The sequence below is a fragment of the Castor canadensis genome, chromosome 7 (assembly GCF_047511655.1).
Source record: "Castor canadensis chromosome 7, mCasCan1.hap1v2, whole genome shotgun sequence".
Taxonomy (NCBI): Eukaryota; Metazoa; Chordata; class Mammalia; order Rodentia; family Castoridae; genus Castor; species Castor canadensis.
Window position 1 is genome coordinate 117,717,882 of NC_133392.1, and position 144,179 is coordinate 117,862,060.

The 144,179-nt window shown below is 43.0% G+C and overlaps 1 protein-coding gene across 2 annotated transcripts; it reads left to right on the forward strand.

Annotated features, from left to right (window-relative positions):
* The first annotated feature begins 1,890 nt into the window (after positions 1-1,890).
* Positions 1,891-81,450, forward strand: Plpp3 (phospholipid phosphatase 3). Of its 2 annotated transcripts, XM_074080012.1 has the most exons (7): positions 1,891-2,077; positions 12,891-12,988; positions 43,255-43,412; positions 56,864-57,144; positions 57,535-57,592; positions 67,645-67,821; positions 79,536-81,450. In XM_074080012.1, the coding sequence occupies exons 2-7, from the start codon at positions 12,937-12,939 to the stop codon at positions 79,659-79,661; spliced, it is 852 nt and encodes a 283-aa protein (XP_073936113.1). In that variant the 5' UTR covers positions 1,891-2,077; positions 12,891-12,936; the 3' UTR covers positions 79,662-81,450. The 2 variants fall into 2 exon arrangements, with proteins under 2 accessions (XP_073936113.1, XP_020020678.1); XM_020165089.2 differs by lacking the exons at positions 1,891-2,077; positions 12,891-12,988 and adding an exon at positions 4,835-5,515.
* The last annotated feature ends 62,729 nt before the right edge of the window (positions 81,451-144,179 follow it).

Consider the following 144,179-nt stretch of genomic DNA (forward strand, 5'->3'; position numbering starts at 1 on the left):
GGTAAAAAGGCTGATATGAATCCAAGGGTACTTTACAGTAACATTACTGTTTTGTGATTTTAAAGCTCTCTTTTTGTAATCACCACCACCACAACAACAAAAGCCTGCTTGATAAATTATGGACCCAAATCTCTAGTTTCAGTGACACAAGTTGCAACAATGTTGTTTGTTCCCTTGCATCCTGTAAGAAAGAACCAAACAAAACTCTGACTGTAATAAAGACAGGCACAGTGTTGATTCTGCTTGCCTCTAAGTTGCTCTGTGAAACTGCTGTGGAGAGGTAGAGACTTTTGAGCACCTTCAGAGGTGAGAGCTTACTGTATGAGAAAAGAACCTTGATTTAGAAATGCAAGGGAATTGGGTTCTGACCAAGCAAACCTCTTTTTGTTTGTTTATTTCCTTTTACTGATTTTTTTCAAGCACTCTCTTATCGTTCTATGACTCAGTGTCTGTATTTCTAAAATAAGCATGGTAATCTCTGCCTTTCCTACTTGCGAATGAGCTCAGTAGCGTTATAGACCATAAAGGGTATAAACGATATCAGAAGCTATAAAGCATCACAAACTTTGTGCTGCATGAGATAATGTTAGAATCATTTCCATTTCACTTACAGGGAAAACCAGTTCAACCCACTAAAATGGGCTTGCCTCACTTCTCTCATCTGTAAAATGGGACTAATGATAATAACTCCATCTACTTCAGTGAGTTGTGAGGAAAGCATAATAGATGTGAAAGTACTTTTAAAATGAATGTACACTCATTTGTACATTATTAGTTTAAGTAAATAGAATTACTTGTACTTCACAAACACTCCTGAAGAAAATAATGTGCAACTAAAAATACTCAGCATCTTTGATTTACTAATTAAAGAAACCTTTTAAAAAATGAGTATTTCAAAAAGAACAATGGAGAGACTGAAGGTGTTGCTGCATTTAGGGAATAAAATTAAAAAGAATATTCAAGTTGATGCTCAGTAAGTGTTTTTGGAATACTGTTGGCTGTCTTGTAGAAATAGTGTTCACTAAATGCATCTTTTAATTTTATTATTATTTTTTCAATACTGGGGATCAAACCAAAGCCTCTTTCATGGTAGGTAGATGCCCTGCCACGGAGCTACACCCTAACCCTATTGCGTTCATTTAAAATGTTAATATTGGACTAATGTTTATTGACTCCATATTGTGCACCAGGTATTTTCAAATATATTATTTCATTTTATATATTTTTTTCTTCCCTCCAGAGCTGAAGATAATATCAGCCCCACTTAAAAGTTGAGGAAACTGAGGATCAGAGAGGTTACTGGGCTTGCCTCAGGTGAAACAGCAGATCCAGACCTGAGACTCTCTGACTTCTCTTCCCCACTCCTTCCTGCCTTTGCTCTGGAACAGTACTGTGGGTTCCTCCATTCAGTCCTGGGGAATAACTCATGGTATGAAATCCACACTCAGAGCAGCAAGCCATCAAGTTTTGTTTAGTAAACAGCAGAAGTGGAATGTGGTAGTTGTGAAGAATCCAGATAAACAGGTACTTCACAGCCACAATTTTGTGTCTTCATCCATGAATTCCAAATGGCTTACAAAATATGGCTCTGACTTTTAAACTGTACAATTTCATGTAAAAAGAACCCAGCTACTTTTCCTTTATTTCCAGAGCCAATTTATACCTTTTCAAAAAATAGAAATGATTAATTATTCAATGTTAGGGGTTAAAAAGAGACAGAAAGAAAATTATGAGTTAACAAGAGATCTTAGCAATGCAGGTCATTTAAATCTCTTGAGAGGTATCAGCCCTTTAAGAATGATGACCTGCTGTTACCTCACATAATAAGTTAATCTTAAAAAGGCATTTATCCCTGCTGATGTGATAGTTTTTATAAGACTGGTTTAGTGAACTGGATGTCTTTTTAATGTGTGAATTTTGGTATGCTATGTTTACCAGGAATTTTAATTACTTAAGTTACTTTGAAATGACACCATTGTAAACTACCAAGTCTGTTTCACTGCACTTTATTTGCTGGTAAGATTTTCAACTTTAAGTTTTAGAACCAAGAAGAAAGAGAAGAAAAAAGCATGAAAACAGCTAAGCCACCAGGACCTCAAATGTATGTATCTGGTTAGGCTATTTCATTTCCAATTATCTAAAAGGTGATATTGACAATCTATTTTGTGACTTGTTCAAGTCAGTTTTAGTGAATATTTGTAGTATTCTGTTCTCTTGAGAATTCATGTTTGCCTTGAACTACATATATCAATTAACACTACGATCTTTTACTAGAGTCTTGTAAATGGAATTATAAAACTCTTATTCAAACATTCATTTATTTTCCATTTTATATACTTTTGGAATAACAGATTTTTGTCTTCCTTAATAAGCAGTTGAGTTTAACCCAGAAAACCTGAAAGCAAAATTAGTGCCTAGTATTTAATCTAGCACTGACTGAAGTTAAGGCTCTTGCCCAGTGACTTTTAAAGAGACCAACCCTGGTGGCTGAATTATGATACCATTTACCAATGGGAAAATCTGGTTTTAAGAAAGAAGTTTATTCTTAAATAAATGAAAGTTAGCTCACAGATAGGGAAAAGCAGATGGAAAGTGCCAGGGGAATCTGAAATTCGCTCAGTTACTGTCTCTTTCTTTGCCATTGTATTTCGTGACAATTTCTTGAGCAATCAAAAGTAAGCCTTCCCCCCACAGGCATGGAGCTAACAATCTTTGACAGGGAAATTATAGCCACTTGTGAAATAAAAGGGTGGTACACAGTGGAACACTAGTGACCCTCCTAGAGGCACAGATGCTTTTGGACTTTTGGAACCCAAGAAAAGATCAGAGAGGGCTGCAGTCTGGAGAAAGCTGGCTGTTACTTTTAGATTGGAATCCCAAAGACTTGGTTTGCAGACATCGAATTTCAAGGGTGATTATAATTATGAAGAGGGTTAGGTAGACAAGGAAAAGACAATGGAAACCAGAATTCCTTTTAGAATTTCATTAATTACAAACTTGTCCTTGTTTTGTTTCTGCTGTTTTAACATGTTAAGAGACTATGTTCTTTCCTGAAAAAACATTGATTTAAAGGTCTGGTTTTCTCAGATACCCTGGCTTTTCGCTGCTGCTGTTTGAATGAGAGTGCTACTACCTCTGCTTGGCAGCTGGGTGCTTCCAAAGCACTTGGAGAGCCCCAGTCCCTCTTGCTTCCAGAAGATAGCAATTTTGCCTTTCCTTGACAGTCCCACCTCCTGCAAACCAGTCCCAATATGAGCTTACTTCAGCAGACATCAAACCTTGAGCACTAGGGAGATGTCTGTCTAGTTTTTGGTAACCACTATCACACCAAATGAGACCAAGAGAAGTGTTACAAGAGTGTTATGAACAAAGTGTTGAGGGTGATGTTAATTCTGTGCAGGGGTCAAGAAAGAGCATAGAGAGGAGGTGACATTTTAGAGCACACTAAAGCAAGAACAGTTTGCTAGCTAAGGAAGGAAGAGAAGGATGTGCATTACAGGCAGAGGTGTAGCATAGCAGTAGTGTGGAGGTGAAGAATATTCAAAGTAGGACAAGTGGTTGCCTATAGGGTTATTGAATCCCTAACAAGTAAGTGTAAGAAAGATCATGATCCGTACAATGCATCAAAAAGCTGCAACTGCCAGGCATGGTGGTAAATGCCTGTAATCCTAGCTACACACAAGGTTTAGTCAAGAGGATCTCAGTCAGAGGCCCAGTGGGGCAAGAAAAGCAGAAGACTATCTGAAAAACAAAAAAAAGTAAAGCCAAAAAAAGGACTGGGAGCAAGTTCAAATGGTGAAGCATCTGCCTAGCAAGCAGGAGGCCCTGAGTTCAAACTTCAGGACCACCAAAAGAAAAAATAAAAGTTACAACTATCTCCATTTCTGGATCATTTATAATCTAGAAAGAGACAAGACTTGGAAGAAATGTCCAGCTGTTCACTGTGTGTTCAGCTCCATTATAGTCACTGTGGAAGACAAGTGAAGGCCCTTGCCTAGAAATTAGATCATTATCTGGAAGAAAAATAAGTTACACTAAAATTAAGTATATATAATGTCATATATATATACATATATATGACAGTGTCTAAGGGAAAACATTAGGTTGCTTGAAACTCAAGCCCAAGAAACTGCCCTGGACTCAATCCCCTATGGCTGTAGAGGTGCTGGAGGCCAGCAGGAGAAGAGCTGGCCGGTTTGGGATTCCTTCAGGAATTAAGGCGATGGCTCAAGCTTACAGAGCACGTCTGATGCACCAGGCTTCAGATCAGTCAATTAAATACCCACCGTTTCTGCACTTGAGAGAAACACCTGCCTCCAGTTTACATGAAGGGAAACAGAGGCACAGATTCCAATTCACAGAAATCGCTCAGTCTTTCACAACTTAGCATCCTCCACATCTAGCACAGTACCGGGTGTTGAAACTTAAAAAAAGTTTCCTTGAAAATTTATTTCCAAGATATTCCAACTCAAGTCAAAATACAGCCTCGAAAGCCCAAAATGTTTAAATCAGAAAAAAGAATTTTGATTGTACAGCCCTACTTTTTTTTTTTTTTTTTTTGCCTGACCCAAGGCCCGCAAGAAAGTTTCCTTTTATTTATATACTTTTTCCTTTTTGTGACAAGTTGGTGTTTCTGAACGCTAGGGGCTCCCGGATTCTCTGGTTCGAGTGTAACTTTTCCTTTTAGGATTTTTTTTTTTTGGAAGGGGGTGGGGGGAAATGTGGCCTTAATTATTCTACGTTTTAGGAAGGGGCTGTGCTTTCGGAATCCCATCAGAGCCAAGTAAGGAGGTCCCTCCCCGCCCCCCGCCTCTTTTTTAAAGGAGCTCGTGAAATAAAAGTGCAGAAAACAAACCCAGCGATCACAGCGGCGGCCGCGGCGGCAGCAGCCACAGGAGGAGGAGCGGGAGCAGCGGGAGGAGGAGGAGGAGGCAGAGCTGGAGTCGTAGGCTCTGCGGACTTCAGGGCTCCGCGCGCCTCAGGGCTCCGCGCGCCTCCATTCATTTCGCAGCCAGCTGCGGAGGAAGGTGGCCGGACGCCTGCGTTGCCCACTCGCGCACTCGCGCGCGCAGACCCACGCTAAGCCCCGCGTCCCAGGCAGCACCGCTCTGCAAAAGTTCCTGCTCGGAATTTGGCTCTCTTCCCCCTTGGACTTTCGAACGATTTGGGGTTGAGAAAGGAAAGCAGAGGCGCCCGGAGGGGGGAGAGCAGAGATCACACCACCGTCTGCACTTGGACGCAGGCAGCCTGGCTGCGCTCTCCCGAGCAGTGGAGGTCAGGAGCGACCCGGGTGCCTGAGTAGCTGTGTGTGTGTGTGTGTGACTGCTGTCGCCGGGCGTCTTCGCGGGGCGGGAGGCTCGCGCCGCAGCCAGCGCCATGCAAAACTACAAGTACGACAAGGCGATCGTGCCCGAGAGCAAGAACGGCGGCAGCCCGGCGCTCAACAACAGCCCGAGGAAGAGCGGGAGCAAGCGGGTGCTGCTCATTTGCCTGGATCTCTTCTGCCTCTTCATGGGTGAGCCCAAGTCCCACTGTCCCTCTCTCCCTGCACTCCTCCCCCTGCCCCCCGCCCCCTCTCTCGGCCTCTGCGCGAGTCCCAGCTCGGCCCGGGGCCCTGCGCGGGGCTGCGCTGCGCAACGCTGTCAGCTCTTGGTCCCTGCAGCCTTCTCCAGGCGCCTTTGAGCCATTCTGTTCCCGCGTCCCGTCTCCCCTGTCCCCACAGACTTCCCGGTCGGTACGTTAGCGTTTGGGCGTGCTTGTGCGTTCACGGGCAGCTGTAACCAGCTCCCCAAAAGTCGCCTCCAGCTGGGAGCCCGGGCGCAGCCCCACGGAAGGGGTGGGTTCGATTTTGAGCCTAGGACAAGTAGTTTTAGCCGCGATCTGGAGGCAGCGTAGAGCTTGTCGCCCTGCATCCAAGTCAAGTGGATGTTGGTGAGAGCCGGGTTCCTACGGGGGCCGCGCTGCCCGGCCCCGGCTGATGTAAACATCCAGCCCTTCCGCCACGGCTGCCTCGCCACGCCAGTCTCGCAAGCTGCAGTTTTACTTGTTGCTTTCCGGAACGCCCCCTGGTTGGGACAGTGCTTTCCCAGGCTTGGTGCTGGTTACCGAGTCAGCCATCGCTTCTTGAGCGCCTACTGTGTGCTAGGTGATAGGCGATTTCACGGGCATCCTTTAGACTAACCGTTTTTCTCCCTGAGTCTGTCTGTGCAGTCGGGGTCAGAAGCCCTATTTCACCCAAAAGGACACTGAGCTTGTTTAGGGATCACAGTTTAATTGCGCTGCCAGAAAATTGAGGCTCTATTCTACTAATGTTTTGTAAAGTAGTTGGAAGCTACAGTTTAGAAAGCAGTGGTAGTTGAAGGACTTAGACTGGGAGGGTAAGGAGGATTTATTGAACTGGGCGCTGGGGAGGGGGAGCTATTGACGGATTCTACTGGACTTCAAGGTTGAAGTCAGTGTAGGACTTTTTTTTTTTTTTAAGCGGATTATAGTGTAATGGAAAGCGTACAAAACTTGTCACCAGAACACTGCCACTCTGCCACTTGCTGGGTGTGCCATCTAACTTCCTTCGTGGCCTCAGTTTCCTCCTCAGTTGAATGAGTGGGTTCAAGTAGAGGCTCTCCAAGTCCCCTTCCTGCATTAAGAACTCGGATTTGGTCCAGGAGCTGTTCTGCCAACTCTGCTAACTAAAGAAACATCTGTGTTCCCAGTTCAGTTCCCTTACAATAGAACTGCACGGAGACTTGAGTCCCCTTCGAAATGGATTGGTCCATGCAACTGCAGACCAGAGACTTCTTAGGCTGGAGTTACATTTCTCTGGATTCAGGACTCTTTTCTGAGGCGGTGTTCTAAATGCACAGTGTCCTCTTGTCCTACTGTCCACCGAAAATTTTGAGAGCCGAAGAAAGATGGGATTCCTAGAGTTTAGAATTAAGAATGGCCCCTTCAGATAAGGAGAGACAGCGGAAGTAAAATTGTGCGCTTTGGAAAGGAAGAAAGGTCTCCATAGTTCAGGTGGTGTTTCCAGCTCTCCGAAGGTTAATTCAACTTCAGGATGCTATGTAAAGGAATTGTCACTGGGGGCCTGCCTTCCTGGTGGCGCCTGGCTTATTATCATGCACAGTGGGACCGATTAGTACTTAAGGTCTTGTAACTAAGCTGTTGAATTAAAAAAAAAAAAAAGAAAAAAGAAAAGAAAACCCTTCCCAGGTCCGGGGGGAGTACATCGAAACTGTAAACAATGAAGCTGTTTACAGTAAATAAACTTGCCTAGGGCTTCCCAGTGTTTACTTGGGAGTGTTGTAATGGTAGGATGAACTCTTTCTAGGCTGCCTGTGTGAGGTACCTCCTGCCTCCTACTTTGAGATTTAGAAAGGTAGAGCTAAAACATGCCTGACAGCCTTTGGACAATTTCATTGTTCTTTCTTCTACTCATCCTCCTGATTTCAGAAGGCATTCCCAAGAGATAGAGCATTCTTATTAGAGGAAAAAGAAGTGTGAAGGAATTTGCAAAAACATAAACTCATCAGCTATAGGTTAGCCAGACACATAGAAACACCAAGATATTTTGTTGTGTGTTCAAGGTGAAAGTAAGAGGTGTGTGTGTGTGTGTGTGTGTGTGTGTGTGTGTGTGTGTGTGTGTATTTCAGCTCTTAATTTGCTCCACCTCTCCCCATGTCCCCCCAAAGCTAAATTGCCAGACCTGTTCATTGCATTTGTTCACTGTTGGTCTTACATTTGAACAAATGATTTTGTTTACCTCAAAAATGCATTCAGACATCAAGACCATGATTTTATTATAAGAGATACCTTTTGTAAGGGGTATGTCTTGCCATTAAAACTCTGGCACCAAAGTCATTTTCAGAGTCAATTATTGACTCCCCTGAGCACAAACTACATTACAATATCAGAAATTAAGTGCCTTCTCACACCTTTAATAGATAAGATAAACAGATATCTTGAGATAGTTATGCAACAGAACTCTTTGGTTTCCAAAAGAAGAATTAATAACACATGTGATTTTAATATTCCACACACTAAAGTCCTAAAAACATTGTTTCTACTTGGTTAAGTTTTTGCCTAAGACTGTCAGTATGTTTTAATTTTAATATAGTTTATTGATCATATGGTCTGGATTACAGAGTACTAATATATTAAGAAGAGAGACAGTTTTCTGTTTATTTCCCCACAGGAATATATACCAAACTTCATCGCCTAGTATCTGGAAAAAATAAAAGCTGATGTGCTATGAAAGTGTTATGTAAGTGGAAATATGCAAGTAGTGTAACTTGTTTCGCATACCTTTTGGGAATGTTAGATTTGGGTGAAAAAACAAAAGTCCACTCTTGCTTGAAGGCCAAAAGAATAGACATCAGAGCACACCACTGGGAGCTTACCTCTCATTGAAGAGCTATTTTTGTTGCCTGATTGCTTTTAAGTAGAATTATGAATCTTTGCATGGCAGTTTTTTTTTAATTCATTTTGATTTTGTTCGAATTAAGTGCCTCTATTACCACCTGTTTTGTACACATTGTTCTGGGGTATGACATTCCTGGAGAGAGGCAGAGAAGATTCCCAGGCAAAAAAAGAGGACCACCTCTGTCTTTCTAAGATCTATTAAGCCTCTTTTTAAAAATGTAATTTAATTTCTGTACTCTTCACTGTAACTCTATGAAGACATTCTCTTCATTTTATAGACCAGAAAACCAAGTCTCAAAGAAGCAAAGGACAGACTCACATGAAGTCAGTTTGGGTTCATCCCTGATTCTCAGTTTGAGTGGATTCTTTTTACTCATTAGAAAAATCCTGAAACTTAGATTCTCCTCAGAAAATTCTGAAGCTCAGTTTGCAGAAAGTTCTGCCTCTACAAGCTCAATCTGCAGAAAATTCCCAGGTACCCATTTGTACCAAAGCAGATGGATAAAGGAGGTAGGACTCTTCCGGCCAGTGATACAGAGTTTGAGTGATCTGCAACCATTCAATTCAATTTGGCTGTTCCATAGCATTTTTTGATTTGCAATTAAATAATTGAATAAAATTTAGGTCTGGTTCCATATCTAGGATACATAGAGTTATGTATTAATACCGTACTTTTTAATAATGAAAGGGGGGAGATGTAGTTGGAGAGAAGAGAATTTGGAGTCAGAAGCTTCAGGTTCCAGATTGGTCAGTGCCTCTTTCTAGTCACATGGTTGCGGACAAGTTGTTTATCTATGGGTTGCAATTTTTTTCCATCAGCAAAATGTCTGGTTGAATGGGATTAAAATCTCAAGCTACCATCGAACATGCTGGGACCGAGGAGAGGAAGGACACATTGGCCAATGTCTACCTTAGGGGTGCACCTTGCTGAGCTGCTCACTGTACAGTAGCCCTGGAAACCATCACAAAAATGAACATCCCAGAGGCATGAGTCATAGTCTTGTGCTGACATTTCATTGCTATATAATTTGGGGAAAATTCACTTGATCTTTCTGGACTTTAATTTCCTTATCATTGCAATGAAAAAGAGAGACTAGGTCATTTATGATTTCTTTTGTGAGTCTGTGAGTAGAAACTCAATCTTTGCTTCTCTGAGAAGACCATTTGTCATTAATCAAATTGCTGTATGTCTAACCAAAGAATTAAGGTTGTCATTTAGCCTAAGTTGGTGTTAATTCTGGTGGGAGGGTAAGCATTGTTTTTATAAGAGTTAATCCAATATGCTGAGGAACCAGCTAGAGTTTTCCCTTGCCAGATGTGTCTTTTCACCTGCTCCTTGGAATTTCTAGTAATCACAAGCAAACGAGTAAGCAAGCAACAGGTGGCTTTTACCTCTTTTTTGCTCAGTTATTACATTCACTAAATATGTATTTAAATAACTCAATAAAGCAGTTTTGGTCTTGATGACTTAATGTACCATTGAACCACAGACTGTAGAAAGTGGATTTTCATTAATCAACTGTTGAATTACCTAGCTAAAATCCTGCACTATAATAAACATGGAGGCCACCTGTATTTAATAGCTAACGCTCTGCTGGCTTTTCTAGGATGGTGAAAAATCTCTGTTCCTCATTGTTCAAAACTGCTGAATCCCCCCACCCCCCTCCATGAACATTTTCTTACCTTTGTGGGAGACTACTCAGGACTGAGTTGGTGGGCCCTTTTCCACTTTTGCTTTTGATTGCCTGTCAATTTAGTTTGGTCCTTCCTCTTCCAGTGCAGTTGTTTGGGCCAGCAAGCCCAGGTGGTCACAGCATGTGCTAATGAGACCCTAGTGAAGGGCTTCTGTCTTATATGGGCGGATGTATTTATGGACTGTCCCGATCTTGTGTGTCAGGTACACTTATCTGAGTGGTAATCATCAGTTTGGGGCGGGACATGCCTGGTGGGTCAATATTTCATAAACTCACTTGATCAGAAAACCATCTGCTGTGAAATACAGACTCTCAGACTTCCTTCCAGGAAATTCAGATTCTGTAGGCTTTGCCCCAGGACCTGAGATTCTGGGTCTTTGTATTTTATAAAATCTTGGGCTGATTCTTATCTGGCCAATTTTGGAATCAGTACATTGTGTAACAGCTTATGTCCTAAGGGCAACTGAATGTGCAGTGGGCTTTTTGTCCCTGCACTGAATGGTCCAGCACTTTCTGCATTGTTAGGTTGTCCGTAATTTTTGTTTGTTTGTTTGTGTGTGGCCAATGCATCTGTCCTTTTCTGTGTATATTTAAGTTTGTGCGTTAGTGAAAGGCAAAACAGGAGTAAATAAAGATTCCTAAATAGGGCCTTTAACAGATCAAAGTTAGCTTGGCAAAGTATTGTGACAGCAATGCAGGCTTTTAATTTACCTGTATCTGGGTCTTGATGTTGACGGAAAGCCAATACCTATAGATGCAACTTGGACAAAAATCATTTCACCTTTCCAGGATTCAGTCTCCTCATCTGTAAAGTAATCAAACTAATAGCAAGCAGTCTTGTCCTCTGAAGGTGAGGTGAGAAGATGAATCTGAGAGCACTTTGAAAGTTTAAAAAGCACTTCATGGTCCTCAGGTATTATGTAGCTAAGTATTATTATTCATAGTGATAGTATTTTCAGTTCCTTCTTAATTTCCTTCGCCCTCAATGGTTTTAAGAAATCCTCTTTCATTTTTTGACATCAGAGTTTCCTGAACTATATTAAGGGGAAAAAGGCAGAGGAGAATCCTAAGAAGAAAAGCAGGCAGAGTGAACACAAATGTTTTCTATTAGCTGAAGAAATGGGCAGGTTTCTGACCCCATTTGGAAAGGTCAGAGGGCAGAAGCCTCAGTCGCCTTTGGTTGCTGCAATTCTCCTCTTTTGAAAAGGAGATGGCCATATTGTCTTAAGAGAAAGTCACATCTACCTTAGGAAGGGTGGAGAGGATTTGGACAAATGGTCTGTTTTAGGGTCAAGTCTTATCTGTTTCTGTGACTGCCCACACCCAACTAAAAAGAACAGCAACAGCTGGCAGTGATCAAAATGCTTGTTCTCCAGGGCACTTTCCATATTTGTTAAGGAAGGGTAGTATGTGCTACTTACTTATCAATCAGGCCAATCATGTTAGCTATTAGATGTCTTTTCTGGATGGGGAAACCATAGCTCAGAGAAGTTATATAAACTTGCACAAGGGTATCCAGCTACTGAGCAGCCACCAAATTTCCCAGAGCTCTTGAAGTTTACGTGGCAGTCCACAGTTCATTGCCATCAATGCAATGAAGACACTCCTTTCTATTTCATTTATCCCAATTTTATTAAGTCCAAATATATACAGTGTGTTCTGTAGAACCCAGTAAAGGACATAGGTAGGAGTCTTAAGGATCATATCAGGCAGTGGAGTAGACAGTTAATAAATAAGAGTGAAGTAGTTTAAAATATGGTGTATAAGCTTCTCTGTGGAAATAATAAAGAAAATACCACTGAAAAATTCTTCATTGCCTAGGTGGTACTGGGGTTTGAATTCACAGCCTCAAACATGCTTGGCAGGTGCTCTAGCACTAGAGCCACACCTCCAGCCCTTATGGAATCTTTAGAATTTCATTTTCAACAGTACCAGAGAAATAGGCCTTTTTGTGTGATCAAAGGAGGAAAAGCAAGCAATCAGACAGACTGGAGTGCACTCGTTGTTACAGCTATGAGCACTCCATCATGTTACCTAATCCTGGGGAGGTCTCAGTTTCCCCATTTATAAAATGGCGTAGTATGTGCATGGCAACACTATGAGGACATGCTTGGCACAGTGCATGGCACATGGACACTCAACAGTTGGTTGCTGCTGGCGTCCTTATCACCACGTCCTGGCAAATGCCCTCACTCATGTTTGCAGACTGAAGCCTCAATTGGTTGGTACTCTTCAGGAGATAGTGAAAGATCAGGACCTACAGCTATTTTGCCCTTTCCCACTTTGCATTTCTGATGTTTACATGTTGGTCTGAAATTGAATATCATTCATGAGGCACATCTCTCCCAGAGATTTGTCTTCTCTTCTTTCCTTTACCTGTGCAAGTAAAAAGAGGAACAAGACAAACAGGTTTCGTGCTTAATCCACATCATTGGATGTTCCTTCAGTGAAGCCAGTGATGCATGAGGCCAGTTTGAAGAACGAGGCAGTTTTTGATATATTCCTTTTCCCCACACTGGCACTTGTTCTAGAAAGTGCTTATTACCCAAGATCTCTGCTGACTGATTTGAGCTTGAACAGGCGCCCCCTTTTTTGATGTATCCCAGGAGAGAAGAAAGAGAATCCACGTTTCCAGTTTTACTTTGGAAAAACCTCTCAACAACTCTTTTTTTTTCTTTCTTTCTTTTTTATTCGTTTATTCATATGTGCATACCTTGTTTGGGCCATTTCTCCCCCCTACCACCACCTTCCCACCCCCTTCTCAACAACTCTTGAAGTAGAAATTACCCTCACGGACAGAAGACGAAACTGAGTCTTGGATGAGATGGCTTTCTCCAGGTCACGCATTCATCGGCAGTGCTACCATTCAAAAGCAGGTGAGGTCAGGTTCTCGAACATTCTTGTGACACTGTTTTTCCTTAGGTCCAAGTTAAATGATAAATTATGATCTTCATAAAAATCCTCAAACTTAAGCACAGAACCAAGCCAAAGGACACACATGGAAGGAAGACTCAACTTGGAAACCTTTCAAAGAAAGTTGTTGATTTCAAAGTATGTATTGCAATCAGGGTATTGGTGGTAAGGTTGTTTTTGAGGTTTGTTACAAATTAACAAAATTATATACCTAGGAGTTTTGCAGAGAAATGCAAATCAGTGTAAGCGCCTTGTCATAATAAGCACTGTGCTTTGGTTCCTGTTTTTGTGTCCCTTAAGCTCATAATACACGATTACATTGACACAAAGGAAGCCATTTTCATTGATGGTTTCTTTATATCTGCCTCCCTTCCCCAAGTTAGCTTGTGGTAACAATCAGTATAATTCCTAGAGAGTCTGTTTAATTAAGTCTGAATTAGTACCTGCTTTCAAGCATGAGTCTTCTGCAGATGTTTGTGGTATATACCTACTATGTGTTAGCGGACCCCTGCTCTCCCCAGGTTTTTCCAAGATAAATAACAGCTCAGGAGCCAGGAAAGGGCAAAGGGTGTTATAACAGAGGGAACCACCGGCGCTGGGACATAGAAGCAGGGAAGTATTGAGGCTGTGAGTAGCTGGAGGCAGGAGTGTAAGTCTGGCAGATTTGCACTGTGTAGAGGGATAGAGGAGGAGGATGGAGATGAGGCTGGAAAGATGGGGTAGCGCTAGGTTGAGAAGGGGGCTAGAAATGGCAGGCAGCTAAGAAAGTTGAGCTTTATTGTGAAGGACAGACAGAGCAAATGGAGTTTCCTTTTTCTTTTTATTGTGGGAATTTCATATGGAAACCAACCACAGCGTATGCCTAGGAGTGGAATTACTGGGTCCTATGGTGACCGTGCCCCGTCCCCTTTTTTTGCAGTGCTGGGGCTTGAACTCAGGGCCTACACCATGAGCCACTCCACCAGCCCTTTTTTTGTGATAGGATTTTTTGAGTTAGGGTCTTTTGAACTATTTGTCTTGGCTGTCTTTGACCCACGACCCTCCTGATCTCTGCCTTCTCAGTAGCTAGGATTACAGGCGTGAGCCACTGATATTGAACTGGGAAAACTGCCACATGTTTTTGTGGCAGGTGAAAGAGTTTTATGGGAGAACGACCTTTTTATTACTTTTAAATTTTTGTTATATTAATGTGGTCCTGAGGATACATTGTGACATTTACAAAAGTGCTTACAATTTATCTTAGTCAAATTCACTCCCTCCGTCATTCTCACTTATCTCCTCTCTCCTTATTCTTAAGTTTCAACAGTTCTCGTTTTTGTGTTTTCATCATGAGCACTTAATATTTCCACCATATTTACCCTCCTACACCCTTTCAAGAAAGACCTTTGGGATGAACATATTTGTGAAAATTTTGGAAGAGGGATTAATCCCATCTGAAATGGGTTTGGGTTTGAGGGTAAGAAAAGCAAAGGTACTTGAGAGCTAAACATAAGGCCCTGGGGACACTGACGGACTGCTTGAGAAGCAGGGAAATGTGACCAGGCCATCTCTCCACAAGCACTTTAAATGTGTTTGTAGACGACTTTTGAAATCCATGTGAGGAGATTAGCAGATACTTCTTGTGTGCATAGCCTCATTGTAAAGATGAGTCTGTATGTTCTGTTTTGTTGTTGTCATTCTGCAATTTAAAAATTTCTCAAATGTTCTTTAAATAAATGTGCTAGAAAACCCTCTTGGTTTAGTAAAAGGTTTTCTTTGGTTTGTAATGACATTTTAAAAATACTTTTATTGAGATATAACTCATGCTATACAGTTCATGCATTTATAGTACATGATTTTTGGTTCTCAGTACATTCAAACAACTGGGCAACAATTGCCATATCAATTTTTAAAACTGTAACAAGAAATTAAACTTCACCAATTGCTCCCCATTCCCATCCACCTCTCCCATCCCCTGGTAACCACGAATATTTTTTTTCTCCATACATTTGCTCATTCTGAACATTTCACGTAAACGTTAGTCTATACTACATGGTCACTTGCAACTGGCTTCTTCCACTGAATGTTTGTAAGATTCATTCATATCATAGCATGTATCAGTACTTTATTTTCATTGCCATATAATATTCCACTGGGTGGATATGCCAAATTCAGTTTATTCATGTGTCACTTACTGGACCTTTGGGTTATTTCCATTTTGACTGTTCTGACTCAGAACAGTGCTGCTGCAAGTATTCATGTATTTCAATTCTCTTGGGTCTATATGTTTAGGAGTGGAATTGCTGGATCATATGATAATTCCATGTTTAACTTTTTGAGAAACTGACAAGCTATTTTCCATGGTGGCTGCACCATTTTAGAAATATCTTAGGGTTAATTAAAATATGTAAGGAAAAAAAACACCAAAGTTTCACCAAAGGTCTTAGGAATTAACATATTCATGAAACCACTATAGTGTCACTTTGTTCTTAGGGACATTTTCCACAAAGAAACAAAGTTTTTAATCAGTAAAGTAGTGTCACTGGGTTTAAAACTGCTGAGCAGACAACAATAAGCTGACTGAGGAATAGCGGCTGGGTGGTCAGCCTGCCTCCCCCCAACTCCCTACTGCGGAGTCACATCCCCCAAAGCCCTCTAAAGCCAGGCGAGACTTACAGACTCTTATTTCAGCAAAATGAAAAAGGGGTCTTCAGAGTATCTTGAAAACTGTTAATATTAAAACCTATGTAACCTAGAACCTGCTTTACACAACTGTGAGGCCACGCAGTAGAAATTCACCTATTCACTTCCTGCTAAGGCTAATTATTCACCCTTCCCTCTGGGTGCGTGGCTTCATGCGTAAATGCCATCTCAGAAATGAAAATTACGGGGCTGGGATGTGGCTCAAGTATTAGAGTGACCTACCTAGCAAGGAGGAGGCTCTGAGTTCAAACCCCAGTACCTCTAAAAAGCAAAGCAGAACAAAAAAGAAATGAAAATTGCTGTACATCTTTTAGACTTGGGTGCTGGTTGCCAGGAATGTTCCAGAGGGACAGAGGGCAGGACCCCAGCACAAATCTTTAGGAATTGGTTGGAACCTGAGTGAACTAACAGTCAAGTTATGAGTATGGGAAACACACCACAAACGCTGTAACAGTGAAGGAAAGATATCTTTATTATTAGTGGCTTTCTAGTAACAGAATGAAGTCACTGTTAATGACTTGATTTTGCAGCTCTGAGATGGTAAATGATTTGTGTAAGTTCACACAGTTGATGTGTGTGGGGATGGGACCAGGACTCAAGCCTGACTGAATAGTGACAGTTGCTTACACTTACTAAGAATAACAGTGGCAATGTACCTCTCACTGTGCGTGCGTTCTCTGATTTCATCCTCCAAGGAGCCTATAAAATACTGACCATTCTTATCTCCATCTTGCAGAGCTGAGGTTCAGAAAGGTTAAAAGTAACCTACCAAAGGCCATGCAGCAAGTGAGTTTGAGGGCTGAGGGGAGAAGTCTGACTTGTGAGGCTGTTCTTAACCAGCAGCCTTTCCTGCTTGTGTTTCTGAAGCACAGGCTTCCCCCACTACTCCAAGCCAGCTATCCCATCAGCAGTGTGTGAAGAGAGAGTTGTCCCAACTGAGTTAGACTTATGATTTCCACCCTGAGTTTTCTGGACCCAGAAAGGTCTATTAAGACAATTATGGGACATCCTATGGCAGTTTTCAGTATCTCAAAATATTTAATATGTACAGAACTGTTACTAATGATCAGCTTGCCCATACTAACTCAGAGTACCAGTGTGTGCTTAGACTAGTCTAGCACCAGCATTCTGTATTTGTAATTGGAATGACAACTGTCAGTTCTCTGTGGGCTTTCTCCTTACTTATGTTCCTCAAGAGATGGATGCAGTTGACACTTTCTAGGCTTTGAGTAACAAAAGTGGAGAAATGATTTAAAGTATAGTTTACTTTGCAAGTAAAGATGTCTTCCAGATGTCACAGAGGGGCAAGAAGGAACCTGGAGGGATGGTCATTGTTGTAAAAGTTGGGCATCCTAGAATGAACCAGCATCTCTGTGAATTTATAGGAGAGGAAGACCATGGGATCCTGGAGTTCTATAGGGACTTCCTAAGGGAGGAGGACCTTGAACTAGGCCTTTTGTCACTCACATCAGACAGCAGTAGTGGCTTACTCTATTAGTGACCCTTTTCATACCATGGGCTTAATCTGTAGTGTGGTTTGGTGTGACCTTTGGGTCGCACTGGGAAATTTTGAACTTCTGGTTAGTGACTGTGGGTATAGCTCATTCATTAAATGCAGTAAATGGAACTTCTACCAGTTGCCTCTTCCCCACAAATGACCCACATTGTTGTAAAGTTAGCAACCACTGACAGGAAGTGGCAGAAATCCTCAGCCACACAGCAGATTTCATTAGACACTTGCCCAAAGGAGTTGTTTGGGTCAATTTAGCCTCTGTAGGTTTCTAGGGAGGAATACATTACGTCTCGTCGTTGCATTGTGGTCATCTTGCCCTTACTGGTGATGTTGATTAAATTTCTTGTAGTACTTTCTTTTGCAGCAATCACCCAGATAAAGAAACTTCTAGAAAATTGAGATCTTAAAAGTATTTCCAAAGGTGTTAGCCATTTACTGAAGAGTCTTTTGGTTAGTGGGCCTCTCATTGGAATCTGCTTATGGTTCCAGTGACACCACAGGAGTGCTGGTGGGCCTTTCTTACCTTTGTGAAGGATTGCTTTGAAAAGTCTGTACTACAGGCACTGTATGAATGCAGAACTCCCAGGGAATGGCCAGGAAATTAAAATATACGTCTTGCATTCAAAATACAAGGCTTTGAACTCCAGAGGAAAATAAGCTGTCTTGAGTTTAGGCTTAATTTTCCCAAGTCCATTGATGGAACTGAGGACCCTTTAATTATGATTTTGCCTTAAACTGGTTGTTTGTAGTTGCAGTTGTTCTTGTCCCAGCTCGGAAACCAAGGATTTATTATCTATTAATAATCCCTTTCACTGAAGAATTCTGTCAAATGACAATGCATGCATCCAGGAGTTTGAATTTTTTTTTTTTTTTTTTTTTGGTGGCACTGGGGTTTGAACTCAGGGCCTCACACTTGCTAGGCAGGTGCTCTTACCGCTTGAGCCACTCCACCAGTGAATTTTTAATATTCTTTCTTGCTTCAATTAATTTTTCTCACTGTAGATCTCCCTAGCAACCACAAAAGCAAACAAAACACCAAAACCACCAAACCCAGAATAGCATTTTCTGCAGTCAGCTGGAAAAAAGCTGAGAAGTAAATGCTGCTGAAGTCAGGCACGCTCACAGATCTCTTCAAATCTTCAAATCTTACAACCCAAACAGGCCCTGTCCTTAGAGTTGAAGTTACAGGTGGGGCAATCGCCTGTCAGAGAGGTTGAGTGAACGACCTTGGGAAAGAAAATGATAGAACTCATGGGTATGAACCAACCCACACCTACATTCTTTTCTCCAAGAATGAAGACTGACGCCTGAATTTTCCTTGACTGTTATTTTCAACAACAAACATAGTAAGGAAGCAAGCCAGCCAGGATGTTTTAAAATGAAATTACCAGGTCTTGTGTGAAGTGTTCAGGTTTGAACAGGGGTAGAAAGCCTTTTGCTCATTCTAGTATTTCCTGTTTCTTTGGAAGTTCTTAGAGGACAGAGGTTAGACTCCAAGCCCTAAGGCTGGAAAAAAGGCATGAGTTTTACTGAATCCTGAAGATATGGCAAGCAGTGAGCAAAGGCACTTCATGCATTATTAATTTACCTGAATTTCAGAACAACCCTGTGAAGGAAGAAGTTGGAGTTCATTTCAAGTTTCTCAAAAAGCTGGTCAGCAATACCAGTTTCAACTCTTATTGGTGGCTGGTGACACATTGCATTAATATTTCAAATATTTTGTCTCTAGCAGAGATCATTTACTCTGCTTTGAGCTGGTCACTGGACCCTGTTATATTTATTGCAAATAGTCAACAAGCATCTCTGCTCCAAATCTGAGCCTTAGAAGAGAAAGTGGGGAGGGGTGGTAGGAGAAAGAACACTGCCAGTTTCCAAACAAAATGAGATGATTTTCTGCAGAGGGATCGCAGCTTCAGACTGTATAGCTTATTCCTCTTATCAGTCTTCTCCAAAGGAGTTAAAAAGCCAGGGAGGGAATGAAGCATTCGAGCAAAGTGTCTGCACTTTGGAACAGACTGCCTGTGTTTCCCAGGCTATTGTAGTGCAGGCTCCTATTCAGCTGGGATTTCAATGGTGGTGTGATTAGCATGAAACCAAGTGTATAAAGTAGGTCCTTCTCGCTTTCCTAAAAGAAGTTTTTCTGATGAAGTTGGCATGAAGCTTTGACAAACACAGAGCATGGAAAAGTTCAATAGGACTGAGAGCAGGCCTTTTTTGCACACATCCCTCAAACTTAGAATGCAGAACAGTAAAGCTGCTGACAAGAGGCTCCTCAGGCCATAGGAGTCATAGCAAGGCTCTTTCTGCACCGGGGATGAATAGGAAGTACCCACAAGGCTACTGGGGAAGTGGATCTCTGGCTGTTGACCATTCTCTGTTGTCAGAGAGTCACAGAGAACCTTCCTGAGAGTCGGTTGACTATCTTCTCACTCTGTCATGGTCTATTGAGACAAATACAAAGTGCTGAGAGAGATAAAGAAATACAGAAGAGGTGGATTCTGCCTTCAAGGAGCAAGTAAGAAGCCAAGAAGATGAACACACAGACACTCAATGGAAAAAAAAAACAGCCAGGTGTTTTGAGCTGATAATTAAGGAAATTATAGAATTAAAGGGTTCAAGGCTGAGATTCCAGCTGTGTTATACTAGGTGAGAGTGACCTCAGGCAAATTGCTGCCACTTTATAAATGATAAGATGGGAATGATTAGTTTTCTGCCTACCTCAGAGTGCTGTTGAGGCCAAATGGCCTAGTATCCCATATGAATAAGAAAAACACTCTGGACCTGTGAACTCAGATTTGTAAAACGCATGTAATTTTGTCTTTGACGTGTGCTCTGTCCTCCCGTTTTCTCCCCATTTGTACTCCACTTCAGTGCATGGTATTATTCATCCAGATCTGAAAAGTTTTCCTTATAGATTTTATTTCTAGAATAATAATCTCTCCTCCCCCACATGTCCTTTGTACAATGCATATACAAGAGTCATTTGTCAAAACTGCAATTCTGACCACAGAACAGGACTTCATTCTTTCAGAGCAGGACTTCTATGACCCCTCATAGACTACAGAATACATTTCTCAGTACATTTGAGACCCTTCGGAATCTGGCTCCAGCCAATCCCTTTATCTCCATCTTTTCTGCTCCTCATTCCTGTCCCCTGATCTTCCTCCCACTACATCTTTGCTCAGACCGGGCATCTTCCCATTGTGCCATTCCTTTTCTCTGCTTTATAATGTGTTGCTTGATTCTTACTTTTTTTTTTTTTCTGTACTGGAGTTTGAACGTGGAACCTTGAGCCATGCTACCAGGGCTACTCAACTCTTGATAGTCACTTCAGATGTTACCTGCACCTCTCTGAAGCATTTTGTTATATCTTCGGGCCCTTCTTTGGGCTCCATGCCTTTCTAATCTAAAAGTGTTCAACTTGTTTTATATAATTTTGTGCAGTTCTATCTTAATAGCTTTTGAGTTCCTTGTATAAGATAGGTGCTCAAAATTTTTTATTGAAAAAAATATGTAAGTAAAAAGTTACTTAAGAAAGTACAGACACAAAGCAAAAGAAAAATAAAATTTTTGTTGCTTATAATTCCACAATCTTGAAGTAGCCACTGGCATAATATCTCTTCTTTCTATAAGTTGTTGAATTATTAAGAGTAATTATAAAGCTAAGTACTAGGTGCTTAATACCTACTTCCCGTAAGTCAGTGTGATGAAATGGAAAAACCCTTCACTTGCTAGCATTTGTCACAGCCCATAATGAAGGAACCCGAGAGAATTGGGAATATGCGACTAACTTAACCTAGGTATTTTAAATTCAGTTTTGCATTATCCGGATGACGTTTTTGAACTTGGTCAACAAACTGAATTTGTGCTAACCATGATGACTTTTATTTTAAAAATGTTTACTTACCCTCAAAGTTAGGGCTGAATATTTTAAAGTGACTTTTCTTATCCTAACCTTGCTTTACAGAGGACTCTGAATGAGCAGAGGGAAAAATGAGAAAAAAAATATTTCTTGTGGTGCTGAGAATTAAACCCAGGGTGTCACACATGATAGGCAAGCTCTATAACCCTGAGCTAAGCCCCAGCCTGGGAAAACCTACAATAAAGAAAAGATACCCAAGCTAGGGAACGGGCAATTTGGGTGTATTACTGAACCACCTTTGCCAGGTAACATCGCCTCCAGATGATTCTCTGGACTCTTAAGTCTTCCAGCTTGAAGAATTCTCTAGCTCTCTTGCCCAACTGGTATGTCCTCTGAAGTTCTGTTCCTTAAAATGATGTGAGGTCCACAGTAGTGGGGAGGAGGGGAATGATTTTCTTGTTAACTACTTTATCTCAGAGTGTGTTATCATACTTGCTCTCACTTATATCACATCAAAAGTGATGTTTGGCTGTTGCTTTTTGCCTATTGGAAACCTCTTTAAAAATGATCCTGAAAGCTGGGCACCGATGGCTCACACCTGTAATCCTGGCTCTTCAGGAGGCAGAGATCAGAAGGATCACGATTTGAAGCCAGTCAGGGCAAATAGTTCTGGAGACCCTATCTCAAAAAATCTTTCACAAAAGGTGCAGGTCTTGAGTTCAAACACCAGTACTGAAAAAAAAAATACCATGTATATAGACTTTTGTTATGTTTACCCCTTTCAGATGTTTATCTATGTTTATCTTGCTTCTGAACATTCTAAGACTAAAGAGATTGAGACTAAAATACCAAACTCTCTGATTAAGGACCAGGTGGTGGCTCAAGCCTATAATCCTAGCTACCTGGGAGGCAGTGATCAATAGGATCACAGTTTGAGGCCAGTCTGGGCAAAAACTTAGACTCCATCTCAACCAATAGCTGGGTGAGGTTTTGCATGCTTATCATCCCCAGCACAAATAGGAGCATGGTCCAGGCTGAACTGGGCATAAAGCGAGGTCCTATCTCAAAAATAACCAACCCTAAAAGGGCTGGCAGTGTGGCTCAAGTGGTTGAGTGCCTGACAAGCAAGCTCAAGGCCCTGGTTTCAACCCCCCAGTACCACCAAAATTCAAGCCCTGTGGTACCCTTATGAAATGGGTACATTGCACCAGTTTTACAGATGATAAGACTGAGGAGTAAGAGGTTTAAGTATTAGAAATTAACCTCAGACCTGTGTTTCTTACTTCAAAGCCCAGGTTCACTACTATTCAGTCAATCCTCCCACTCTCACCCATCCAGGGCACATAACCTCTACACCACCATTTTTTGGTTAATATCAAACCTCTGTTTAATATTTTCAATGTGGGTGGTTCATTCCTTGCTGGCAGTTCTAATTGTTCAAAAAATTATGTTGATATAAAATCAACCTTCCTATAATGTTAGCATAACATCAGCTGTTTGGTATAGTGTTAATAAATAATTATTACCATCAATAATAATATCGATTAGTTTATAATTAAAAATACCGAATAAATTGTGGTACTGAGTCATTTCAAGGAACATGCACTGAGTACTTTTAATGTGCCAGGAGCTGTGTTAGATTTGGGAAGCTAATTATGACTGGGAGGTGGTTCCTGGTCTTGAGCTTTCTGAAGCAGTGCTGGGCAGGTGCATTCTGGCCTTTCCCCTTCTCTGCCTGTAGGAAGAGAATCCATTCTTAATGATTTCTGCTCATCCTACTCCCTCACTCTCCAACCTGGCCTGTTTTTTTTGTTTGTTTGTTTGTTTGTTTTGTTTTATTATTCATATGTGCATACAAGGCTTGGGTCATTTCTCCCCCCTGCCCCCACCCCCTCCCTTACCACCCACTCCGCCCCCTCCCTCTCCCCTCGACCCCCTCAATACCCGGCAGAAACTATCTTGCCCTTATCTCTAATTTTGTTGAAGAGAGAGTATAAGCAATAATACAACCTGGCCTCTTTTACCCTCTGATCTTAAACTATCCCAGTTTTGCTGCTAGTTAGTGACCTTAAATAAGTCATTCAGATTCGGCTGGTCTAAATTTCCTTACTGAGTAAGGGGCAGCTGACTCGGATGGTCTGGAAGGGCTGCAGAGGTCTTTAGAGATAAAAGTCTGCACCCCCAGGACAGTGCTTGCTTGCTGGAGGTCTTGACAGTATCGAATTACTGAACATCTCACAGGGTACCACCCAGGAGGACAGGTGACAAGCTACCTCCACCATAAATTCTGAGAATATTAACCACGTCATAAACTTTTAAACCTTAAGAGGCAGTGTAACAGCTGAGCATGATGGCTAACAACTATAATCCCAGCACTTGGGAGGCAGAAGGATCACAAGTTCAAGGTCAGCCTGGACTACATAGAAAATTCAAGGTCAACCGGGCCACATAAAGAGACCCTGTCTCAAACAAACAAAAAATAAACAGATAAGCTAGCAAAAAGAACAGTGTACCACAGTGGAAAGATGTGTCTTAGAATCAAATTTTGGCCCTATAATTTACTAGCTTATAACCTGACCTTTTTGAACTTCAGTTTGTCATCTGTAAATGGGGACAATAATTTCTCTACTTGGTAGGTTGCCTAGAGATTGGAAGGTGTCTGACAGACAGTATAGATTCTTTGACATTTATTATACCCTGACCCTTACGTGTTTGGAAACTGTTATCTGCCATAGATAATTGGCAAGCTTTGGAAAAAACAAGTACATAAGAGAGTGGCACGTACATTTGCTGCATGTGCGGTGCAAGTGTGGATGCGACACGGCCTTTCTGACCTCTGAAAAGCAACTCTGGAGGCCTCCGCGATGCTCATATGGCAGCTGGGTACACGTTGCTACCTTTCCATCTGTGCCTGCTGAAGGTGTTCTCCATTGAGAGGGTACCGCGTTGGAAATCTGTCTTTAATACAGTCCTGTGTTCTGATGCAAAACCTGCCTGAGAGATTGGACAGGGCATAATAACCAATATCATTGAAAGTTGATTAAATCTATCATCTTAATTAAATACAAGAGAACAAGAAGTTCTCAGTCTTCTGGTAGCAATTAAAGACTAAAGAGTCCATTTGAAGTTGTTTTTGCAATTCTTAAAACCTCCCGTGAAAGAGCTTCTTAGCTATAGACATGCTCTCACATTGAGGTTTGTGAAAGCTGTTAAGGACCACAAACCTGCTGGCAAGTCTTCTGCTGCCAAGGCTTCGGAGTTCTCAAAAGCTAGGGGTTCAAACTCAGGATACGCCAATTGGGAAAGAGAGCCCAAAACAAAGGGCCTTTTGAGGCAGGAAACTGGGCTTTGGCCACAGCACAGAGCAGTGTGGGACTGGAAAAACGCCCTGGGACTTGCTGAGGAGAAGAGGGACTATGTGATCCATGCACGGAGGAAGTATAAAGTTTCTCCATACAGTGAGGGGTTATATTTCAAAACCCTCGAAAGTTGGTTTCAGAAGCTGTTATCTTCTCTCTGTCAGCCTGACCAGCATGCCTGGGAAATGTGGGCTTGAGATTGAGCAGAAAACAGCGATGATCCCCAAAACTCCGTAGACATTACGTTTTTAGTAAGGATGTCTGACATGAAGGCCAGTGGTTCTTTTTACCAGTATTGTGTTCATCCACTCACTTTATCATGCTGTATGCTAGCTTGCTCACTTGCTATATGCCAGCTTGATGTAGCTATGCAATTAAAAAGGTAAAATTTCTACTCAAGGAGCTCAGAATTGAGGTGACCAGGTAGAGAGGACTAGAAGTAAAGAGCACAGATTGTTGGATGAGTACTTCCAACTGCAGGTCCTCACATCCACAACACCTCCCCACCAAAACTGGCTTTTAAAATTGGCCTTCCCTGAAGTGAAACTTCTAACCTTATCCTACAGGGAAGCAAACTGACCAACTGAACGAGTCCCATGGGGGCAGCTCACTGAGATAAAGGCTGTCAACGTGGAAGAAAGCTTTGTTGTGTAACTCAATGAAGAGAAAGTCATTAAGTTCTGGTGGATCCTATTTTTTTTTTCTGTTCTTCACTTTTGTAGATCTAAACTTATTAAGCAAAAACTTCCATGACCAGAAAAGACCCACTTCCTGTCAGCTGCTTGGAAAGATGAGGGGCTGGGGTACAATAGGAGTAATGGAAGGAAAAGGATAGGTTTGGCAGAACCGCGAAGAACAGGACATGTTGAGAAGGCCTGGGTCAAGTGGGCATTGCCACCAAAGAAGAAGTGCAGTGATATTGATCACACATTTGAACGCTGACCCCTCTGAACAGATGGGGCTGAGAGATGTCAGGCAAGAAAGGACAACTTTTCATAAATTAGTAATCTCACACATCTGCTCTATGCTGCCATTATGCGTCCATGACTAGTACTCGAAGCCAAGGCCTTGAATCTGCAAACAGATGGCCTAACATGAATTAGATGTGGTCTCGGGGCACAAGGAATGGCCTTTCCCCCAGTTTAAATTCACACTGCAGGTAGCATTTTGGCAGAGAAGCTACAATGGCTAAATGATTTATTGAACAGCATTTAGAAGAAAATTTTCTCAAGTTCCAAATCAAGTGTAAGGTGGTTCCTTCTGAGGGCTGTGAGGGAGGGGTCTGTCCTGGGATTATTGCCTGGGCTTCTAGATGGCCACCTTCTTGTTCATGTGGTCTCCCTTTATGCCTGATATGCGTGTCCTGTGTTCAGAGGTCCCATTTATGAGGACTTGGAGAATATTGGTCAGTGTAACCTGATTACCTCTTTGAAGACTCCATCGCTAACAAGTTCATACTCTGAGGTAAAGACAGGACTTCGACGTATGGATTTTGGGTTGGGGGACACAGTTCAACCCATAACCCTTTATTTAGAAGTGAGGAGATTGAAGCCCAAGCCAAGTAGCTTGAGATTTGAATTTGGGTCTTGCTGGCTCTGAAATGGCACATTTTCATCTTGTCCTGTTTCCTACTCATGAATTGAAAATGCCATGAGCAAGGGAAAACAAATGTCTCCTGTGATCTGAATTTGATTAGTGTGAGACAGTGTTTGTTGGTTATTAACTGTAAAATTTAATTAAGTTTGACTAGTTGAAACCCTCATCATGATGTTATTTAAAAATCAGGTTAAGTACAGCATTCCAGGCTTAGCTGAAACTTTCTGTTGCTGTAAAGCATTCCTTAAGCCTGTTGGCATAGATTGATCAAATCTTATTTGAATGTTTCAAGGAATACAGTGATCTATTGGTGTTCTAATAATTCCCTAGTAATTAGACCATATTCTGTAGCAAAATTAGTTGTATTAGACACTGGTCATTGAGTTTTTTAACTCTTATTTCTCCATCTTTTTTTATTTGTTTGTTTGTTCGGGGCAGATTTCTTTTTAATTTTTGCTTTCTTCCTCTTGCATAAGGGACTTTGACACAATGCATATATACTGCATGTGCACACACACCCCAGTCGCCCTAGGGAGGACTGGAACCAGTATAGCAATAACCAGTGGAAGTAACCAGTCCCCTCTCAAGCACACACCCAGTCTTTAGGATGTTCATGCTCACAAGGAGGGTGGAAGCCCTTGCCAAAAATGCTGAGTAGAGGGTGCTGAGGGGGTCTGCTCACCCTGCTTGTCATGGAGGAGTCGGAATGGCACTAGTGTTTGTTCTAGTCCTGGCTGAAATTGAAGCATGTGAGTGATGTCCTCTGGAGTTATACAATGCATGGTTACCTGTGTCCTTTTTCTACTGAATATTCTTGGACAGGCCACCACTGTTTTTCTTAGTTTCTTCACATGAATGACAGATGAAAGGTCAGACCTAGGATTTCTGGAATCCCCCATTACTCTGGAATTTGTGTTTTGTTCATTGTAGGTGCTTAATAGAAATAAAGAGAGGATGAACAAATAGATCATGGGACAGAGATGGAGACTATTAGTGTGAAGTAAACCAGGGAAGTTCCAAGGACATTCCATTCAAACCAGCATGAAGTATTAAGAAAATCCCCATTTTCCATTAGCTGGAAATAATCAAACATTGAAAAAGGGCCTTGTTTTGTTTTTGTTGTTTTTGATTCTACATGTGTTATTATTACCTGTCTTAAAGGTTCTACATAACTCTCACATGCAGACAAAGAGTGACCCTAGTAACCTTTCTTCAATCTAATGTATTTTGGTGGGAAGGCCATGAACAATGACAAACAGTACTTTCTTTGTGTGAATTGAGTGCACTTTACATATTGTACCGTGTCTCTAAAATTCATAGTAACCTTTCGAGATGAGTTGTACTAGCTCCATTTTCAGATGGCCTAGAGAGATATACAGCTTGCTCAATGGCATGGCACCAAAAAGAAGTGGGTCAAATCTTTAGACTCCAAAACCTGTGCTATTTTCTAATATCTACATTTTCAATCACCTCCTCAATTTCATTAAAAAAAATAAAAACAAGCCAAAGACTTATGGACTTTTCATAAAACATATTTAGTGTCCATATGTGAAATAAATAGTCATCTCATGGCCAAGAAGACACTGTGTCCTTACAGAAGGTACATCATACCACGTTCTTTAAAGCAACAGTTGCTAAGCCTTTTCCGTGAGCCAGGCATTGTTCAAAATATCTTTGCACAAGTTATTCCTTCCACGTCACTATGGGAGGTTAAGTGATTTGTTGAAGGTGGTGGAGACTAGGACCCAGGTGTGTCTGGATCCAAGATCCACACATCTTGTCACTGTTTGTCCTGATGTCTCAGTTATCAACAGGTAGATTGACTCCTTCAGCCAGTTAGTTCTAATGTTGACCTAGGTGTGTTCTGGAACCGGGCTATGTGTTAAGGTCACCTGAGGGAGTCTGTGCAGGTGAACTTCAGTAGTAAATTGTATGAGGAGAGGAGTATGAAGCCAGGATGGAGTCAGCCCCAGACGCTCCTGGAGAGCAAGCCATGTTTATTTGTACTGTGCTGTCCAGGACATGGTGTGGCGTCATGGATCTCACTCAGGGAGGACAGGGATGTGTCTGAGAATGCAGAAGCCTGTTCCATGGGAAGGTGCTTGGTCACACCTCAGTTAGCAGGAGCCAGCTGACTCAGGCTCCTGTGCTGCAGCCCCTTTTCCACATGGCCACTAGGGCAATGGCCTGGCGAGAGCCACTTCCTTCCTCAGACATTTTTGTAGTTTGAGTCTTGGCCGAGTATCGTGCACTGTGGAGAGGATAAATATAAAACACTGGCCCTGCAGCTAAGAACTCAGACTTGTTGGAAAGCTGCACACACAAAACAGAACTGTAGAATTGACAGAGATCACTGAAAGCAGCATTTCTTAGAGAATGTTCTGGACAACCTAAATTCTTCTGGGTTGTACATCTCCCTGGTGAGACTTGACAGTGAACTTTGATGAAGGCTGTGGTGTGAAATGTTCACACTGAACTTACTATGAGAAATGACCAGCTAATCCACTCTCCTCTCTTTACTAGATAAGGAGGCCGGGTGGAAAAAAGGCACCTTGATAAAAGGATCTGACGTTGGGCTCCCAAGCCCTAGCCAGGGCTCTTCCCTCGGCACAGCCCTCCCCCTCCCACTCCCCTTGAACTTCTCACTCTGTTTCTGTCTGGAGACCAGGCAGTCCCTAAGGCCCATGGTTTCTCCTCTATCTTGAAGCTTGTGTTTCTCAGGCTTTTTTCTCCTCTTTCGAGATAGGCTTGTGATGTCTGGCATCTGAAATCATCCCATTTCTTTTTTGAAGCTGTTCAGACAAAGCGATTAGAAAGCTTTGTTCAATACTAGGCAGAAGAGAAAGGGCAAGAAGACGTTTAGGGCCCTGCACATTTCCTGTTAGGGCAGGGAGCTCTTAGAGGGCAGAAACCCAGTTTTCCTTTTCTCAGTATTTCCCATTCCTGGCACATGAGTGGTGCTTGGTAAACGTTTAATATTAAATTCGAGAATTTTGTTTTGTTTTACAGGGGATTATTAAATCCAGGGCCTCACACATGCTAGCCTAGTAGACAAGAATTCTACCATTATCACTTGAGCCATGTCTCTTGTCTTTTTTTTTTTTTTTTGAGACATGGTCCTACTACCTTTTTGCCTGAGCTGGTCTCAACTGAGATCCTTCTTTCTCCTCCTCTGGAGTAGCTGGGATTATAGGCATGCACTCCTGTACCTGGCTTCAGTGTGGTTTAAAATTGTGTTTATTTGGCATATGAGTATATAAATTGCTCATTATGAATATTATATATCAATTTTTAAAATGGTTTTTGTATTCAAAAGTGAAGTTTTTACATTTTAGAGCAGTCATTCCCAGGTCACCTTTAGATAGAATCACTTAAAGGTCTTAAGAAAAATAAAATTTCTCAGGCTGGGGGTATAACTGAGTGGTAGAGGTCTTGCCTACCATTGGCAAAGCCTTGGATTTGATTCCCCAGCACTAAAAAAAGAAAAGAAAAGGAAAAAAAAAAAACTCAGGCCCTACTTAGAAATTCTGATTGAGGGTTTGAATGGATCTGGGTAGGGCCTGGAAATTTTTTATTTTTTAAAATAAATACCCTTGATAATGACTGACTGGATCTTAGAATCACTGCCCAAAGGATAACCTTATTCAATCCAGTTTTACTATTTAAGGCAGACATGAAAATAAGCACCAACCTTCAGGTCTGAATCTTAACACAAACAAAAACCAGTGTGGATAGGAATACAGAGAAAGGATCTATCCAGAACAATTGGCTAGTATACCTTGTGTCAAATTTCGAGGGATGATGGAGAGAAACGATTTGCAAGCCTAATTAGTCTTGCTCCCTAGTTCTCAAACCTGAGCTCTAAGCCCCCTGCTAATTGGCAGTCCCTTAATAGATTAGAACTTGGCATCAGGTTTGCATGTTATTATAAACCACACACAGAAAAACCCAGTGGCGGAGGAACTCCTGCCAAACCCGGGCCTGGGTTTTTGTGAGGCTTTTGAAGTGCATTGGTCTTTCAGTGTTTTGTATAGTCAGTGAACTGAAAGGCATCAGACCATTCCTTTGGATGGGATTTGTGAAGGGCAAGTTTGTTGAATAATTAATTCCCCGAGACCCTTTCTGTCATCATGATGGACAAGCAGTAGCCCACAGATGCGTCTTGCACTCAGCAGTACTTGGAGCATGACAAAGACATTATTTCTCATGGATCCCAGGAATCACCTTCTTCCCCTTTGTGCTTTGCTGGGCAGGGGCAGGGGAAGGACCCTAGTGCGCACCTGCTATGTGGCAGGCTGCTTAACCATCAGGAAATCCCCACGGCAGCTTTTCAAGACTGCAGGACCAATTTTGCAGATGAGGAAACTCAGGTCCTGAGAATTCTCTGTCTAGTGTCACACTGGCACCACTTGGCAGAGGTAGGAGGGACTTGTGTTTAGGTCAGCTAATTCCACACTGCTACAGAACCAAAGCAAACCTGAAAGCCACTTTTGGTTTTCCTTGGTCTCAGTTGGTTAATAGGGACTGGGCACAGTTTTCTGTGATTTACGTGATGCATAGGTATACCTGTTTGCACCTGTAGATGATGACTGTATACTATCAAGCTCTCCCCTCCCCACCTCACATAATAAGAGTCCTCATTCTGAGGTAGGCAACCAATGCCAGAGTGCAACACTGTGCAGAGGGCTTTACCAGTGTTCACAAAGGCAGTCAAGGTGTTCCTCAGCCATGGAGCAGTTCTAGAGGCCGTGCTCATCCCTCTTGTCCTTCCAATTAGTTTCTACGTGGGGACCCTTCCCTTTCTTGTCAAATCTACTTCCACAAAGTGGGAGCTATAGTGGAGGCTGAGATTTCCACGAAAACCTTCCATTTCTCACGCAAACATACCAGGCAACTCTCATGGCAATACCATGGTGAAGGGGAATAATGGTATTTGGCTTTTTGCCTTTAAAAAAATGTACATGTAGAGGGGGCTGTTGGTGGGAGGAGCAGGATGGGCAGAGAGAACAGTGGGGGCTTTGTAATTTATGGCAATAGAGGGGTCCCATGGGCAGGGTCGTGAGGGGAGGAGGGGGCATAAGGAGGCTTGCACACCCCCGTTGGGCTTTCCTATCCTCTTCACCCCTCTGCCTGACTCACACATTTTGAGAGGTTGTGAAGGGGAAATTAGGGAGTTTTTCTGTTTTGATTTGCAAGAAGGACTGTAGACATTCTGTACCTCTGAGAGAAGCTGGCTCCTTGCTGCTTTGCAAGGATTAAGAGTTTGGCTTCCAGAACCATTGAAGAAACATCCCAGGAAAACTACCCTTTTCTCTCACCAGCCCAAGAATGCATCACAGATCAGTGGCTTCCTGGAGAGTTTTGGCAGGAAAGTCTCCCCCTGGAACAATAGGGTTCCTATTGCCAGCCACCTAGGAGAGACAAACTGCAGCCAGCTCTCCCTGGGGCATCTGAAGGCCTACATTTTGTTGTCCCCATTCTAATAGAGGAGGGGCTATGATGCCAGAGCAACCGAGGGTGGCCACAGAGCACCTGAATTCCTGTCTGCAGGAAGATGGCACCTCTCCCCAGTGCCAGTCAGAGGCACCTAAAGCTAGAAAACATGGCAGCTACCCAGTTCTGCCTAACCCACATCATTTTCTGTTCTGCTCTGGGACTTTGCCTGAGCCTTAGTTCAGCCTTTGTACAACTGAGCTCCCAGTGTTTACCTGAGGAGGATTATTGGCCGAGATTAAAGGGTGCCTCCATGAAGTGCCAGCAGTTGCTGGGGTTCATCTCCCCCAGCCCCTCATTTTTGCTGAGGCTGCTACTTTGACAGAACCAAGAGCTGCAGACATTCATTCAGCTTTCATCTGAAGGTCTGCTGAGTTGGGGGTGTCTCTGGAGCTGTTCTTTATAAATGAGCATCTTTGAATTCTGGAGGTCTGTGCTCTGCATCTTCCTTCCCAAACCAAATAGCGTGATGTGCTCCTCACACTGTACAGATGTTCCTCTGTTCTGTACAGGTGTCCTAGAAACCAAGCCTCCTCATTTACAAGACTCCACACCCCTAGTAAAGATGAAACCCCTAAGATTGGAAAGGTCCATGAGACACCTGGTCAAAACCACACCATTCATGTTGCACAGGAAGAAAAGAGCCTGAGAGAGCAGAAGTGAAAGCCTGGTCCTGTGATCACACAGTGGGTTCGCAGCAGAACTGAGACTAAGACACCCAAGTTTTTAGTATCAGTGTTCTTGGCAATTGATGATGGCAACAGAAATTGAACTCATATTCCCCAACTCCGTCGTATAATCTCATAGATATCAGATATTTCTTCCACTGAACCAAAAACTAGTATTGAATTACTTCATCCTCCAGAATGACTGGCTCAGACTCCTGGATTCCAATATTTGATAGACTAAAGATGGACTGATGGGCTAGACGCAAAGCAGAGTGACTCCAATGGAGCTACTTGACTTCAGCTTGCTCCATTGTGTAGTAATCCTAGTGAGGATTTAAGTAGAAACCTTTTTCCCAAGAGGAAAATTCTTCAGGCTTTAAAAACATTTTATTTAAACTGCCAGTTGATACATCTTTTCAGTAGCTATATTTTAGGAACTACACGGGCTCCCTCAAACTTCACATTCTTTTTCTTTAGAGATAAAGGTTAAATAGAAGATGGGAGTGGCACAGCAGTTTGTTGCCTTCTTGGGAAAAATACCTTTAAGTGCTGGACCTTTTCTTCTCTCCCTACCTCCCGTATTCTCTCCCTCCCTTCTTTCTGTTTCAGTATAGCCTTGAGTCCGTCACTGGCATTCAAATGACAACAAAGAATCTTTGACATGTATTTATCGGGCAAGCCAGTAAATAAGTATTGCGTGCCTGTTGGGTATCTTTATGCTTCCATTTTAGTACTGCTACTATGGAAGTTCCTGTCACCTCGTTATATACTCATTGATAGAGCACAGCAACCACATCATATGAATTTCTGTGACCCGTAATTTTCTCAGTGAGGAGTTCCCTCCTTAAGTAGCCTTTTTCTTCCCTACTTTCTTGCCCACTCAGTGCCATTTTGAAAACTCAAGACTCAGTGAGCCATGGGCCAAGCCTTAAATGTCTGCAAAGAACTTTGAGCTGTACTTTAATCAGATGTTTTGTAAGATGCTATTCACTCCCTGGATACTTCTAAAATGACAATGTAACCTGTAAGGACAGCACATAGAGAGGAAATCAACTGCAAATTAAAACGCTATTAGTGAGCTCCTAGGCAGAAGGTCAAAGGGATTATTTGAACTTCAAAGTTTTCAACTTTTAGGACTTGTATTCAGTTACAAAATTACATCCCTGAGTTATTTGTGCAGGTGGCAACTGTCAGATTTGAAGAAGGTTTCTGTATTTTACAAAAGGAACATTGACAGGGCTGGGAATGGGGAGTGTGCTCTGGGGGTGGGGGGAAGGTGTCTTATTCGTAGCACCCTGGACTAGCTCCAGTCTTGCTCAATGCAAGTGACAGTCCTTGCCTGAGATGATACTTACAGCCTTGTCCAGGTTAGTCCGGCCACCTTATTGAGAAAACCAGTTAAGCCAGTTGATTACCATCATGTAAATAGAGGGATGGTACATTTTCAGGACTGGGAGGGAGAATTGAGCTTTGATAAATACCTACCCTAGGATATTTTGTCTTTATAGGCCTTCTGAGTGAGTACTGGCATCTTCTTTTTATAATTGAGAATCAGAGAAGTTAAGCAACTTGTAGAAGATCATACAGATTATAAGTGGCAGAACTGGTTTTCAGACCTAGGTCTGAGTTATTTTCTTAAGATCTCTGATCCCCCTCTTACTTGGCACTTTCTTTAGGAGAGTGACTCCCAAGAGGATTTTAGCAGATGGGTTAGGGGAGATGAAATTGATCCCTTTGCCTTTGGAGCAGCTGGGCATGGTGGGGCTGAGCAGCTGAATCAGTAGGACTCCTCAGCCTGCTTCTGAGAGCTCTCTGCAAAGTGTTTTCTAATAGTTTCACTTTGTGGACAAGGCTGGGAACCTGTAAAGATTAAGAGTTTTAAGGCTGTCCAGCCTAACCACCCATCTAAAACTTGAATCTGGTTGGGTTCCTCGTAAGTAATTTCTGATGGAAGTGTCTATTTTCATCAGTGCGGTAATGAGGTGTTTGAGAGGATTGAGTTAGGAGAACCAGATTTGAGATGTGAGAAATATTAAAGTACAAAAGGGGGAAGAAAGGATTCACAGGTCATAGAGTGTTCTTGTGGGGGCCAGGTCTTCTGGATTTTTGGGTTGTTTTCTAAACATTTATTCAATACACATGTGTTCAGTACTCACTAAGTGCCATGAATTACTGTTTGCACTGGTGATATGGAGATGAATAACTTATGAACCTTTTCCTGAAATGACTCTTAGCTAGTGCAAGAGGCTTATAGGAAAGGAGTAATTACCATGCTAGTTTGGTGTGTCAGAGTCTTCCCATGTATTAAATGGAATAATGTTATCTAAGATCTCTTGTGGTTCCAAAATTTTATCACCATATTACTGGTGCCTAACTCCATTTCGAGTAAGATTTATGATGCCAACAAATATCTGATGGGCTTTATTTCTTAAATCCATTCTCACCTGCCTTTTGTTCTTTAGGATAAATGAATTTCTGTCAGAAGGAGGCTGTTTTTGTTTTTATTTTAGAAGACTACTTACCTTTAAAAATAGAACTCTGATAACACCACTTAGTATCACATAGACAAGTAGAAGTTGGGTCTGCTCTTGTCCTCTGGAGCATAACCATTATTAAGACACATGCTGTTTAACTGGCCAGTAAGACAGGTGTTTTGCTAATCTCACTACCAGGCACATGAAGTAATTTGTGCTAAGGGTTTTGTAGCTCACCAAAACTTGCTTTCAAATTTTTTTCCCTTTTATTAACTGGGTGACTTTTGGCAATTCACCAAAGGTGAATTGAGCTTCTGAGCCTCAGTTTCCCTGTATATAAAATGCAAAACTAACTGCCTTGCAGTGGTGACTTGACATAATCCTTACATATGTATTTGAAAAAAATAAGAGACTCGTCTTAAGAATGTGTTTATGTACATATGCACGTGCACACGTACCTGTGCACACATTCACTTTTCTGGTGTGGCCATTCCTTACTATAGAAGAGAGTGTTGAATCAAGTCTTTTCTATTCATATAGGTTCATCCAAGAACTCTTTTATTCTCTAGTGCGGGAATTAAAAAGTCAAATATCTGTAGAGCCAAATAGTTACCATAAGTGACCAAAGTGTCTAGGTATAAGAAAGTTGATATGTAAGCTTGATGAGATGGCAGCCAACACACAGCCTTAGTGTCAGAGACACGATGGGGACCAGTGTTCTCCCTGCACCCCAGAAGATAGCTTTGTCTGAAGGCAGCCAGAGTTATCATCGCCAGTACTGCCACACGTGGTAGAGCTGGTTTACAAAGCTGGAATCTGGCTGTTACATGAGACTGCCTGTTATTAAATGTTAACTACTAATTTAAAACATTTTAAACCTTGGGTGGCCCAAACAGAACATCTTTGCAGACCAGCTTTGGCCATGGGCTGCCATTTTATGACCTTGACCTAGAACTTGGACATATAGCCTGATGGGTGCCTAGGAGTGCAGTGATGCCTTGGATTGGCCGCCAGCGTGGTTTTGTTCTTACAGGGTCTCCAATAATGCTTCATCACTTCATTTTTGGCAGCACATCTGGCTCCAGTCTTGCCTTTTGACTATCTCGAACTTTGCCCCTTCCAGGTGTCTGATGTCCTGCCAGTCTGTCCACATGTTGTTTATTCTACCACCATGTGACCAAGCTGTTTTCTTGTACATCTGGGTGGCATGGCTTGGATAAGAGCGCACATGCTGACAAACGTGTTTCACCACTGGAAAAATTAAAAAGAAGTGTTTTCTTCACCTTTGTTATAGACCTGCCTCCCATGTAGCCTAATGTAATCTTTTGAAAGTGAATAGCAGGGTTCCTGCTGTGATATTTCTTTCCCAAATGAGGATGGCAGGTCCCACTAACTACTGTCAAAGGCCCATTTGTTTACCCAATCCTAAAAAGGCCCTAAAGTTAGAGGATTTTATGAGCATGCTTTCCCCCTGGGATTAGATTGCGTTTGTGAAGTGGTCAGTGGGCCGTGGCTGCTTGAATGAACTCTGGACAGAATATTCTAACCATATCTTATACCCTCTTAAAGCTTTCAATCACATACAGGAGCAAGCACTGGCATTTTCTGGACCAGTTACTAGATACTTTATAAGCTGTATCTCAGTCCTCACAATCAGTCAGCTCTGTGCATTGAGAACTGTTGCACAAAGTCTTACTGTGTGATGATAAAAGTGAGGTTCAGAGAGATAAAGTGACTTGCCCAAGATCCTACAGCAATCCTGACAGGTGAGAAGAGCTCCAAAGTCCATGAAGAAATTGGTAACTAACTAATCCTGTCAAAGTGGGTGACATGGCTAAAGTCTTGAAAGATAAACTGGAGTTTGCCAATGACACTTTATTTAACACAGGTGTTCAGAAAATTATTGAGCACAGTCATCAGGAAGGTCGAGTGTGGCAGGTATGTAAGAGGTATGAAATGCTAGCACTCATGTGACTTTTTTTTTTTTTTTAGTCCTAACTCTGGGACTACAGCTGTACTACAAATGAACACTTTCATGTCATAAGAGATACCACAGCAGGCAAAAGCTGAGTCTGTATTACTCCATCCTAATATCCAAGGAAGAAATTTGGTTTCACTGCAAGATCAAAAACACCTCAAGACTTGACTTTCTAAGTGACTAATGTCTGCGTAGACACTGTTCACCTGTATTTATCAGAAAGGCTAACTAGCCCCATCTCCAGATAGACTTTAGGGTTAGACGGCTCTCTTGACATACTGGTTACTCTCTTATTAGCAAAGTGGACATGGACAAATCACAACCTCTCTGATCCTTGGTTCTTGGCTATTTCCTAACCAAGGATTGTTTTGAGAGTTAAATCAGTTAATATATCCAAACCTTCTGGCCCATGTAGGAGCCCAGTGAGTGTGAATTTTTTTAAGGGTTAAAAAAAGAGGAAGGAGGTCCTGAGAAAAGTGGCTCAGCTTCACCTAAGGTATAGGAATGATAAGTCCCATTGGCACTTGTGGTTGCATTTTACTGAAAGTAAAATACCTCACTTGTGAAATATATAACAGTGACAAAAGAGATTGGGAGCTCTGTCAATGAAAGGTATGACCCATGGGTTGCTGATCAGTTTGCTTTATTTCCAGGTGAATGTGGAAACCCTTTAAAAATCCAACTGAAAATGCTAAAATCAGCCAGTGTGAGAGATTTTAAAGGTGCTGGTAGGGAGTGTAACTCATTGGTAGAGTACTTGCCTAGCAAATGCAAGACTCTGGTTCTTTTTTGGTTCCTTAGCACCAAAAAAAAAACCACACACACACACATATATATATATATATATTTTTTTTTTCTTTTTTCACTGTAAGCACTTCCAAATAAGAAAGGCCATCCAAAGTTCTTTTTAATACCCATGATTAGACTAAAGACAGGCTCCTCTTTGTCATGGAGCCTGAGAGTTCCCGAAGGTGAGGAGCTCCAGTGCAGTATAGGGTCTTGGTCGTCACTGCGTCCCCAGAACCTAACACAGTGCCCAGTGTTCAGAAGCTGTTCAGTGTATTTGTTGAACTGAACTAAAGACCTTGGACTTGAGGTCAGGAAACCCAGGCACCAGGACTAGATCTGCTGTTGGTTTCTTCATTTCTACCATGTTATTGCTTTTGGTTCTGACAGTGTTCTTATGAAGAAAGGGCCTGAACTTTCTAGCACTGAAGAATGAGCGTTTGTCCTGGAAAAGCTGTGGACCCAGAATATTGCATGTTCACACCAGCCAAAAGCAAGTGTTTTTCATGGCAGCCTGTTTGAAAGGTGAAGAAAGGCCTTCATAGTAAACTTAGTTTTGGCTCATCTGGATTGTGTCCAGTCTAAAAATCTGGACAAATATCATAAACCGAAGAAAGTTTGCACACTCTAAGACCAGTAGCAATTAATTACTTTAAATAGAAATGCTGTCACTTACAAGCAACATAAATATTTGTATTTTGGATCTCTAAGTAGTAATTGGATTGACCATTCTGACCTTAAGTGATTTAAAAAAAATCAGTTGGTCATATTTTAACAAGGAATACATTTATAAAGAAAGGGTCAGGTCAGGGAGGAAGAAAACACGCACTAAAAGAAGACAGACCTGGGTTCAAATCCCATGACCCATTTAAGTTATAAATCTCTGGTCTCTGTTTTCTTTGGGTACAATGAAAATAATGACCGACCACTTCTTATAGTTATTGTGGAGATTAGAAAAATTAATCCTAACTAGATCTAAATCCTTCAAAAGTAGAATCCAGTATCTCCTAGTTATATTTCTGATATCTGGTCCAAATCAGTGACATTTTACTAGTTCTGCACTTTTTATAGGTGAGCTGCTTGACTTTTCTGATCCTTAGTTTCTTCACTTGTAAAATGGGTAGAAGAATACCTACTCATAACTGTACTGAGGATAAGATGTGCAAAGTTTCAGGCACACAGTCCTATGGCTGCCTGATTGGAGCAGTTACACTATACTGGAGGCCTACGTGTATTCTGCATCCTGTATTATTTTGTGGGAGGTATGTAGGCTTTCTGCAGATGGTGGCTTAATTATCACTCTTACAGATCTTAGACTGTTCTTATTTTAAGATAACTACAGATTGGTTTAAGTGGAAAATTGGACCACTCTTTAAAAAGGCACCGGAATGACTTGGTGTACAGGAAAGATGGTATGCCCCCCTATGTGATGCTCTAATTTTTGGTCATTTGAAAAGTGTAGTCATTTCTCCTTCACCCTCACACTCCTTACCTCCTCAAGGGCTGTCTAAAAAGCACTTTGAGAGAAGAGGCTGTGTTTAATTTTGTGCAAATATGAAGCCCTGGCTGCAGGGAGCAGGCTCTGGGGCCGGGTCACTCTGGAAACATTTCCCACATGACTTGATCAATGGGTGGGCCACGAAAACTTATCCTGTGTTTTTTTATACCCCACCCCCAAACCACCCAACCTGCCGAAGTGTTAGTTTTTCAAAGCCAGGGAAGTTTCAAAGGCCTGAGTCCAACACAGGGGCCTTTCTTCATGCTTTGATTTTCTGCCCATTAAGTGTTTGTCACTGAGTTCATATTTCACCTCCTCTGCGGCCTACACATCCCAAGAAGTCCCTAGAGGTATAGGAAGTTAATTGATCGTTGATTAAAAGGAGAAGAAATGCTTGAGTCTGAGTCTAGAATCACTAGATTATTCTCCTTAACCCTGCTTTGCAAAAGGCTCGTAATGCACATTTTATTATCAATCAATCAAATTCCAGGATATTGGCTTCAGTTTTGATTAAATTATATATACGTGTGTATCTAACTAGCACATGTGTGGTACATGGTAAAAGCTCAGTGAACATTATCTAGTGCTATTACCTTAACTGTTCCAAAGGATTTTTTTTCCTATAGAGGTCCTGAGAGTTACTGAGCTTCAAAACATTTATTAATACTCACAGGTACTTCCTTCTCTCTTTGTGACTCGCCTTAGAAAACACTTGAGATTAAGAGTCAGGTTATTTGAACCCTATCCAGCTCCCTACTTGCAAAGTGACTCTGGTAAGTCACTTTAATCTCTTAAATTAATTCCTAACTAGGAATTCTAGTTCTACAAGATGCAGAATACACGTATGAGCCTCTGGTATAGCATAACTGCTCCAATCGGGCAGCTATAAGGACTCTGTCTGAAACTTTACATACTGTATCTACTCAAGCCTCCCATACCCTGTGGGACACCTGGAGTGTCCCTGGTAGAGTGGGCTTGTGCTCTCACTATCCCCTACACAACGTCAATTACACTAGTGATGTTTTAGTGCTCTGCTGGCTGTGGCTTTCTTATGATACCACAGACTTCTGCAAGGCAGGTGCTCTGATGTATTTACCTCCAGCATTTTGTGGTTTACTGCCGGGAATTTTCTTGAGACAAAAGGATAAGAGACTAAGATGGTGCCGTGTTGGAAATGGAGATCCTGCTTTGGAAAAAGGTTACCCCCTTCTTTGTGCCCTGCAGAGGAAAAGCATGGTCTGTGGTCTCTTGAGGACTAGCTGCCCAGTTGGGAATGTTTTGTGTTTTCCATTTGAGGGGAATCTGAGGGTAGTCTCTTTCTGGAGCAAAGCCAGGGTTTGACTGGCATCACCACCAAATGGTAATACCATTTGTAGGGCAGACAGAAAAAGCCATTGGGTTTTCTAAATGCTATCTCCATGCCTTTTAAGAAAATAAACAGAATATATTCAGATTCAATTTCTTGTCTGTTTGTGGTCATCATCGACATAATCAGAACCGGAAACTTCCCAAGCCATAGGCAAAGAAAGAAGAAAAAGGATTTGGATGGTTACCAGTTTTGAAAGGGCAAAGGAACTAACTGGACAAAATCTTTCCTAGCCATCTTTGTGGGGCATTTTTTTTCCTCCCATTTAACATTTTTCGACAGTCCACAGTGTATCATGGACTCTGTGCTGACATTACCCAGTGTTGTTGCCTTGGATTTCTTCCAACTAGTGTTTCTTGGACCAATTGACTGCGTGAGTCTTCTCTAACTGGATTCTAAGCTCCCCGAGGGCAGGCAGGGTCTGAGTGGGTCATCTTTGTATTCCTGTACTCAGCAAGCGTAGTTAAGAGTCATAAATATTTATCAAAAAACGAATGCATGAATGAACATACTAATCTCTTATATCATACCAACAATTCTTCCCATTGAACAGATTAGAAAGGGAATTTTAGAGATGTGAAGTAACTTGCTCCAGTAGGAGGGAGCACAGAACCAAGATCATTAACCACGTTCTAACTCTAAAGCTCTTTTATACGTGTTTTATTGTCCTTAGAAACATATGTTTTACAGGCCTATCATGTGAACACTATTAAATATAGAAGCTGGAGGCCTAAGAGTGTAGCACAAATGTAAGGCACCCGGAGTCCATTCCCCTTCTGAGTTTATTAGCAACGCTTTGGCTCCCAGGCACCTCAGAGGCTGTAGCCCGGCTACGATTCAGAGCTAAACATTTTTTAATCACGATGTGTGGAACTTTAAAGCAGACTATTAATATCATACTGCTGGCTTCTCAGCTACTTTTCATAGCCAACTTGGTCACATTTCAAAATGTTTATGCTATGAAAGGAATATTTGGGCCCATATGATACCTCTCCCAGGCCCCCGACCCAAAAAGATCAGCGGACTTCTGTCACTTCTAAGCCAAAACATTGATTCACTGTCTCCCCTGCCCCCTCTACTCCACTGCACAGGCGGAGTTTCAAAAGCTAATGGTTATTGCCTTTCAGGGCCCCTCTGTGTTTACTTTGAGAAGGTCAGGCACAATAGTGTGGTGTGTTGCTGTTCTTTCTTTTCAAAGCACCAGTATGAATTTGATAAAGTAAATTGTTGTTCTAGCAGGAAGCAGTTAGGGGTCACAAAATAAATAGCCGTAGAATTCAAATAAATCCAAAGAATAAAACCAAATAAATCCATGTGCGTATGCACAGTGATACATAAATACACTTTTTAGAAAGTGAGCATTTTTATCGCTGCCGGTCTGGACCAAAGTAATTGAAAAATTGTGGAGTTCATGGTACGGTTTTTTTAGAGGTAGTCTGGGGCTTTGAGCATTGTGACATGAATTTAATTCTTCTTTAAAAATATGAAAATAGAGTTTTATCTTTTAAGCAACCACTTATCTGGGATTTTTCAGTTAATGAATTTCACATTTGGATGAAACCAATTTGCAAAGTTATATTAGGAATTTAGGCATTTTGGGGGAGGATTAAGAGACCCTAAATGAGCTAAAGATTCTGAGTCTCTGTTCTTTTCTATTGAAGATGGGAGAGAGTAATGCTCGAATGATGCTTTAAAATGACCTCTCAGGATAATTGAAAGAGTCAAGTCAAAAAACAAGGATAAAATGGCTAACACATTATAGGTGCCCCATCCATGGCGGCTACTACAAGGTGCCATTTTGCTCTCTAGTTTTAAGACTCAGTAAAAGCCCTAGTAGCCCTCTCATTTTGTAGGGTGGTACTGAAGCCTGTTACTGAACTCGAGTAGGAGGAGAACAAGAAGTATTTCAGGTTAGGGGAATAGCATGAGCCAAGGCAGTGAGAAGACCAGGAAGCTGGAGAAGAGAGGTTCAGGTCATGAGAATTCCTGAAATCAGGCTTGGAGGCCTTAACTTACCCTGTGTAATGGGGACCCACTAAAGTCACTTTAGCAAGACTGTGACATACTCATCAGGAAGTAAGCTGGTAGATATATGTAGTAGGCAGTGGGGGCCAGGAAACCTAGAGGGAATCTATTCTGATAACAATTACTGTGCGTGTTATTTTTTGCTTTGGGGTTTTGAGGGACTTCTGGGCAGGTGATGGAATCTATTAGTCATGACCTTTGAGAGAATGGCATCTGAGTTGGCCACTGATAACCAGCAGCTGCATGGGCTGCCTGGTGTTCCCAGTGCCCATGGGCTCCTCTCCAGGTCTGCAGGTCATGGGGCTGAGCTCAACTCTGCTCAGTCTTGTCCATGGCTCTGAACAGTGAAATAAAAGGCTTGAAAATGGTATTCATCAAGTAACCATGTACTGTGTCAAAGGTCTATGTGCATTATTTCCTTTACTCATTGCTACAACTCCTTTTATTGGGGGGAAAACTGAGGTTCATGGAGATGAACTGAGAACTAGAGGTCGTGCTACTAGGTAGTGATAGATCTGGAATTCAACTTCATGCACTGTGGCCTTAGGATTAACTTCTCAAAGGGCCCAAGAAATGAATATTCTTGCAGGCTTAATGGGACATCATTAGCTTCTGGGCTGTTTACAAACTGGGCTCTTAATTTTTAGCAGAACATTGTAGAATCATGGAAAACCCTTGTCCTGGCTTGTCTATTATCTTCCTCTGAGCTCCTTGGCAAGAAAAGTGTATGATACCTATCTCTTCATAGGGCCGATGAAAGGAGGAAAGGGGACGCATGTAGTGAAACATGCTCCATTGCTACAAATGGGAGGAATTAGTATTATCACCAGTGTTATTTGGGGTGGTCTTCACTGTAGGTTGTTCCTCTTTGACTTCCTTGCATTGATGTTTTCCTCTTTCCTTTTCCCCCCATACATGCATGGTTCCAGCGGCACTGCCCTTCCTCATCATTGAGACGAGCACCATTAAGCCTTACCGCCGAGGGTTTTACTGCAATGATGAGAGCATCAAGTACCCCCTGAAAATCAGTGAAACAATCAACGATGCTGTTCTCTGTGCAGTGGGGATCGTCATTGCCATCCTGGCGGTAAGTGTCCAAACTTTGCCATGCTGATCCTACCCAACTGCCTCCTGTATTCTAATATTATAGAATATCTGAGCCAACAGACATGTGTACCAAGCCAATAGAGGCCACCTCCAAGTAGAAGCCAACAAAGCCACCCAAGTCTTCTAGCAAGAAGAATTTCATTCAATACTGTTACTAAAATCCAACATTTACTTGAAATACACAAGTGCTAAGTACCCTCCTAAACTATTTTGCATACATTATCCTAATAATAATCCAATGAAGTCTAAATATTGTTCTTACTTTCTATAATTTAAGAAACCAAGGTGCATAGAGTAAGACTAATTTGTCCAAGAGCACTTAGTTAACAAGTCAGAGATTTGACTTGTCTCTTACAGGGTCTGAGCTCTGAGCCACTACGCTCAAGTTGAGCCCAGAAGAGTGGTCCAGCAGTCATTTTCTGTGTTCTCTCCACGCCCTCACTGAGCTGAAACAGCAGTGATAAGACCACTGGTATTCTCTGGCATATTGTTTGTTTTCCTGCCCAGAGGCTATTATGCCAAGATAAATAAGACTTAGAATCTGAAGAAATAGGTTCTAGACCTGGCCTGCCACTAAAAGCCTTTAAAAAGCCAAGGATGATGATTTTGCTTGATAATATTGTAATAAGATGTCAAAGAGATGAGGAATATTGAAGTACTTTGAAACTTTTCCTGGCTGAGCTGGTCACTCGTGTGCAGGTGTAAAGTCCAGACTTACCTGTCCAGAGCTTCTTTAAAGGGTGCAGCCTTCATTGTAGACATTACAAAAATATGCCATGGACTTTGATAAGGTTCAGAACTATTTTGAGCAGTGGCAGCCCCAAAGGAATTTGGGTGTGACTTACCTGGGTCCTGTGTGGAAGGTCACCACTCTCTCTTAGTGTGTCCATTTGGGACAAGAGAGGCAGAGGATAATTGAAAACCAGCCTTGTAATTTGTGAGTCCTGCATTTTCACAACTATCCATTCCATTCCTCCAGTGATTTCAAAGTTTGTTCTCTGCGCCTTGAACCCCTGCTGTGTAGGTGAAAGGGATAGGCAACATGTCACCAGGACTATAAATTCTCCTTTGTAGATCCTTGAATTACTTTTCTGTGGAGCATAGCCTGGAAACTTATCTTTAGCCTGCATTAAAAAGCCTTGGAGAAAGGTACTTAATACTAAGAACACTAAATGTGGCTGGGTACAGTGGCTCATGCCTGTACTCTTATCTGCTTGGGAGATAGAATAGGAGGGCTGTGGCTAGTGGTCAGCCTAGGCAAAATATTAATGAGAACCTATCTCAAAGAACAACCTGGGTGTGGTAGTGTGCTATATGAATACACAGGTAGAAAGATCGCTATCCCAGGCTGGTCTGGACAAAAAGTGTGAGACTCTTTCTGAAAAATACTTAAAAGTAAAAAGGACTTGAGGGATAGCTCAAATGGTAGAGCACTTGCCTCTAGCAAGCATGAGGACTTGAGTTTAAACCCCAGTACCACAAACAAACCACAAGGTCTGGCAGAGTGGCTCAAGTGGTAAGAATGCCTAGCTAGTAAGCGTGAGGCGCTGAGTTCAAACTCCAGTACTGACAAAAAAATTAAATGTGAAATTATGCAGATTGAAAAAATATAAAGCTCAAAGAGGTTAAATGATGTGCTCGGAGCCTACAGCTAGTAAAGACTGGGCTCTGTGCCTAGCCTGGCTTATTTCAAAGTCCCTTTTCCATGATGGCTAACCTATGCAGAGGAATTGCTCCAGGGGATAGGCAGTTAGCTTATCTTGCCTACTCTGGACCACATGTAAGTTGCTGATGTTATATGAACCACATTACATGAAGTTTTTCTTCTGACTTGCCCACTTTGGGGGTTAGTTGTAAACTTTGAGACCCCTCTTTGTTTTTTAATAACATCATAAACCAGGCACACAGTCAACAGTTTGAATTTGGGGAGGCAGAAGGGGAGGGAGTAGAATTCTTTCCAACCTGTAAAGAAAAACAGTCCATTTGGCAACTGTAGTAACTTCTTAAGGTAGACTTTACTCTGTGTCCAAAAACTGAAAAGCGAAAGGTCTAATTTTACTATTTGTTCCCAAATTGATGGTTGTGGGATGGAGTTCTCTAGGAAGAATGGCTTTTCCTGAAAGAGGCATTTTCTATGAAGACAAGTAATTGCACAGTGGCTTATGCTAAAGTTTGAGCAGGTGTTTTTGACAGCAGGAGGATCAGTTAATTGAGTGCACTAAGGGAACACACTATTACCTATCTAAGAGTGCAGTGAGATAAAAAACAAGGGACAGGTATATCACATACTGCTCGCTTCCTCCACGTGGCATTTTTCCCACGTTGCCTAGTGGGCTGCTCCAGGCACAGCACACAGTGGAAAGGTGGCTTGGGCACTTGTCCTAATGTAAATTGGATGAGTTGTTTTCTCTAACCTCAGTTTCTTCGTCTGTGAAATGGGAATGGTGTGTGGAAACACATCTGCAGCAGTGAGCTAGATGGAATGTATAAGTCTTGTAGATTTGAGTGGTTCTGGGTTTCTCCCCTGGCCTCAGGATGAGCAAATGAAATATTAAAGTGACCCCTTTGGGGGCCGTGCTTCTCTTCCCATCCTTCATTCCCTAAAAAGAGCTGCTGGTCCACAGCTCTGCCCTGCTGCTTGCCAGGGTTAGTTCCTGCCCCCTTTACAGAGGTGAACATCTCTAAGGAAAAAAAATCTGCTCTCAGAGCTTAGTCGTGTTTGCTCCTCTCCACGAGGCATGTTGATGTTTTAATTAAAATGCTCCCTGAATGTTCAGGTTTCCTTGAAATAGACCTGTGCCATGGGGCCTTGGTTATAGGATAAACAACACTGTTGCTTCCCTAGCCTATATAATGTCAGCAAAATAGGTTTAGATACAGCTTTTCTACGGTTCAGAGAAATACCAAGCAAGAAAATACGGCAATTTCTGTCCTTTGTCCACTACTGCTGTGGGCTGGGAAAACACATGGCTATGTTGATTCATGCTATCCTCAAAGAAACCCCAAGAGCTCAGGTGTTCTGGTGTTTTAGGTTTAGTGGGGGGTAGAAGGCATGTGCTCTGGTTTGGCTCTGATCTTCTCTGCTGTAAGACATGTGGTAAATTCATTAATCTCCGGGAGCCACAGTAGACTCATCTGTTAAATGGAGAGACTGTGTCTTAAATTTTGAAATGAGATGAGCTCGTATAGATGTAAAGTAACCCAGAGCCTGACACAGTCTACTCAACAAATGCTAACTGTCTCTATTACAAATGAGGGCACAGTCAAAAGTGAAGTAACTTAGCCAAGACTATAACTGGTAAGAATGGAGTCAGAAAGGAACCCCAGCCTTTGGTCATGCATCTACCACTCTTTTCTCGTAGTTAATGAATTAGAACCAAGGCCTTTTGACTTCTACTCCTCTTTGCAGTAGGACTTTTACCTCCTGATCCCATGCCATTGCATTTCAGCTGGAGACACATGTGACTTGTGCGCTTCTACTGAAGGCTATTAGTGGGCTCACCCACCATAACTAGAGCGTAGACCTCAGGGGCAGAGTGAATAACTCACTTTGGTGTGTTCACTTTGGAAAAGCTATGCAGCTCACCAACAGCAACACATTTTCCCCTTTTCCATCCTGACTGGTCAGAAGAGCCTGGCTTCCTTCTCCTAAAATGAGCTTCTGAGTAGAGGGCATGAGTGATGGTCATGCGGTAGGGGATGGGGGGGGTTACAGAGCTGGAAATCTAATCAACTTGCTGCATGCTGCCCTGGGCCTTCTGCTGAATATCAAGTTTGTTTAAAACAGCAGGAGAAGCTTTAACCAATTTGAATGCCCTGAGTCTAGTTTGGACAGTGCCCACAACAAAGGAATGCAGTGGCGATGGAGGAGACCAGGGCGGTGTAGAGATGCAAACCCTCAGAAATCATAGAGAAAGCAGACACCTTTCTGTGGCAGAACTTATGGAAAAACCTAGTCATTTTGACCTCTTTTTCAGATGTAGCTCAGGTTCTGGAATTATAGCATAATAGGAATTCCTTCCAAATCCACAAAGCAATGGTTCCTATCCCTGCCTTGCAAAGGTTTAATGACTCTAACAGCAGTGAGATTAGGAGCAAACAGTAAAAGACCATCTCCTATCTAGCCTGCTTTCAGCTGTGCCTTGCACTGCCCTGGGAAGAGAATTATAGGCAAAGATTTTAATATGGCAAAAATGCTCAGTATTTTTTTTTGTTTTGAATAAACATGGGCTTACTGCTTGCCTTGGTCACACCCCAAAAAGGGTTTACAAAGATTCTTAATATCTAGGAATTGATGGATAGATGAGTCATGGGTGAATACCCCTCCCCTCCAGCCATAAAAGTGCTACTTCCCCTCCCAGACCCCACTTGAATCTACCTTTGTAATAACATTCCTGACTAAAGCCCAGTCTTTGGTACTATCTGACTTAGGTTCATGTCCCAACTTTTGTGCTCCCTGTTCTTTTACTTGTCCTGACTTATGGGGTTATGCTGTCCTTTTCTGTAAATTGGTGGCTATAGTTCACTAACTCCAGGCCTTGTTTTGCTGTTCAAATCAAGTGATAATTATGTCTGTGATAAGTGAGACCTCTGCTGATCATTTCTGCAGTGTCTCATAGTTTACAAAGTGGTCTTTATGTGCACTTTCTTATGTGCCTCTGATAGTCATCTGGGGGGTTCATTGTGAGAGTGGAGGCGTCTGGGCTCAAGGCTATTTAGTGACTGTTGCTAACTGGCAAGAGCAGACCAGGGGTCCTCTGATTCTCAAGCCAAGGCTTTGTAAGTAATGGTGCCACTGCTGCGCCCTGCAGCCTGTCTCCCTTCCACAGTTATTTATCAGGCATTCGTGTGCCAGGTGCTCAGGGCACAGCAGTAAGCCCCAGCCCCATGAGCTGTACCTTCTCTCATGAACCGAACTACCAGCACTGCTCCATCTCCAGCAGGCGAGTAGTAAGTTTAATGCATTGCCTTCTCGTGGGATTACTATCTAGGTTTCGTCTCCCTAACTAGAATAGAAGGCAGGGACCTGGAAGAGAGAGGTTAGGTCTTCACCTCTGGCACTTGATAGGTACTAAATAAACACCAAATAAAAATCTTCAGGGAGCATTCCTTGGCTGCCTCCTTCCTACCTTCCAAAGGTCCCTAAGAACTCTGTCCTTGAACTTCTTATGCTGAATTGTCTTGTCCTTTTACTTATCTATTTCCTGCCTATCCTGTTAGCTGCCCAGAGTAGGAATCAATCTGATGTGTCTGGTATTGCTAGTGCAAGGCACAGACTACGATGTTCAAAATATGTCTATAAAAATCACTAAAAAGGCCTTAAATTGTGGGCAGAAAATCACAAGAATTAGTTCAAAAGATGTCAGAGAGCGATGGAGCAGGGAAAAGTATTCTATTTGCTTCCTAAGATTTTAAATAAGCTCCATGTGGCACATGGGAACACACTCTGTACCACATGCAAATTTCTTGCTGGAGAGACAAGAAGAAGAGTTTAGTACCTCCAGGACTTGTTTATTCAGGATCAGGCTTCAGTTTGCCCACATCTGGACTTCATTAGCTTCCCCCCGCCCATCTCCCTTTATCTAGGAGAGTTCTGCCAAGAAAACAAGGTTCCCCAACATTACTCCTCATTAAAGGTTAGTTGAGTTTTCAACTCTGAAAAAAAGTGAAGCTGTGCTGGCCCAGCAGTGCGCTAGAGGAAGACTCAGTCCCCTAGTTCACAACCCACTCCATCTGTGCAATTACCAAGACCACCAACAGAGAGAGGCCACATTAATCCTCAGCTATGTTGTCCCCTGATCAGATGGCTGCAGAGTTCTTCTGAGACCTTCTTATCCCTGGGGAACAATTAGAGGGGGCATCCATTTGTGACTTCACAAACATAGGCATTGCTGTTGTACTGTCTAGGGTTTTATTGTTGCCCTCCTCTCCGACCACTCGCTCACTCTCATGCCCAGGGAGAAATGAGACTGTAGTAGGCCTCCCCCAGTTATGTACCACCCTTAGGGTTCATGACTGTTTGAAAAACGTATCTAATAAGAAGGTGACAATGGTCTCCATTTTAAGTGATAATGCATATGAGGCTGACAAATATATCTGTGCCAGACAGTGTGTAATGGGGCTAAGTGAAGAATCGAATAACTTTTATGAGCTATCTAATGTTTCAGAAACTGATTAGCCTTATCTTAAATCCTCTTCATGAAGTAGGCATTATTTACCCCATTCTACAAGTGAGAGAGGACAGCGCAGCTTACAGGGGCAAAGTCCAAGGTTACTGTACTGAGTGAAGGGGGAGCAGGAATGAAAACTCAGGTCTGACCTGCTTTAAAGCCCAAGCATTTTAATGGACCTTTATTGAAAGCTCACATGTCCTTGGTGCTATAAAGAATGTTCGTTCAGTAACTATAGAAGCTTTTAGTTGCTGGGTTTTGAGGGTACACGTATGAAGACAAAATGTCCAGGTCACCAGACAAGTGACCACCTAAGATGGACAGTGTGTGACAACCTGCTGTGTGTAGGAAGATGCTGGGTGAGTCTCTCGTAACACGTGGGCATTGTGGTAGCACTGAAGCCTATAAGCAAATGTATAAGACACAGATCTTGCCCTTGCAGCTTATGAACTGAAGTTGACGCAAGGCAAGTACAGGACTAACTATACTTTTAGACCCTCACAGAGAGAAGAGATTTGTCAGAGAACAAGGCAAGAGTCAGGGCAGGCTGCAATGATGGGTCTTAGGGAGAAGAAGCTTCAAGGACAAAATAAGTCAAATTTCCCTTGGGACTGAGAAATAAAATGGGAAAAAAAATGATTCTTCATTGTCAAATTTATAGACAGTCTGAGGTGTAAATAAAGCAACATGGGAGTTCAGATCACTAGATGCTATTTTCATCATTATTTAGTGAGTGTTTGTCCCTTTAATGATCACAACAACCCTTAGAATCTTGGTACCAGCCTCATCCCTATGTTTACAGATAAGGAAACTGAGGCTTAGAAGGCTCAGTTGTACAAGACTTATAAAACAAAAAGGCAGAACTCTACCTTAGTACCCAGGTTGGCGCTTGAGCTCTACTTTGAAGGAGGGATGGGGTTTTCCTCAGATCTAACATTCCAGGCAGAGGCGGTTGCTGCAACAGTGGGAGAGACTTTACATCAAGAGTATGTTTGCAGAAGGTGCAGCAGAAGAGACCTGTTTGGCTGGAGACACAGAGAATAGGAAGCTGACAAAGTTCCAGTAGGAAAAGTATAGTGAGGCAAGACTGTGGATGTCTTTGAATGCTGTAGAACTATTATTCCAATTAATTTCTAGACAGTGACAAGATTATTTGTTTAGTGGTACTAGAGATTGAACCGATGGCCTCGAGTATTCTAGGCAAGCACCCTACCTCTTAAGCCTCATCCTCAGCCTTTTGTTTGTACTTTGTTTTTGAGATAGGGTCTTACTAACTTTACCTGGGATATCCTTTGACTTGTATTCCTGCCTCCACCCAAAATCAGACTACTGTTTTAAGTTAGCTTGGGCAATTCTATCATCAAGATAAGGAAACTTGAAAGAACCATGCTGGTGGCAGTGCAAGGAGAGCAGAAAGAAAGGTGGATGTGAGAGACCTTGCCATAAGGGGATGAATGGAGTTTGATGACAACAGGATAAGAGCAAAGAGAGTCTGAGGTTCTGGGGGTTTGCAGCTATATGTTTGGTGTCACCTGGTGCAGAAATAGAGGAAGGAGAGGTGAAGTTTGGGGGTGTAAGTGGGAATGGGTTTAATTTTAGATTTGGCTAGTTTGATGTGCCAATGACGTCAGTTAGTTTGGCCTCCAGTTGGGTTATTTAGCAGAAGATGGGAAAAAGGTGTGTGAGAGAGAGAGAGAGAGAAAGAGAAAGAGATGCCCTTTTGGAGGTCATCTTCACAGAGGTGATAATTGAAGCTTTTAAGGCAGCTGAAATCATAGCAAAAAGCCAGGGACACAACTCTAGGGAAGACCCACATTTATTGAGTGGAGGCCAAATGTGGGACCACTATAAAATGAGAAAGTAATTTAGCAGCAGGAAGAAAAGCATAGCAGTGCAATGTAGGAAATCTGGCAAGCGCAGTGTCAAAAAGCAGTGCGAGGTTGGCTGTAGACAACGCTACAGAAAGAACTGCCAGGAAACTGGTTTGTGTGGACTGGTAGAGCTTCTCATCTTGGGTGCCTATGGCTGTGAGTCCCAGACTTTTGGGAAGACGGTGATGCTTCATGCTTCATACTATCTTCTTCATAAGGCCTGTGGGCACATGGAAGCCACTGCTGACTCCATCCATCAATAGCTTTTGTGGCTTCTATCTGGTCTCTTTGTCATCCATATCTTAGATGTCAGAGTTGTATTGTACCCACGGACCAGAAACTCCTCTTGGACAGATCACTGCCCCTGTTACCTTTCCCAGGCAGTGAGTTACTAATCTCCTGGCAAAATATAGAAGACAGCCAAGTGAGAGATGAACCAAAGATTAAATTTCTAATCACTTCTTTCTACTTACTAAGGACACTTTACTTTATGACAGTAGATGGAACATTCAGCTTCAGAGAATATGCAGCTATACTTCTGTCTCCATCCTTAGAAGCAGGACCCAAATACATTATATTTTTCCTTTCCCTTGGGACTAAGACATTCACTGAAAAAACTAGTTTTCCCTTCATGATTCTCCACCATAAAATGTTTATTGGATGAATCTCCTCCAGGCACAAAGAAGACATTCTGTCCACATAACTAGGTGGGCAAGAACAACTTGCCACCATACTTAGCAAGGACTTAAATGTGCTAGTGCCTTCCAAGATAATAGGAGCTTACCAGGTGTTGTATGTGCTTGTGTCTCTCTGGAGACAGAGATACTGCAACAGACTGGGGCTTCTAAGATACAGCCGACCTGATGCCATCAGGACTGAAAACAGGAGGCCCAGACAGACTTCGCAGAAGGTGCCGTCAAGCTGTCATGCCTACTATGATTGAGAGTGACTCACTGGCCTCTCTGACCTTCACCACTCTCACTTATAAAGAGTTGGTAATAACCTAGTCATTCATAAGGTGCTGTGAGAAGGATATAAAAGTGCATTGTAAGCTGTAGAGTGCTGTGCAAATATTGTTATTCAAGCAGATCAGAATCTAGGGAAGTTTGTCCTTCAAACTCAGCAGGGGAAGATGTTTCTCAGTCTCTAAAAGAGGGATTGTTGGGACACGAAGTCCCAGAATATTACATTTCTTGGTGTAATTTATAAATAGAGTAGAATGTTAAAAATGACACAAGGTAATAGAGCAGGGCAGTCTATTTTGCTTTGGACTGCTTTCCTTCTGTTTTGTTCCTCTAAGAAAGACAGCCTCAATGAAATGGTCAAAACCAACATGGTCCATATACAGATTTTCTTCTTCTAATGTGGAGGGTGATACTTCCCAAATCTTCAACTTGGAATGTTCTCTCCCAGAGAGCTCTTGGAAGAATCATAGAAGTACTCTCTACAAAGTACTCTCTACAAAGTGTTTTGTTTTTTCCTTCTCCAATGGAAAGACCAAAAACCATGAGCTTTTGGAGGGTACTAGGTGCCAGGTGTTTGACAGATCACCTGTTGAATTCCCTGGCAGTGCCCCCAGTAGATATTATGCATCTTATTTTGTTGATGGGGACACCTAAGCCCAGACAGGTGAAGTCACTTGAGTAAAGTAATACATAGGATCAATGGACAATTTCCTGGCTCCCCAGATGGTGCTTTTCTCTCTACCACATGCTCTGTCCTTTCCAAGTCTATCCCTAATGTTCCCTATCATCCCTCCATATTTCCTCTCCAGAACAGTGAAATATTTGTAAATATGTGAGCACTTGAGCTCTTTTTTTTTTACCAGGTTTGGAGCTGCCTTGCAATTGGAGTCAGCTTCCCCACACACTGCGGCTGCTCGCTCGCAGGCAAGGACTGTTCCCTCACTGTCCCTGGGAAGTTTAATCGCCATGCTTTCCTCTTTATGAGTTTCCAGACCCTGTGCCAAGCACTTTAAAGGCAGGTAGGGGAGAATTCTGTGCTTGCCTGGCAGCCTGCCATCACCCCCAGCTCTGTCCTTGCTGTTTCAGAGAGGGATCAACATGGACGGCCCTTTTTTTTCTCAGCAGTGAAATTTACATATCAGAACCTTGCTGACTGAGGCAGAAATGAGGGCCGTAGGGTGGGGGCAAGGCTTTGGAGGGCAGAGGAGGGAAGAGCTCATTTTATTACCCAGGAATGAAAACACTGTGAGTAATGAATAAAGTCCGAAAGCAGTAAATCTGGGACTCCAGAGTTAGGTGTGTAACGTGTCAGAGAACAATTTAAGCCCTTGGCTCTCCTGTAGAGGTGCAGCGTTTGGGCCGTCTCTCATAGCCTGAATTTCATTAAATGGCCTTAAGGGGTAGGATTACAAGAAGCCAAGTCCGCTGGTTCATAATCATGATTTATGGCTGTGTTGTCGACTCCCCGACCCTTCTGTACAAGGGAATAGAGAAAATACATAATTTGTTGCTCATTAACTCCAAAATCTGTCAAGATTGCCCCCGAAGCCATGTGGTCCTGGAGTCATGTGTCTGCTAAATGGCTTCGGCCTGGCCCTGTACTCAAAAATACATAATTGCTTTTCTACTGGAGAAAATAGTTTTAATAACAATAAATACAACCAACTACTTTTAGCCATGTAGCCTGCTGTGTGTCTTTGAACTTGAGAGACAGAATATCTAGACTCTACTCTTCACCCTGACCCTTACTAACTAACTTCACATCCTTCAGATCATCCCAAGGTTTGAGATTCGCATCTGTGGAATGGATTTATCTTCCTCACAGAGTTGCATTCTAAATGAAATTGAAGTGCAAAAGAATTGTAAGAGATGGCTATTATTAACATCATCAGAAATTTGATGTCCTCTTTGCCTCTTTGTCTTCTTATGTAAGGAGGAAAGATTTTAATTCACTGTGTACTGTTGGAAGACTGTGGCACTGACGATGGATGTTTTAGAGTGATGGGAGGGTAGAGCTGCAGAGTCATTGATTTGTAATCAAACCCCTTCACTCTAAAGTGACTGGAGCAGATGTGACTCACCTGCAATGAATCAGTAAGTTCATGTATCAGTCAAGATATCACCCTGATTGATGCTTAAGCCAGGGTTTCTTCATCTAAGGCAGTGACCTGGTTCTGGGAACTCAGCAGAAATTCAAAGACAGGGACTATGCCTGTGGTCTGATCCTTGCCTATAGTGTTATTCACAAATAATATCCTCCCTTTGCTTGGTTGGAAAGCTAGTGATGGAGGCAGCATGGAGAGGTTAGAATATATGTCATTGCAATATGAAGTAATAAATCATGGAATCTGGTGCCATGATTTGCAAATGGAGAACCTGACTTATCCCACATTCACTCAGTGAGTGAGGACTCCTGGCCACTTGACTCCTAGCTCTGTGTTCTTCCCCCTGCATACAAAGACACATGAATATGATTCATATATAAAGAAGAAGAAGAAGGAGAGCATGATTGTGGCAGTAAACATCTGGAACTTGTTAGCCTGTAAGGTTACATAGGGTAAAAGTATATACAGGTTCAAAAGGGGAATTAGGTCATGAATGGTAGGAAAGAATGCTGGGTGGGGAGTCAGTACACCTGGGTCTAATCTTTAGATGCGAGTTAAATTGGACCCCAGTTTCTTTTGTATATAATGGTCCCTTTCATTTCTGACTTACCATGCTTCTCAGATTCTAATTTCTGCAACATGTTATCAAAGGGCCCTTGGTAATGTTTAGGGGATATTTTCAATTTAACAATGAAGTGACTCTGAGGACTCCTCTCCTGCTCTCTGTCATTCATTTGTTCCTTCAGCAACAATCTCTGAGCACCTATGCAGTTAAACATTAGTTCTGGTCTCTCAGGAATGGCTGGGCCCGGTGTGGCACCTATAAAGAAAATGCATTTATCAGAATGGGCCCCTGTGTCAGTGCTGGTGGTGGCAGGAGCTGTTCTCACTCCTGCATCTGCTTGTCCAGCGGCAAACCTGGTGTTTCTTACCTACACACAGTTCTTCCCCAGCCTTTGGGGACCTGGAAGACCTTGATCAGCTTCTATGCCCTGTTGCCTTCCAGCACTGTAAAGGAGCAGGAGCTCTGCAAAAGCATGTCCGGATGTGCCATCTATTGCTTCCCTTGTGGTCGTGAACATGCTCACTACTCGTTGAAAGGGCAAGTGTGGCTCATCGTCCTCCCTAGGAGGAAGTGTGAAAGGGAATTTTGTGGTGACTGATGAGTTGACCATCACTGTCCTTTGGCTGTGGTTGCAACTAGGAAGTGGCCACAGCTGTGCTGTGGAGTTAAGAAAAGGGAGGCAGACTTCGTGGGTGTGCCATCACCAAAGCAGATAGGTTCTCTAACAGATAGATGTCATCCACATTCACTACAGAGCAGCAGCTGGTCCCATGCTTGATGTAAAACTAGGGTAGTTCAGGCCAGTAGTAGACACAATGGGATGGAGGAAGGGTCTGAGAACTGAAACTTCCTTTCTAGCCCTCAGGACCTGAGCAGGCAGCAGAGGGTGGCCTGGGAAATTCACAAACACCAAAGGGCATTGTGGCCTCAAACTCATGGTCCTCTTAAGTGTTGGGATTACAAGCATATAACATCATGCCTGGCTTAGACTGATGTTCTTTTCATCACACCATACTTGTAAAAAGTAAAATAAAGTTGGGGCTATAGCTCAGTGGTAGAGCACTTGCTTAGTATGCCTAGGCCCTGAGTTCGATCCCTAGTACCAGAAAAAAAAGGTAAAATAAAAACAACCCTTTTTGTGCTCTGGTCACCATTGTTGTCACATGTAAACCAATAACTATGCACAGGTGAACAACCTCCTTGAGCCTTGAAAGGTTATGTTAGTGCTGAAAGACAGTAGGCAGGTGGCAGAGCCTGGACTGCGGCTCAGGACCTGACCGAAGTATATTCACTGCTGCATATGGAAACTCCCACTATGGTTCAGTATTGGCACTAAGGCTGAGGCCCCCAGCAGAGTCAGATTGTTGTTGGCGATCCTTCACCCCAGACCCCTTGAAATCTGCCCACCTTTACCCATGGCCTTGATTCCTCATCTACTTTTTTTCTCCTGCAGCTGAACCCTTATTTGTCTGTCATATGTATTTACTTGATTGTATATTTTTTTTACTCCAAAGGTATGTGGCCATATTCCACTATTTTTTTAAAAAAAGGAAATGATGACAATGCTTAACACATTGATTATTTCTCCCTTGCATATTTGCATCTGCCACACTTGTTCATGGAAAATTGGGAATTTGTAGGTTATAACATGTAGTAAAATACTGAGATTCCCCATGTCCCTTGAATGGCCTTTATGGTGTTGGTTTTGATGATGGGTCTTAGTACTTCCTAATTCCCTTGTTGGTTTTCCTTTAGATCATTACAGGGGAATTCTACCGGATCTACTACCTAAAGGAGAAGTCCCGGTCGACCGTTCAGAACCCCTATGTGGCAGCCCTGTATAAGCAAGTGGGCTGCTTCCTTTTCGGTTGTGCCATCAGTCAGTCCTTCACAGACATCGCTAAAGTGTCAATTGGGCGCCTGCGTCCTCACTTCCTGAGTGTCTGCAACCCTGATTTCAGCCAGATCAACTGCTCTGAGGGCTACATTCAGAACTACAGGTGCAGAGGCGAAGACAGCAAAGTCCAGGAGGCCAGGTGAGATGCAACCTCCCATGGCCACAGTGTGCACCCTTTTATGCAATGCAGCTTAATGAGCACTGACTGGGCACCTACTAAGTGCCAGACCCAACATTGGGCTCTGGTTTAGATGGGGGAATAAGTCATAATCCCTATTCTTGAAGAACTTGTAGTCAAATGACTGAGACAAATATGTAAATAAGCCATTACAACATTGGTAAGGCCCTTCACCTATTCATTCTTCTGTTTATTTATGCCTGCCTCCAAAACATTACCAGGTAGGATGCAAAAGCAAGCAAGACACAGTGCCTGCTGTCAAGGTCACAGTATAGAGAGGGAAGACAGAAAGATGAGTGAATATCAACGATGTGAATATGGCCCTTTCATGGTCCACTGTTACTCTTGCAGGAAGTCCTTCTTCTCCGGCCATGCCTCCTTCTCCATGTTCACTATGCTATATCTGGTGGTAAGTACCTGCCCTGTGATGCAAACACACTCCATTCCCAGCGTGTATCCCTTGGAGTAGTTAGGAACCAACTTCATTGTGAAATGCTTGAAAAAAGAGGTCAACTAGGAAGTTAAATTTCATTCTGAACGCCTCCACTGGCTTAGCAGAAGTTGTTTTGCTTTCTAAGCCTTTTCCATTTTTCAGATAAAAATGGTATTTCCCATACTGTTTGATAAGAATTGAGCACTCATTTTGAAATTATAAAGTGATAAGATACTTTATACAATGGTACTAGCACTACTTTCTGAAAATCCATGCACTCATTTGGTCCTTAGAATAACCTTGTATTATAAAATAATAGTCTGTCTATTGTGGGAAAAGTTGACTAAGTAAGGCTCAAAGAATCTAAGTGAACTGCCAAAATTTGCATAAACACCAGAACTGCACTCAGATCCAAGGCTAGAGATCCAGTTCCTTGTGATGTTCACCCTATTAGTTGTCTTCAGTACTCTACCAATGGAAGGACTTTAAGGATAACCATTATCTGACACTGAGAGTGATTTTGAGTCTTATAAAATCCTTCTGCATCTGCAAGGATGTGTGACCTGTGTAGCAACACCATGAAATACAGAATTCTTATCCTCTTTTCTTAATTCAGAGACCAAGGCCCAGAGGGATTAAGGAGCATGTTTGAGCACCTTTAGCTAGTGGTGGAACCATAATTTGAATTCACATGTTGCCCTTTCCCTGGCTATGTCTGCGTTGATTTCCTGGACGTGCTTTGACAGTGCAGGTGGAGAGCCGTCCTCCCCTACAGCTGCCTGACAGACGGTGGGCTGGTCTGTTTTTCTTTGTCAGTTAAACATGGTCATCCCAGCCTTTCCTCTCCCCTTGAATGAGGTCCATGTGCCAAGTCACTTCCTATGTTGGGCTGCTTTGGTAGAGTTCAGAGCAAGGAGATACAGAGAGGTCAGATGTAGCTCAAAAGAACATAGGCTATTTGGAAAAAATTGTAAAAAAACAACAGAGAGGTTGTTTTGTTTTTCTTCTCCCCCAATCCTTTCCAAGTTTGGAGGCCTCTGGCTTCCTGTTCATTACCTAGGGTGTAGAGCTGAAAGGTGGGCCCCCAACTATAAAAACATTAAACCTGGATCTTATTTACTCATAAGTAGCACTTCCCTCCATTCTTCAATTTTTTGTTTTTGCTTTGCTCTTAGGAAGGATAATTTAGCAAAGATATTTAGGTTCCTGCCCATGTGTGTATTTTACTCGGGGCTGGAAGCAATTTTACAAATGTAATTTCAGTATTTTGCAAAAATGCTTAGAGAAGCTGGGTATGTGTTCATTTTTTTTTCATCCCCTTCATTTGATTCCAAGAGAAAAATAGTGGATTATTTTGAAGCCAACACTGGGGAGCATGTCCTCCACAGCAACCCAAAAGGTGAACGTTTGGGGTACATGTTTGGGATGCTTGCTGTGTACCAGGCACTGTACGTAGCTTACACCACAACATTTGCTTCTCTCAATAGGCCGATGACATGGGTTTTGATTCTTTTGTTTCTGGAAACAAACTTGAATCTGAGGTGTTAAGTAACAACGGTATAGCCAGTAAGAGACAGAAAAGGTACCCAAGGCTGGTCTTCATGACTCCTGCTTTGTGTGTACTGACTGAGCTACATAAAGCCAAAAACAAACCTTTTCAGTATAAAATTAGGATATACAAGATCTTAACCCTAATTTCAACTTCACCTGAAGGATACCTGCCTTTCTTCAGATTCGCATTAATGATTGAGATGTCTCTTCCCCTTCCCCAACCCCACACACCTGAGTCCATTGCTCCTTACCAGTTATGATTACGTCAAGAAATGCCTGTGCAGATGATGAGTGAGTAGAATATATACTTTGATTGAAGATTTATTTGCATCTCTGAGAGAGGAAAAAACTGTGATATCTTCATATTGCTAGAGGAAGGAAGGCAGGGAAGGAAAAGGAGAGAAAGGAAGAGAGAGAGAAAATGAGAAGAGCCTCCTTAATCCTTTTCCTAAGTTTATTATTGCACATGCCCCCGGTCATACATACCACACACTAAGGAACTCTTGCAAGCACAGCTCTACTTTTTAAGGTAAGGTCCTGAAACAACCTGAAGCAAGGGGCCAAAAATCAGAATGGTGCCCTTTTCCAAGGCTGTTTTTATGTGATATTACAAAGAAATCTCAACCTCTCTAATGTCTGGTTTGCAAAGCTTTCCAAAAGAAGTTTGAAGGGCACCATTGCTGCATGTCTCGGGAAGTTGGAAATTCTGCAGTCACTCAAAGAAGCCCATAGGCCCTTCCCCACAAATGCTTTTATGTTGTTTTAGGAAGTGCTGGAGTTGGGCAAATAGATTCTGGCCTCTTCCCTGCACCCTGTGATTTTGCAAAGACAGTCTGTGATTCACAGCTTCCCTGGAACACTGCGGAGAACCACATTTGAGCAGCTGGGTGCAGCAGTGACAGATTTTTGCCTTTAGAATCAGACAGGCATGGAATCAAATCTGGCTGTGCCCCATTACTAGCTGTGGAACCATGAGTGAGGTACTTCGCTTGAGATCCTCACCATACTCATCTGTAAAATGGAGACAGTCATGTCTGTTTTGCAGAGTGGTTTCTCACTGAACTATACTTTCCCCATCTGACAAACGAAAGAGTTAGATTAGATGGTATCAACTTCTCTCTCAATCTTTGTGGTTCTATTTGAAGGAACTTTGAATTACTCTATGTGCTGAAAAGGAAGATGGGGAGCCATGAGGGACACTCCCACGTTGCCATGGAGCTCAAAGACAGTGGCCAAGCAGAATTACCAGCCATCTGCACTGAGGCACAGCAGCTGCAGCTGCTGTCTGCAGCCTCCACGATTTTGAAGGCCCGTCCAGATTGGGTTGGATTTGCAAAATGGGTGGCTTAGAAAAACCATGCCCCAAACACCAAATTATCTCTGGGCACAGAAGCTTAAGGATGAGGTTAAGGCTTGTTAGAGATTAATGTAAATTCTAATGAGAACAGTCCCACAGCATATATAAGCATAAACTATGCTTTCTAACTCTGAACCTTGGCACCTACACCCCAAAAGACCACATCTGCATTGGCCCTGTACCGCCATGGTCAGGGATTGAGGATGATAGGGCTGTCGGGATCAAATTCCCAAACCGGGACAGACACCAACTCATATAGCATATCTTGTGTCTCTTCTGTGGTGCCAGGCTCTTTGCTACCTTCTGAGATGAATCAGACCTGGGCCCCACCCTCAAGGAATTCACCTATGCATTCAGTATTCAGCAATTAATGAGTGACTATTGCATACCACACACCATGGTAGGAGTGGGAATTTGGAGATTAGTAAGACATGGTCACTGCCCTTGGGGAATTCAGATAGAGACACAGGTGGATAGTGATAACAGGTACATTGTGCAGGAGGGGTGAGAAGATTCGCAGGTGATTATGGTTGCTTAGAATTGTGGCATCTGAGCTAACCTGCAGTAGAAGGCGGCAGAGCCAGGGAAGGCTTCCTGTAGAGTTTCTTGTGCAGATGAGAGAGATTACACCTGCCTGTGTGCAGGTGAAAAGGAGGATGGTGATTTGGGGGAATAGGAGGCATTCAGTTCAGTACAGATTTGGTGCTGGAAGGAAGCAGGGATCCAAGAGCACTCATGAGAATTGATCACTTGCCTTTGGTGTCATCAGTGCCAGCTTCTTATTTTGCAGCTTGTAATAGACTGCAGCAAGTTGGCATCAAAGCCTTCCCCAGCACTGTGCTCTTTTTTCAGAAGTCTGCACCTTGCCCTCTTGCCTTGTTCAGGACACTTTTTTAGAGAAACTTTCCCTGATCACCTTGTTTAAAATGCCAGTCCTTCATCCAATACTGATCCTTCCTATCCTCCTTTGCAGCCTTACTTCCCCCAGTTTCTAATATCTGACAGATTTGTCTCCCCTGACTAAACTTAAGTTCCACCAGGCAAAGGCTCTTTTTTTGTCTCCTGGTTCACTATAGAATGCCACTTCCCAAACAAGATTGACCCTAGTAGGTGTGCACTGAGTATCTCGTGAATGAGTGAATGAGTGAGTGAGTCATCTTGACAGTCACGCGTCATGCTTCTTTCCATTCCCATCAGAATTTTCTTTTGCCTCCTCATCACTGACTTGGTAGATCACTGGAAGCCCATGTAGTGGAGGGCAAACCTTTCTGCTTCCATTGAATGAACTCTTTGCCCATTGACTCTTTCCTGTGATGCCCGTGAGAACTGTTTATGTGTCAGAGGATTTGTTGGGTACCAAGGAAACAGGGAAGTGGCTGTTCTCTGATGGCCATGTTCTCAGGCTGTGGTTGTTAGTCATTGAGGTTTTGTTCAACAAAACCCTGAGCATGGGATCTGGTGTGTACACGAGGCATTCCCACAGGTCCTGGGAGAGTGTGGTGAAACCCCTTGCAGGAACCCAAGTGTTGTTTCCGAGGGGAATAAACCACCGTACCAGATGGTTTTCCTCCCCTGCTCATTCTGTCATCCACCCTTCCACACATCCATTTCTGAGTACTTGTTATGTGCCACTCTGTGTGAGCACCTGGAGACACCAAAAGAGCTCATAGTTTTACATGGAAAACCAGAAAAGCACATAGTTGGAGATGAGTTAAAGAAGTTCTCTGATTTGGGATGGAAGGGTATGGAGGAGCACAGAGGAAAGGGCTGTCACCTCTGTGCGAGCTGCACTAAGTCCATTCACAGACTCTCCTTAATTGAAGACTAGGCTAGAGAGTCTTCCACTCTTAACTCTGACAGAAGCATTACGCCTGTGATTCAGACCTGGGAGTTGATAAACATGTGTGACAGGTGAATGAGAGGAGCCTGAAGGTTGTCCTTTTGTTCATGACAGCTGTCTAGTCTCCTCTTATGGCTTCTTCTCACCAAAGATCAAAGAGATTAGTACAAAAGAGCAATGCTGTGGGCTTAAAGAAATAATTTCCTATGGAAACTAGGTAGTTCTATAGCTAGATCATGGACCCAGAAAGGTAAACTTCCCAAGTAATTCATGGCTCTCTGTTACCTTGAGCAAGTACCTTGGCCTCTTTTTGCCTTCATCTTTTCATTTGTAAGGTGGGCATAGCAGTGTCCACCTAACAGGATGATTGTGACAGTTGCAGGTATTGTTTTTTTTTTTTTTTTTTTCAGTACTGGGGTTTGAACTCAGGGCCTACACCTTGAGCCACTCCACCAGCCCATTTTTGTGATGGGTATTTTTAAGATAGGGTCTCGAGAACTATTTGCCCAGGCTGGCTTTGACCTCAATCCTCCTGATCTCTGCCTCCTGAGTAGCTAGGATTACAGGCGTGAGTCACTAGCGCCCAACAATGTAATTTAATGTAACTTAAAGCATCTAGCATCATATCTAGGACAGTACTCAGCAAAAGAGTAGTTTCCTTCCCTTCCTGACAGTGATGGAAAAAGATTTGATTTTCTGACAAGGAAGAGAAAAGTCAAATAAAAATTCTTGTTTTATACTCAAAGCAGTTAAATAACTTCATAGGGAGAAATTCTAGTTCATCATCATGTTCCCCTGCCACCAGGCAGAAGAACAAGAGCCAGATTGGCGCCTTGGAGGAGACTGGAGAAGGGAGAACGTCACTATGGGTGTGGGGGATCTGGACCAGCTTCCAGGGACATCAGCAAGAACAAAAGCCTCCTTTTCCCTCTTAGCCCACCTGTCCCAAGAGCAATGGAAATGAAGTAAGAGGACAGAACAGACCTGTTTTACCAGAATGCAAAACATGTAATGCAACACAAATGACTTAGCAAGAATGACAGTGTGACTCACACACTTCTGACCAGAGCAGCAGCTTGCTGGAATTCAGTCGAAGGAGGGTTTGTTGGAATTCCCAATTCTGCAGGACCCCAGTTCTGAAGCTAGGAGCTCATTTGGGGGAATGGGTTTTGTTGTGATCTTCATCACAATGAACCCTTCTATTTTAACAACTGAAAGCAAAATCCTAGAAAAGGACTGTGAGAGTATCTTTTTTAGTGACAGAACTTATTTCATTCATAAGTGTCTTTCCTAGTTTTGAACATAATAGATGCTTGCAAAACTTTTTAAAGTAAACAAATCTTATGCTGTACATGAGAGAATAGAAAGTTAGAGATGTAGAATGACTTGTCCAGGGCCATACAGCAGGTAGATAGCAATGGATTCCAATCTAGTTGCTGGTACTGCACATCTCACCCTTTCTGGCTTGGCCCAGTAATGTTTATGAAGTGGACTCAGAGAGCACTGATTCTTGGCCCAGAGGCCTTCACATAGCTGGAGAAGTAACATGGGCCAAGTGTCAAGAACAGATTACAGGAGATCAGGGTGACTTGGGCTTTCTGTTTTTGTCCAGTTCTGCTTACTCTTTTCCTAACCAGCATTTTTGGGGTGCAACTTCCTCTCTTGAGGAAAGTGTATCTGCCCTCTTGGGTTGGGAAGAAATGGAGCTTCCAGAGTTCCTTACTGTCTCTAGGCTACAAAATATCCTCAGGGATTCTCTTGAGGTCCGAAACACCATCCTAGAGTGGCTCTTGTGACTGAAAGATCACTTCTAGTTAGCAGTGAGATTAACATAAATGGAGGGCATTACCGGATCCTATGATCAGCCTCAAAACCCCCCAACTGCCTTTCAAGGCAGATGTAACCACTGGGTGGAAGGTCACTGCCCAATCTCCTTCTTTAAGTAATTTACTTGTTTTGGTGAAATCTCCATGATCATTGAATAAGTCTCATTGATTAAGGTAGGATCAGTCCTGACCCCAAGCCATTGCTGTTAGTTCCTGGTAAATATGGGGAGCAAGCTGCATCTGCTAACTGCCATTCCCAGTCTGAGTGCTTCCCAAAGGAATTATTTTCCCATGGCCCCTACTCCTTTCTCATTCATAAGCACTCCCTTCCTCCCTTCCTGGAGTTATTCTGATGCCTGGTCTCTTCCTCCCTCCTGAGTTCCTCTCCTGGGTGAGGGTTTTCTTTTATGGAACTCCAGTCTAAAGACTCTGAGTCAGTGGCAGGGAGATTTGGGCCTTGTCCAGTTGGGAGACCCACCCTTCCTCTGGTCCACCCTGGTCTCTCCAATGTCTGCCATTGGAAGTCTGCATGCAGCATTCGAGGAGAAGAGCAGGAGGACTTCAAACAAGCATTTTTCTGGGAACCTGCAGCTTTTTCAGTGAGGGAAATAGGAAAATCTTGGGGCTACTTTAAGTGATAAAAGAATAAAATCATCAATTATCAAGTTGCACATTGTGCTTTGTCTTCTATCCATATGATCAACCAATCTGGAGCACAGTCTATAAGATTGTAGTTGTGACACAGGCTCAGTGAGAGCTTTCTGACAAAAACTTCTGCTCTTTCGGTTTTCCATCCCACACATGTCTACTGCTGAGAGTAGCAAGAAGGCCAAACTACACATGGACTGGCCTTTCTTCCCAGAAATTGTCATTGTTCTAAAGATTTGCGTTAAGCTGGAGCTAGACTAACATTATTTCCATTCCACTTTCGAAAGGGAGGGATCTCTTTTTTTTTTCTTTTCAGTACTGGAGTTTGAATTCAGGGCTTCATGCTTGCTAGGTAGGTGCTCTATTGCTTGAAGCATGCCTCCAACCCCAGAGGGATCTTTTTGGTCCAAGGGGACCAAGTCTGCTACAGGGATTTCAGCAAAAAGGAGAGAGTAGCCTTTGGCTTGTACCTCCCAAGTCTGTGACTTTTCATAATGCCCGAAGTTACCCTGCCATGCCTAGAGCCCTTAAAAGCATCAAGATTAGTTTTTATGGTGCTCAGTGCCACTTAAACTCATTTAATTTTTCACCATTGCTTGCAGTATTATTTTCCAGTGTGATTCAGTAAGCAGGTATTCTGCAAAAATAGTGATTTCAGAGCCTTTAGTAATCTTATAATTACTGTAAGTGAAGAAATAGGGATTAGTATAGAGCATTTGTCAGTCTTTCTTTTTTTTTTTTTTAAGAAAACTCTTGTGTTCCTTGGGATACAGTTTGGGAAGCTGGTCCTACATACAGATAAAGAATAGGTTCCTCAGTTTGACAACCAAAGCCTCATGAACTGGCCCTACTTGTCTCTGTATTTCTCCACCATATACTCTTCTCCAGCTGTGCTCAACTATTTAAGGTTCCTGGGCACACTAATGTAGGTTTCTGTGCCATCCCTCTGTTGGGAATCCTCACCCCTCACCATTCTCCCTTAACTCCCAGCAGATACCCATTCATTTTTAGGGTTCAAGTCCAATATCCTTTCCCCTTAGTAATTGACCCTGGCCCTACAACTTCTTTCACAACTGTTATAAAACTTGTTGGTATGCTTATTTGTATCACACAGGGTGGTAGGTAGAATTTCTCATTTCTGTGTCCTTAGCACCTCTCATAGAATCTGGCTGGTTCTCTCTCTCTCTCTCCCAGAATATCCATGGGAATCTCATTGAATTTACATATTAAGTTTTGAATTTAAAAGTTCAATGCCAGCCTGTGGGCTACATAGAGAGATCCTGTCTCAAATAGATTAATAAATAAGTAAAAAAAAATAGTAAATAATAAGTAAAAGCTCTGGCTCTGTCTATTCAATTTGTCATTTATGTGCCTTACTTCAAGAAGGTTCTGTGCAGCTCTTGGTAAGTTACTTACTATTTACTTAATCATCTTTGTTGTCAGAATGATGATTCTATTGTTTCTTTTGGATTTTTAGGTGGTTATTATTGACATATGAAGAAGCCATAGATTTTCAACCTTTGTTTAGAAACCAAAGACATTAATGCAGTATCTTACCAGTTTTTCACTTGTTATTCTTAGATTTCCAGTGCTACACTCATATAATTTCAAAATGATGTAAAGTCAACTGCTGTTTTCCAGGCATGGGTCTTTTGAAATAATTTCCATGTCGTTGAGGATTCAGTCATAGGTACTGCTCCTACCCGGCCCAGGGCATCTCTGGGATCTTCCACTCACTGTCCCTGCAGGCCTGGTTGTTGGGCATACGTTTCCTGACCACCAAAAGGAAGGTGTCCATTTGTCTCAGGAAGGGCAGGGTCCTGCTTGCTACTGCCACCGGTCAATCTTGCAGCCAGCAGCCCCTCCCTTTGCTCTTCCCTTTTCTCCTGGCCTCTCCCAGTGCTTTGATTTGTAGTCGGAAGTTCCCCCTCGTCCCCTTGTCTCTTCCCCCTCATTTCCCAAGTTCCCACAGGAACCTGCAAAGTAGGTTGTGCCCAGAGGTTAGAACGGAAACTCCAGCAAGATAACTCTGAGGGGACAATACCCAGTTGACGTCATTTCAACTTCTTTCCTTCGGCCAGAGGCAGGGTTTTTTTTTTTCTTCCATTTTTCTCCAGGTTACTCTTCTACCCCACCCAGTGCAGTGTCTGTCAACCTCTCCTTGAAAGTTCTTTGGCATTGTCTGACTAGTTTTTGTGTTTCCTTACATGTGAATTCAAAATCCAGCGTTCCTAATGATGATTTAGGGACTTGACCTGGATAGAGTTGCTTCCTTCTGAAGTAGAAGAATCCCCTTGCGAATACCATGTTAAGCAACCCCCCCTACATTGTGTATTTTATTTTTGTGGCAATGGCAAGAGGCAGGTAGTATAGGGATTGTACAACTGTAATCCCCAGGGAGGCTCATAAATATGTGAAGTTACTGTTATTAATTGTAGAACAAAGCCTTTACTGCTCCTGGTTATTGTTCTCTTACAGTCTTAATCAAGAAGCTAAAAGGAAAGTAGTGTTTATTATAAAGTGCCTACTGTATGCCAAACAGTGAGAACCAATTACATGCATTATTCTCAGTTCTCCCTAGTTTTATCTCCCTAGACAAAATCTGGTTTTCTTACTTTTTTTGGTATGAAAACTAAAGCTCAGCAGTTGATTGGCTTGAGGTCATGTCCGAATTGGATGCTGAATCTACAACATGGCCCCCAAGGTCTGGGAGGCTCCACTTAGCAGAAATTAGTGCATGCTGACTTGGTGTTATGGTACCTGTGAATGGGAGTCATTGACTGTTCATTTTGTCTCCTCCCTCCAGCTGTACCTGCAGGCCCGCTTCACCTGGAGAGGTGCCCGCCTGCTCAGGCCCCTTCTGCAGTTCACCTTGATCATGATGTCCTTCTACACAGGACTGTCCCGCATATCTGACCACAAGCACCATCCCGGCGATGTCCTGGCAGGATTTGTTCAAGGAGCCCTGGTGGCCTGCTGCATAGTAAGTAGCCTCTTGTCCTCAGCATGCCAGCAGAGCTCTCCACTATTGCTTGTTAAAAGTTTCCAGTTCAGTGCCTAAAGCCAGGGAGCCTCATTCTTGCTCTCTTCTTGGTGTCAAAGTGGCCACCAGGGACCCTCAGTAAATGAGAGGAGCTCCTGCTTCTTTCCAGTAGAGTCTGAAATCCTCTTGTCCATGAACACAGAAGGTTTGGGCTCAGGAATGTTGCAAGTGAAAGAGACTTTAGGTTTTGCCCAAGTTTCTCCATATATGAGGACAGTCAGACCAGAAAGTTGCCCAAAGTCATATGTGAAGTGAGTGGCAGAGGTGGAGTCTCCTGACTCACAGACTGCTCCCATGCTGCTCTGGTGGATGCTTATTATTCAGTGGACCTTGTCTGCTTCTTAGAAAATGCCTTCCTCCACCCTTCCTTGCCTCCATGACCTCTGGGGCCCATGGTCTGTGTTGGCCAGAAAAGAGGAGGTTTGCTGAAGGCTGAGCCCTCCGCAGCCCCGGGGCCTCGTACAGTTCACTGGAGACTGAACTTGGGATGAGCCATATGGGGATCTCCCACAGTAAATGAGTTCCCCTTTCATATCCTTCATCCTGACTCCCAGGGGGATACATAGGAGGCTGTCTGAGCCTCCATCAGTAAACTTCCCTTTTCCCTCCTGCCCACGGTTTTGAGGGGGCTTATTATGCAGCAGCGCAGCTGGCCTGCTTTGACATTGTGCCTCCCTTGGCCCTCTGAGGAGCTCAGCCCAGTCCAGCAGGAGGCCCTGAGAACAATGGTGGCGGGATGTTTAAACAGTACACATGTAGGCTGTATTGCTGTCGGCTTTATCCCTGCTCATTCACAGGAAGGATTAGAATAGCAGAGATCTGCACCTTCTGCCTCTGCAGCCCAGGTTTCTAAGCCTGACTGCTGTCTTCTGTTTTGCCACAGTAACCTTTTCTGTTCCTCTGTGATAGCACTTGCTAACTCTGCATCTCCTTTCAGAAGAGCAGACTCTATGAACATCTGTTACTCTCCCTGTTTTGCCAAGGCCTCTCAGGTCCCTGTTCAGAGGGAACAAATATACACTTAATAAGTAAATAGCCAGAATCACTGAGTTGATTTAACCTTTCCTTTTCTTTTTGCCATACTAGGGGTTGAACTTAAGGCCTCACATTTATTAGGCAGGTGCTCTACCACTTAAGCCACATCTCTAGCCCGTTTTGCTTCTGTTATTTTGGGGATAGGGTCTAGTGGTTTTGCCTAGGCTGGCCTGAATTGCAATCCTACCTATTTTCTATTTGTGCTTCCCTGTATAGCCAGTCTAACAGCCATGTACCACTATGCCCAGATACTGGTTGAGATGGAGTCTTGCTAACTTTTTCTCAGCCTGGCTTTGAACCCTGATCCTCTGAGTAGCTGGGATTGCACGTGTGGGCCTCCACATGTGGCCTTGATCTAACCATTTTTTTTCCTTTTTGTTCTTTCTTTTTTTTGGTTTGGTGGCACTGAGGTTTGAACTCAGGGCTTCATACTTGTTAAGCAGGTGTTTTGCTGCTTGAGCCATGCCTCCAGCCTGATCTAACCTTTCTTAAGGTCACTGTAGGGAACCTTCTCTTGAAGGCATTGGGATGAATAGGGCTCAGCCCTTGTTCCCAAAGACATCATATTCTTGCTGCGTGCACAGCCAGGTCAAATGTGCCGGCAACAGTGTAGTGTGGGGCTGAATGGACACATGGACTGGGTAACTCAGTAGGCAGGTGAGGACCTGATGCCATGTCAACCAAGACAAGGGAGTTGGGGTACTCAGAGTAGAACAAGAACAGGTAAGATCAGAACAGCCTGCCTGCCTTGATGTAGGAGTCCTGGCCTAATCTTGATGGCTGTCTTCATTGCTTTCTGTTTCTTGTTTCTTTTTTTAACTGAGGCCAAAAGAGAGAAAAATTAGGGGAATAAACCGTTAATGAAAGCAGCTGTCACTGTCCAGCTTGTCCTCTGGCGCCTGGCCCTTTAATATGGAGTGACAGTGGGGGTAGGTCTTTGCATGGAAGGGTAACCCTTTGCTGTCTGTGCCCTTTGGGGCTTTTCTCTCAGCAGGAGGGCAGCCCTTGGGGCCTTCTGCTGTGTTTCCTTCTCTGTGGCGCCACTGCCCTAATTGGAGTCTCCTGCACCCCCAATTAAAAAAATTAAAAGGTGTGGGGATCATTTCTGGCCTTCCTTTCTTTTATATTTTAGAGCACTGGCCATAAGCAATTAGACGAAGTGTTCCGGAGGACCAAGGTTTATTTTCAAGAAGGGAAATGAAGGGTCTGACTTTTATCCTGTTTGGTTCTTGCTGACTGTAGCATGGGATAGGAATTTGGTCCTGGTTTTTGTAAAACACCCACTGTTTGCTGGTACCTTTCTTTATACTTTACCCTTCGTCTCCTTTAAGCCACATGGAACCATTTCATGGATGAGCTACTTCAGGCTCAGAGAGATGACTTAAGTCATCGAAGGCCAAGTTGCAAATAGACAGCTGCTCCCAGGATTGAGGTGTCTCAGAACCAGGGCCTCTGTACTTGGCAGGGAGAGGAGGTCACTAAGCCTAAGGCCAAGCCACATTTAACCCAAGGCATAGGCTACCTAGACAGCTGCTTAACAGTGTCATTTAAGTGTGTCACAGGGTCCTTCCCAACCCTTGGGCTGATCCAGTCATCACTTCAAGTTTGAAAACCTGTTTAGTTTGAGACAGAGTGATAAATATCCTTCCTTGTCTTTTGCCCATTTGGCTGTGAACATGCAAGGGCAGGGACTAGGTTTTATTTATCATTTTTCTCCAAACACCTAACACTGAGCCTGGTACACAACTGTACTGGTCCCAATTAACTTAAAATCACAGCACCAAATGACCCATTTCACTTAAGGCATCTTAAGAAGCCAGGGCAAAGAAGTGCCTGGAAGCTGTGGCTGCTCAGCTGGGAGAAGGGAAGGCAGTGTGTCCTTTTCTCTTGAGAGATGCCCAGATTCTGTGTCCTGGTTTTGATAGTGAGGAAGACAGAAGTGAAGCCTAGGTCCCCAGACTAAGCCAGAGATGGTAGTCCATGGTGAGGTGTGGAACCAAGAGGCCATCAGATAAGGATGCTGGGTTACCAGGAATGGAGACTGTGAGAAGGGAAAGAGTGTCTGCCTCCTAGGTTTTCAGCTTGATCAGCGTCTGCCCCATGTTATGCAATATTGCTCTCACAATCCAGGCAGTAGCCTCTGCTTGTGCTCTACTCATGCCATGTGGCATAACTGTCCTTCTAGATTCAAGTCTGGCCATCCCAGAAAATCCCAGGAAAAACCACGAGCTTTTCTTGCCTGCATATGTGGCTGTATTGAATAGTTCTTGAAACACAGAAACATCCCCTGAGGTCAAGAAGTTGGAGAAAGATGCAGCACAGAATGCTACAAAAGCCACAGGGTACCAATACAATGAGAATCCATTTTCTGCTCTGCCAGCTAACCTCTTGAGCCCTGCCTCCTGTGGGCTCTTGTTGCTTGAATAGAGATGAGATATTCTCTGACATTTATTGAGCACTCACTGTATGCTGGGCTCTATATTAAACACTTTATACAGGTCATTATCTTCAGTCCTGTCTTAAGTTGAGAAAAGTGCTGGGTGTATAGAGGGATGGAGGCACACAGAGGGAAAGTAGAGAAGCAAGAGTTGACCCCCTGCAGTATGGCACAGAGTCAGCACTCCAAGATCCAAGGTCTATGGGCCTCATCTAACTCCTCCACACCCCTCATCTCCAGCATCCCAGACTTCTAGTTTTCTAACATCTGAGCTCTTACCATACATAGGCAGCTGTGCCTCCTTTGATGGAGTGCAGTCCTGTTTCCCTTTATCTCTAAAACCTTTCTGTATTAGTTTCCCATAGCTCCTATAACAAATAACCATGAACTTAGTGGCATAAAACGATGCAGATTTGTTTTCTTACAGTTCTGGAAGTCAGAAGTTGGAAACGGTCTCACTGGGCTAATCTTGAGGTGTTGGTAGGGCTGTGTTCCATGTAGAGGCTATAGGGAGAATCCATTTTTCTTGTCTCTTTCAGCTATCTAGAACTACCCACATTCCTTGGCTCACAGCTCATTCTACCATCTTCAAAACCAGCAGCATAGAATCTTCATATCTTTCTCACTCTTTCTGGCCTCTTTTTCTGTCATCGTATCTCCTAACTTTTTTTAGTGCTCTTGGCACTTTTTTCTGCCATGTATTTTGGTGCGTTCTGTCAATTCCTGCTCCTATGACTGTCTCCCTACTAGATGTGGGTAGCAGAACTCATGACTTGATCTTCTGGTCCTTCTTCTCAGTGCTGACATGCTAAGTGCTTGATAAGCATTGGGAAAATCATGAATGATGAGTTGGCTTGTGGCCTCAGGCAAGACACTTCCCCTCTAAGCCCAGTTTCCTCATAGGTGAATTGAACTTGGAGGCTCTACAGCTCCATGACCTTTTAGCTTAAGAGACTTTATGGCACAGCTGACTTTGTATAACTGAGCTGGACCTACTTTCTCAAGTGAAAGTGTCATAGGCAAAAGCCTATGGTGGTGCCCTCTATTCAAGGATTGTGACCTGCCATAAACATGCACTGCTTCCTAGCAATGGCTGCCCCAGAGTTGGTTCAGTCCCTGCAGAGCCCTGAGCAACAAGCCAAGACAGCCAAGTTCCTTTACCCCTGTCTGTGGAGGTTAGTCTTGTCATGGCAAGCAGACTTGTCTAGACAAAAGTCATATGCCCAAAGAGAGTGGGTAAGGCTTCGTCTCCTACTGCTCACTAGCTGAATACTTTCTAGATAGGGAAGACCGTGGAACATGATGAGACAGAAAGCCTAATGGTGGCATAGCCTCAGAATGAAGGCATGGGCACTTGGGGTGAGACAGACCTATGCACCAGTACATCCCTTGTAGATGCAGATAGCATGCACAGGGCCGTGACAGAGAGCCACAGCCCAGACACACCCAGGGCACGGGGGCAAACCCAGGCAGACATCCATTCTTTCTCATTTGCAGAACCCAGAACTGCAGGCGCACAGACAGAGAGACACATACATGGACACGTTGACCCTTATAGCCCTCCTCACACCTGTACATCCATGAAAGACCCCTACTAAAGATCCAGACTCTTCAGCTGGAGTCAGGCAGCAACTTGGACAGAGGGACAGGCATCACTTCATTTCCTGTCTAGTGACAACTTTCATATCTAGTCACTTCCTCATTGACCCCCTAACAGATGACAAATTAGGGGGCTCTGGAAGGGGTCATGAGAGGGCCAGGCCACCATTGCTGTGGGTTCAGCAGAGGAAGCAGCTGCTCACGGTTTCATAAACACAAAACAGTCTTTCCTGGTTTTCCTCTTCCCGGGGGTGTGGCCCCTGCTAGCTGTTGCTCTTTTGTGCACTGCTATCTTCCTCCAGGATGCAGGGAAGGGCAAGGGCATTCTTTGTCTCTGCCCCAGGGTGGTGACCTTGGGAAGAAAGACCAACAAGAATTCTCGTGTGAGGAAGAGTTCAGCCATGACAACCCGTGCAAGAGGAAGTGCAGTGCACAGGGGGCAGCAGAGTCGGAACCCATCCCTGGTCTCTTGGTTTAGTCTGTGCTAAAGATTTGTAAGATGTCCTTTTCTAACAGGAGATTCCCATCTGTTCTCTTTGAACGTATTCCCAAATGTCTTGTGGCCCTGCAAAAGCCTAGCAGTAGGCCCTGAGGCTGCCCTTGCCACCCAGGTCCCCACTCTCAAGCAGGAACATGGATATGGCAGAGAGAAGGAAGCAAACAACTTTGGGCCCTGTGAAGTGATAACTGTGTCTTTACAGTGCTCTGTAGTTTGCAAAGTACTTCTGAAATCTCCTTTTTTGTTCCTTTGCTGAGACAGATGGGGTGAGTGATGAGGCAAACACCCAGAAAAGGGGAGTATATTCCCGCCACTTGCTAGTTGAACCTACTGGGCAAGTCACTTCCCCTCTTAGCTGCCTTTTCCTAGTCTGTGAGGTAGCGGGGGTGGTGGTGGGGAATACCTTATGGGATTTTTGACTTGAAGGTTCGATGACTGAAGTGATGCATGGTGGCACGTGCACACATGCTGATTGAGTCCATATTACCAACATGTTAACATAACATGCTTATGTGTTATGTGCTATGCTTTCTCTTAAGGAGACGGAGCGAAAAGAAATTGGTCCTTAGAATGCTTATAGTGCAGTAGCTTTTGAAGACTTGACCATGGTCCCTAAGAAGAAACATATTTTACATTTTGACCAAAGAAGGCACCCACACACAAAACAAGACTTTTCTTTACTTTGTAAGAGATATTCTTGTATTTTCTATTTAACCTTTAAAATTGCTGGTGGTGGCTAGCAGTTGTAATCTATTAATGACTTGACACTGATCTGGTGGGAGCAGACATGAAAACAGGCAAATGCAATAGAAGAGCACAGCTGCCAGCATGAGACCCGCTAGTGAGGGCAGTGGGATTATAAGAGCTGAACTATTAATTCTTGAGGGTGTGAGAAGACTAGAAAGAACTGGAGTAGGAGGTTCTTAAAAGATGAGTGGACATTTTCTGTAAGATATGAAAGGTAAGGACAAGAACTCCATGCAGAGTTGACTAGCCTTTGTCACACAACAATAGCAATTTAGGGACCCGGTCATGTTGCATGACACCCAGCGTGACACTCTTCCTGTTCTAGCATGTTCTCTCTTAGATGCACCAGGAAATCACTCAACACAGACACTATCAAATTCACAGTACCAACAGCTGCTGAAAGCCCTTCATTGAGGTCAGAAAGTGATGATTACAACTAACTCCCAACTGGTCAAAAGACCAGGCTGCCAAAGATGGCTTTTCCTCACACAGCACTTACTATAGTAGGGAATGAGGGTGAGTCAGCTCCCAGGGATATCTCCTCCAAAGAAAGTTCTTCTAATCTGTGAGATTGTTCAATATGTATACCAGCAAGCCAAAAGGAAATTACAAGACCAAGGCTGACTGACTGGATGTAAAATGAGCAGCAGCCATGGTCTCAGTGGACCAGTTTTTATGGAGGGTAGCAATTTTCTGGGCTCTGCACATAAGAGGTGACTCAACACAATCTATGCCCTTGATTAGCTCATAGTCTAGAAGGGGAACTATGACATAGCATTTAAAGTATCATGTGCAAAAACCTATTGCCTAATGTCCAAAAGGAAGGCCATTAAAAGTTCAGTATGGGAACCAAAGAGACAAGGTAAGGGCAGCTCATGGAAGTTAACACAATGTCAAGGATGCAGATAAAAGAGCTACTCTCAAAAGATTACAAACTGTGAGAACACTACCATGTATGGTGGACAGAAAGTGTGAGCCCATTTGTCCACCTCCATAGACTGTCTCTTTACTTTACTCTGCACAACAATCACCGTCACCTGTAATGCTTTTTGTTTTTTTTTTTAAATGCGGATTCCAGGCGCACTCCCAGTATAGCTCCAGTGGACCCAGGAGTCTGCTTTTTCAGGAAGCACCCAGGTGAATCTTGAAATCACCTGGCTGGCTAGAGGATTGTACTTTGAGAAATACAAGAATAGACACTCTTCTTCTCCTTCTGAGATTCAAAAATTCTTTGGCTTTTATAGTTTCTTATCTGCCCTGTGCTGGTATCTAAGCTCCATGGGCATTCATACAAATCTCAGTGTATAAGGGCATGATTCTTATCTTGAAGGCGTCCACTTACACACTTTCAGCAGTTGAAACACTCAAGGACTTCAGACACATTGGAAGATGACTTTGTTATAACCTGCTCCTACCAAAATGTCCCTCAAAATTTGCTGACTCAGCTACCCACTGTAATGGAAGTGGAAACCTGGCTACCAGCCGACTTCTTGTTCCCGGTCTGCAGGGTTCTTGGTAGTTCTAGCCAGGCAGTCTCCCAGCAGGACTGGGCTATTTGTGCCCTAGGGGTAGCTGGCATCTCCACATCAGGTGGAATACTCCAGATAAGACACTGGAAGCATCTTTTTTCAGTGGTCTGACTCATTCCCCAAAATTAATAGGTCTTTGAAAGGCAGATCCAATCTGTTTTATGGAAAACGTCCATCAACACGTCTATATTCAGATGAATGTGTGTCAGCTTCACATGTTCATTCGTGTTCTCAGATATTCTTATTTTTCTTCTTTCCCTTTTTGCAATTAGCTAAATTATTACGTATATATAACAAATAAAAATATTAGTTATATTTATTAAATTGGCATATATGTGTGTATATATATATGTTACTCTGGTTTTTTGAGACTATGTAGACCAGGCTGACCTTGAACTTGTGATCTTCCTGCTTCAGCCCTCCCAGTGCTAGGATTAGAGACATGTACTACCAAACCTGGCTCTCCTTTTCTTCTTCTGTTTTTTATTCTCCTCTTCTCTTTCCACATAAGAGGCAGAGAAAAAGAAGGGATTTCATGTAGCTAGGCACTAAATACATGAGCCAGTAGTAGTGACTCCCACTTATTAACTTCTTCCTGGGTACCAGGTTCTGTGTCATACTGTGATTCTTATTACAGCCTGTAATCCTTAGATAGGTATTGTATCCCCTCACAGGCATTTGGCTGAAAATGACAAAACTTGGATTTGAAAAGAAGTCTGTACTACTTTAAAGAGCAAAACTTACCAGAATCAGGTGGTTGAATAAGGAGTGAGATTGGGGCGAGGCAGTGGTGCTAGAACAATAAGGTCAGCTGCCATTTTCAAGGAGATTCTCCCTTATGTTTCTTTTCTCCTTAACATGTGAATTGGGGTCCCTACAGCCTAGAGCTGCCTTGTTTGTGTGCAGTTTTGCTCTTGGAGGAGGAGCAACATTGTCCAGAGTGTTTAGGTAAATCATATCATCTTCTGCCCTAGCATCTGATCACAGATCACAGAAGAGCCTGGCCTGACTCAACAGGAGGTCAGAATCACTTCTCCAAGACAGTGTCAAGGGGAGCCAAAATATTAGAAGACAGAAGAAAGCAGAGCTATCATTTTTTCCCTAGCCCAATTACCCCAATTTTAAGAGTTTTTTTTTTAAACGGGAATCAGTAGAAAAATTTATAGAGTAAAAAGCAGAACTAGAAAGAAAAATATTGCTTCCCCCAAATGCATACCCACCCTCTCAACACACACACCCACTACCTCTGTCAGCTGCAGTCCTGTCTTTAACATTTCATAATCTCTCTCTTCCTCTCTGCCTTCATGTGATTTGGAGTTCAGGGCTCTTCCTTTTCTAGGCTCTGTAGTCCCACCTTCAGGCTTCTTATACTGTCTTGACTCCTGAAATGCAGGTCTTTCCAATGCAGTTCTTCCCTGCTTAAGCCTTGGCAATGATTCCTAGGACCGAAAGGATGAAGTTTGACCTGCTTAACATGGTCAAGGAGGCATCTTAAGATTGGGCCCTGTGATCTCCAGGCGCTCTGATCACTCTGCCCTAGTTATACTGAGTTTCCTGAGCTCCTGAACGTTCTGTCCTCCCTCATTCCTGAGCCTTTGCACGTGTTGCTCTTTCTGCTTGTAGCAACATTCCTGGTGGTCACCACCTGGCTAACTCCTCTTCAGCCTTCAAAGCCAAGATCAAATATCTGTCCTTTGGGGTACGCCTTCTAAGGCCTGCTCCCACTGCTCTAGTCTGGGTTGTATTGCCACATTCTCCCGGCATCTTTATCACCCTGGCTTTCCACCACCATCGTCCTTAAGACACAGTATTGTGGTTGCCTTTTTACCTGGCACTTTCTCTCTTTGGCCTATAAGCTCCTGGAGGACAATGACCTATGTCTCATGTTGGTTCCTTTTTATATTCTTGAGGCTTAACACACAGCAGCAGGTTAGTAAGTGTTTATTGATTACATTCATTCTCTTCAAAAAGAGTAATTTAGAAAATTCAAAGACTCAGAAATGAAATAGAAGGCAAATGTAACTTAGTAGTGTTACATTAGCAGTCCTCTTGGTGTCTGGGTCTAGTTTTCTTGTTTGCTGAGTCTGTTTATTGTCTAATGTATTTTTTCACTCAGCAGAGCAGGACTGTGAAGTAGTGTTGTGGGCTGGGAGAGGGTTCGTCCCGCGGACCTAAGATAGCTATGAATTTAAATGACACCTTCCCAGCCTGGGCCCCTGGGTTGCCTTTCTGGGTAAAGATCTTCTTCTATAAGAAGCTGAACTGCTCCAAGTGAAGATGTTTTCACTTTTACTAGCTCTTTTTGTGTTCTACTGTTCAAGCCCAGGAATACCAAACCCTGTTTGAGTCTTGACAGACTCATGTTTCGTGATTCCCCCCTCAAAGTGTTTGTGTAAACTCAAGCCACACTGAAAGTGGAGTATAGCTGGGAACAGGGTTCTGCTGGGCCTGACTCAACTTTTCATCTTGTCACTTGGCCATGTGCACATGGTGCTTGAGTAGGTGTTTCCCCTGAAATCTGTAGGTACTATGTATGCCCATATGGCCCAAGACCAAAGTACTTGCTTCTCAGTCGGTAGAGAGAACTTGAGATGTTCAACAATGAGCCCTTATGGAATACCTGGTGTAGTCAGGGCCTGGCTGCTACAGCCTTAGTGTTGGTGAAGTCTTCTTAAGAACTTCATTTTCTTGCTGATAAGATGGACAGAATGAGGTCACGGTACCATCATTGTTATCTGTAGGATTTATAAATACTTTTTATTTCAGAAAGCTGAGGGGGCATAGCAACTTTTTTTTTTTCCACTGCTGGAGATCAAAGCCAACATCTTGTGCATGTTAATTAGCCAAGAGCTCTACCACAGAGCCACATCCCCAGTTAGGAGCTTTGAAAGTATTTTATTTCCCAGTTTGAGCCCAGCTATGTATTTCCCTTTAAGTTACATGACTGACAGCTGTCACTTAGGACTACTCAATATAAACTCCCATTGCTGAATGGCTCAAATGGATGTCCATGTATCTATTTTGCCTTCTAATACAAAGTATGTTTTCCTTACTCTAGTAGCTCATCGGGTTCTTGAATCTTCCATCATAAACCAACTGAAACAGTAACTATATCTAAGCCATCCTTATACTCTGGCAAGAGGGTATTGAGTAAATGTTTCTCAATGATTCTCAGAGATACTCGTGAGGTCACATGCCCAGGAGGAGGAAGAAAACTGAAAATGAGAACTGGAGATTTTTCATTGACATTTGCTCTGAATTAGTTGCTGACTCCCTCAGTAACAAGACCCTGGCTTCTTGACCCCCATCAGATAGTGGGTATCATGGGATTTTCAGGAAAAGTGGTCACCAGTGCTTCCTTTCCCCACCTCCTGCTGATAGAAACAGCACTGGCTGATCTTTTTTGGTTACACCCTGGATTCCTTTGTGAGGAAAGGGAAAGTAGTGTGGATTAATGACTGACTAATTATGACTTATTTCCCTTGGTAGGAACTTATCTTTCATTGCTCATTTGCCTTGGGAAATAAGGAAGTATGGTTTGCAGATACAGAACAAGGGGCTAAGAGTCTATAACTCTGAGTTCTACTCCTGCACAATCTGGGCCATGTCACTGCCCTGCTCCAGGCCTCAGTTTCCCTATTTGTACAATAAGAGTTGGATTATATAATCTCTACAATTCTTTACTATTCAAAGATCTATGATTTGGAGCTCGCTTTTCCTATCATCTGTGTTCCCCACACCTTCCCTTTGACTGCCCCCAGTCCGCAGCTAGCAATTACTGATTTGTATCTCTGATTTATGCTCCTAGGTGTTCTTCGTGTCAGATCTGTTCAAGACTAAGACGACACTCTCGCTGCCTCCCCCTGCTATCAGGAAGGAGATCCTGTCACCTGTGGACGTTATTGACAGGAACAATCACCACAACATGGTGTAGGTGCTCCCCACCTCCTGAGCTGTCTTTGTAAAATGACTGCTGACAGCAAGCTCCTGCTGCTCTCCAATCTCATCAGACAGTAGAATGTAGGGAAAACCTTATGCCCAACTGATTTTTTTTTTTTAAAAAAGGAAGCAAACAACAACAAAAAATCTTACCTTGTGGCCTTTCAAAATAGGTAGTGTTCACCTATATGGAAATGACAGCAAAATAACACCAAGTGCCGGAGTCCTGGATGTGCAATTGGTTTAAGTGTTCATGTTCTAGTGAACACGTGCTTGTTCAGGAACAGACACCTGTGTGACCTGAGAAATCCCAGGTCTGTGAGAAAATCTCAAAATTCATATTGTAGCACACGATGCCAGAAACAGCACTGAATCAGAACATAGCCATGGAGGGTGTCCACTCTTGCATCCCTCTGCCCACCCCATTCTATTCTCTACTGTGACTTTGGTTCAGGAAGTTTTCTTTTGAAATATAAAGAATGAGCAAGTTTACTCACTTAAGTGATCAGATCCTGAGTCCAAATCCCCAGTTTGTAGGCCTTATCTCCCCAGACCACAGGCCAGCGACCATGGTCCCTCACGGTAGAGATTAGCAGACTCTTTGTGGGAGAGTACACTTCACAAATAGCACAACTTCAGAAGAAATGGAGGGTAGAGGCCCTCATTTGTCTTCTTTGATGCATCATCCTGTAATGTTGGAATGGCGATCACAGGATGCTGATGCTGTGGATATCAGTCGCCAGGCACTTGCACACCTAGAAATAGTTAGACTTCGGTTACTGCTATCTCCCTTGAAATCCTTGCTACATACCTACCAGGATTTCCCATGAGGTCCAGGAATAAGCAAAGGCATGACCTGCCCCCTGGCTAATGGAAAGCAGCCTTCTATCCAAGAGACAGGGGCAGGAAGTGGCAGAATGAAAAGGAACCAGCCTTTTGGCTACTCGAAGTCAGAAGGAGCCATTGTAGCAGACTAGCTCATACTGACCTACCAGAGAGGCTACCCTTCAGGATAACCGAGCGAAGTGGAGAGGGTCTATGCGGGAGTTGCTCTTGCTAAGCTGTGTAAAGCACTATTGCCTTGGGGTTGACCCCTAGGGCAGTTCTTGGTGGGTTCTGCTGGGCAGAACACATGGGTTAAATCTCCGAAGAGAGTTTTCCTCATCCTCTATCCATAAGTGTCCTTCCGAAGAAGGTCCCAATCTAGGCAGTAGTCAGGGACCCTTTCTACTGAACTCTTGAGGAAAGGAAGAAGGAAGAAATGCTTTTTGATCTTGGATGCAAATCTCTCAAAGGGCTACATGTAACCATATGGATCAATCACATGCACGTCTTTACTACAGAACCCGTCCTATCATTTCAACACATAGCAAGCTATGATTTTTATATATAAATATTATATAAATAATGTATAAAACATTAAAAGTTAACTATGTAAAATATTATTTCTGAAACAATTTTAGCTATATACACTATGATTATAAACTGTGTCTCGACCTGTGTTATTTACTTTAGCTGCTTAAAAAGGCATCGAGTTAATTTTTTTTTTAATCTCAACTAAGATCTCGTAGTTCTGTGGTAGCAATTGTTTTACAATGAGAGAAATAACTGCAACTAGAGAAAAGTGTATAAAAACATTAAATTGTCAGTATTTTTGTAAGGTTTCATTTTGTAAAGAGAATAATATTGGAAGACTTTTGTAGCATACAAAGTGAAAACTTGTATCTGCGAAACTGTACTTGTATTAAATGTGCTTTTTAAATAAAAGCTCATAACACAACTAACTAAGGCACTGGATGCCTGGAATATTTGTTTGGCATTGAGACTGGAGGAGGGGAATTGCAGCCTGCCCCCCATCCCTGGCTTAGGGCTGCCCAAGAACTGCCTCCTGATTCTTTCAGTGGAAGCATGGTGACCATGGGTGATACTAGTGTCTGTACTGCTCTTTCATCTCTGGAAAGCTTGTTTGCAGAGTAAGGTTCTGGCTCCCCTCTCATCTCAGGCTCTTCTAAAGAGCTTTTGTATTCTAAAAGGGGTTTTCATGAGGGAGGTGGGAGCTGTGGCCCCCCTCCCAAAGGCAGATAAGGAGCCATGCTCTAGATAAGGCAGGCTGGGGGTTTACAAGGGAGTCCTTCACACAGCCTGCATCAAAGGAAGAGGGTGCATTTGGCTCCTGCTTTCCTTCCTTGTGCTTCCCCAGCCTGGACAAAAAGGCAAAGCTGGAAATTCATACGGATGGTGCACCTGTGTGCCAGACATCCTTGTCTATTTATTCCTGTTTACCCGCAGCAGCTCTTAATTTGGGAAATAAGGAATACTACAGAATGCAAAGATGGTTGACTTGTCTAGGATCCTCACACAGCACATTGCAGGACAGTCTTCTGTTCCTATAACCGCTGTAACAAATTACCACATTGGAGGCTCTAAGGGCAAAGTTTTTCTTTCCCCTTTCCAGCTTCTTAAGGACTTAGCTGTGGCCCTCCTCCTTCATCTTCAAAGCCAGCAATGTCAGACTACTTCCTCTGTACCGTCTCTTCAGCAGTATCCTTCTCATCTCTCTTCCATATTTAAGGTGATTGTGTGGGCCCCCATAACCTAGGATAATCTTCATGTTAAAGTCAGCTGATTGGCTTACAACATCTGCTGTTACATTCCTCTTTGCCAGGTAGCACGCATCCAGATTCCAAGGATTAGCACATGGGGACATCTTTGGGGCACCATCTGTGAACCTGTAAAACTCAAAAAAGCAAGCTGTTTGCTCCCAAAATTCAGTGGTGGGACACACATAGCATAACAATTAGAGATATTTCTATTTAAAAAGACAAGAAGCCTCAGGAGGTGGCTTAAGGATAGAGAGCTTGCTGGGCCTGCATGATACCTTGGGTTCAATCCCCACCATTGCAAAAAACAAAGGAAGGAGACAGTAAAAGTGGGAGGAAAAGAAGATGATCATCCAAGGCAATTTCCAAATCCTGCCAGGAAGTTTCATCTGTTTTCAAGGCCTAGAAATAAACCCATGTGGCTTCTAGCTTATTTTCCTCCCACCAACATCAGCCTCTTATTTGCTGCTTGACAAAGCAGGCCCACTCAGGACCTTGTGCCCTCAGCAGCTTTCAACATTTTTGTGGGATGTCCCTTGGGGTCCCAGGATGCAGCTAGGGAGGTCCTTGAGGTCACTGTCCAAAATTTTCATATCAAAACTGAGGAACAAAGGTCCAGAGACACAAAATAACCTTCCTATTAGAGGGTGGGGGAGGGAAGGCACACAGGAATGGAAGAACTGGTGGTGATTCCAGAGCCCAAGTCTCCTGGTATTAGTCCCCCCCATCTTTTCAGTCTACTCCAAAAGTGCTTGGTGAACTAGCCTCAATAAGAAGCAGTCTATTTCAAGGGGCCCATGGGAAAGATGGAACTACACCTCACAATATCTTTGCCTAATGAAGCAGGAAGATACATGGTAAACCCAATTCACAGTCACATGAGATGTATGTTTGGACAAATTTCTGAACTTCTTTGGGTCCTGGATTGTTACTCTATAAAAACGAGATTTATAAGGCCTATGTTCACTCTTCTTTGTTCATGCTGTTCTCTCAGCTTGATTCTCAAAATGTGCTACGCAGATGAACAACATCTGTATAACATGGAATCCCTTCCCCCACTTAGGCCTTCAGAATCTGAACCTTCCTATGAACAAAATCCCCAAATCATTCACATGCACAATAAAGTTTGAGAAGAACTTCTACTCTTTGCCCTATAAACCTGCAGATTCTGGTAAGATGTGCACTACCCAGTCACACCCCTGCAAAGCTGGGCTTAGCACATGCTGGACAGATACCAGTAGCCTCTTAGCTTTCTGAGCCAAAGTTACATGAGTAAATGGTCATATCAAGGCTCTTTGCTCAAGGACAAAAGCATGTGTTACCCTCTTTCCATCCCTGCCTTCCTTCCTGGCACTAAATTGTCCCAGGTAGTTGTTGAGCCAGTTAGCCAGAATCCAGAATCCAGATCAAAATGACTCTTGGTAATCCCCCATTAAACAGAGATCTGCAAAATGTCCATCTCTTCAGGAGTTAATGAACACACATGTATTTTTTCAGAAGTAGGGATAAAAAGTTTTATCAGCCCTAAGTCTGCATAAGATTTTTCTCCCAGTTAGAATGAATTCATTTACTCATTAGGTTATTCCACAATATTTCCAAAGTACTGTTCAGATGCAAAGACTGACCTAGGTCCTTTGTATGATCTGCTTCATTTAAATCCTCAAAAACAACTGTTAAAGTAGACATGATTAGCTCCATTATACTGAGAGGGAAATTGAGACTTAGCTAAAAATCATGTCCTATGGTGGGCAAGGTGGCACACACCTCTAATCACAGCACTAGGGAGACTGAGGTTGAAAACTAGGGAGACTGAGGTTGAAAGATCTCAAGTTTGAGGCCAGCCTGGGCTACATAGTGAGACCCTGCCTCAAAACAAAACAGAAGTTATTCCTAATTCACATATCTCATGTGGGATAGACCTGAGATCCATATCCAAAGCATTTTGATTATTTATTGACTAATATTTACTAATTACTTCCTAGGTGCCAGGTACTGGCAAATACATGATGTAGAACAGTGAATAAAGCCAATGGTATCCCAAGTTCAAGGAGATTGTAATCTAGCAGAGAAAGCAGACAAAAATTACAAGTGTATAATTAAGAACTACCATGATGAGTGTTGTGAAGAAAGAACAGAGAAAGCTACAGGAGCTTTCAGCAGGAGAACCCAGCCTATAGCGATCACCGAAGGCCAACACGTGCCTGCATCAATCCTCTGAGCCCTGAGAAAATGCAGGTCTAGGAGCAGAAACAAATGAGGAAATAAATAATCAGAGATGGGGGCTTTCTGAACACTATGAAACAAGATGAACCAGAAAGAAGTCTCTCAGAGGTGGGCTTTCTCCCTGCTCTGGGTAAACATCCCATCTACAACATCCAACTCTGAAAAGCATGCCAGACTTTTGTTTTGTTCATTGGCATGAACCCTGCCAATGGTGAAAATTAAATAGAGTTTTCAAACACTTAAGTGCACTCAATCACGTTTGATTTCTCTAAGTAGAAGGGGGGCAATGAATAAAAGGTCCTAAGTATCAGAGATGAACTGACATATCCCAGAGGCTTCAATCCTTTTGTTTTAATTCCAAAACAGTGTGTAAATAATAAGAACAGAAATGACCTAGCTTTAAAACTTTATAACAGGATATACAAGTGGGAGAGAAACATAAAATCATGCTAGTCACCAGGAATACAAACTAAAATCACAATGAGGTATTACATACTTATGGCATTCTTGTCAAAATAAAAAAATCAAACAGTAGTATCCAGTATACATGTGAAGCAACTAGAAGTCTCATTCACAGCTGGTGGTGATATAAATTGGTACAATTACTTAGGAAAACTTTGCTACTATCTGCTAAAGCTGATACCTATGCATACCCTGTCTCTAGAAATTCTACTTCTAACATACATACCTAACAGGGATAGATGTATGAATGCTCAGGAAAATACATGTACAAGAATGCTCATGGCAACACTAGCCAAGACTGGAAACAACCAATATCCCCATCAACCATTTAGTGGATAATTACACAATAGCATTAAATATTCACGTAAGGAATAGGAGTTAGCAATGGAAATGAACAAACTCCTAGATGTACAATAGTGAATGAATTACACACAGAGAGTATTTATTGAATGAAACCAGATTAAAAAAGAATACACACCGTGTGAGTCCAGTTTTACAAAGTTAAAGCAGGCAAAGCTGATCTATGGTAGCAGAATTCAAGTCTGTGATTATCGTGGGCATACATATTGTCTGGGAAAAGACAAATCTGGGTGGCGATCACTATATGAAACTTTGTTAAGCTGTACCCTTAGGATCTTGGTACTTGCCCCTTTGTCATACTCCAACTGCAAAGGAGAGAAGAAAGTAGCTTGTAAAAAATGTTTTGTTATTTTTGTGAGACATGGTCTTGATATGCAGCCCAGGCTGGATTTGAATTTACAGTCTTCCTGCCTTGGCCACCTGAATGCCAGAATTACAGGCATATATCACCATACTCAGCCTCAAAAAAAATTTAGTATCAAAGGAAAAAGACAATTGATAGTATAATGGCAGTTTTACCTCTCAAGTAGCTTTCAAACCCAACTTTCCCTCTACCCCCTGCCTCCAAGTTACATCATCCTCATGATGAAAGTTAACTCTTTCCTATTGCTGTAGCCTCTTCTCCAGGTCTCCCTGCCTCCATTTATCCTCTTCAAACCCTCCATGCTGGGGCCAGAGGGAAGTTTCTAGAGAACCAACCTAAACCTAATTATGCCAGTCACTTCCACAGAGAATAAAATCCTTAGCATGGTATTTATCTTTATTTTTATGTGTATTTACTTAAGTTTCTTGAGACGGTCTCACTGTGCAGTTCAGGCTGGCTTCCAACTGGAGATTCTCCACCTCCTGAATGCTGGGATTATAAGGGTGCACCACCATGCCCAAATTCTTCTTATTTTTAAATTTCAATTTATAGGTCTGGTGTAGTGGCTCATATCTATAATGCTAGCTGCTCAAGAGGCAGAGATCAGAAACCCAGTTCAGGCAAAATGAAAGCAAGACCCTATCTCAAAAATACACAACACAATGGTATAGTAAATTAATAGAAGGGAGCAAAAAAACACGTTTCCACAAGTGATAGAAGTTATGATGAGTACACAAAAGGAGGCATTTTAACAGATCTGGTTTCACACTTGCCACCAGGATGATTAACTCATTGTTTTTTCATATCATTCCTGGCCCACTGGTACTCATAGAACCTGAAGCTCCATCATGTGGAGAGATCCTCTGATTTGGTGTGTTCACCTGAGTTCCCAGTTCAAGTTCAGAGTGGAACTTCTTAGCAGGACTGAAGGTCATAGTCAGCACAACTGCTTTTCCTTCTTTTGGGCAGAAAATCCGAGGCCCATCTAGACACAAAATGGATGTTACACCAAGAGGTCCACTGAGGTCCACTGTATGGATAACCAGCCAACCTCCATGGCTTGATTGCTCACTTAGCTGAGCCAAAGTCTGGGCCAGGTTCCTCTAACCTGGATGTGTCGGGATTACAATGTCTTGATTATAAGTGCTCCCTTTCCCCATGACTGTTTGCCCCAATAGCACCTGTCTTCTTCCAGTTCTTGTTAACAACAACAACAACAACACACACACACACAGACACACACACACACACACAAAAGAATGGTGGGGTGCCTCAAGTGGTAGAGTGCCTGCTTAGCAAACATGAGGTGCTGATATGTATAAATAAAGTAATTAATTTTGCAAATCTACTATAATCCACTAATAACGTGAGATCCATATACCTACCACTCTCTATAACAGATTAGCATTTTGTCATTTTATCCAGATCAAATGTTGCTATTATGAAATAAACTTTAACGATATGATTTAAGTTCACTCACTCCATTCTGCACAATCCTCTCCCCAGCTAATAATTGTCCTGAATTTTGGTGTGTCCCTGAAGTTTAGGTTTCCCTACTCTATCCAACATATCAAGAAATAGAGCTGATTTTTTGAGTTTTAAATGTTTGTATACGTTAATATTATCAAAGTAATCTCTTATAATCAGCTCTAACCATTCAATGCTACATTTTTGCAATTTATGCATGATAACACACTCCTCTTTGGAAGAAGGTCCAGAACATTCATTTTAACCCTCTGTGGTATTGGTGGATATGGATAAGCCATAATTTAATATTGATGGGCATTTATTTTTCCCAGTTTTTTTTTACTATAACAAACAATGAAGGATGGTCACTCTAGATGTTTCTTCTTTTCCAAGTAAGAGTTTCTTGATATGCTTAGAAATGGAATGCAGGATAGCAGAGAACACATAGTGACTGCCAGCACAATACAAAGTCACTGTATTGAATTTGTACTTTTCCCAGCAGCACATGAGATTGCCAGTCGATTTCCATCCTCAACACTAATATTGTCAGACTGCAGAATTTTAACAATGTCCTAAGTATGAATATGTAAAATGCTTTGGGTTTCAATGTTCACTTTGGATTACCTATCTTGAGTGTATAATTTTTTATTGTGAGTTTATCTAGAGCAGGGCTGGTGTTTTCTGTGGGGATCCATGTGCTCTGATCTGGAGAAAACAATTTTATGTATGTATGCTCTGACAGGAAAAGTCCCAGGGGATTCATAGGCAAATCTAATGTCATTCTCTTAAAAATCTAAAGGAGACTTTCAGAAAACAGCTCAGAATCCTTAGGTAAGCATAAGACTGCATGCATTGATCTCTACTTATTTCTTCAACTTGAACTTGAGCCTGAGGTATTTCCTTAGTTTGATGCTCCCCTTTTACTTTTGTGGATGGAATTTCTTTTGTTCTGGCCCATATATTAATATTGTAGGGAAGCTGTTCTATTTCATTTGGTGGAGGGAGCTGTTCTATTTTATCAGTACTTCTATGTTTGTTTGTTTTTTCCTGGAGAAAACAGTTCTGCATTAGTTAAGTTTGCTATGTTGCTAGATTTGGAGTTTTGGTGTAAGATTGCTTTCATGATCTTAGACTTGCCTCTCTATTTTGTTTCCATGCACCCAACCTTTCCTCTTGTCTCCTAAAATCAAACAATGTTGAATTCATACCTCTTGGCTTTTGCATGTGTAGTTACTTCTTCTGGGTCATCTTCCTGGATCAGTTCTTCCTCCACGTTCACTGGGATGCTGAGCTCTGAAGTTGGGTTGGATTGCTTTGTTGGCCTTCCATGGCCTTCTTGGTCTATGGCTGACTACATATATTTCTATCTCTTTCATATATGGGCTGTGAAATCCTCGAGGGCAATACCAATCTCTGATTCTTCATTTTTTCCTTAGGATGGAGGATATAGCAGGTAGTTGATAAAGATTGTTTGATTAAGTAGATGACTGGACGTGAAAATATGAATATGTATTTTCAAATATGTGATTGTGTATGAATGCAAGTGTGTATGTGTGTCCAAATGCATGCATATACATGCTCACTCTGCTTCTCCCGCGTGGGTGACACAAACCATTAGGTGGCATTTGTGGAGATGCTGCAATGTTTGTGGTGAGAGTCGACAGGAGAAATAAAGGATAATTGCGACCTTGGTGACCAAACTGTGGAATATGTGGTCCAAGCAGCTCTCAGTCAGAAACTCTCGCTATGGAAGGTGCCTGTTATGGAGGGCGGAATCTGTTGTATATAAGAAGGGGACATCACACTGCTCTGGGGTGCGAGGTGTTGGGTAGAGGAAGTAGAAAGAGTTTCAACATTTATGGGACAGCAATTGTTCCCATGGATCTGATCTCTTCAAATCTGACTGAAGCTTGTATGCCACATTTTCACATTTCCTTTTCTTTTTAATCCTTTGTGGTCATCTCCTGCTCATATAGTAGCTTCTTTCTATCCCATTAAGCCTCTGCCTTCTATGCTGTGTTTCCTTTCTGCTCATTCTCTGGCAGGTGTGGGCAGTCAGACACTTTGGAATGGCACTCACACTCGCTTTCTTTCTCTTTCTGCTTATTTTGTGGGATTCTGTCTGGGGTCCACAACCATGACCATGACGTCACCTCTGCTCAGTTGCGAGACCCCAGCATGAATCAAGACATCATCAGAGGAAATGAGTGTGATCCTCCAAGGAGACAAACTTATGAAGTCATCATCAATGACAGCAAAGGAAATGAGGGAAAACTGAGGTCAGAGTTATGAGTACAGCCAGTGTTTGTTTCTTCATCCATCATTGGCTTGACAAATATTCACTGAGTCCTACATTACAAAGTAGACGTAGTTCCTGCCCTCAAGGAATTAAAGTTGAGTGAGGGACACTAACGTGGACAAACAGAAAGGCAGTGGTAAGTCCAGGATGCTACAGAAGACCCAGAGAAGAGGACCTTAAGTGATAGGAAGATCAGAAGGGAGCAAATCACACTGATAAGGAACATGACTTAGCATCAGATATACTTGACTTTAAATCTTCACTCTGCCACTAACTATATAAGCCTCTCATTAATTGAGCATCAATTTCCTCATCTATGCAGAAATGTTGTGAAGATTAAAATGAAACAAATCTGACTCATGGCAAACACTTAAATGGAAGATAATTTATTATATATTTGATATAAATTATACTTAATGCTCAGGAGTTGGCAGGAGGAAGAAAAGGATGCACGGGATTCTAGGTGAAGAACACAACTATGCCCCAAACTCTGACATGGTTCCTGAGGCTTTCTGTCATTTGGTGTGACTGAGGGAAAAGGCTCATCAGGTGCAGAAGGCAAAGTCAGACAAGTAGCTAGAGACCAAATCATGCAGTCTACCTACCTACAAAGTCCAAACTATTTTCCAAAGTCCAACAAAACACCATTGGATTTACAGTCTTAAAGTTACCTTAGCCTGGTGCTGGTGGCTCATGTCTATAATCCTAGCTACTTGGGAGGCTGAGATAAGGAGGATAAAGTTTTATGGCTAGCTAGGGCAAATAGTTCTTAAGGCCACATCTCCAAAATAACCAGAGCAAAATGGACTGGAGGTGTGGCTCAAGTGGTCAAACACCTGCTTGGCAAATGTGAAGCCCTGAGTTCAAAATCCATTCCCACCAAAAAAAAAAAAAAGAAGTTACCTTGAGGCAACCTAGCTAAAGAATCTCATATAATTTGAGCTAATTTTACTTCTATGAATTTATAATAAGGAGATAATCAGAGCTGAAGACAAAAATTACATACAAAAGTGTACTTTGAAGCTTATTTTATAAAAATTATATGGGAGACAAACGAAATGTTAAGTAACTAGAAAATGATAAGATAAATTTTGATAGTTACAAGTTATGTAATATTTTTACATGAGTATATTCAGCCATATTTAAAGGTATTGGAATGCATGCATAATAAAATGTTAACCAAAAAAGAGTTCAAAGCTTAAACCCATGATTCAGTTGGGGTTTAAAAGAGAGAATGAAAAAGAAATACATAAAAAAAAATCCCTCAAACCACAGTAATTCTACATCATGGTTATTAGTAATTCCCATTTTCTTATCAAGTTTTTCTACATTTTCCACAGTTTCAGAATGAATATTTAGCTTCTACAATTTAGAAATGATCACTGTGGTAGGCATTGTACAGAACAGATTGAAAAGAGGTTTACATGGGAGAGAGAAAAGGAAATAAGACGATTTGAAATGGTAAGACTTTCAGGAAAGGGGTGGTGAAGAAGGATGTGATGAAGCAGGAATGGAAATAGAAATAATTTGAACTGAGAAAACTTCTTGATCTATTGGATGTAAAACAAGGAGAAGAAATCAACGATGATGCCCACATTTCTAACCTGGCCATTTGGGTAGAGTATACCCTGATCTTAGAGAGAGAAATGCAGATAGTTGGGAGGAGAGCACTAGAGATGAGTTTTGCTTTGGATCTGTTAAACTTGAGATATTCATGGGACACTGAAATGGACATATTCAGTAAATAAAAATTGGATAACTCGGCTCCAGTTCATTCATTCATTCAACAAATATTTATTAAGCATCTATTACGTGCCACACAGTATCTAGGGATGGACACCAACAATGTACAAACAGAATAGAGCTTGTGTTCTAGTTAGGGCTAGAACCTCTAGCTCAGAATGGACTGTGGGCTAGAGATAGACTTTTAAGAATCAACAACCTTGGAGGTGGTAGTTGGAGAAAGCCAAAAGAAGTGGGTGAGACAGGTGGCTCAGTGGAGAGTGTAGAATGAGAAGAGTGGGCTTATTTTGGATCAGCTTCTTTCCTATAGCTCAGAGGATTGAAGTGCTCTGATAAATGAGAGTTTGATGACCTTCCAATCTAACTACCCTCTGTGAGAGATGGGAAAATCACCGTGTCTCTCCTAGACTTGGCTGTTAAATTTACAAAATAGGAACAAACAATATGGCTTTAATCTGCTTTGATCTACCTTTCCAGCCTCTGGGCCTCTGTACCTTGCTCCTTCTGTCTGGAATGCTCTTCCCTGTGGCATTCCCTTCCTTGCTCCTTCTTGTCATTCAGATCTCTGCTCAACCACCACTTCCACAAAGAGGACTTCTTTGATCTAATATAAAGTAGTGTTGGGATATTGTGACACTCCTGGCTCGTTACATCCTCCAAAATGCAGGTCATAGAACCTCTGATCATCCTTGGTCATTATGTCTTGGAGTTTGCCATAAAGAAACTCTGACCTATCTAGTCTTACATTGGGTCATAAAACCCTCAAAGGAATCCTGCCCCATACCCTGGACTGAAGACTGCCTTACTGAGGTCCAGAGTAAGGCTGAAGCAGACAGGCCTGGTAAGTTTCCTAACCCATCTATTGGCATTAGAGAAAATCCTTTTGTCCAATCACATTTCCACATGGTTGTCTGTGCTTCAGTCACTCTTGCAGTGAAGTCTCCCTAAAAAACCCAAAAGGATGAGATTCAGAGCTTCTGCGTAGCTGAACTGGAGGCTCTTAGAGGGGGGTACACACAGAGGGAATGACTTTATGAGCTACTCAAAAAAATTGATCAACCCAGAGGTAGTGGTTGTGGGAACCCCAATTTATAGCTGGTCTATCAGAAGGCCCAGAGTCCTGGACTTGCCACTGGGTCTCAGAGTGGGGGCAATCTTGGCCACTGAGCTCCAGGTAGATGCTGTCAGAATGGAAATAGATTAGAGGACACCCATTGGAGTCCACTGCAGAATGGCTCTCTTGTTGGCAGATGGGGAGAAATCCCCATGCCTTTTGAGGTCACAGAAGTCTGCTTGTTGGTTGTAGTGTGAGAGTGGAGGAAAGCATGGATCATTTCCTCCAACACAGGCAGAAGCACGAGTTCTTAAGACTGCAGTCTCCTATGCTGATCATAACTTGGTATTTCTCTTACTGCTTTTTGGATGTGTCATGAGAATATAGGTCAAGTTTGTCTCATTCTTTGCTATCGTCCCATCTCCAAGAACAGAGCAGGCACCTAGAAGGCAAGCAATAATTTTGGAACTATTTTGAATTGTTTGAATAATTTTGAACACATGAATAAAAGATTTTCCAGCTTTAGAAATAAACCTTAAAAAATAATTCCTGGACATTTCTATGCACAAAGCACTGTGGACACAGAACTAAACTGTGCACCCTTTTCCCACATTTGCAAACAGGTTTGCGATCTTTGAGATATAGGGTGTATATGCAACCATTTTAAGGAAGACAATAAGGTAAAACAGGTTTGTGCTGGTGCAGGGAGGGACCTAGGGACACGTCACATGTGTGAAGGATGGGGTCATGGCCTCCTGAGACTGAGATACCAACTGGATATTCTGACCCTGAGACTTGGCTGATGAATGAAAAATGGGATAGGGAGTCCACTTTGAAATCGATACTAGACTGTGAATGCTGTATATTTGTGGTTCATATTGTGCATCCAAAGATGTACATTCACAAACACAGTAGGTTCTCAGTAAATATTTGTTGGATAAAACAAGTCCCATCTTAGTGTGAAATCAGATTCAGAGTTGGTATAGCATACAATGGAATACTATTTAATCTTGAAAAGGAAGTAATTCTGACACATACTATCACCTAGATTAACCTTGAAGATACTAAACACAGTAAAATAAGCCAGTCACCAAGAGACAATACTATATGAGCTCCTCTATATGAGGAATCCTGACTAGTTAAACTCATAGACACAGAAGGTAGAATGGTGGTTGCCAAAGGTTTGAGAGGAGGGGATGGAAAGTTGTTTATGGAAGTAGACTTTGAATTTTGCAAGGTGTAAAAATTCTGGAAATAACCTGCGTAACAATGTAAGTATACTTAATACCACTCAACTGTACACTTAAAAATGGTTAAGATGGTAAATATATGTTATGCGTATTTTATCACATTTAATAATAATGATGATGACTATGATGACTCAGGCTGGGCATGTGTCACAAGCCTATAATCCCAGCTACTAGGGGAAAAAAGTTAGTGAAATCCCCATCCCAACAAATGAGCCGGCCTTGATGGTTCATTTCTATGACATTGATGGCATAGGTAAGAGGATTGCCAAGCTGGTCCTGGGGAAAGATCCTTTCTGAAAAATAACTAAAGCAAAAAAGACTGAGGCATGGCTCCCAGTACTATCCCGAAACAAACAAACAAAAAAATCAGAGTGTGGCTAGTATGGCTGGTATTTCCCTGGATCTGTGTTATTTCATACTCCTGGAAAGTTAAAAACTCAAAAAAGTCTGTATTCCGGGTGAAAGAGTTCCTACTGCATTCAGATTCTGTCACAGGTATATGAGAGGACAGTTTATGAAAGACTTTAAATCATATAGTCTGCTGGAGTGGGGGTGAATGAGAGTAAGTTCAGGGAATAAAAAGAACTCTAAAATTCCTAGTTGCCAACAAAGAGCTTTGTAATGTATTCCTTAAGTGAATGGTGGTATATGAAAACTCTTTAAATTCAACTGGATACCCTTAAAAGAGTGATCAAGTACTTTTATTTTGAAAACTCCAATATTACAAGTTTCCATAAATTGCATTCTTTGCAACTAGTTAAACATATAATGACTGCTTTAGATGCAACTTAAAAATGTGTGTCCATCATTTTCTAAATTCTTTTCCTCTGCAGGTAGGTGAACATTGTCTATTGGCATAGACAATCTTAAGAGTTAGCTTTCTGAACACCAGATCTGGGTAGTGGGTAGCTAGTTGGAGGAAGACATGGAACCAAAAGAGACTTTTGATTTTGGTTTGGTTTGGGGTTGTGTTTGCTTCATTTTATTTTTAAAGATGGGAGAAATGACAGAAGGTTTGTATACTGAGGAGAATGACCTAGAGAGGGAAAAAGCTATGGCGCAGGTCGGGGAGGCTGGGCCTGTGGCGGGACGAGATTCACCAGGCACAGGGCACAGGTCAGACACGACCCCCATAGGGCAGGCCAGGATGTAGATGGGGTGGGTGGGGAGGCTTACAGGAAGTTCTGGTCTGATTGCCTCTATTTCCTCAATAAAACAGCAGCAAGATTAGCAGCCATGAGTAAAGATGGAGAAGGAGGTGTTGGGGGCGGAGAAGGGAGAACACGGAGTAAAATACTCCAACAGCAGTGGTGAAGCCACCCGTAGTGTACTTGGTGTTAGGCAGCAACAAGGACCCGCTTGGGCTTGGTGTCAAGAATTTATTAGGACCACTCAGCAAAGTTGTGTGCTTTTCTGTCACATTCGGCAGGGTAGGAGCAGGGGAGGATGGACAGAAGCTGGATTTAACCAATTCGGGGTTGACAAGTGCCCCTGCCTAAGGGCGCTAGTGGCAGAGGGGGTGAGAGGCATTAAGCAGGGTTGGCAAGGGGCGGAGAAAAGCATTGGAAGCAACGGGCCCTCGAGTCCCTCATGAGTGGCAGCGGTGGAGCGTTGATTTTCCTTTTGTAAATTTCAGCATAAGCACTAACTGTCCAGTTAGCATCCGTATTCCTTTTCGGAGCAGCCGGCGACTCTGATGTCCTTGGGTTACACCCGCCAGAGGAGGGTGTGGCGGACCGGTGCTCTTAGTTGGGGTCCCGGCTTTCCGGCCGCTGCGCGTTGTCACGCAGTAGGCTGAGCGCATAGGGCGGGGCGCTGGGGAGTGGGGAACCTCATCCCACGCCCGGGTCTAGTGGGTCTGCGGCTCCGGCGTGTAGCACTGGGCCACTGCCTGACTGCTGCGAGGCGGGGTGACTGCGAGAAGGCCTCGATAGTCCCCGTCGCTGGGATTTCACGCTCACGTCCAAGCCGGGACGTCTCAGAATGCAATGCAGGCTGCTTTTGTAGCAGTGCGTTTGTTTGGGACGAGGTGACAACAAAGAGATGCCCCCGCCCCGGTCTCTTTTCTTGAGCTAAAGAGGCGGGAGGGGTGTGCACAGAGCGCAGAGACCGCTCGGGTGGCCAGGCGGAGCGGGGACAGGCGCAAGGCCAGCAGCCCGCGGCTTCCAGCTGCCCGGGCTTTGAAAGCAGCCCAGGGCAGAAGGGTGCCTAACATTGGCTCGGTGGTTGTGTTCACCCGCAGGGGAGCCTGGTCGGGGGAGGGCTGGCATTTCTAAGGCCATCGCCCCACAGCTTGCAGTCCACCAGCGCTTTATTTCGTGCTTCCTGTCTGCCACGCCCCAGAGCGTTTAAGGAGAGAAAAGCAACTTCCAGCCCTTGCGTGGATGCCCTGGCGTTTCATCCTCACAACCCTATAGTGTAGATATTACTGCCACCATTTTTAGACGGAGCAATTGAAATGACTTAGTTGAAGCGACTTCACATCACTCAGATATAGGGTGCAGAGTTCCCATAGGACCCCAATCTGTCCCCAAAGCGCCATGTCCTCCAGGAGTGCCCAGCGAGAAGGGGGACATTGGTGGTGAGGTAACAAGCGCAACTAAGGGAAGTAAGCCAATGGTGTGTGTGTGTGTGTGTGTGTGTGTGTGTGTGTGTGTGTGTGTGTGTGTGTGTCTCAAAGAAATGCCTCCAGGGAAGTGAAATTTAACCTGGACTCGGAGGATGAGACAAAGACAGGCATTTCAGGCGCAGGGAGCAGCAGGTTGAAAGGGCAGAGATTATGGTATCCAAGAATGTAGGAATTAGAACCCCCTTAGGGAGTTCCCATCCTTGGTTTTACTGAAGAAATAAGCGAAGACCCAGAGAGGACAGCTAAGTGTTTAAGATTGCAAAAGAGCGTGACAAACTGGTCCCGGAACTCAGGTGCGCTACCCTTTAATCTGTAGTCTGTCCTCAGATTACACTGAGGATTATATTATATTATATTACATATAATGTAGGAGAGTTCGCACTTGCTTTGCACTTGATGGTGAGCCTTGCAAATACTTTATATAATTTTGTCACTGCCAGTCTTTGCAACAGCTCCATGAGGCAGACACAGAAAACTAACTTCCCAAGATCATGCTGTAAATTGGACCACAGAGCTGGTGCCCTTTCCTACTCTGCTTAAAGGAGGCTCAGAAAAAGGTTGTTAATGATTTAAGATCACAAAGCAAGGGAGCAACAAAAAAAATTCAACTTAGAAATTTGTATCCCCTTATTTAGAGGAAGAAACTGACTCAGAGATGTCTAATGATTTGTTACAAGTCACAGAGTGGTAAGTGGTGGGACCGGCATTGAGACATGGCTCAGTTCTGTCTGTCTTGCACTGCCCCATCCAAGATGGCTAAGCAATCAAAACAAAACAAAACAAACAAACAAACAAAAAACCCTGCTCTTGACTTTTTTTTTTGGCAGTGCTAGGATTTGTACTCCGGACCTCATGATTACTAGGCAAGGCGCTCTACCACTTGAGCCACTCCACCACCTCTTTTTGTATTGGGTATTTTTGAGTTAGGGTCTCAGAACTATTTGTCTGAGTTGGCAGAGATCCTTCTCATCTCTGCCTCTTGCCTCCTGAGTAGCTAGGATTACAGGCACCTGGAGTTTTTTTTGTTTGTTTCTTTGTTTTTAACAGGGTCTCACTATGTATCCCAGGCTGGCCTTGACTTTGTGATCCTCCTACCTTAGCGTCTTGAGTACTGGGATTATAGGCTTGTATCGCCATGCCTGGTGGCTCTTGACAATCTTTCAAATCTTTCAAGAGGGCTCTGCCTTGGGAGCATTGACCTCCATAGACAAATAGCTCTAGTCCTGGTCAGATCCTCTCACCTCTCTCACTTCTCCAGTAAGTGACCTATCCATGTGCCTTTCTTCAAGAGTGGCAGGGCAGGGAGCAGATCCCTGGCCTCCCTGGGGCCCATGTGGGGACTTTCCCACCCTCCCCTTCACTTTCTCCTTGGGAAGCACTGTCATCAGGGGATCTGGATCACATTAGCCTCAAACACCAAAATGTTAAAGAGAAGTTGTTTGGTAATGCAACTGTAGGTTTGCAGGATAAGAATTGAAGGGGCAAAGCCAGGTCAGGACGACTGGCACTGGGGTCTCGGGCCTGCTTGAACTTAGTTAGCACCTTTTAAATCTGGGTGAAGAGTGATGGGCAGACAGAATTATGAATTGGGGTTGGAAAAATGAGTCTCCCCAAATATGTCTTTATGCCAGGAACCCTCAGTGACCTAGTGAATAAGATGCATGAGAGAGCTCAATATTAATGGAGTTCATCTGGCTTGTCTTCAGTATGAACTAAAGTGTCTCTGAGGGCTTGGCGTTCAGAAGAAATATTTGGGAGGAGAATGCCACAGAGGAAGGAAGCTCTGGACTAGATTGCGGGAGGCAGGAGGCTCAAGCCACCTCCAACACTCATTGGTTGTGTGACTGAAACAATCCATTCATCTCTCCAGGCTTTAGTGACCACTCATTCATTCATCCAGTCTGTCAGACAATTAACATTTCTCAAACCCCTTCTGTGGACCTGAGGGATGAGACACTGCTAACAAAATGGCTCCTGCTATAGAAGGACTCATAGCCTGGAGGAGGAAATAGACCAGCCCCGAGACAGTGAGTAGATACAAAACCACTCTGTGGAAGGGACAAAACCCTCGAACACGACTACAGTTGGCTCTTATGGAGACTTTGTGGACATTTAAAAAGCACCCTTTATCTGCATGACTACAGCTCCATGCTAGGACACCCAGTCTGTATATTGAGCACTGATAGATTTTTTTTCACCCCTAGGCTTGCCCTAGGCTGATCATTCTAACCTGAGGAACAGGCTGCAACCTTGAATGTCAAGGCTGAGACATAAAAGGCCAATACAAGGTCGAGGTAGAGGAGTCCTTTTCAGGCTGAAAAAAGAACATGGAAAAATCCTGCAGACTTAGATGAGAGTTCCCTATACTTGGGTACCTGCAGGTGGTTCTATGTGCCTAGAAGACAGAGAGAGTAGTCTTTTTAAGGGACTTATTGTGTCCCCAAAATTTCCTGTGTTGGAAACCTAATTAGTAATTCTTGTTTATAACATTTGGAGGTGGGGCTTTGGAGAGATAAAGCCTTGGGAGTGGGGACCCTGATGGGTGGGGATCCTGATGGGTGGGGACCCTGATGGCATTAGTAGGTTTGTAAGAAGAGGAGCAGAGACCTGAGCTAGCATGCTCACTCTGTCTCACCATGTGATGCCATCCACCATGTTAAGATGCAGCAGGAATGCCCTCACCAGATGCCAACAGACACCAGCACCATATTCTTGGATTCTCTGCCCCCAGAACAATGAACCAAATAAACTTATTCTTTAGAAATTTCCTAGGATATTTTGTTATAGTAGACAGACTAAGACAGATGAGGTCAGGAAAATTGGTAGAGGCCACTTGTTACTCATTCATTAAATAAATATTTATTCAGCAGCATTCCAAGTTAAAAGCAGCACAGGAATATAGGAAATGAAATTGACAAAATTCCCTGACCTCGATGATGTCACATTCTAGTGAGATCCTGTGGGCTTCTGGCATCATTTTAATCAGTGAGTGAGTTGACTTCTGTCCCATTTTCCTTCTAACATTGTGTGAGCCTCAAATGAGATGATGTGTGCAAAAGCCCCTTAGGAACTAGGAACATCTGGTTCATTCAGATAAATAAGCACTTTCAATCTTAGAGTGACCAACACTACTGCCCAGGAATTTGGGGGCTGATTCTGGTACCAGGCACCTGCCTGACCCTTCTTTCTAAGAAGAGTTCAGTATTGATGCTTTGGGAACTGTCAGATCAGCAGAGAAAGTTGGGTGGCTGTGACTTCTTGGAGCCTGATGGAGAATTTACCCTTTCGTCCAAGGCTCCTTCTTTTCTGTGTGAAATACAAATGAAGAAGATAGTCATCTAAAAGTCATGAACAAAAGGCAAGCTCTACCTATGGGGTAAAAGCCTCTGACAGGCTGCAGGAGGCCTTCTCAGGTGTTTCCCAGCCCAGAAGTTGAACCCAGCTTGATCACCAGGTTAGGTGTGGTGATGGAGTGGCCTGGGCTTAGGGAACTTGCTCCCCCAATACTGTGTGACTTGAGTCAAGCCACTTCCCCTTTTTGAATAAGTTTCTTCTGCTGTTAGCCAGGAGATTGGGCCTGTTCAAACTTAAATAACAGAGGTCCAGTCTATCAGCCAGATAAAACCAGGTACAATGGTTGAGACAAGAAGGTGGAGCAGGAACCTGGAGCTCTTATTCGGCGTCCACCTTGTCCTGCCTTGTCCTCTCAAGACATCGGCCACTATCAGCTATTGCCCCTGGAGGCATGGAGGAATTTAGTCCGATTGGATTGGATTTTTTTTTCCCTCCAACTCAACTCTTCAGAACTCCAGGTTCAGGGTAGGGTAAGGGCGATTTAAAAATTCTGTAGTATTTTACATTGTCTGTACATTGAAATAATTATTCAACTCTCTTCCCATTCAAAGTAACATAATCTGGATTAGATAGATGCCCCCCCATCATGAGATCTCAGTGGTCCCATTTGAATCTGTACTATGATTGTGGCAGCAATATGAAAATATCTACAGTGTTAGTATTGAATTTTCCATGTGGTGTGTTTCACGAATTGGAAAATCTGTGAATTATTTTTCCTTTAAAAGAGGTATATTTTTTTTTAGAAGACAACAGTATAAATAAGTTAGAAATTTATTTCTCCCTCAAATATACAGTTCAGTTAGGTGGGTCAGGGCTAGAATGACAGCTCCACAGTTATCCAGACCTCTGCTCTTTCCATTATGTTGTGCTGTAGTCCTCAACACTTGACTTCCATCTTGCGATCCAAGATAGCAGCTCTAACTCCTACCATCAAGTCTGCTTTGAATCAAGCAGAAAGAAGAAAATAGTTCACCATTTTCTTTTAGGGATAGAAGTTTTGCATCCATAATTTATTCATATGGTCACACCTAACTGCAAGGAAGCCCAAAAGAATCTCTTTAGTAGGACAGTCTTCTAGCCAAATAGAAATACTAGTTGAACAGAAAAAGGAGTCATGTAAAAATTTCTACCACAAAGGTAGAGCCATTTCTCAGGCTTGAGAAACACTTTTTTCTGCAGTGCTTTCCAGGTAAGAAATTCTGTAATGGAATCCAGGGGCTCTGAATGGCAGCTGGAGAGTTTAGCTGATGTGGTCTCTTACTTCACAGAATAAAGAATTTATGAGCTACTGAGGCCCAGGGAGGATACAGGAAACGTCTAGGGTCAATTTGGTCAACAGTGACAGGAGAAGTTAGTCTTGTGTAGATAATCACATAGTGTTGCAAGTCACTGGGTACCTGGAAGGGCTCTGTCTCACTGTCTTGTGTTTGGGTTGTCATGATACCCTGCTGTTTTTCAGACTATACTTTGCCATTATGCCATCATCTAGGGGATACAACAGTGTCTTCTCTGGTGATCAGGATATCCTGAAAGAACACAAGTTAGGAATCAGACATGGCTGGCTTCACATTCTGTAATGATCTTGTATAAGACATATAATTCTAGGATAGCTTCCTCAAGTTTAAAAAAGAAGATAATATCCTTCTCAAAGTTATCTCCCCTTCCTTCTTCCCTCTCCCCATCATCCTGTCATTTTCTATCCATCCTTCACTCTCATATTCCTTCCCCTTTTTCTTTACTTAAGAAATTATGTCAGTGAAGAGACGTGAGATAGGACTTAGAATCAAGACGTGTAAACCAAAGGTACTTCTCTCTATTCTTCCTTTTACTTTCTTTCCTTCCCTTTCCTTTCTTTTCCTTCCCTTCCCTCCCCTCTCCTCCCCTCTTCTCACCTTTTCTGTCCTCCCCCCCTTCCTTTCTCCTCTCCTATTCCTTCCCTTCTGTTTTCTAATCTCATATATCATATTTTTCCCACCAAGCTTAATAATCACCGAACCTAGAAGACTGAACAAATTTAGTAACTAATACATACTGGATTCTTTGTAGAAAAAATTGCTCCCAGAATAGTTTGCCTTTACTTGTGAACTTCTACTTCCTTTTAACAGTTTTGTTTGTTCTTTAATCAGACAAGAACTCCAGCACTTCATGGGTTTTCCCCCTCTGACTTTCTCATCTCTGGACTCTGACGTGGCTATTTCCCCCTTCCACTATCTGGCTTCTGAACTCTTTAAAATACCCATATAATTTCCATGCTTGCTGTGGGTGTTTTTCCTCCATGACTTCAGCTAAAGATTTCTGTGAGCTTCTTGAGGACAGGGCATGTACATCAAAAATCTGTGTTTCAGGCAGTTAAGCCCAGGAGCTGGCCAAGAGGAAGTGCTCAGTAATCTGTGTTGAACAGAGATGAGCGTCTGCTACTGCAAAGAAATGCAGGGAGGGTGACAGGAGAAATCCCCTATTCCCATCTTCCCATTTCATGGATGAGAAAACTGAAGGCCAGTTGGAAGTTAACTTCCTTAGAGCAAGGATCCTTTGTTAGGCTTCTTTGTATTTGTCTCAGTATCTATCTAGTAAGAACACAGGAAGAAAGGAGTGGGGATAAGGAGGAAGGAAGGAAGGGAGAGAAGGAGGGAGGGAGAGAGGGATGAAATTCACATTTATTAAGCGCTAAAAACACCAGCTTGAAGTCAATGCCATCTCACTTAATCTTGGTAACACTCAGGGAGTTAAGGTCATCATCCCCATCCTGGGAAAGGCAAAATTGAGGCTCAGAAAGGTGAAGTAGCTCGTCCGGAGGTGCACAGTTTGCATGTGAAGTGAACTTAGAAACTGAAACAAGGTCCATGGGGCCATGTCTTCAACCATGAGTCAGTCAGTTGCTGACAAGGTCAAGTGTGAAAATTAAATAGACCATGTAGAAAGTTATAACAATCTAAAGGATTCCTTTTAATAATAATAATAACTTACAGCTTTGTTAAGTCCTTTGATGTCTCCCAGTCTTGGTTTCCTCAGCAGTAGTGAAGTAGACTCAGAGGGCTTAGGTCCCTCTCAGGCCTCCTGACCTGGGATGCAGCCTGACTCTCCCAAACTCCTCAGCCATTGTGTGAACCATTTAAAAATGATAGGCTCTTCCAGGAGTAATGTCTCTTTATCTGGAATTGTTAAGGTCAGTCCAAGCAAACTTATTTGGGGTTTTGATGGTATCTCTTTTAATTGATTGGGGTGAAGAGTTCAGAGCTAAATTGGAGGATTGGCTTTTCAGCTCTTAGCTAGAAGAGGTTGGGACCTGACATGAGTTGAGGTTGTCTGGTGACGGCTCTGCACAGCTGACAGAAGGGCCTTGGTCAGAGCCCAGCCACACTCCCCACTCCCTGGAGAAGAAGGGAGTGCTGAGCAAGGAATAAATATGCTGTCTTGGTCACCAAGAAACCATGTCAAATTTCTGGGGCTTTCCTATGTTTTACTCTGCATACTGCCAGGAGGGTTTCCAGTGGTGTGTGTCTCTGGGTGTATGTTTCTCTTTCTTTTTTTAAAGATATTTTATTATTCTTTCCTGAAAACATGTAGGACAATATGAAATTTCGAATTGGTTTGTTCTTCAGAGTCCAGCTAACATTTTTTTTTCTCTTTAATCACCTCTGATATTTGTATTTTCTCTCTTTTATTCATTTTACTAAGGTTCATTAATAATAGCAATAGTTTCGGTTGGAATAACTTACTGATGGATGGATGCCAGACACCGTTCGTCAGCCACTCCTAGGCAGCACTACATTCTTTCCATCCACAAATTATTGAGCACCAGCCATGCCCAGGCACTAACGGGGACATCAGGGAATCAGCATCAGACAAGGCAGTGCCTCCTTGTTCATGGAACTCATGTTGTGGTAGGGAGCACAGGTAATAAGCCAGAAAGCAAAAATATTTCATGTATTTCCAGGTTATCTGAGGATGTCTTCAAAACAACCTTGAACCAGCAGGTAGTCAGAAACCATTTTTACATCCTGAAGAAGAGAAAATAAAGCAGTCTACTCAAAGCAGTGAGTAAATTGGGAACTTGGATTTAAACTCAGCCTTTGGACATTGAAGTGTTTTATGGAGTTATATCTTTACTGAATCTGGAACTGACAGGCCAGGTTCCACTGCCACCAGATGAAGTCAACTTGAGAAACAGGGAGATGGGAGAAGAAAGCATTTGAGGCAACAAGCTGGCAGGTGGAAAATGGAGGGAAGTCATCCAAATTCCATCTTGCCAAGGGTCCCAGGTGCAAAGTTTACGTGTAGTTTCTGGGGAGTTGAAGTTCAGCTAGAACCAGGTAGGCACTGGAATGGTCACTAATTCTTACAGCAATCAAGTCTTTTGACATGGTTTTGATGTTGTCCACAGGTCACAGGAGTTTCAGGCATTCGTCATTCCTATAAAACAAAGAATGATGAGTGATGAGGAGGCGGTATGATTGGTATTATTCTCTGATGTTTCCCCTTATTCTTCTTTTTGGGCAAAGCTGACTTTATTGATTAATTATTTGGGGAGTGAGGCAAAACAAGCTTGTTTATGTGGAAAAACAGAGTTGCTAGTGCTAGAAGCTAATTAACCCCATCATCAGCTTCAAGCCCAGAGGTGGACAACTGAGAAGCTCTGAAGCTGAAACTTCAGGGCCCCTCATTTGCATGGCCCTTTCCTTCAAAAGTTCACCTTCTACCTAAGTTATAGTCCTTTTCCTAATCAGGGCCCACCACAGTTTGTAAACCTGGAGTCTCACAAAATTTGAAGTGACCCTCCTTGAGTTTTGAGTTCAGAAGCATTCCAAGTTCTTTAAGAAGCCAGTGGGAAAGACAGACACAAAAACAAATAATATTAATACATAGAGTTTGGAGCTGTAATAGAGGTGTTATAGCTTAATTACCTCATCCCCACCCCAATTCACAAGTCCATGTCCTAACTCCCAAAGTGACTGCATTTGGAGATAGAATTTTTAGGGAGATAGTTAAATTAAATGAGATTTCAAGAATAGGCCCCAATCCAATAGGATGGCTATCCTTAAAGGAAAAGGAAGAGGCACCAGAGATGCAGAACCAGACACAGAAGACCATGTGAGAGCATAGGGAGAAAGTGGCTGTCTACAAGCTAGGAAGAGAGTCCTCACCAGAAACTGAATTTGCTGACACTGTGATCATGAACTTTCAGCCCCCAGGACTGTGAGAAAATAAATTTTTGTTTTCTTTTTTTGTATGTGTCATTTTTTTGTGTGTGTATGTGAAACTGGGGTTTGAACTCAAGGCTTTGTGCTTGCCAAGCAAGTACTCTAGCACTTGAACCACACCTCCAATCCAAATTTCTGTTTTCTAAGTCACTCAGACTGTGGCAATTTGCTATGGTCTCCCAAGTAGACTAATATGAGGAATGTACAGGGCAGGTGGGTTTGAGTATGGGGAGCATCCCTGGAAAAGAAAACAGCTTCAGCAAAGGTATGTAGTCTTGAGAGAACACAACATATTTGTAGAACAATAAATAGTTATAGTGAGTTCTTGTGGAGTAAGAAGGCGGAGGGAATGACTGAAGAAAGTCATAAATGGTGGGTGTGGTAAGCTAGGTTGAGGAGTTTGGTTTTCATCTGATAGGTGTGGGGTCTGATAGGTGGGATTGGGTCTCCCTGGTCCACCTTTGAGCAGGGGAGAGTCAAGTCATCAAGGTGGCTGTACAGGGAAGATGGATTTGGGGAGCGGGGGAAGGAGATAGTCAGATGACTTAACACAGTAGCCTAGGTGAGAAAGGGTGTGACTCTGAAGTAGGGACATGTTTTGAGACTGGAATGAGGGAAGGGGAGAGAGGCAGAGGAAATAGAGTCTTATGTGGGTCTTTCATTAGGAGGTTTAGGTAGATGAATGGTGATTGGGGTATTTAGACTATGTCTAAAGCACTTGAATATATTCATGGATTTAGTGTACTTATGAAGAAAAGTGCTTCAGAGATATCAGGTAGAGGCGTGCTATGGTCCTCGCTCTTCAGCCTTCATCAACTGCCTGCTCTGCAGTTTGGGAGCCAGCAATGAAGGAACAGGATGACCAGAGGGAAGGGGAGATCTACCCACAGACTGCATTTAGTGACATCAGGCTTCTTAGGAAAATGCTGGTTTGAGTTCTGCCTCCTACTTTTTTCTTTCTTTCTTTTTTCAAAAACACGTAAGCCTGAAACTTAGGACAGGGAGATTACAATGTCTTAGAGGGAGTTCATGGTCAAACTTGGCGACTACTTGTCTTGGAGCAAAGAACACTTTGGTCTTGACCAGAGTCTTGGTCCTCAGCTGACTTGCTGTGTGTCTTTGAGTAAGCCATTTATTCTCTCTGGGTCTTGTTTTCAACTTCTGAAAAACAAACCACTTGGGTTAAATGATCCTTTTAGTGCTAATATTCTGTGTGTCAGTATGTAACCAACTTGCATAAAATCAAGAGTTGGGAGAAGGTTTCATTTCTAAGGTCAATGTCTAATTCAATCCTGAAATGACAAGCTTTAACTACCAATCATTGCATCTCATAGACTCATGGATGTCTCCAAAAGGAAGAGGATATTTAGGAAATATCCAGTTCAGTTTCTTTATCCTTCACTTGAAGAATAAGAAACGTGAAGAGTATGGTCCAAGGTAGTTGATAGAAGAACTAGGAATTAAACTCAGGACTCTTGATTAGGAGTCAGAAAGCATATGGACCCAGGTTGGGCACTGCAAGACTCCAAAGATGACCATGTGAGTGGACCTCTGGGCTTGGGAAAGGTGGAGACCCTGCTTATGTACCTCATTTGACATTCATACTCGTCTGTCTTATTATGTAGAATGTCTCCCCCACCTTCTTCCCTTGTACCTGCCTGGTGATATTCTGTTGATTCTTCAAAACTCCGATAGCCCATTCTTCCCTTTGTGCATACCATACCTCTATTGTTCTGTCTACTTAGCACATCAATAAGGAATGGGTTTCTTATCTATTTCCCCATCACTGACCCAGAAAAAATGGGAAATTGTGTCTTATTGATATTTATACATCTACACTCTCTCACAGGTGCTCGCTCAGTTAATGGCCACAGAATGAACAACTACAATGGATAAATGACAGAATTTATATAACTGAGATCCTGGAGAATAAAGAGTCAAACACAAAAGGCTTAGGAAGCCATGTCCCTGGAGGTGTAAATGAGACTAGGATTTTTCTCTCATCTTGTTATTTCTTGGATTTAGAGGTCATCACCCTCATTCAGGACAGCTCTCTTAAGCTGTGAGCAGGAAATGCCTCAGTATCAGACCCAATGGCCCATATTGAAGACATAATCCTTTGGCCCATGACTCACCAATGGATTCCAGAAGGCACAGTGTGGGTGGCCTTCCTCTATCAATCAATGGTTGGGCGTCCGTGCTTGTGATTGGAGCTCCTTCTTGCCACCCAAGCTTATAGGTCTCTCAGATCCTGCTTGTATGGAGACCTCTGTCCATTAGGCCTGCTCAATTTCTAACCACCCACCTGGAGACGTGGGAAGCATCAATAAAAAACCAGCTTTTATGGCCACTGACACCCCCTAGAGCATGGTCATTATGATTATTTAGCATTTATGAGACACCCTTCATGCAATCAGGGCAAGGGAAAGGCAATTTGGCAGCCTTGACACAAACGGATGTTTCTATACAATCCCCCAAAGGTGCTCCCTCCCACTGAGATCAGTTCATTTGCAACCACAGTCAGGAGCTTATACAGGCCAGGGCAAAAGTCACTTTTGCACAATATTAACCCAGCCATTTCCAAGGGAACATCACTTAACCAAAACCCAACAGGGAGAACCTTCCATTAAGTAGATTTTGAGTTTTGCCCTTACACTGATTTGTTTTCTGAGTGATATTGATGTGCAATCCTTAACTCCTTCATTGTCACTCAGTAAAACAGACTTTGGACTTTATGCCAGACTCTCTGTCTTGACACTATAGAGCTAGAAACACAACATATGCCCCTAGACAACTCAGATTTGTGGAGAGGCTAGGCGTGAAACCAAAAATTCAATATTATAGATGATATGCAAGAGCCAAGTTCCTAGAAGAGCGGAGGCTTTGAAGAGGAAGTGGTGGACTCCACTGGGCTGAACGAGGTTCGGAAGGCTCTGCAGTAGGAAAACTCAAGATGGCATTTGACAGAGGATGACAATTCTGAGGTGCATGAGTGTAGACCTTACAGGCAGAGAGAGTGACTGAACAAAAGAATGGCAGAGTGAAATGGCATGACCTCTTTGGAGAGCCTGAGCCCTGTAGATAGGCTGGCACCACTGGAAGGGAAAGAAAGGCTATCTGATAAAGGGCCTTGCCCATTGTTTAGGGAGGCTGGCCATGCCTGATGCCTTTGGAGCATCTACCAGTCTTCTCAGAGTGCTTTTCCCCCAAGGTTTGGGTGACACTACGTCTATGGAGCAGATCCCACCTTTTTGGGTGACACGACATCTATGGAGCAGATTCCACCTTCTTGATACTCTCCTTCTGTCATTTGCATGGGATCATCCTTCTCTGCCCATCCTTCAGTATTACTGCCCCCCCACCCCCCCCCACCTAGCTTCCATCCACTGTTTTTCTTACTTTAGACATAGTTTTTCCACATGGTGATTCTCCAAATGGTATCACATCCAGAGCTCTTTCCTGAACCAGATAAGCCCAGAGACTCAGTGACTTGTAAATGTCTCTACCTAGTAGGAGCAGTTATCTAATTCTCAAAACTGTACTCATTCTACATCTCCTACGCTAATGAAAAGCAGTCATATCCATCCATTCAATGTATCCTCTAACCTGCAGCTATCCTAGACTCCTCACTTTCCTTCAAAAATCACAACAAAGCCAGTGCTGGTGGCTCACGCCTGTAATCCTAGCTACTCAGGAGGCAGAGATCAGGATGATCACCATTCAAAACCAGCCCCTGGCAAATAGTAGCTCAAGTAGTAGAGCTCCTGCCTAGCAAGAATGAGGCCCTGAGTTCAAACTCCAGTGCCACCAAGAAAAAAAAAAAAGTCACATCAGGCATGCTAACCACTTGTTTTTCACCTTGTTAATTAATTAATTTATTTATTCACTTCTTCCTTTTCTTCCAGGGTTTTGGCTAGCAGCAAGTCATATGGAGATGAGCAAAACAGAGTCTTGGACAAAGAGTCAAATGAGAAGAAAGCTATATGCATGGGTGACTGTTGCTCTGACAGCACAGTGCAGTGATACCAGGCTTTAGGAGCATGGGAGGGGTAGGATGAGGAAGGACACGTACAGATTTCTTAAGGAGACAATGCCCATGAGGCAAAGATGTTGAGTTATTCAGGGCCTTGTGTTCCCCGATAAAGAGTTTGGACATAACCCAAGGGAAAAGGCTCCAGCAGTCACAGCAGTGGATTGACTCGGTTAATTGTGTAGGAAGATCATGTTAGCTGGGAGGATAGGTGAGCAGGTGGGGAGCAGGTGGCTGCAACAAGAAGCCAAGAGAGCCATGCTGAGATCTGAGCCATGGAAGGTCATCCAGTGATGGACAGGAAGTGACACTGGAAGACACTTCTCAAGTAGTCAGCTGTCTTTTCTCATCATTTGCACGTGGAAGTGGCAGAGAGATAGAATGAAGACACCGAGTTTTTTCTTGCCAAATGAGAGATGACTATAGGTGTTGTTTATTGAGAACACAAGAGTGGAAGTAGGCTTAGAAGGATATTTTAAAACTAGCATTGAGATATCATACCCTAAAATGATTTGTAGGCTTAATGGATTATTTTTTTATTTTTATTTATTTTATACACAGGGAACAATACTGTTGATGCTGGATCTGACCTTGACCTCTCTGGATCGAATCCCTACTTTTGAAGTTTGTGCAGAGGCCCAGGACATGACAGTGGATTGTTAAGCAATGTGGACTGCTAGAGTTGAAGTCTGAGCAAACACCAGACTGTGGCTCCTCCTCATGGGATGCTTTTTTTTTTTTTTTCCTAACCTTTGCAGACTGGTTTGTGGTCTGTTGGCTCTGATGGGAGTTTTGGGACTTTTGCTGGCTGCAATCTTCCTGCTGGGAATGCTGGGATGTTTAAGGCACAAAACAAATCCCCATCCACACCAGAAGGGAGTGGGGACTTCTTGAACTCTGCCCATCCCCACCTTCACTCCCCTCTTCCACGTGTTTCTCATTAAAGGGCTGATGGAAGGGGGTGATGTGGTTGGTAGATTTATCATCACGCCGTCCTCCTCCAACTCAATCTTCCAGGAAAGCTTGTGGCCTTAAAAAGAAAGGGACTTTGCTGAAGAAAGTGCAGTTCTCCGGGAAAAATGGAGTTCAGGGTTATGTCTAGATATTAGTTGCCTTTTAAAAATTTCTGTCTGTTTACTTTGTTTTAAACAATAGATGTTTGCTGTTGCTTTTGGGCAGAACTGCATCTTGCATCTCTTTGGAGCAAGTGAGATGGGGCTGACCTAGGGAGGAGACAATGGAGTCGCCAGTCCTGAGCCACCACTTCCTTGTCTGTAGGAAGATGGTGACTGCCGTGATTTTAATTTTTACAGGTTAGGTGGGTGCATCAGTACCTCTGTGGCAATACATCTTTGCTCCTCATAGGTTTGGTCCATAGCAAGCAGGACTGACCTGTCAGCAGTTTGGGCTGGCGCCTTCTGTTTTCCAAGGGCCACCAGCTTACTCAGCAGGTCCTTGAGGCCCATGTCTTATAGAAGACTTTCTAAACTGGTGATTTTTAATTTTTACTTCAACAATAGGCTTCCTTCTTCCCTCTGATAAACAGTCTATCATTATGTCTGAGTCAGCGATAGGTTGGTGGAGGTTCCTGAACGTTCTGGAATATTTCCTTCAGGTTTATAACCACAGAGACATAATTTCTGACTAGTCAACTCTTATAATACAATATGGGCAAGGTAACAGGACATAAACAACAAAGGAAACCAAGATTAATGTGGAAATGTCCCTGAGATATCAGAATAGGAAGGAGCCAAGGGGGCTCCTTGGAGAATGAACTGGAAGTTAGGAGAGATAACCTAACAGTGGAGTAAAAAATGAGTTCTGGTGTCGACTGCCTGACATGAACCCAGCTTCTGTCACCTGCTAGCTGTGGGATCTGAGGCAAGTCATCTTCTCACTGTGAATCTCAGTTTCCCCAGCTCAAAGTGGGGAATAATATGAACCATGTCATTGGGAATGGAGAAAGAATGCAGAACTTAACATAGAGTCTGGCATTTAAAGAGCTCAGTGCCATGGTAGCATAATAGTAATGACTCACAGAAACTGCCTGCTTATGGTGGGAAAGCCATTATTTTAAGTGACTTAAGCCATGACATCTGTAGGGCCTAAAAACTCACTTTGCAGTTGAAGAACTAGGTTTGGAATGCACTGTTACAGAGCTGCTGAGTGATTGAACTGAGATTCAAACTTAGGTGATAGTCTGTTCTAGAAGTCTATAGTTTTAACTTTCAGGCAATGTAATTGTAAGCACAAATATAATTGATGTTAGTATTCTTCAGTGATAAGGTGAGAATTTGGGGCTTTTTCAACCAAGAAAGGGAAGATAAATAACAAAAGCTACTAAATATTTTCAGGTGCCAGTGATAAAATACTTACACTAATATTACTTAGTTAACCCCCACTGTTTGGCCTGGAAATAGATGTATTATCACCTCTAATTTAGAAACAAGGAAACCAAGAATCAGAAATATTGCACATCTTAGAGGAAATCCAAGGGTACCTATGTCCAAAGTTTAACATCTCTTCATCATCCTCCAGGAAATTCACAGCCACATTGTAGGGGTCATATGACATCCCAGCCCTCTATCCATAAGGGATGACTAAAACCCTGGGAAGCTTATCCTGACTTACGTCAGGGAAGGAGGACCACCATGAGTTCACAAGACACCAGGTCCAAAATGAGTAACAAATCAGATTCCCAAAGGAAGTCAAGAGTGCAATAGGAAAAACACTGCTGGGGTTGGATGGTCCATGAAGTGTTGGGGAAACATCAGAGAGCAAGGAAGATGGATAGGAAACCCTATAAATATAGGGTTTAAATAAAACTGGCTTGAGGTAGGGAAGGAAGTGATCAACTTAATTTTAGAAAGCCTCAGACACCAAGGCTCCTAAGGTATGAGACATGGAAAAATTGGGTGAAGATTATTTGTCACAGACCTCCAGAGGAGAAGTTGGGCTGATAAAGCTGACAGGCATCCCCCAGCACAGAAAAGAAAGGGTGGTTTTAAAGTCAGGTGGATCCAGGGTTGAGCTGAGTTTGGTCAAGTGACTTATTTTATCAGTCTTAGTCTTGACTTCCTCATCTATAAAATAAGACAATAATATATGACTGACAGAACATTCATTAAGAGTTATGAGAGCTGGTTGCTGGTGTCTCATGCCTATAATCTTGCCTACTTGGGAAGCTGAGATCTGGAGGATTGTAGTTCAAGGCCAGCCTGGATAAATAGTTCATGAGAACCCATCTCCAAAATACCAGAGAAAAATGGACTTGGAGGTGTGGCTTAAGCAGTAGAATGTCTGTTTTGCAAATGCAAAGCCTTGGGCTCAAGCCCCAGTACCACCAACACAACCACAAAAGAATTATGAGAAAATATTGAAATGGCCCAGTAAATTGTGTAGCCTGTGTAGACACCCACTTAATGTCCATTGAATAACTCTTCATGGGAGAGGAAATGTATGTAAAAGGAAGTCTTCAGTGAATTATGGTGAAAGTGTTGTCAGTTCACACTGATTTCTTTAGACTAGAAAAGAGGTTCTCATGTCTGCAGTTTGCCTTTTTCTTTATTCAAACACCTACCACACTCAAAGAATGTTTGATAACTCTAAGGTTCAATGTTTGTACTCTAACCCAGGCATAAAATACTGCTGTTAATTATATAATGCACTCTCAAGTTTACATTATAAGACTTTGACACCGTTCTCTGTTTTTCTTCAAAATTACGATAGCTTTATTCTTTCTGATTCAAAAAATAATATAATTTGGTTGACAATACCTTGATTAAGTCACTATGATATGAAGCAGAAAGTGAAAGAATGCCCTGTAATTTGACTTCCCAGACATAACCATTTTTATTTGCACATGCTTCTAGAATTTATTCTTCAAGCACATAGACATATACGTTGCATTCTTTAGGTAGAACTCAACACTATATTGGGAAAAATTTCAAAGCAAAAGGAACAGCACCAGAAATATCTAAATACCCATTTCCACAGCCTCCCTGAAGTGCTCTGTCTACCTCCATCTAATGCACCATTCAACTCTCCTCCCCCAGCACGCTGGTGTCCCTTCTGCTCTTTCAACAACCTTGTGACAATTGAGATTCTTTCACTAGCAAGTGATAGACAACCCTGGACTCTACTTGTCATTCTTCCTGTACTCATTCATACAATTTCAGTGCCCCGGGGCAGACTTGCTGGAGGAAGGAAACTCAAGTATGTCATCAGGACTCTGTCTTCTTTTCTCAGGTCTCTTTCCTCTACTCTGACTTCATTCCTAGTTTCCACACAGTGGCAAGATGGTGGACAGCACCAGGCCTATATTCTCTGGGTTCCTCAGAAAAAAAAAATAATGCATATTCCCAGTAGATCCCTACATAAGACCTGATTAGATTAACTACAGTGTCATGCCAATCCTGAACAGACAATTGTCATCTGGAATCCATCAAAACCCTTCTGATGCTCATTTAGAGTTTCTGTCTGTATTAGGGCAGCAAATCTGGGGGTTAACTATGTTTTTGTAATGTAGTCCCTGGCAGGGGCAGTACAGTGACAAGGACTGCTAACATTTTTTGAATGTTAAGATGTGCTGAGTTTCTTACTCCATTCAGTCTTCCCAACATGTGTTGGTAAAGTAGGTATGATGCCCGCTGTACACATGAGGGAAACAGAAGCTTGGAGAAGGTAAATGGCTTTGAGCTCACACAGCTTATGTGTGTTAGAGATGGGATCCACCATAGCTCTAATGGTGCTTCATAAATAAGCACCATTATCTCGTCCAAGAGTGACAAAGCCAGGCCTCACTGTCTCTTCTGCAGTAGGCATGAGTTTACATCATGAGGATGTTGTACAGGATGTAACAGGAAAACACTTTGTTGACTGAAGCAATTTGCAACCACCAGTTCATTGAACTCATTAGTAGATCCTAAACCGATGTTCTAAATGTTCCTCCTTCAAGCCCTCACAGGGACAGGAAGGGCATGTGTTGGCCCAGTCATTCTGAGGTAAACAGGTTAAGTAAGGAAAGAAAGGGGTAAATTATTCCTTGAACTATGTTTTACCTTATCTCTACAAATATGTTTTGAAAGGACATCTTAAATTGTTCAGAATTTTAAGATAATATAAAACACTTTTTGAGAAGTATTTACTCAGGGCTAACGAAGTTCTGGGAGGCCCTGCAAAGTGTAGTGGAAAGATCTAGAATTCTGAGTGGACAGATCTGGTTTCCATCCTGCCTCTGGCCCTCCTGTGTGACTTAGTACATGGCTCGGTCTCCTTGCAGGTTTTGATTTCACCACTGGATGAAGATGTTTCCTATCTTACATTTTTAATCTATAGAATAAACACAAAGTGGGTGGTGAGGAGATGATGGTAGAACTTGGGATGATGGGGTCATTCCAGGGGTCTCAGGAAGGAAAGATCTCACTTTGGCTCCATGGCCACATCCTTGGGGGATTAAGGGGAGATAAGAAACACCCCCCTCGGGGCTTTCCTGTCTCTAGAAAAACTGTTGGCTTTGGTTATTTCCTAGCCAAAGCTTTGAGACTCCTGCAAGACATGGCTTGCTGTACGTGGCCAAGCTCCAATTTGGATGTGAGGAATATAGGTCATTAGCAAGAGACTTCAAGGTCATGCAAACCGGCTTCCTGGAGCTGAGTGCTCACCCCGGCAGAGAGGAGCTGTTAGTGAGAAAGTCAGCCTGTTTCCAGCCAGGGGTGGGAGAGTTTGGGGACAAAGCACTCTTATGGGCAGATATGCTGTGTCAGGAGGGGCCAAACACAAGCCCGAGGGCCAGGGAGTTAGTCCAGTTCATCACTGATCTGGGGCATCCCACCCTCTCCCTCATTTTCAAAATGAGGGTTGTACTTCATGCACTTTGGGGCTTTCCAGCTCAGACAAAAGGCATTTGAGGAGGTTAAACGACAGATGGTGGGGCCACCCTGCCGAATTCTGATCCAGCCCTGTGCTTGCTGGCTTTCTGTCCTTTAGGGATGTATTTAAACTCTCTGGGTCTCAGTTCTCTGTAAAATAAGGGTGCTAGTAGATCTCACTATGCAGGGGTTGTGACAATTAAATATAATGAACTTAGAATAGTGCCTGGTGTAAACATCATGCCAGCAAGTTGCAAAGCATCATGGTGACTATACCGTGACAGCACATTGGAAGGTATCCCTGTGAGTTCCTCAGCAGCAGTGTCCTCTGTGTGGGATAGAGGCAGGGAGTAACAGACCTGCTGTTGGACTCAGGCTTGCTAGGCTCCAGGCTTCCTATGCAGTAGGAAGATTACCTATGTCCATCTCTGCTTGTTGAGAACATCACAGGAGACATCTCTCCAGCAGAAACCAGTCTGGGGTTCAAGTCTAAGACTCAGAATTCTGGTGGCAGGAAAGAGGGAAGTTAAAAGAAAGGAGGGAAAGAGGAGGTGGCCAACTCTATCCAGAGTGTGCAGGATGAGCTCAGAATCAGAGAGGGCCAGGCGGACGTGAAGTCCTGACTGCCTATGTTTCAGTGCATCCCCTGAGGGGTCACATGTTTTAAGCAGGGTCCTCTGTGTAGCGATGTTGGGAGGTGGAGCCTAAGGCAAGGTTATTATGTTATTTAAGGCATCACCCTTAGAATACATTAGGCAGACTCCATGGGATCTTGGCTAGTTCTGGAGAAAGGGTGTTATAAAAAGAATGTGCTGGCCCTTCCTCCAGTCCCTGGGTTCCACCATGTGGTCTTTCTCTCTTGCACAAGCTGCCATCAGGAAACCATTCACCAAGATGTGACATGGTCAGACTGTTCTTGCCAAAGCCAGTGCCATGCTATTTGGACTTTCAGCTTCTAAAACTATGAGCCAAATAAATCTTTAAAAAATTTTTTATCTCTAGCCTTAGGTATTTTGTTATAGCAACAGAAAAAAGGAGTAATACACTGACTAGGTTGCTTATTTGCTGTGGGAGCCTTAAATCGTCTCTGAATTCATCTGACCATCATGTTGCTTAGGCCGCAGATGTGTGGAGAGTATGAATGAAATAACTTAAGGAGGATAGTGTCAGCACCAGGAGCAGGAGCTGATTCTGAATCAGAAGAAAGGGTAATGGGTACTGTGACAGCCCCATGGCAAATGTAAGGGCAGGGATTGTTGTTGTTACTGGTGGTGGAGGTAGCGGTGGTGACACTGCTGCTGCTGGTAGTGGTGGTGGTGGTGGTGGGGTGTGTGTGTGTGTGTGTGCGTGTTTTATGATGGAAGCAGGTTTTGCGGTGCTGAGGATTAAACCCAAGGCCTCACACATGCTGGGCAAGAGCTCTACCTCTGAGCTACGCCCAAAGTCCCCTCCAATTTCTTGAGAGTTGGGAAGGCCTTTCCTAATGGCCTAACCCTCTAACCTGAACACCACTGCCCTGGTTCAGGTCACATCCTCCGTTCCTCCACCCCCTTACCTGGAGGCCTTTGACAGTTTCTTAACTACTCTCCAGCCTCCAGTCTCACATCCTTTCAGTTTTCTCCACATTGGGATCAAAGTGCCCTCCCAGAATGGAGGCCACCAACCTCAGGATAAAGAATAAATCCTTGCACAAAGGTGTCCTCTGATTGCCCCCTGTCAATTAAGTCCACCAGCCTCTCTTCTTGCCCTGCTCTGTGTCCCAAGACCCTGACCCATATCCAATGTGCCCCTTGGTCCATTTATGTTAGGTGTTTCAGTGGAAAGGAAGAGGAAATGACAAGTGCACTCCCCTCTTGCTTCCTCACTGCCTTGTCATCACAGGTGTCACCATGTGCTCCTGCCTCTTGCCCCTCAAGTTTCAGGGTAACAGTCATTTTGTGTCTGACACAAAGCATGTGCTCAATAAATGGGGCAAATTCTGTTATATAGGTTATTATTGACCAATACTGTGCTTTCCCACCTTGTTTATAGCAGCATTAGGAAGGAATAGGGCTGGAAATTCTATACATATTTCATGGATGAGGACCTTTCTGGGTGTCCTTTCCCTCAGCTGTCTGTGACTTGGCCTTAGTCCCTTCCTCTGCTCTGGGGCCCAGGAGGCTGAACAGTGGAGAATCCAGGGTTCCTATGGCTTCAGTTTTGGTCATTTTCCCTGAAAATCTGAGTCACCTTTGGGATTTTCCGGGCCAAAAGCTCCTGGGTTTTTTTTTTGTTTTGTTTTTTTTTTAAGTCCAATGTGTCGCAAGTTCTGAAACCATTTGCACATACAAGTCTGTTGGCCCAGACATCCATCTGAGAAATGAGGGAGCCCGAGGAGGACTTCCAGATGTGAGGTTTACAGGGAAGGGAGTCTTTCATGTTTCAATAGCAGCAATCACAACAATTTGCACAGGTTTGTAATAAGTGCAAGCATTTCCCATATGCTTCTGAGTGTACAAACAAGCTCTTGTGACCCTTGTAGGACTGAGTGCTAATAGGAACACCTGTGGCTGTTGTCCTTATCAAGGCAGAGTCTCTTTCAGCTCAGTGCCTCATGCACCAAAGGAACCCCACAGGTGGTGTGGAATGACTGGCTACCTACATGAACAGATCTGATGTTTTCTTTGGTCCTCACACACTCCATTTTACAGAAAGGGAAAGCAGGAGTCAGAGAGTTTAAAATCCTTGGCCAAGATGACACTTGCAGATCTAGTTGCCCTAGGAGGGCTCCTAGGTTAATGGAGGTGGAGCCAAAGTTTTCAAGTCAAACAGAACTAGGTTCATATTCTTAGTTTGCCTGTTGAGTCCTACAAGTGACTCAACATCTCTGAGCCTCAGAGGCTGTATTGGTGAAATAGGCAGAAAAATACAAATATCCAGTCATAAGGCTTACTGTAATGAAGGCAAAGGACTAGCCCACTGAAATGAAGAGAAAGCTCTGCACATGTTGCTTGTCTCCTAGTTTTTAATCTCTTTTCAATCATTTGTCTTTATTATTGAATATGTGTCTGACATGCAGTAGAGCACCAAGAAATCAGTTCTTTTCTTTCCAAGCATTGTTCTACCGTTGCCCTTCACTGTAGCTTGTGGCGAGAGGTTCATGGAGTCCTGACCTTTGGAGACGTGGGAGGCATGAAAAGGTTGAGCAAAGTGGGACTGAAAACCTGGAAGTGCAGTTACTGCAGGCAGGTGGGCAGAAAATGTCACCTGCTCTTAGGCAAGTCCAGAGCTGCTCCGCCAGCCCCCACTGCCTGCACTTTGGCAACTCTGCTGGAGGGAGGAGGTCAGCTCAGAATTTTTTGCCATGGTCCATGCTCCCAAATCCTATGCCTCCTTCCAGCTTTTCCTCAGTGAATGGCCTTAACTCTTTTGCTGTCTATTTAGACATGGTTCTTCTGCAGTCAGGCTAGGGCTAGCAGCGTAGCACTTATTTCTAACCTAACCAGCAGGCGGGGTGCCCTCCAAAGTGGAGGTAGGGCTCTGGTGGGCCTCGGTTATCTCATATCTACAAACCTGGGAGACACTTGCGATGGTTTCATGATTCAAAAGGGGAAACTGAGGTGGAGAGAGGCAAGGGATTTTCCCCAAATCACACACTGGTTAGCAGCAGAGTTAGGAAAGACCATTCTTTAGAATTCAGTGTCAAAGACGTGGTGTGCGAGAGTGGGGGACACAGAGCATCTGGGCCACAACCTGGTTCTGCTATTTATTACCTCAATGACATAGGACAAACACTGCAATATCCAGGTTCTCAGCTTATTACCTGTGCAATGGGCACAGGAAGGAGAAGGAAAGAAGACATTTGTAGGGAAAGTAGTTAGCTCAGAGCATAAAATAAACCCCCTGCCTCGCAGTCCTTCTTGAAATGCACAGGGCTTTCGAGTCAGATAGGCCTCGGTTCAAATTCTGTGTGAACCTGGGAAAAGTGTTAAGTGTGACTTGGTTTTCTCAGTTATAAAACAACAACAATGCCCACACTGAAGAGTCCATGAGGAATCCAAAGAGATCATAGATGTGACCTAAGAGGCTTTCTTGAACAATGCTGACCTCCTCCATGCGCCCTTCTCCAGGGCCCACATCCCCTGCTAGCATGGCAACAAATGTGGTTTGCATGTCCCGTGCCTCCTCGTCTGGGTGCAGTAGCTCAGGGTTCAGCCAGCAGAGCTGACAGTGCTGGGGACAGGAGCACTCCCTTTAGTCCTCAGGTTACTTCAGGATACAGATCCCTTGGGGACATCAAACACAAAGAGGGTCACTGGAATCCCAGACCCATGAAATCCTGCACCCATAACAAACCCCGAGGGCACTGCTTCCCCATCAGGAGTGAACATGATGTTCTTCTGAGAGACACTTAGGTTTAAGTCACTTCATATTTAATCAGCAATCATGTTCCTTCCCAAGAGTCATTCCAGGAAAAACATCGGTTGAGTTTTTGACAAAGCTTTCTGCAAACTTGCGCACCCAGCTAAGCCTCCAGGGACAAACTGATGGCTCCGTCTGGACTCAGAGGCAGCTCCGAAGGAGGACATGGTGGCCAATTGATGCACATCTGTCTGGTTTTTCAGCAGTCCTGGTGACACTGGCGATTGCTCAGGACTAGAGTGAGGCCTGTGGGCTGTGAATTGGACAGCCCTGCATTGAATCCCACCTGAGCCTGTTAGTAGCAGCGTGTCCTCAAGTTACCCAACTCCTGGAAAGCTTGACTTCTGTACAGCAAAACTGGAATTACCATGTCTGCCTAGAATGAGGTGTATGAAATTGCCATTTTTGAAGGTTAAACAAAGGTAGATTATTGGACATTCCATATGCTGCCCTATGCTGCATCAGGGGCGTGGCATATGTGACGAGACCCCAGATTATGCTGGCATTTACTCAGTGAACATCAAAACTCAGAAAGCATAGGAAGGGGGTGGGGCAGTGAGGGTGCCGAAGAAGATCTGAGGCAGATGGTCTAAGGGGAGCCTGGAAGTGTGCATCTTACAGACTCGCAATGGTCACCAAGCCATGCATAGTGCTCAGGCTTTAGGCAAAGGGACATCTGAGGAGGAAGCAGGCAAAGATTAGAAAATGGCATTGTTCCTTGTCTGCTTATGCTCTTCTTTTCTTTTCTTTTTTTGTCCACATGGTAGCAGGGTTAGCTTGGAGTATGTGAGAAAGAAGAAGAAGAGAGAGAGAGAGAGAGAGAGAGACAGAGAGAGAGAGAATAGCCTGTCTGCACCATTCCGATGTAGGTGTGAGGCCAGCGTGTGGAACACCCTCAACAGCTACCACCCACAGCTTCGTATTTGGGACACAGTTTCAGCTGTTTCAAAATGCTCCTTACCATTACAGCAAGAGGAATTCGCCCAATTCTTTGTTCTCCTGGGAGCTTGTAGCTAACCTTCTCTTAGTCTCTGTATTGCTACTCTGACTTGACAAACCCTGGCCAGCAGGTTCTGAGGTTCGTCATCATGTATCCACTTGACTTCTCTCAACTGCTCCTTCCCATCACAGTTCACACTGCACACACTGCTGCCAGCAAAACAGTCCTATTAATTCTCTATTCAATGACTACAAATCAGCTCCACTGAGGACATAGTGAAGAGCAAATTAGACATCATTCTTACCCTCGTGAATTCTACACCTTTTGTGTTCCCGATACATGTAGTCGTAAGAGCTCTGAGAATGTATAAGGGAGAGTTCTGTACTATTTGAAACCAGGTAGAAGTTTCCTGCTCCTTATTTTAGGATGGTGAATTAGTTCATTTTTTTTGTTACTGTAACAAAATACTTGAGGCATTCTAACTTTATAGAGAAAAGAGATTTATTTAGCTTAGACTTCTGTTGGTTCAAATCCAAGAATGGTTGGCAGGAGGGCATTGGTTTGTCCTTTGGTGAGGGCCTAATAGAGGATGCTGTCACAACCACGTGTGGGAGGGACATCACAAAACAGGAGCCAGAGAAAGCCTATTCACAGTTCATTCTGACTGCCCACCCCCAGTGACCTAGAGACCTCTAGAACCTTCACAGGTCCACACTGCCTCCCACTATTGCCACAGTAAGGACCCTGTGGTAACACGCTCAGCTAACTATACCAGCCATACGGGATGGGAACCTGTTGAAGATCCCATGTTCAAAATAACTTGCAAATTTTTTATTGACTTCATCCCAGTTCCGGGCACCATGCTAGTCTCTAAATCTTAGCTAGAGATTTAGCTGTAGATTTAGAAGAAAGAATGACGAGGCCAGAAATAGTAGCACTACTCCAACCAAGTCCATATGGACACAGTCCCTGTATCTCACAACAGTCAGGAGGTCCTCACACTTCCTGAGGGAGTCAGTCTTAGGGTCCCTATGTGACACGCAGGAGCAGAGAGCAGAACGCTCTGCTTGTGTTGCTTGGCCTTGAGCTCTGTTCCCCATCAGCAAAATAGAGACAATAAGACTCTCTCTCAAAGGGGATTTTATGAGAGTGAACAGAAATGACAAGTGGAAATGTCCAATGTCATGTTTTATCTTGTGGTGACTGAAGAATATTCACTCCTTTCTTCTAGGAAGTTTTCTCTACGCAACTTAGACACCACATGGCATGGGTCAGGCTTGAGCTAGGGTGAAGGGCTCCTAGTCCACAGCCACAGCACCCACTTTGCCATGTGATTTCCTCAGGATAAATAGTGGAATATTCTAGATACTGTTAACTTTATGCTTTGAATTTGAACTTTATTTGGGAGGTATTAGGGATCCGTTGTGCTCTTTGTCAGGGAGTCAAAGTAATAAATAACCAGGGAAAACACAGTGGTTGGGGAAGAGATGGAAACTAGAAGCTAAGAGTCCATTTTATTTTGGTTATTCTGTGAATTCAGCATTAGAGGAATAGCCACCTGGTGAACCAGGGCAGGGAGCAGCTGGGAAGGACGGACGGGAGTGTTCATGGAGCGCTTGGTGGCTGCCTGTGCAGCTTCAGCCTGGTCTGACTTCATTTGTGCGGCTCATCCCTGCCCACCTTGGTGTCCGCTTCTACAGTGTTGACTGGTAATGACCATCTTCCACCTTTGAAAAGGGCGAGAGTTCCGGATACCACACTTAAATGCTGCAAAAGTTAAAGTGGTTGTCACTCTGCCATTGGAAAGAGTCACAGTGCTCTTCATGCAGTATTATCTCTAGTTCCCCCAGCAATCCTGACAGATGATGTTATTATTTGTATTTGCATTTTACTATTACCTGAAGCTCTGAGCCTTGAAACCATCAAACGACATGCCAAGGATACCCCTTTAACTAACTGAAAGAAGTAGGAAGGGAACCCAGGCTGCTCTGAGTGTGATATGGTTTGCTTCCTCGCCAATTACTTTTTATAGACGCTCCCTTTCTCAGATAAGGCAACTAAGGCTAGGAAAGGAAAGAGAATTTTGCCTAAGTTCACACTAAGTTAGCTAGTACAACAGCTAAATGACAGATAACTTTAACATAGTGTTCCCTCTGTCCTGGGCACAACGTACACTGCCTTTATGTTGTATCACAAATGCCTGAACTGGTTGGCCGGCTTTGGGCTTTCAGTTGCCCAATTCTGCTGTCAGGGGACCCAGTCTGAAATGTTCCACACTCAGTGGAAGAAAGGTAATGTTGGCAAAGAAGCAACTAATCAGAATTTATGGGGTGAAGCTGCTACAAGCCCCCCCCCAGATATATTTCTGTCCATTCTTTAGTGACAGATGGAAGTCTGCACAGAGAGGACCAGGAATGTCTAGCCTCACGTAACGCATTTTTAAGCGAAGGGCTAAAACCCCCATGACACAGGATGGCTGAGGTAGAGGGATGGGCACAGGCTGCCTTTCTGGGATCTTCCTTTCCCAAGGAAATTGATGGAAGACGTATCGGGCTGAGTTTACTACATTCCAGCCCAGAGGGTCAGCTGTCTAAAGCCGGTGAGTGTCCCATACCTAGAGGTGAGGGAGCTGAGGAAGAGTCCTCAGAGCCCTGACCCATCCTAGAGCTGAGGCACTTCTGTAAATCCCACAGACGTTCCCGAGAGGTGAACGAAGCATCCTCAGCCCTGCAAACTGCAGGCGTGTCCTGGTCATCCTGGCTGCCTTTCTCTTTAAGCAGCAGCTTAAGCCCCAGGGACTGCTGTGAAGGGCAGTGGAGAAGGATGGCAGTGGTTTTATCAGAAGCAGTTTATCTTGTACCTGCAACCCCAGGAGAGCATTTCATTGTTGAGTTGGAATGATAATCATAAGACTAATGGGCACTGATGGGAAAAAGGTGGATAAAATCGATGGATGGCCAAAGGAGAACTGCTGACCACGGCCCAACAAATAAACAATGGAACCAAGGACTTCTAACTCTGTCCGCCTTTTTCTTGTAAGGGACGTAGGGCTCAGCCTGTTTACTCTGTGTCTGCTTCCACTATGTATTTGACAGATGAGTATGTACCTCTTTGAACATCCAATTCATTTAGTCAAAAACAATAGTGGCCATTTGGGAGCCACTATGTATCAACACATATACTAAGTGCACTTTGACTCTAATCCCCAGATCAGTCTTAGACAGTTTGCATTTGAAATGAGGTTTATGGAGCACAAGTGACTTGCCCCAGGTCACACAGCTGGTAAGTAATGAGCAGGATTCTAACTCAGGTCCAGCCTATGTCAGACAGCCTGGACTTAGCCACAGCATCACACATTCTTTTTATATTGCATAAAAATCTCTATTTTCCATATAGCTGTCATAATTCTGCCCTTTTTTTGGCTGTAGAGGACAAGCTTTATATGCAAATATGACAGCCTGGCAGATGTTGGGTGTTATCTTTGCTTTCTAAGTCTTCTCTGTGAGTGGTATAGAATTCACAGTTCCTCCTCCTTTTCCTAGTGGGTCCTGGCTGTCGTATGGCTCCTGCTGTCATCATCCACCTCCAAACATAAAGCATAGGTTATAGGAAGAGCAAGTCTTGAGACCTAAAGAAGTGTGCTCTGTTTCAGTTCTGGGTTTACTGACTGTGTTTCATCTCTTGGTTCTGGTGACTCTCATCTGTTCCGGTAATTACTACTTCATTCTTAGGGTTCTTTTAAGAATATAGCATATGAAATTCAGGGAGTGATAGCTCCTTAGAAAAAAAGTGGATCAAGTGGATGTTCAAAGTAGCACTGCTGATCATAATCCTATAAATAAAAAGAAAGCTATCCACCAGAAAACAGAAAACAGAACCTGCCAAATCTTCACAATAAGAGAATGACTAAATTAGCAGTGGCACATAAGTTTAATGGAATATTATGCAGGCATTTAAGTTTTCTTGGAAAAAATACCTGTGATATTATGGCAATTAAAATAACAAAGACATAAAACTTTATGTCTAGCATGATCTAAGACTGGAGCAAAACTGGCAAATACTAATATATATATATATATATATATATATATATATATATATATATATATATATAGTCTCTACATTTTTTTTGTTTTTTTAATTTTCTCCAATGAGTATGGGTCATTTTGAAAATCACTGCAAAACATGGGGCTCATAATGGAGCCCCAAAAGCTCTTTGTCATAAGGTCTCATTGGCCTAAAGATCTATCACACTGTTTCAAAATCTTTTTTTTTTTTTTTTGCAACAAAGTGCCATTTCAGCATCTTCCCCTTTGCTCACTCATCTCTTTTGGTGTCACTATCTTGATTTGACTTGTTTCAAAGAGGAAGCAAATACAATAGACTAAAGCTGCCTGGGCCCACACTGCAATTAAGATGTGCTGATATAATCTTAAAAAAAAAATAAAACCAACAACCTTTTGCATCTCATTGAACAAGCAACCTAATAAGAAAGTTACCTCAAAGGTGATAAATTGGCCTCATCACCTTCTGCTGGAAGGTTAGTTGTCCAGGGCATGCCAGAGCAGGACAGATGGCCACAGAAATGAATGTGACCTAAAATCCTAGTGGGTGATTTGGGAACAAATGGGCATTTACAGATGGCTTCTTACGTGACATTTTCTGTGCTGAATAGTGTTATAGTTCATTGCTTGTTGGAGAACTGCTGACTCCCGCTTTCTGTAAGGGCAGTAGGGGAAAAGCAAGATAGGAAAGTGTTTTCTAGAGTTGCTGCCACTCACATGGTCAGAGCAAGTGGCTCTGAAAATAGCAAGACCTTTGCCTCCTTCCTGTCCTGTTCATGGTATGGCAGATGTCAGCGAGTTACATCAGAATTATCCAAGAAGGAAAGGAACACAGGTGCATCATCTTCGTTATCACCAAGGAGAAGGCACCAAGATCTTGCCAAAGTCATCCAGTTAGCAAGGTGGCATTAGAAGCTAGGAAACCTCACTGTCTCTGGTTGTCCATGGTAGCACATAGGAAAGAACTGGTGGTCATCGATTCCCAAATTCTCCCCTGTGATATTGATGACAATGATGCCCACCATATGCCTGGTGTCTGCTGTGTGTCAGGCCCAGTATAGAAATTCAGATGCTTTACTCCATTTGTTCATGGTTGATGGTGTTTCCTTAAACTCACATGTTGAAGGTCTTTTTTTTTTTTTTTTTTTTGAGGTACTGGGGTTTGAACTCAGGGCCTACACCTTGAGTTGTTCTACCAGCCCTTTTTTTGTGAGGGTTTTTTTCTGAGGTAGGGTCTCGAGAACTATTTTTGCCTAGGCTGGCTTTAAACCACGATCCTCCTGATTTCTGCCTCCTGAATAGCTAGGATTACAGGTGTGAGACACTGGCACCCAGCTTATATGTTGAAGTTCTAACCTTCAGTATTTCAGAATATGACTGTAGTTGGAAGTAGGGTCTTTACAGAAGTCATTAGGTTAAAATGAGGACTATGAGTGGCCCTAGTCCACCATGACTGTGTCTTGTAAGCAGAGACTTGTAACATGTGAAGACACAGAAGACTGCTAACTATCTGCAAGCCCAGGAAAAGGTCTCAGAAGAAATCAGCCCTACCTGTACCTTGATCTTGAACTTCTAGCCTCCAGGCCTGTGAGAAAACACATCTGTGTTGTTTGAGTCACCCAGGTTATGGCTCTTTGCTACGGCATCTCTAGTAAACATACCATTCTAACTATAACCCTGCCAGGAAGGAGCACTGGTCTAGAGTGACAAAGAGAAAACTCAGTCTGAGAGTAGTACAATAACTTGCCAAAGGTCAAAATTAATAAGAAGACTTGATTAGAACCTTGTTCTCAATGGCTCTAAAACTTGGAGCTTCATCTTTTCTCTTAGAAGAAATGAGACCATTTATGTGAGTGTGCACTGCAAACAGTAAATGGTCATTGAACACAAATGGTGTTGCTTATTAGTTTTGCTATGGAAATTGTGGGCTAAACCTGGTCTTTTGGAAGGACATTTCCTGGGATACTATGTTCTTTAATTTTAAAGGTCTATTCTTAGGTAGAGAAGGATTTTTCCAATCTATCTAACAGTTGCAGGGCATTGGCGGGCAGCAACCTGGAACCAGGGCTATTTTTGTTTCCATTTGCCAGAGGCATGAGAGTGGCTTGGGAAAAACACAAAGTCTTTCCAGGCCTTTGAAGTTGACTGGCCCACATTCTGTGCTTTGCTAACTTCTTCTTCATCTTTTTTGTTCCCCTAGGTTTGAACTCAGGACCTCACTCCACCAGGTGATTTGCTAACTTCTGCTACCAAGTTCATCTCAATGAACTTCTCTATTTCCCATAGACAACTCAATTTCATTGGATGTTACTGCTGCTAACATATTTTTAGTTTTTCTACCTTTTGTCTTTTGCCTCCTTTATGGTGGTGCATCCCTTAGATCTTGGCTCAGCTATCACTTTCTCTTGGGAAGCCTTCTTAGCCTGGAGCAGTTTCCCTTGTTACAGGCTAAGTTAACTCAAGCATTTCTTTTAGAGCCTCAGACACTGCCTGGTACAAGGTAGCTCTTCACAAGTAGCTAGTGCATGAATTAGCATGCTTTTTATTGCACTGTCCCATGCTTTCTCTTCATAGCATTTACCATAGTTTTAATGCAATTGTTTAATAGCTGTCTCCCTGTCTCTGGTCACTAGACTATAACTCCATGAAGAAAGGAACTTCGCTTTGCTTATCATTTCAGTCTCAGCACTGGGCAGTGCCTGAATATTGCAGGCCCTTAAAAAATACTAGTAGAGTAAAATGAAGGAGATGGAGAGGCCAGAGAGGTTTTGATGGGTGGAAGTGAATTTCCAGACTTTAGGAGGGCTGGCTCTCCACCATGCTCTGCTTTCTTCATTCAACAAACTTTTTTCTAGCAGTGTTGACTTTTTTTTTTTTAATTTCTTTTATTCATATGTGCATACAATGTTTGGGTCATTTCTCCCCCCTTCCCCCCCACCCCCTCCCTTTCCCCACCCCCTCTCTCTACCCCCCTACCCCCTAGCCACCAGGCAGAAACTATTCTGCCCTTATCTCTAATTTTGTTGAAGAGAGAGTATAAGCAATAATAGGAAGGACCAAGGGTTTTTAGCAGTCTTCTCTTGCACTAAGCAATGCATTTACAAAATTGTTACGAAATTGTTCTGGCCTCCATGTGATCACAGTCTGCTTGGGATGGCAGGCATTGAAAGTAGTAATGATAATTCGTTGTTAGCAGTGTTGCCTATAATTCAAGGCAAGAGCCCAGTGCTGTGAAAGTACACAGCAGGGTGCAATCTATCCAGGCTCAAAGGGTCTATGAAGGCAGAGGGGAGGCAACTGTCTTTGATAGAAATGCTGAAGGCTGGGTAGATGCACTTAAGGAAAAAGGAGGGCAAAGGCCCCTCAGGCAGAGGACCCCTTTGAGTGATGGCCTAGAATGTGAAAGGACAGGGCTCAATGGGGAAGAGGAATTAGGCTGGTTCCAGAGCTCTGCCCGGTGGGGGAGTGTAAGGAGCTGGGAGGTGAGGCTGGGAAGGTGGAGTGGGCCACAAAGGCCCCGCAGGCTCTCTGAAAGCCTTTGTGAAAAGAGAGGGAGAGCAGGTTGTCATTCCTATTGAGCTGGGGACTGGCTTTTTGTCCCTAGCCTAGGCCCAGCTTTTTTGATCCCCAGCAATGCCATTGTTTCCCCAGAAATGGCCTCTCTGCTTCACAGGCGAAAATGCGGGCTTTGTTCAGAGAGTTTTATCCAAGTCTTGCCCTGGTGAGGACAGGCTGGGAGGGGCTTCGTGGAGGATCCAGTCCCTGGCAGCTGAGGGACAAGGGCAGCCCCTGTCTCCTTTTTCCTCCCCCTGCCTTGCGTGGGCTGCACAAAGCTCTCTGTACAAACCAGGCTGTGTTGAGGGTGGAAAGGGAAATTATGGGCAAACAGATTCAGCTTCTTTATCTTGGAAAAATTGCTTTTGTTAACATTGCTAGCCTGATCATAATATAAATCAAATGAAGGAAGGCTTAGTGAAAATCTTGGTTCGACTGTTAGCTCAAGCACTAGCTGTCTGCATTACCTTGGGGAAGACATTTTGCTTCAGAATCTTCCCAAAGGGACAAAGCCCTTAAGAATTGCCTACTTTGCAAAATCCAGAAAGTGATAATATTTATCCCACATTAGTCATTCATCTACTCATTCCTTCATTCAATAATCAAATAGATGCTTAAGAATTATGCTTCCCCTTTGTGTCAGGCACAGTGACAGATGCTAAACTGGATTGTGTGCTGTCCCCACTCCTAACCCAAGGCTTACCAAAGAAGAGGACATTAAATACATACTTGGGGCCTGGGGGTGTAGCTCAGTGGTAGAGCACTTACCTAGCACACAAACTATCCTTGGTTTGGTGCCCAACAACAACAAAAAATATGTATATATACATACTTGCAACCATGTACTGAAAGAAGGAATGCAGACTACATGTCACAGGGCTTCACAGAGTCTTGGGGTGGGGCTCATGAAAGGGTCTCCCAGAAAGGCAGTGCTCTTACTGTGGTTTGGAAGACATGTCAAAAGAGCTGGTGAGTGGGAGAAGGTCTGCAAATATTAGTTCCTTCCCCTCTGCCCTGGACAGATCCTTCACCAACACTCGCTGGGTATGAGTGGGGTTGACAAACACCTTCCCTCCTCCAGGGACCTTTGCTGAAAAGAAGTGGATGCTGGGGACTAGATTCCAGGGACCTGGAAATTTGAAGACACATAAGGGGAGGAACATGAGGCCAGCTGTGCCATTTTCTGTGTCTTAATGAGAAGTGTTGGAGCTGTGCTATTCTGTGCTGAACTCTTGGCCCAGCTCACAAGTCCTGAGGAGGAGGGGGAGAAGGAGGAGGAGGAGGAGGAGGAAGAAGAAGAAGAGGAGTGGCTTAGCAGACTTCAGTGCTTTATGTTAAGGGCAAAACAAATACGTCTGTGGTGGGGCAGGGGGTTGGCAGAAGTGAGAGGATGAAGGATAGCATTTCCCAGAGTGTCAGGGGGCCAAGGCAGCCTCTTTCTCTCAAGCAAGAGCATCTTTAGAGCAGAGCTGACTCTCAATGTCCCCAAGTCCAGACAGGTGGGAGGAGCTGTTCTGAGCATTATGGGCTGCATCTTTACACATGTTGAGCACCGTCTATGGACCAGCGACAGTTTACAGAAGGTATATGTGGAAACCTTATCTGATGAGGATTATTTTACTCCCACTTTGCTGATGAGAAAGCAAATGCTCAGAGAAGTGACTTGCCTGAGTTCACACAGCCAATAAGGGATGATGGAAGGATCTATATCCAGCCTTGAATGACTTAAATCCATATTCTTCCCACTATAAACTGCGGGCAGATAAGTTTTTGATAACATTTTCCTCTGAATTTTCCACATGCAATAATAATATGAATCCCTCTTGTGTACTATGTTTTACAAAGCACTCTTGCAAATGCCATTTCACGGAGTCTTCATAGAACCTACCCTGTGAGATAGAGTATGAGGAAGCTCAACACAGCTGGTGGGTCCCTTACTGCCACACTGCAAGGACATCAGGCAACTGCACTCTCCCTGATTGTCTTGAGACCCAGGTAAGCTCTTTAAGTATCCACTGATCTTCTGAATGTTGCAATCAATATCCCGAGCACAAACAGCTTGCTTTTCTAACAAGTGCAGCCTTCCCTTTGTTTTTGACTTTTGATAAAGCAGCAGCTCAAATCCCCTTTCCTGAGGCCCTTCCTTCTGAAAAGGGTGGCTGGCTATGTGGATTTTTCATTGGAGATCCCACAAAGAATGTGCATATAATATGAAACATGTGTGGTGATTTGCTGACATGCCCCCACCCTGTGCCTTTCCCTATACAGCTGAGAGTGCCTTCTGCAGGCACCCTGTGCAGAGGCTGGAGTCAGGCATGCACCCCTAGAGAGGTTCCCACCCCATAGCCTGCCTCTTGCAGGCAGAGCTGGACATTGAGCTCCCTCTGCTCTTGTCTCACTTCTTTTTTGGAGACTTTGTCCCACTGTCTTTCCATTCTTGGTAGAGGATGAAGGAGTCCATCCTCGAGTTCAGGTGTGTCAGAAGTGAAGCCTGAAACCTACTAGCATGTGTTCCATATGTATACGTGTGATAAATTAAAGAATGATAATGGAAACCCATCCTGCCTCCCAGCTCTGCACAGCAGGTGCACTATAATATTTGCTGCAGAAAAGAATAAGTACCCCATGATGGAGGGGCTTCATAATATGCGTGCTTCTGGAGAATTCTGGTACTAAAGGAAGCAGGTTGCTACTTATCCTTCCCACTCTTAGGAGATAGAATTGTCTGACACAATGTTCTGTGAAGTTGAGCGTGTGTTAGTGTCATCTGGGAGGTTTGTACAAGCACAGACTGATGGCTCCCACCCCCAGTTTTCTAATTCCAGTGGGTCAGGTGTGGGGCTAGAAAATTCACATCTTTGCAATTTCCTGGTGATGTGACGCTACTGGTTCAGGGCCACTTTTGGGAACCATCAGTCTGCAGTAAGAAGGATGGAAGAGTGGGTGACTGCTCCTGAGAAGAGAGGGTAAGACATGAGTTTGTACTGTGCTCAGAGTCATCTTTCTAAAACTCAAACTTGGAGACCTGATTAACAGACTCCAAAGTCTCATGGCTTCCATTCACTTCAGGATCAACACTCAACTGTCTTTCCTTGCACACAGGCGCTTCTTAGTCAACCTCTATCCTCATACCTTCATCTCAAGTCCTTGGCCTCCACTCCCCTCCTGGACTCCATACCCTCCCACACAGAGCTTCTCATCCTTCCTCTGGTGTGGGGACCCTTTTCTTATTTCTCTGTCATTGTGAATGCTGCAAGTCTTCAACTTTGTTGACCCCAGTCCTCTTTCCTTAGCTTGGAAGATGCCTCCTTTTCTTTAAGGATTCATCAACTACTATCTTCTCTGAGAAGCTCTCCTTGACACTCCTTGATGAAGTTTTTGCTTCCTTCCCTCTACTCGTACAGCCATGGGTTTATATCTCTATTCATGGCCTCATCCTGTGACACTGAAGATGCTGTTTGTTTTCTGTAGCCTGGGATCTTCTTGAGTGGCAATTTTAGTCTTAGATATCACTCCACCACAGGATATGGCTTGGTGCCTGATTCATAACAGCACTGGATAAATGCCGTGGATGATGTTGCTTGATGGTGATCCCTGTTGGGCATCTGTTAGGTGCTGGTGAAGCAGGGAAGGGTGGGATAATCCATGGTAGGTCATTCATGCACAGGCCCCATGTTCACGGGTGAGGTGGGGGGGTATATAACTCTGGAAAACAAGGGAGGCAAGCCTTGGTTCTTATGAAATTGATTGACAGAGGGAGAGAAAGGCATACACTGGTTAATTTCAACAATGATAAGAGCCATAACAGGGGACCAGGGTGCAAAAGGAACTCACAGCAGTGAGACCCAATCTGAGTGGGGTTGGAAGCAAGCGTTGAAGAGGCGATATCTAAAGTGAGGCCTGAAGGACACAAACAGAGAAGGTGGGCCAAAGCATGGCACATTTGGGGAACTGAAATAGTCATGGTAGAGTGCTCAGTCCAGGTGGCCTTGACTGGGGCATCAAAGTGAGGCCACATTTGCAACAGGTGGGGGTGGGGCACAGGCAAGGCCCTCTGAGAGTGGTGGTACAGGGGAAGTGGAAAGCCAGATGGTCCTTGCTGAGTGAGGTGAGAAAGCAACAGAACAGGAAAAAGTAGTAGAAGTAAGAGAGTGATGACTACGGCCTAGTCTAAAGACTTCTTGAGGGCCTACGATCAGTATAGACTACTGTCCTCAGGAGAAGGTTTTTGGAAGTATAGTTGTCAAGGATGGGGAGGAACTGGGACAGAAAGGAAGAGGGGGAGCTGTGGGTGAAGGGGAACCCAAGGGAAGACACAGAAGCAGTGCAGGGCCAGCAGCCTGAAGTAGGGGACCTGCCTGCTGGAGCTACACAAATAGCAGCATCTGTCCTCACCACGCAACCTGCATTCCACCCTCCCTCAAACCCTGCAAGTCCTTGCACACAACTCAACACAGCCCTAAAAGCCATGGTCACCTCCTCATTTTCCGGAAGTGGAAACGAGCATGGTCAGTCACGGGAATTACAGAGGGAGGTCATAGAGCACACATGGTCAGGAGGTTTGTTCTCCAGTGAGGGTAACCCTTCCCTTGCTTTAAAAGCTCTCTGTCAACTGCTTTTCCTGGGATGAACAACGCAGTTTACTCCTTGGCAGGCACCATGGTTTCTCTCTCACCTGGTTTTTTCCAGTTAGCACTTAAAACACCATCAACACGGAAACCACTCTTACCCTCCTTACTGAGTCACTTGTGAGTGGGAGTCTTGTCACCTGGCAGCTGTGGGGCTTTGGGAGGACCATGCTGGGCATGTTTGCACAGATCTCATTTAGTCCTTGCAGCCAATGGTCCAACGCATTGAGAGGTGGGAACAAGAAGCTCAGTGGGCTGAGTTCACATTACCAGAATCCAATCCCAGATCTATTCGAATTCAAAGGAGAATAAACAATACCAGTTGGCAGGAAAAGCTTAGAAACCAGAGCCTCTACCTGAAGGTCAGTGTTCTGTGGGAAAATATTTCTGGAACATGATATGCTTTTTCTGGGTTGTTACCTGCCTGCTGATCTCCTTCTTATGTGCCTACCACCTTCCCCACAGCCTGTGTTCATCTTTTAAGCATCCAGACCATGCTGTCAAGGGTCTCTGCCTAGGTTAAGTGCTCCTCTTCCAACCACCCATTTATTTGTACATATCCTTAACACAGAATTTAGCACAGTCTCTTAACTGATATTTTCTCAGATGCTCTCCTCAGTCATAGATTAAGGCATGTGCCTTGCACAGTGTTCTGAACAGAAGGTATCTCGGCAGACTTTTGTAGACTGAGTGAGCAAATGAAAGAATGTAAACGAGGGTTCACTTCATCACAGTTGGTCTGGTAGTGTCACCTTCCACATTAGCCCTAAGGAGATTGAGATGAAATGACATGGCCAAGATCCCATAGGTAGCCAGATGAAAGCCAGACAAACAAAAAATGAGCAGCAACTAACCACTATTCTCTGTCCCACAACACTTTTCAGTTATCAACTCCCTAGACCTTTTATCCAGAACTCATGTTGCTCTCTGTAGATCAGTCCCAGAAGAGTGTCAGTCTTCTAACTGCCTGTCCAAACCACTCTATTTTTACTTACTAATTTAAATGAGTGGGAGTTGAATATGCACATTAAAATATACCTCCCAGCTTCCTTAGCAGCAAGGTGTGGCACTGGGACCAAGTTCTGGCCAATGAAATAGATATAAGGAAAAGTTTTAAGTGAAGATCCTCAAGGAGAAGAGGGAAAGGGCGGAAGAGAGGACACATACAAGTTCAAATTTTTCTTTTTTCTTCTTTCTCCCTTCCCTCTTTTCTTTCTTTCTTTCTTTTAAACTGCATAATGTGACACAATGACAGAGTGGCAAATGAGATAACCTTGAGGGTGGGTGTGTGCTAAAGGTGGAGGAGCAGAAAGATAAAAGGAACTCAGCTTCCCGAGACCATGAAGTCCCTGGCTTGCTCACTTCTAGAGGGAAGTGACTTCTATCTTAAGTTACTCTTAAGAGGATACAGGGAGCAAGTGATCATGAGCTCTGAGCCTGGCACGCTAGGCTATTTTTAGAAATACCATCCAGAAAGCTGCCAGAGGTGCAGCTTGGCTGAGGGGGCATCCTGCAGGTCAGAAAATGACTTATAGTGGTACAGTTCTTCATTCATTCAGCTGCACCATCTACTCCCCTCCCCCAGTAGGAAGAGGTGGCCCTGAGAGACAGGGTGGAGGTGGGGCTGGGGAGGGTTTAGTCTCTCAGTTCCTCCCAAGAAAGACTAGAACGTGAGGTTGAGCTCAGTTCATTGTACTTTGAAACTTGAATGAATATTTGAGAACCCAGAGTCCATGTTACACACTGATGCCAAAAACCATTTCCACATTCTTTCTTATCAGAACACTGATTATGTTGCTCATGGTGGTAATTCCTTTTCTTTTGCCCTGATTTGTTTAGACATGTGGCCACTCTCTTGCTATTGCCGCCCTCTTCACCTTGAAATGCAGTAGCACAGCTGGGAAGGTTAAACTTGTTCTTTTCGTAAGAGAGGCCCAAGACAAACACTCTCTTGTCTGTGGGCATTACTGAGTGAGGAGTCTTTTTTTTTTTAATTTTATGTTATCGTTTTTACATTTACTCACATGTGTATACATTGTTTGGGCCACCTTCCCACTCTGCTTCCTGGCAGAACCCATTCTGCCTTCTTGTTCTTCAATTTTGTTGAAGGGAAAACCTAAGAGATAATGAGGAAGACAGGGTTTTTGCTAGTTTGAGATTCCTAGTGTTGCTTCCATGTACTTCTGTATAGCAACCCACATTGATTCATTTCTGCCAGACCTCTTTGCTACTTCCTGGTCCCCTTCCCAGTGGCCCCTGCTAGTTTAAGATTACTATATTTGCTCCTCTACAGTGAGCACATCAACCACATTCAAGTTTTAGGTTTCCTTCCTTTTCCCTATTCCTCCCATGCACGTTGTCCCTGTTTAGTGTATGACCCATGTCCAATAATATTACTGCATTTTTTTAGGTCTATAATCTGCATATGAGGGAGAATATGCAATTTCTGGCTTTCTGAGCCTGGCTAACTTTGCTTAAGATGATGTTCTCCAGCTCCATCCATTTACTTGCATATGACAAAATTTCATTCTTCTTTGTGGCTGAGTAAAATTCCATTATGTATAAATACCATATTTTCTTAATTCATTCATTAGTAATGGGGCATCTTGGCTGTTTCCATAGCTTGGCTATTGTGAATAGAGCTGCAATAAACTTCGGTGTGCAGGTGCCTTTGTAATAATCTGAGTCACATTCCTTCTGGAATATCCCTAGGAATGGTATTGCTGGATCATATGGCAGATCTTTGTTTAGGTTTTTAAGAAGCCTTCATATTGTTTTCCAAAGTGATTATACTGGCTTGCATTCCTACTAGCATTGTATAAGGGTTCCTTTTTCCTTGCATCCTTGCCAACATTTGTTGGTGTGGTGTTTTTGACGACAGCTACTCTAACAGAAGTGAGGTGGAATCTTAGTGTGAATTTGATTTGCATTCCCTTTATGGCCAGGGATGGTGAGCATTTTTTCATGTGTTTTCTGGCCATTTGGACTTCTTCCTTTGAAAATGTTCTGTTTAGTTCAGTTGTCCACTTCTTTATTGGTTCATTATTTTTTGGGGAGTTTAGTTTTTTGAGCTCCCTGTATATTCTGGTTATCAGTCCTTTGATGTATAGCTAGCAAATATTTTCTACCACTCTCTGGGTGGTCTCTCCAATTTAAAGATCATTTCTTTTGTTGTGCAGAAGCTTTTTATTTCACAAAGTCCCATTTGACCATCCTTTCTCTTAATTGTTGGGCTGCTGAAGTTCTACTGAGGAAGTCCTTGCCTATACCTATTGTTTCCAGGGTTTTCTCTGCTCTTTCGTGTACTAACTGCAAGGTTTTGGATCTGATATTAAGGTCCTTAATTCACTTTGAGTTAATGTTAGTACAGGGTGACAAGCAGGGATCTAGTTTCAGTTTTCTGCAGGCAGATAACCACTTTTTCCAGCAACATTTGTTGAAGAGGCTGTCTTTTCTCCATCATATGTTTTTAGCGCCTTCGTCAAAAATAAGGTGGTCGTAGCTGTCTGGCCAGACAGCTACCATTCCATTGGTCTTCACATTTGTTTTTGTGCCCATACCATGCTGTTTTTATTGCCATGGCTCTGTAGTATAGTTTGAAGTCAGGTATTGTGATACCTCCAGCATTGCTCATTTTGCTGAGTATTGCCTTGGCTATTCATGGTCTTTTGTATTTCCAAATACACTTTAGGGTAGATTTTTCAATCTCTGTGATGAAAGTCATTGGGATTTTGATGGGAATTGCATTAAACATGTAGTATAGCCATTTTTACTATGTTGATTCTTCCAATCCATGGACATGGGAGATCTTTCCACATTCTGTAGTCCTCCTTGATCTCTTTCTTCAGTAGTTTGTAGTTCTCCTTTGTTAAGTTTATTCCTAGGTATTTGTTTTTTTTGAGGCTATTGTAAATGGAATTGTTTTCCTATATTCTTTCTCAATTTGTTCTTTGTTGGTGTATAGAAATGCTACTGAATTTTTAAGTTGATTTTGTATCCTGCTTCATTGCTGAAGCTGTTTATGGTATCTAGGAGTTTTTAGGTCTTTGAGGTATAGGATAACGTAGTCTATAGATAATGCAAATAGAGATACTTTGACTATTTCTTTATCTGTTTGTATTCCTTGTATTTCTTCTTCTTACCTTATTGCTCTGGCTAGGAATTCTAGGAGACTATGTTAAATAGGAACAGGGAGAGTGGGCATTCTTGTCTAGTTCCTGATTTTAAGGGGAATGGTTTCGGTTTTTCCCCATTAAGTATGATGTTGGCTATAGGTTTGCCATATATAACCTTTATAATGTTGAGGTACATTCCTTCTATTCCTAGTTTTCTTAGCGCTTTTATCGTGAAGTGGTGTTGAATCTTATCAAAGGCTTTTTCTGCCTCCATTGAGATAATTAAGTCTTTGCTTCTATTAATGTGCTGTATTACATTTATTGATTTGTGTAGTTGAACCATCCCATCATCCCTGGGATGAAGCTGACTTGGTCATGGTGAATGATCTTTCTTATATGTTGTTGGATTCAGAAAATACTAGTCAAGTGCAGTAGTGAGAAGGGGGGAAGTGTAGAACAAGGAGTTCAAACTGTAACTGATTGTGAACTATCAATTGTGATAACTCACTACTTTCAGCCCAGCCTGAAGAGTCATTTTTGCACTATCAAAAATCATGAAGAATCTGGCTTCTATCCTGACATCCTTGAGACACTGTAATACACAATCTGGCCCCTGCCTGTCTACTTGCTATGGGATATAATAGATGCTGGTTATTTCTTACAACCGTAAACATTCATCCTAACTCTAACCAACTTCCTGTTAGTTTGGGAAAGTAACTTGCCTAAGGTCACACTGTGTGTATTCAGCAGTGACAAGTTAGACTCCTGTTTTCCTATCTCCTCTAATAATGGAAAAAAATCTTTCTTCCCTGTATAATATATGGGTCACCTCAAGAACAAAGTGAGAGTCAACATGTATTTGAGATAAATGGAGATTATCTCAATTGTTTTTTTCCTCACTGTTTCAGTCTGTTTAGGATGCTAAAACAAAAACCTTAGACAGGGTAATTTGTAAACAATAGCAATGTATTGCTCACAGTTCTGGAACTTGGGAATACATGGCCAGGGTGCCATCAGATTTGGGGACTGATGAGGGCCTGTTCCTTATAGATGGTATCTTTTTTGCTGGAACTCATGCTGCAGAAGGAATAAACAAGCTCTCTCAGGCCTCTTTGATACAGGCACTACCCATTCATGGGGGTACTGCCCTCAAGATCTAATCAGATCCCACATGCCCCACTGCTGACTCTACTGCTCTAAAGGTTAAGTTTCAAAGTATGGATTTGGGAGATGCAGGAATATTCACATCCCAGCATCCTGCTTTCTATTGGGGAGTGAGACAGGGGCTCATCTCCTATTCTACTACTATAAGTATAATTCCTCATGATGACAAAAATAGTCATTCCTCTAATTTACAGTATTCTTTGTGGGATTATTATCCTCATTTTTCAGATGAGGACACTGAGGATCAGAGGGGCCAACAGAACCATCTGAAGAAAAGTGAAGTCTTGAAACTGAGGCCTGTGTGAATAGACTAAATAAAGGCACAAACTACAGCACAGGGGTACAATGTCAGTGCTCTTTATTGTTACAAAATCTTTTCTCTTTCTATTGTCTAAGAATGAGGGGTATGTCAGTAAGTACATCTATCCCCATGTTACAGATGAAGTAGTAGAGGTTCGGATAGGTGGAAGATATGCTTACTGTCACAGAGCAATCAAGTTGTCATCTTCCCATGCCTCTGTAGCATTTTCTTCAATCATTTCCAACGTGAAGAACTGACCTTGTGGTGGTAGGGCAGATTTTTCTATCCCTGAGTACCGGACGTGTCACAGGGCAGAGAGAAGCTAGGTGATGGGGTTGAGAGGACTATACTAGCAGTGAAAATAAGGACCTGGTCTTCCCACCTCCTTGCCTACTGCTCCTCCTTTCTCATCCCTGCTTCCACAGTCGTAGGTGATATGTCACCTGCCACCTTATAATCCCTAAAGGACTCATATTGTTCCTAGAAATGGGCCCATCTCATTTACGCTGTACCCCATTACCTGGAACATGTCTGGTTCAATAAATATTTATTTGATAAAAGAATAAATCTCTGAATTCCAACCAAGTATTTGTTGGTGAACTACTGGTAAACTTTGAGGGGTTGTGGGGGGGAGGAGTGGTATTCTCAGACACAAAAAAAATCCTCTTTTTAGTCCCACTGTACTCAATGCTCTATGTCGTCCTGAGCGCAGTGTGACATCCTAGGTGTAGTTCACATTTGACATTCCACTAATTCATTCAGTCATGCAACAAATAGGCCTAGTATTGGGCCATGGGAGTGTGGGGGGGAGACAGACACTGCTTACAAGTTGCCCAGAGTCTAGTAAGGCTACAAGTTATATGCAGACAGTGAGATAAATGGCAGCTAAGTACAAGGGACCATAGAAGCAGAGAGGAGGGGCACCTAACCCAGGCAATTAATACTTCACACACAAGGCAGCTGTCATTTGTTTGGAGCTTTCCATGTGTCAAGTGTTATTTCCATCCTATTTACATTTGTTGACCAACTTGTTTCTCATACAACCTCATAAGGAAGGTGTTATTTCCATTTTACAGATGAGCAAACCAAGGCTAAGTGATGGGAGGTGACTTTCCTAAGGTCAGAGACCCATGTATGACTCTAATGGCTGGCCTCCTTGTACCTGTTCTGGGTGCCCACTGTGCAGACTGCCTCCTTTACTAGTACATTTTGGAAAATGAAGCAACCAGACTGTTAGTGCGGTAGTGGTAGGAATCACAAAGCATAAGGGGGCAGTTTGGAGGATGGATTAAAGGCATTCTGAACAAGAGGGAGCAGCATGACCAGAGATCCAGGGGCTGAAAAAAGCAGGCTATACCCAGAGGCAAAGGAAGGGAAGGTTGGTCTCCTCTCCACTCTCCATTAAGAAATCATACAGGGATCTTCCTCTCATAACCCAGTCTCCAGAAGTGTGAATGAAATAAGTCTGTATGAATCACCCAGTCTGTGTCATTTTGTTATAGCAGCAGAAAACAGATGGATGCTACTATCAGAGAGAGAGAGAAATGAGGTTGTGGGTCTGCCCAGTGTCTGAGTAGAAATAACTGGCTGAGTTAGCCACTGCTGCTGGGAGTTGGGGGATGTGGGTGGAGGAGGTTCTATTTCTTTCTCCCTGCCCATCTTTCTTCTTGCTTTTAGTGTACATTCACTGAGGACCCACCATGTACCTAGCTTGGTGCCATGGCAGATGCATGGATGAAGCAGATTGGTATCTGCTGTCCAAGTATCTTTAGTCAAGGGGGAGCAGGAGGGAGAACATATTTATGGATACTCTAGTTAATGGGTACCATTTACAAAGTATGCTTCTCAGAACCCATGGGTGGCCAGGTGTGGGAAAGCAAAGATAAATACTACAGAAGCCCTAGTTTTGAGCAGCCACAGTTTACTCAGAGGCAAGGAAGTCGTGAGACAGTGTCAATATGGAAGTATATGCAATACATTGTGAAACTCAGAGAACAAAGAGATTTGATTCAATGTTCAAGCCCAGCCTTCACCCTATCAGGCAGGGCCACATTCATTTTTCATGCACAGACTCTTTGAAGAAATAAAATTTTGTTTTATTTTCTCAGAATTCTTCATGACTAACTCTGTGCGACCCATACAGTGAGCTCCGTTTCTCCGTTCAAGGACTGAGGCCCTAAGAAGGAAAGTGACCTATTCAAGGTCACATAGTTGGCACAGCTTGGAGCAAACCCAGCTTCTAGGGCCCACGCTCTTTTCAAGAGAGCCCGCTGCCTCTTCAAATAACACAAGCGGAGAAGTGACAAGTGTCATGTGCCGATGTATCATCTACTTTTATCTCCTTTATTGGACAAAGTCCCAGAAAGTGTCCCATCATGTCACATCTGCTCAAACCTGTGGGTGATCTGTGGCCTCAGGCTTAATCCAGTAGGAGGATTTAGTAACATGGGTTGCCTGGCCTCTTAGCGGGAGAGTTGGGTAATCTTCAAATTGCCTGTTGTTCCAGCTCCATCCCTCGGTCACAGAGATCAGAGTGGGACTGTCTGTCCTTCTTGGGAGCCTTTGAGACATGAATGACAGCAGTCACTGGAAGCTTCCTGCAGATGCACTGAGGGCATTAGGTGGGGTGTGGGGCAAAGCTGCTTGTCCCAGGCAGTGGGGCATGCAAAAACAGGTGGGGACTCTTTGAAGTAACTGCAAGAAAAGGGAAGGAAAGGGCACGGACACTGAGTGCACGGTGCTCAGAGTTTTACAAACATCTGAGAAGAAGCACTCACCCAGAGGACCTACAGGCCTTGCAGTAAGCGGTGATGGCCAGTTTGGATGACACAATCACCTCCTTGTCATTTTTCTTGCTAGAATAGCAGTCACTCTCAAATGACATGGGAGAAAGCATCTTGCCCAGCCTCACCTAGAGTCTTAATACTTCTGTCTTATGGAAAGAAAGTGTCCCAAAGAGGTCAGGCAAGGTCATGGAGTCAGCAACTGGTAATAGCAGAAACTTAAATTTAGATCCTGGACTCCAGGACAGCATATGGGGAGAAAAGGACACCTCTAAGGCCACTGAATCTTAGGAGAGGGTTGGGGTTGGGGTATCCAGGCCTAACACATGGTGGTGTTTGCTGAGTACACCAAGTCCAGATGAGATAGGCGGGTGCAGAAGGGGCTCCTTTGCCCAGCGCTGGGCTCTGAAAGCAGCTCTCACAGTGAGGCCTGTGGCTCCCGCTTTCTCCAGAGGAGCCAGTCAGCTCCTGGCTCTGGAGGGCAGAGGCCATTTCTCTGGGAGAAAGGCCTCTTTTCCTCAGGAAGCTGCCTTTTTTCAGAGTTGTGGCCACCTGGCACTGGCCAGTGAACAGGACTGCACCAAGAAATAAATGGTTCTCACAACCAGGGAGACACTTCGACACAGTTTAATTTGGTATAATTATAAGTTCCCTCAGTGCTTTTCATTGAGTACATTGTTGTTTCAGCAAAAAGTATGGGTATACAAAGTTTTTATCATTTTTAAAAGTAATGATTTTTTTCAGGTTCTTTATCCTCCCCCTAATGTCTGTTCCTTCCCACACTCACACGCTTCAATGACAGGCACATCCTGGGGCTGCTTTTCCCCTCTTGCTAGTTGATGCTATGAAGAGGGAAGCCTAAATTATATGGGAGGATTCTGGAGCTGTGATGCCAGAGGAAGGCTGGGTCAACAGGGGGGGAGGAGGAGATGGCATCAGTCTCCCAAGCAGGACGGTCTGCCCAGGGCCTTCAGGGTCTCTGGGAGCATTGGCTCTGGGGTTTCTCATTCAGGACTCGAACCCCGGATCTGCCACTTGCTAACTCTGTGTCATTGTCAAGGTTCTTAACTTTGTCCTTCCCTGAAGTCAGTTGTGTTTGTTTTCCAAACTGAAGTACTAAGATTCCTGGGAGAAGCCCTTCACTGTGCTGGAGGAACTGAAGTCACCCAGGAAATAAACAGCATTTGCTAATAAAGCACCAGTTTTTTTGTTTTGTTTTGTTTGTTTTTTTTTAAATTAAAACGGTGGTGGTGAGATGTGTGTGTGTGTGTGCATGTGTATGTAATCAAGCTATAAAAACATAATATTTGTATTATAGCAAATACAGCTACATAGTAAAAGAGGTGGTCAAATGCTCATGAATATGGGGGCTAAACAGGGAACTTCAAAGACACATAATGTTTACCTCAGCCTGCTTTTGTCTGCTGCTTTTTGCTTTTGGCCTGTTAATAAGCACTTCAGAGAAAGCTGACAGGCAACTTTTCTCCTATAAAATGGATAGTTCATTCTCTGCTCGAGCATAAGATTACATAAGAGAGCACATTTAAAGCCACTTGAGGTTTGGTAATGAGTTATTAGATGCAACACCAAAGGTACCACCTGAGAAAGAAAAGGCTAGTGACTTCATACAATTAAAACCTTCTGTTCTGTGAAAGACACAGTTAAAATGGTCAAAAGACAAGTCCCAGAGTGGGAGAAAATATTTGCAAAACACATGACTGATAAAGGACTTATATTCAAAATATACAAAAAGTAAAACCAACAATAAGAGAACAATCTAATTTTAAAAAGGAGCAAAATATCTAAGCAGACACCTTATCAAGTAAGATACACAAAAGGCAAATAATTGCTGGCAAGGTGGTCAAGTGGCAGTGCACCTGCTAGCAAGTATGAGGTCCTGAGTTCAATTCCAGTATCCCCAAAAGGCAAATAATCATACAGAAAGATGGCCAATATAATCTGTCACTAGGGGATTGCAAGTTAAAGCATCAGTGAGTATCACTGTACAACTATTAGAATGGCCAGAATCCAAAACACTGACAGCATCAAATGCTGGTGAGAATGTAGAGTAGTAGGAATTTTCATTTATTCCTCATGTGAATGCAAAATCCTATAGTCATATTAGAAGGAAGTGAAGCAATTTCTTACAAACTAAACATACTCCTACCATATGGTTCAGCAATTGTACTCCACCTGGGTTAAAAAACTAATATCCAAACAAAACCTTGCACAATAATGTTTAAAGCAGTTTTATTTTCCTAATTGGTATAAACTGAGAAGTAAAAAAAAACATGCAAAATGTCCTTGGATAAGTGCGTAAATAGACAAATTGTTGTACATATATACAATGGATATAACTTCATGATTTAAAAATAAGGAGCTATCAGTCTATGTTATGATATGGATTAATCTTTAAATGCATCTTGCTAAGTAAAGAAAAGCAGTCTGAAAAGACTACATACTGTATTGCTCCAATTATATGGAAGTCTGGAAAAGATAGTTACAGTGGAAAGTGACAGTATAGTGACAGTAGAAAGATCAGCAGTTGTCCAGGATTCAAGGGAAGACTGAATAGTGAAATATACCAGAATTTTTTGAGTAGTGAAATGGTTCTGTAACTGTGGATTCATGATAGCATGCATTTATCAAGACAAGTAGAACTTTACAGCCCTACTAAACCTTAATGTATCAAATAAAAAAAATCATTTAGAAGCTCAAGGGATTCCAGAATGGAATACATAGTGTGATAAAACAATCTAATTATGTTAAAATATATGAAACAGTCACAGCAAAGGTGCTGGAAGAAAATATTAATGACTTAAGTAACTTTGGAAATAAGTGAAGTATAAACTTAAAGGCAAAAGACTTTGCATAAGTACTGAACTATATTGGAAAGTTGTTTCCCATGCTAACAATTCTGATGCTACTATACTGAAATTTAATAATTAAATAACTTAAATAAATTATTTAACAAATGGATAGGGGAGAGATGGTTTTCTTACTATTGGAATGGCAATAGTTAGATGAGCAAGAGGAGGAAACTAAAACAAGGAGCATAATGCATCAGTATGAACCATTGTTTAACTGGTTTACAAATAGAGATTTTTATAGAAATATGCACACACAAGTTAGTATACATACATGTATTTTCTTGCTCTTTCAGGTGAGAGAACCCAGAAGCAATGACATCCCAATAGCAACAAGCATATTTGATGTCTAGGGTTTGGTTTCTAATACCATTCTGCAATGAAAGGAACCATTAATCCCTGGAGAAATGGCTGATTCTATGACTGGCTCAGGAAATTTATAGGATCATCCTAGAGCATCTCCTTGTATCAGCAAATAAGGAATTGCTCAAAACCAAAATGAAATAAAAATAATGATCACATGTATCAAAGCAATGCACATAGTTCCTAGTAGCCAAAACTGGAATAATTTGAACAATAAAAAAAGGCAGAATTGGAATATTCTACCAAGTATAAAAAATATCCATGAGTTCAGAGTGGAGATAAACCAATAGGGAAAAACACACAAATTTCTATGCAACAAGATTCCAAATAATTTCTATAGCTATTATGCTTCAGTAGGGAGTATCACTGTCTACTCCTTAAGTGTGGGTTGTGCACAATGATCCCCTTTTGCAATATATAATATAG

Bases quoted from the DNA above. Each gene is read 5' to 3' on its own strand.
- Plpp3 (XM_020165089.2), top strand. From the start codon at position 5,377: ATGCAAAACTACAAGTACGACAAGGCGATCGTGCCCGAGAGCAAGAAC. The intron at 57,145-57,534 runs GTGAGATGCAAC...TTACTCTTGCAG, and splicing joins AGCAAAGTCCAGGAGGCCAG to GAAGTCCTTCTTCTCCGGCC. The intron at 67,822-79,535 runs GTAAGTAGCCTC...TTATGCTCCTAG, and splicing joins CCCTGGTGGCCTGCTGCATA to GTGTTCTTCGTGTCAGATCT.